At 42.4% G+C, this 144179-nt stretch overlaps 2 protein-coding genes and 1 pseudogene across 2 annotated transcripts; 1 reads left to right on the top strand and 2 right to left on the bottom strand.

The window, feature by feature from the left end:
• CSRP3 (cysteine and glycine rich protein 3) lies at window positions 22780-44106 on the top strand. The gene is given in 7 exon segments (NM_001172368.1): window positions 22780-22854; window positions 31327-31466; window positions 37827-37995; window positions 39701-39713; window positions 39716-39832; window positions 42170-42263; window positions 43792-44106. Coding segments are annotated over 6 exon segments (582 nt in total). The 5' UTR covers window positions 22780-22854; window positions 31327-31354; the 3' UTR covers window positions 43869-44106.
• On the bottom strand, window positions 55003-113947 carry ZDHHC13 (zinc finger DHHC-type containing 13). Its single transcript, XM_021083254.1, has 17 exons — window positions 113818-113947; window positions 99822-99964; window positions 95875-95997; window positions 93878-93955; window positions 92463-92607; window positions 89022-89086; window positions 86029-86191; window positions 85654-85779; window positions 80997-81130; window positions 77422-77522; window positions 70158-70282; window positions 69221-69283; window positions 68291-68384; window positions 66475-66558; window positions 60298-60455; window positions 57697-57794; window positions 55003-55362 (listed from the first exon to the last, which is right to left on the bottom strand). Exons 1-17 carry the CDS (start codon window positions 113842-113844, stop codon window positions 55224-55226), a joined length of 1866 nt encoding a protein of 621 aa, XP_020938913.1. The 5' UTR covers window positions 113845-113947; the 3' UTR covers window positions 55003-55223.
• Window positions 88104-88594, bottom strand: LOC100522598 (annotated as a pseudogene).

Raw genomic sequence — 144179 nt, forward strand, 5'->3', positions numbered from 1 at the left:
AAAACCCTCAGTCCACAAGGAACTGAACGTGCCAACAATCCGAGAGAGCTTACAAGCAGGTGCTTTCCCCAGAAAGCCATTTTCTTTCCTCACTTTTTTTTTTTTTTTTTTTGTATGTACATACTGTCTTCCCCAACAGTACTATAAGCACTCTAAAGGCGGGACCTCAGATGAGACCACAGCTCTAACTGACACTTTGATTGCAGCTTTATGAGATCTTACGCAGGGAACTCAATGAAGCCATTCTGAGACTCCTGTCCCACAGAAACTGTGATATAGAAATTAGCGTTGTTTGAAGATGCTAAGTTTGCAGTGACATCATCTTATAGCAGATAACTAATACAACTACATTTCCAACTAGCGTTCATAAATGTCTTCTTGCATTTGTTATTGTTCATTGGTTTTATAGGCACTCACAGAAATAAACATCACAGGGATATAGTAACTCCAAAGGCTTTCATGAGAGAATCATTGTCTATTTTTAAAGTTGAAAGCAACTTTAGAGATGCCAGTTCCGTCATGGCTCAAGGGAAATGAATCTGACTAGCATCCATGAGGATACAGGTTCAATCCCTGACCTCACTCAGTGGGTTAAGGATCCCACATTGTTGTGGCTATGGTGTAGGCCATTGGCTATAGCTCTGATTCAACCCCTAGCCTGGGAAGTTCCATATGCCACAGGTGCAGCCCTAAAAAGAAAAAAAAAAAAAAAAAAAAAAAAGGTTCCAGGTAGTAGCCCAGTAGTGAACAAAGTTACCTGCCTAGCATGAAATTTCTTCCCTCAAACTGCCTCCTGAATTTCTTCTTAAAGAACCAGGTGGAGCCCAATAGACTATAACTGGGGATCCCAACCCACATCTACCAAGAATAGGCTTGTCATCCTCAGACTTCCTGCGTGGCTCACAAGAACAGGCTTGTCATCCATCTAAGCCAACCTCCCTGGAATTTGATGTTCCATTTCGCCCTAACAGTGGCATTCTTACCATTCTATCTTGGCTGCAAGATTGTCGCTGGAGTTCCTGCTTAAGACCATGGCACCTGCCTGGGTTCAAGCCTGATTTTCAGTCATCCACTGATTCTGTGCATCTTTGTTATCCTTCCAAGAAGTTTCCTTTACATCAAGCTGCCAATCCTACCTGTGGCTGGTAACCAAAGGACTCTTAGCAAATCGCAGAGTGAAACCCAGAGCCAAAGCTTCCCACTTCTCAGACCAGTTAATTCTCTGGTCCCTGGGCCTGCCTGGTGAAATCTAGTCAAAGACTGGAAGTAGCCTTAAGAAATGCTTATCTCACCAGAAAATGCAAACAAGTCGTGCATATTCAAGTGAATGCACGTGCCATTTAAAATACCTAAAAAGGGAGTTCCCGTCGTGGCGCAGTGGTTAACGAATCCGACTAGGAACCATGAGGTTGCGGGTTCGGTCCTGCCCTTGCTCAGTGGGTTAACGATCCGGCGTTGCCGTGAGCTGTGGTGTAGGTTGCAGACGCGGCTCGGATCCCGCGTTGCTGTGGCTCTGGCGTAGGCCGGTGGCTACAGCTCCGATTAGACCCCTAGCCTGGGAACCTCCATATGCCGCAGAAGCGGCCCAAAGAAATAGCAAAAAGACCAAATAAATAAATAAATAAATAAATAAAATAAAATACCTAAAAAGGTAATAATTTGGAGAGCAAGTAACCCAGGGAGCTAGAGTAATAGAATTTGATGCAAAAAAAAGAGAGAAAGAAATGCCTAAACACAGCTTTAAAACAAGTTTGCCTCATCCTTGTCCTTTTCAAGCGATTGGTGTTTCTGCAGATAAAGGATAAAGAGATTTTCAGAATTTAAGCAGATAAGCTGTCTGAGCAATCCTATTAATTATATAGAAGAGTGTGGGTTGACTGCAGATTCTTTGCAGTATTTATCACCCACGGGTAGTTTTTAAATCATGAGAGCCTAAAATAACAGATAAGCTAGAAAGAAAAGTGTCATTGTTTTAGGTTGAAAAAAAAGAAGTATCAACATTTCAATCAACTTTTAAAGAAGTGATTTTATATTTCAATGTCCTATTGAGCACATTCAGGTCAATTACTTGTTCAGTTGGATCAGCAACTAAATTGGACTTGTCATGATTGTCAACAATTTGTAGAAAAATAGGTAGGGAATCTATTCTCAGTGTCCTTCAGCAGTCAAGAAATTAACTACATTTCTGAAAGTCTGCAAGAGAATGTTCCATATTCCAGGAGTTAGGCTCAGAGTCTGTCTTGCCCCATATATACTGAATTCTATTTTTAAAATATTTATTCTGGTTCAACCCCAGATTTTGTCACCAAAAAAATAAAAAGTATTACCACAGGCTCAATACTGTTATGCAAAACAATGTCAATTACACTAATTTTGACAGTAAAAGATCCTCTGTGTGTGAATCTTTCACAAGTTTATCCTGAATAAAATTATTTTGTTTTAGTTCCTACTAATTAAAACATTTCTAGGAGTTCCCGTTGTGGCTCAGCAGTGAGGAACCCGGCTAGTATCTATGAGGATGCAGGTTTGATCCCTGGCCTCACTCAGTGGCTTGAAGATCTAGTATTTCTGTGGCTGTGGTGTAGGCTAGCAGCTGCAGCTCTGATGTGACCCAGGGCTTGGGAGCTTCCATATGCCACAGGTGCAGCCCTAAACAGCATAAATAAATAGTTAAATAAATAAATAAATAAAATATATCTAAAATGATAATATAGTTTTCCAGTTTCCTAAACAGAGTACTTTGAATATAAGCTTTTCTTCATGTTTCAGAAACTTGTGAGCACATTTTCTTAAATTAAAATTCAATAAACAAACAATTTAGTCTATCTATGATACTAGAGGTCCTCAAGGGCTATTAAATATGTAGGTTTGTGATCTCCTCAGGCCTCCAAAACATGATGCTTTTCAAGTTCTTTTTTACAGTTCTCTGTCTCTAACTTTTTTGTTTTGTCTTTTTGTCTTTTTAGGGCTGCGCCCGCGGCATATGGATGTTCCCAGGCTAGGGGTCAAATCAGAGCTGTAGCTGCCGACCTACACCACAGCCACAGCAACAGCAGATCCTTAATGCACTGAGCGAGGCCAGGGATCAAACCCGTGTCCTCATGGATTTTAGTCAGGTTTGTTAACCACTGAGCCACGACAGGAACTCCTCTCTGTCTCTAACTTTGATATGAGCTCCAACTTGCCTCCTCCCTCTAACCCCACAATGAATCTCTTCTAACCCAGGAAAACCCAATGATTTCAGGGGAACTGACATCACCACACTCACTTTTATAAACCATTCCAAGTCAATGGATCGCTAACTACTTAAAGAGCGCTGTGTTTTTCTCAGCATGGGGGAAGAAAGGCCATGAGCTTCATCTCAGGTGTTTCCTGTGCCAAACAGTGGTCTCTCACTGTCCACACAAATCCAAATTTGTTGATACTGAGAATCTGGGACGTAACAGAGTCCCAGGAATGCTGAATGTAAATGATATATTCATGATCAAAACAATACTCAGGCATTTCTACACAGAGATATTCTGAGAAATAACACAACCCAGATATACTAGGGGGAAAGGGTGGGATTGGAGAAATCAAAAATAATCACTTTTTTTTTTAATCCTTTTTAGAGTTGTACCTGCAGCATACGGAAGTTCCCAGGCTTGGGGCTGAACTGGAGCGGCAGCTGGAGCCTATACCACAGCAACACCAGATCTGAGCCACAGCAATGACAGATCTGAGTCACATCTGTGACCTACACAGCATTCTGCAGCAATGCCAGATGCTTAATCCACTGAGCGAGGCCAGGGATAAACCCACATCCTCATGGATACTACGTCGAGTTCTTAACCCCCTGAGTCACAATGGGAGCTCCTCAAAGGAATCACTTTTATTGAACATCTACTACTACACTTACTCCAAAAGAATATTATGAGGTGGTTACTACCAGCCCCATTTTATAAATGAAGAAGCAAACATGTAGCTTCTCAGGAAGCATAAGGAGTGCGTCCCAAACACACAGTAAGTGAGAAAGGCAGCACGCATGTGCAAATCATCCTGGCAATAAAGCCGTTCTGATTCCAGGGCACCACGTCCCAGTGCTCCATCCCACTAAAGCTACCCCATGTTTTCAGACTGTGGTGAAACGGGCTGATTCAGATTGTTCATGACAAACGAGAACAGAGCTTCAGGACCATCACTCTCAAGGCATGACAGCGATTTCTATTTCAGGCTCTCTACCTATAGTGATGAACGCTGTATCAGGTTGCTTAAGCCAGAACACTGTCTCATAGAAGCCCCTTCGTGTTGAGCTTATGCTTCGGAGTTCACCAAGAGAGGATGGCCTCGCTCCTCAGATTGGTTGCTGCAAACTCATCCTTTCAAGCCTTCACTCTCCCAGCTCCCCCTGCAATGGTGCAAGGTCTAATTCCTGTAAAAAATCCCTTACGGCATAACTCATCCTGGAACGGCTTCCATGATTTAACCCTGACTATACAGTACCATGCAGCCATGCAGTACATTTGAAAGGATATGGGGTGGAGGGAGTTCCTGGGGTTGTCAGGGGCTGTCTAGTTCCCAATACACAGAGATTAGGATGTGCCAGTACGCTGGCACTTTATAAATTATGGGTCATTTTGGTTGCAAATATTTTCATAACCGAAAATGCAGGAGCTAAAGCATTTTTAGGTCAAAGTGCCCTGTACAAATGCACTGCATGGAACTCAGCCATTGCCCACTGCAGCTATCTGATCTGGTTCAATTACGATGCCAGCAGACTTCACATCCAAGATCTCACCTGCCTTAGCTCAGTCAGATAGATAGTGTGCGGCTTAGGAGCCAACTTCTGGCTTCTAATCCCAGCTACGACCCCCTAAATAAGGTACCTAACCTCTCAGGGCTAGTTTCCTTTTCTATCATCAGAGAAGTGAGCTCAAGGAAACGATTTCTGAGGTCCCTTCAAAATAAATTTTTTATGAGAAGCAAATTTAAAGTCATTAGCGAGTCCTAGCACAGAAGCAGAAACTGCACTCAACCAAAAGAAGTTTGTCAAATACATGGGAAAGGGATAATCTAGGGGGAAAAGGAGACACTTAATAAAACCACTAATTCTCAGACCTGAGGATGCATGGTCTTCCTTCTGGCTAACACCACATAAAGCAGATTTAGAATCATTGCTGCTGTGATTGCAAGAAGTTGTCATTTCTAGGAAACTAATCTTACATGTTGGGAGTCCATTCGTTCTCCTGTTGGTTTTAATATATTGACTTTGCCTTTCAGTTCTGTATGTTTTGGTCTGCTCTGTGGCATCATTTGAGATCACCTACGCGATCTGGAGCTTCGGTTAAAAAACTTGAGGAAAGCGGATGGATAGGCACCTCACTTAGCAGTTTTCTGAATGGAATATTCCAAAAAATAAAGAGCTTTAGGATCTCAGGGTTGGAAAGGACCTTGGAGAGCATCTCATCCAGGGGTTCCTACACTTCCAGTTGAACCTTAACTCCACAACCTTCCCAAACCAACACAACATTAGCTCTACCAGAAACTCAAAAACATCTTCTACAGATGCTTGGGTTCCCATCCTTAGAGATGAGTCTGGGGTAGGGCCCTGGAATTTATAAATATATATTTTTTAAGTTTCCCAGTTAATTCAAATGCGTTGCTTGGTTTGAGAATAATGATCTGGAAGAGTCATCATCCAGTATTTAAATTGTCAGTACAGAAAGTCTGGTACTAATTCAAGACAGAATAAATCCACTGTAGCCTGCCTCTCCCACTGATTATAGCTAAAACCTCTGGAGAGAATACCAAAGCAAACAGTTGAGCACTCTGAAAAGTAAATGGTAGCAAACAGATTGAGAAGTCAGAACTTGAAGAACTGATATGGTAGTGAGATGACTTGGTCTTTCTTTCCTTTATCTCCTGGCTTTGATCTGAGGATGGGCTGAGTCCTGGAACTGTGCTACAGGTATAGACAGCAAAAAATCTGAAAGAAATCCCTTATCTAGCTAGAAGCTCAGGAAAGGAGGCACCTAAATCTGAAGAGTATGAGGAGTATCCCTTTCATTTTCCTTTATTTTTTCCTCCCAGGCCTCAGTGCCAGCCCTCATTCACTGTCACATGGCAGCAACAGTGCTGCGGGTGCCTAAAACTCAAAACAACCATCTTTCATCTTTCAGTTTATAGGAACTGGGAAAGGTGTCCCAGTGGCCCAAAGAGTATGGGAGGGATTCCTATTGCTTTTCCTCTCTTCTTTTTCTTCATGTTGGTACTCTAGGTACTCAGAAAGGGCATGGGTGAAAATTCTGATAGAAACAATGGTTTTCTAGCCAGAAGACTGGAGAATAGGACTCCTGGGAGCCACGGAGTATCAGAAGAGTGCACGGATGAGAAAAAAGGAGAAAGAAACCTCTTAATTCTGAATATGAACTACCACCAGTCTCAGATTCACCCCTGGGTTATGAATGCACAACATAGACACAGAGAAGAATAGAAAAGATTTTGAGAACTAAACTATGATATGAATCATTGCCCAAGTAACAGATAAACACTTGAATGGTCTGTTTGTTGGCAGACATACAACACAGGACAGCAAAAGCTTTGCAAACTGAATTGACATTGGAACCACCACTCTTGGGGTATGAACCTAACCAGGTACATTGCCTGCTAAACAAATAAAATTTAGTGTTCTCTAGAGGATTTCAATAAGACCCAGAGTCTCACAACATAATTCAAAATTCCAGAATACAATAAAAAAATTACTTGACTTACAAAAAAGCAGAAACAAAGATAAAATCTGCCCAATTCTCAAAGGAAAAGAGCATCAAGAGATGCCAAACCCAAGATGGCCCAGGTGCTGGAATTATAAAGATTTTAAAGTGACTGTTATAACCATGATTCGTGAAATAAAAGTGGACACTCTTGAAATGAATGGAAATACAGATGTTCTCACCAGAAAAATAGAAACTATAAAGAAGAACAAAGTGGAATTTTTAGACCTTAAAAACACAATTCCTGAAATAAAGAAAATTCACTGGACAAGCTCAAGAGCACAAACAAAAATTTAATATCCTCCAGAGATTATAATAGTACTCAGAATCAACAGAGAGACCAAAAATAAACCTATGAAAATATGGTTGATTGATATGACAAAATTTTTTGACAAAAGTACAAAAGGACTTCAATGGAGAAAGAATAGTTATTTCAGCAAGTAGTGCTAGAACAGTTAGAGATCCATACACACAAAAGAGTGACCCTTAACATATACCTTATGCCTTATACAAAAAATAAACTCAATATAGATAATATGCCTAAATATAAAATGTAAACCTATCAAACATTTTAAAGAAACATAGGAGAAAAATCCTTGTTACTTTGAGTTAGGCAAAAAGTTCCTGGATACAGCCCCCAAAGTATGCTTAATCCATGGAAGACAAAATTATTAACCTGGACTTTATTAAAATGAAGAATGTGGGATCACAGAGTCTTTAAAAACATTTTGAAAATAAAAAGAACAATCACAGATTGGGCAAAAATATTTGAAAATCACATAACTGAGAAAGAACTTGTGTATAAACTATATAAAGAACTCTCAAAACTCAACAATAAGAAAACAATCCAGTTTTGGGGGGAGTGGGAAGAAGAAGGAGAGAGATAAGCTAGCAGTTTGAGATGAACAGGTCCATACTACTATATACAAAATAGATAAACAATAAGGATCTACTATGTACCACAAGGAATTACACTTAATATGTTATAACAACCTGTAATGGAAAAGAATCTAAAAAAGAATATATTACATATATACATATATATATACACAAATATAACTGAATCCCTTTGCTGTACACTTGAAACTAACACAACATCATAAATCAACTATGCTTCAACTTAAAAAATTAAATTAAAAAAATGCAACATTTTAAATGGGCAAAAGATTTGAATTGTCAGTTTACTAAAGAAGATATATGGATAGCAAAAGATACTCACCATCATTATTCATTGAGGAAATGCAAATTTAAACCACTTACTAGAATGACTAATTAAAATACCACTATTAGACTAAAATTTTCAAAACAAGAAACTGACCATACCAAGTGCTGGTGAGGAGGCAGAATCTGGAATTCTCATTCATTGCCAATGTCAATGAAAATGACACAGATACTTTGGAAGACAATTTGACAGCTTCTTATAAAATTATAAATATGGACCTACTTTATGGCCCAGAAATCCACTCTGATGTATTTATTTTTAAAAATGAAGGGTTATGTTCACACAAAAATCTGTATGTTATTAATGTTTGTTGGTATATTTATTCCTATTCACTCCAAACTAGAAACAACCCAAATATTCTTGGAATTTATCCTACATGGTGTTCTCTGAGACTCCTAATTCTGTGCATTGGGATTTGACATTAACTTTGGGAAATTCTCAGTCATAATTGCTTCAAATATTTTTTTTTTCTGTTCCTTTCCTCTGGTATGTTGCAGTTCTTGGGTATTCTGTTCCTTTTTTTTTTTTTTTTTTTTTTTTGGTCTTTTTGTCTTTTCTAGGGCTACACTCACGGCATATGGAGATTCCCAGGGTAGGGGTCTAATTGGAGCTGTAGCCACCAGCCTACACCACAGCCACAGAAACACTGCATCCATAAACCCACTGAGCAAGGCCAGTGATCAAACATGCAAGCTCATGGTTCCTAGTCAGATTCGTTAACCACCAAGCCACGATGGGAACTCCTGTTCCATTTTTAAAGTCTTTTTCTCTTTGCTTTAGTTTTAGAAATTTCTATTAACATGTCCTCACCCTCACTGATTCTTTCCTTGGTTGTGGCCAGTTTACTAATGAGCTCATTAAAGGCATTCTTCATTTGTATTTTGGTATCTTTGATTTATAGAATTTCTTCCTGAGTCTTCCTTGGGATTTCCATCTCTCTGCTTAATTATCTATTCTTCCATGGTATTACTTTTTCATTAAAACTTTTAGCATATTAACCATAGTTGTTTTAAATTCCTGGATTCTTATTTTAAATTCCAACATTCTTGCCATATCTAAGTCTGACTCCATCTCTTCTAACTCTATTTTTTTGCCTACTAGTGTGCCATGTAATTTTTTATTGAAAGCTGGACATGAGTACAGAGTAAAAGGAACCCTGTAATGATTCCCATGGAGGTCTCTACTTGTGGGTTTCTGTTCCAATAAATTGTGATTCTCTGTATCCACCCATCTGTCTCTACAGTCTTAGGGGCAGCAGATTTTCCTGTGACTACAATTCCTGATGGATGTAAGAAAAGTTGTTAATCCTCAGTTTGTTCAGCTTTCAACTTGTTAGAATGGAATAATGGCTTCCAAGCTCCTGATATGTCAGACTAAACCAGATCCATCTGGCCATGGTTAACGAATCCGATAGAACCATGAGGTTGCGTTGCCTGTTAACGATCCGTTGCGTAGCTGTGGTAGTTGCAGACGCGGATCCTGCGTTGCTTGGCGTGGCGTGGCTACAGCTCGATTAACCTATATGCCGGATGCCAAAAATAGCAAAAGACAAAAAAAAAAAAAAAAAGAAAAAACATTCTTCAGCTGGTGAATGGATGGGCACTGTGGTAGATATATACAATGGAATACTATTTAGCAATAAAAAGGAACACGTCTTGGATGAGTAAACAACATGGATGAATCTCAAATACACTATGCAAAGTGAAAGAAATATGATTTAAAAGGCTGAATATCGTGTGATTTCATTTATATAACATTTTGGAAAATGTAAAACTTTAGGAGTAGAGAACAGATTGGTGGTTACCAGTGGTTAGGGATGGTGGTAGATTTGACTACAAAGGGGAAGTAAAAATAATTTTGAAGGATGGTAATTATTCTGTATCTTTTTGTGTGTATGTCTTTTTATGGCCACACATGCAGCATATGGAAGTTCCCAGGATAGGGGTCATATCAGAGCTACAGCTGCTGGCCTACACCACAGCCACAGCAGCACTGGATCCTTAACCCACTGAATGAGGCCAGGGATCAAGCCCACATCCCCATAGATACTAGTAGGGTTCATTACCACTGAGCCATGATGGGAACTCCTATTCCATATCTTGATTGTTGTGGTGGTTATGTGAGTCTATGCATTTGTCAGAATTCAAAAAACTGTACAATAGGAGTTCCCTGGTGGCCTAGCAATTAAGAAGGATTCAGCATTGTCACTGCTGTGGCTTGTTGTTAATGCTGTGGCTTGGATTTAATCCCTGGCCTGAGAACTTTTGCATGCCATAGGTATAGATGAAACAAAAACAAAACCAAAAAACAAACAAAAAAACTAAAATAAAACCGGTACAATAAAAAGTACATTAATTTTAAAGTTTTTTTTGTTTTGTTTTTGCTTTTTTTAGGGTCACACCCAAGGCATATGGAAATTCCCAGGCTAGGGGTCAAATTGGAGCTACAGCTGCTAGCCTACACCACAGCCACAGCAACTGGGGATCCAAGCCTCACCTGTTCCCTACACCACAGCTCAGGGCAATGCCGGATCCTTGCAGTGCCAGGGATGGAACCCGCATCCTTATGGATCCTAGTTGGGTTCATTACCACTGAGCCATGACAGCAACTCCCTAAAGTACTTTTTTAAATTGCTATTACAGCACCCTATCTGGGTTGTTTCCAAACCTTGCTTGAAAGTTTCCTGTGATGGGGTAATTTACTCTTTTCAGAGACCACTGATCCTATTATTACAGAGCTTCCCTGGAACTGTGCTGTGATGGATTACAGGTTGCCAAGGTATTAAACATCTCAGCCCTCAGGCAGGCAGGCGTCATTGGAATACTCTTTTTCACAGTGGGCTGTAAAAAATTCTTTCATTTTCTATAATTTCCATAAAGTAAAAAATGATGCACTGTGTTATTAGCTAGATCAAAGTTTTGTACACATTGAAATAATATCAGCCTATCTATGTCTACTCTCATTGATCCTTGTTTTTTCCTGGAAAAAAAAATTTATTCCCTTCTTTATATATGACAGTTCATCACGTATTTGAAGGTTTGCTATAGGTTTTCCTATTCTCACCATCACCAATTCTTCTCTTAGTAAACTGTATCTGGTTCCTCAGGCTACTTCTCAGATGGCATGTTTTTAAGTTTCTTTGTCACTCCCTGGAACATGATCTTTATTTTTGATACTTCTTCCCAATCTCGAGAACACGATAGTCACTTTTCAGCTAGCATAGGATCTACAAGGAAAAATTTTTATTGAAGCTGGTCCCATGATATCTGTCTTCACATGTCCAGCAAAGAATGAAAAATACCATCTTTCTTTGCAGACTGAAAATATTACAGGGTTTCATGATCATCAGGTTTCATGGTCTAATTGTACTGGCTCAATAGCTTCTAAGAGTTCCTGGAGCACTTTCAAATTCTAGTATTTGGAGACAACTCACTAGAAGGAATTCACGGACTCCAGGCAAGTCAACAATAACTGCAACACAACCATATCTCAGCATCTATAAAAGGATCCACATCTATAAAAAGATCCACAGTTGTCGCACCGTATACTTGGCCCCCTTCCATCACTGTGTCATTCTGTGGCTACAGCTTTTTATGGCCCTGACCACTTTCTTTCATTTACTCATGAGGCAAAGTCTTCCCATCTTCCAAGAAACAAGAGACCTTTCTTAGGTTCCAACTAATCCTCTTAGGAAATTTTTCCTCACTCACAAAGCATCTCACCATTCACTTAGCCCACATTCCAGCTGAAAGACAGTGCCATAACTGTATGTATATGCAATGAGAAATAAATTTTATCTCCTATGGGCTTATGGAATCTTGTTTGAAATCCCTTGGTCTGTGACTTCATATACAGCAAAACTGGATTTAAGAATTTGGGTTGAAGTGTGCCGACCCCAAGATATCCCCTGAATGGATATTTGAAACACATGCTGCAAGTTATAATTCAAATTTGATGACAGATGATTTTTCTACCTTCTATTTCTAACTCCTAAGTCAAGGAAATACAAATAAAACAAAGCCTATTTCTGTAGCCTAGAAAGAAATTTCTGGATAAATGAGATTTCTAGCTAAACAATTTGAAAGTAGAATTTTGCTTGAATGGATCTATGCAAATGAGAACAGCTCTTCAGAAGACACTGAAAAGAGAATAAGGATACAATCCACAGACTGGGAAAAAATTTTCCAAAGATCTATTTGATAAAGGACTGTTATCCAAAATACATTTAAAAAACTCTTAAAACTCACCAATAAGAAAATAAACAATTTGATTTAAAATGAACCCAAGACCTTAACAGATACATCATCAAAGAAGATATACAGATGGCAAATAAACATATGAAAAGATGCTCAACATCATATGTCACTAGGGAACTGAAAATTAAAACATTAAGATACTACTATACACCTTTTACAATGGCCAAAATCTGGAACATTGACAACACCAAATGCTGACAAGGATGTGGAGCAACAAGAACACTCATTTATTGCTGGTGGGAATGCAAAATAATGTAGCCACTTTGGAAGGTAGTTTGGCAGTTTCTTACAAAACTAAACCTATTCTTACCATATGCTCCAGCAATTGCACTCCTTGGTATCTACCCAAGGAAATGGGAAACTTTTAAAACCTGCACATGGAGGTTTATAGCAGCTTTATTCATAATTGTCAAAATTTAGAAGCAACTGAGATGTCCTTCAGTAGGTAAATGGATAAAGAAACTGTGGTATGTCCAGACAATGGAATATTATTCAGCACTAAAAAATGAGCTATCTAGCCATGAAGAGATACAGAGGAAGCTTAAAGGCATATCACTAAGTGAAAGAAGCCAATCAGAAAAGGCTACACACTATATGATTCCAACTATATGACATTCCAGAAAAGGCAAAACTATGGAGACAATAAAAAACTCAGTGGTTTCCAGAGGTTAGAGGGGTAAGAGGTTGAATGGATATCACACAAGGCTTTATAGGACATTGAAACTAACTATACTGTATGATATTATGATGGTGGATACATGTCACTGTACATTTGTCAAAACTTGTAGAATGTAAAACTCATAGAGTGAACCCTAATGTAAACTATGGAATTTGAATGATAATGATGGTTCAGCATAGGTTTGTTGATTGCAACACATGTACCGCTCTGTGCATGATGCTGACATTGGAAGAGGCTGTGCATGTGGGGCCTGGAAGCATAAGGAAACTCTCTGTACCTCTTATTCAAACTTACTGTGAACCTAAAATTGCTCTGAAAAATAAAGCCTCATTCAAAAAATGGGTAGGAGAGCATTCCAGAATATTGGAGAGCTTTCAAGTTTCCTGTTACACAAAAGGAAGTTTTTAGGGCATCTAACTGGAGCCAGTGACAGAGCTATGCTCACCACCTTGAGTATTTCCAATTTTCTTTGTACCTGTGACATACTGTAGAATGCCTTCCCTTTAAAACTCAACCTCCAAGCATCTTTTCCCTCCTCTCCAAACTATCTTCACATATGAACTGACCACTTTATTCTCTCCTCCATCTTTATGAATGCATTAGATCAACTAATCTTTCTGAGGTCTTTTTCTTAGCTGTGTGTGTGGCCTTTCAACTTTAAAGGACCTGATATTTTGGCAGTAAGGAGCTTTTTGTTAGTTGGATTTTCTTAAATTTTCATTTTAATTTTTTATTGAAGCCTAGTTGATTCATAAAGTTGTATTAATTTCTGTTGTAAAGTGACTCAGTTATACCTACATATTCTTTTCCATTATGATTTACCACAGGATATTGAATATAGTTCCTGGTGCTATGCAGTAGGACCTTGTTGGTTGGGATGCTTTGCTTTTTTTTTAGGGCTCCACCCATGACATGTGGAGGTTCTCAGGCTAGGGGTCAAATTGGAGCTGCAGCTACTGGCCTGCACCACAGCCACAGCAACATGGAATCCAAGCTGCATCTGCAACCTACACCACAGCTCACAACAATGCTGAATCCTTAACCCTCTAAGCGAGGCCAGGGATTGAACCTGCATCCTCATGGATACTAGTCAGATTCATTTCCACTGAGCCATGATGGGAACTCCTGTTGGGATACTTTTAAATGACCAGAAAATGTTTTATTCACTGCAAGAGACTAATCTTTTTTTTTTTTTTTTCTTTTCTTTTTTTTTTTTTTTTTTTTTTTTTTTTTTTGTCTTTTTTAGGGCATACAGAGGCATACAGAGGTTCCCAGGCTAAAATCAGAGCTGTAGCTGCCAGCCTACACCACAGCTACAGCAATGTCAGAGCTGAGCCAAATCTGCGACCTACACCACAGCTCATGGCAAGGCTGGATTCTTAACCCCTTGATCGAGGCCAGGGATTCAACCTGCGTCCTCATGGATGCTAGTCAGATTCATTTCCGCTGAGCCACAACAGAAACTCCAAGAGTCTAAACTTTGTTACATGTTTTTTTAATTGCTCACCTTTTGCTTCAAACTTTGAAAGAATGTTTAAAATAAAATAATGATATATTACTCTATGTCCAAATTAATAAAAACAGATTCACAAAAGAAAACAATGTAGAAGATTGAAGGGGATACTTTTTTGGAAACTTGACTGAACAAAGCAGATTTCATTGTGCTACTGAAAGTTAAGATCATGCCTTTAGATGTTCAATTTTTGGATCTGCATATGTTCTTATACATTGCATCTGAAAATGTAATTATGAATCCATCAAGGTGTAATTTTAAATATACTTATTTTTGTAAGTTGTTTTTGACTTTTTGTTTTTCCCTGTTTCAGGAACTCTCACTTAGTAAAATATTTTGTACTCTTTTTAATACCTAAGTTTTACATAATTGGGCCAAGGTGGGAGAAAGTTGTTTTTATGACAATGTAGACTGTCTGCTCTTATTGCTAAGGAATCATCACACTCAAAAGGAAATAAAGACTTTAGTTTCCCTGATGAGAAAATAAGAAACTTCACATTTTAGAGTTAGAAGACACATTAAAAGTCATTTGGGGGAGCTCTGTTGTGGCTCGGTGGTGAGGGACCTGACTAGCATCCATGAGGATGTGGGTTCGATCCCTGGCTTCACTCGGGGGTTAAGGAGCCAACATTGCTATAAGCTGTGGTGTAGGTAGAAGACGAAGCTCAGATCTGGCATTGCTGCGGCTGTGGCGTAGGCTGGCAGCTGTAGCTCCAATTCGACCCCTGCACTGGGAACCTCCATATGCCTCAGATGCAGCCCTAACAAGACAAAAAATAAACAAGTCATTTTGTCCAGCATGAACAATTTGTAAATAAAGGAATCAGGAAGGCGGACTGACTCACCAAAAGGGCACACAGCTCAGTTAATGGTGGAGGTTAAGACTAGAAACCCAATCTGTCTGTTTCAACCTGGTGCTATTTCCCCTTTAGGCAAAGCATGAACTTTGTGGTAAAGCCAGTAGAAGGCCTCCAACTATTCTAAAAATGCACCCAATCTAAAATTTAACATTTTAGATGGAGTGGCTACCTGCTTAAATAAGTTAGTTCCTTCTTGCAAATTTTGTGCTTTGTCTTTTGTTGCTTATCTCATATCTCGTAGGAATTTAGCCCTTTCAATACCTCTCACAACCACTCAGCTGAATAAATACAACCAAAAATTTTCAAATGTCTACAGGTACCAAGACGGAGGACACGAAGATGAGTAAGATGCTCTCTGTTCCCCTAAGGAGTTCACCATCCAACGAGCCAAAATGATGAGTAAAAAACCAGCCGAAGCTCCTTAAAGTGAGGAGTGTGAAATGAGTGTTTGTGGGCTGGTGCAGAGAGCGGCAAGTCCCACCTGGAATGGGATGTGTGTGGAGGCCTGCACTGAAGAGGTGGCATTTGAGCTGCTCATGGAAGGACAAGGAAGATTCCACCAGAGGGGGTAGGTTAAGGAGGGGGAGGACATTCCAGGCAGAGGATGGAGCATGAGCAAAGCAGAGAGGCATGAGAGGGCTGGCTATTTTTGGAGAACAGCGATTAGACTGGAGAGGCTGGAAGATAGAATAAAGGAAAGTGAGGTGGTGGGAGAAAAAGTTGGGAAGTTAACTTGGGGCAGGATGAAGAAACTTGCACGCCGTGTCCAAAGTCTGTAATATGATCACATAGCAATGGGGCCCTAATGAGTGCCTTAAGCTGGAAGCCACCATAATCGGATCTGGATTTCAAAAGATGATTCTGGTAGCAGTGTGAGAGATGGAAGAGAGGAGGGGAAAAATGGAATGAGAAGCTTCTGAAAAAAATCTAGGCAAGACATGTGAACCAGGGCTAAAAGAGAAGTGGGGATAAAAAGAAGGGCTGGATTCAAAACCACTTCTTAAGTACCTGTTGTTGAGAGAGGTGAACAGTGATGGATGCTGCTCAACCCATGGAAAGATCTCCTAAGATGATCCCATTGATCCCCTTTTGAACCTCTGTGAGTTGATTTGCATTTGTCAATTTGGTGGCCCTGGAAGACCCACATAAGGATTTTGCACTGCTTCAGGCTCCTCCTAGAGGCTTTGTCCTGGCAGAATGGTGAACCCAAGGGTCTACTGATGTAAATAAAGCCCTGCTGACCTCTGAGGGCAAGAGGAAGTTGACTTGGTACTTGGGTTGTGGAGGCACTCTGACCTACAGTCATTCTCAGACCTGGAGAGTTTCTCTTCCAGCTACATAACGCTGACCAGATCAGTCAAAACCTCCCTCAGGGCATGGGCTCTGGAGTAGAGAACCTGGATCGAGTTCTGACTGTACCATTTACTAGTTGCGTGACCTCACCTCTTAAGTTAGGTTCTTCATCTGTAAAATGGGAATAATACTTATATCCTCCCACTCTAGGGAGGGAAGGAGGGAGAGAGGGGGGAAGGGAGGGAGGGGGAGGGAGGGAGAGAGTGAGAGAGGGAAGACTCCCGAGAGAGAAACACTAGGTAGTGCTCTTAAGTAGAAAAGTATTACACAGAGAACGCTATTACCACTATAATCAGCAAGTGATGAATGGCCATAAGAACAAGGAGGCCAATAAAGAAAATCTGAATGATGTGAGTACACCAATTATTTGTTTCACCAAGTCTCACTCCATTTCAGTGAGGATGACACTATTTGTCTTTTATCTCTTGGGGAAAAGGAACTTTCGTGGTGCACTTAAGTGTTGCTTTGCCCATTTCTCTGCCTTTCACAGATGGGACGCATAGCCAGGAGCAACATTTGAATGGGAGTTTTAAATTAATTTTCTCTTTGAAATAAGAGCCAATGACAAATGTCAGACTACTGGTGCACAGAAATAGTGAAAGCCCTAGTTATTCCAAGAATGTGGCTGACGTTGAATACATTATAGTCCAATTATGTTTCTTTTCAGAGTGGTTTGGATGAGCAGATGAAAGCTGAGATTCCCAGGCCAGTAAATTCTTCTACAGCACGTTTCCTTTTGTATGGCATGGTTTAGAGCAGTGGTTTCCAAAGCAGAAGGGGGGACCAGTCCCTAGGGGGCATGTGAAATTTTGTTAGAGCATGAGAATAGAGTTAGAGACTTTACTACATTTATTTTTATCTTTTTAATGTGTAGTATGGAGTTGTTTTATACATATTACAGTAGTAGGTTTATAATGTATACATGTACACACACATGTATGTGCATGTGTGCGTACTGATCAAAAATGTTTACTGAGGAGTTCCCATCGTGGCGCAGTGGTTAACGAATCCGACTAGGAACCATGAGGTTTCGGGTTTGATCCCTGGCCTTGCTCAGTGGGTTAAGGATCCAGCATTGCCGTGAGCTGTGGTGTAGGTCGCAGATGCGGCTTGGATCCCACGTTGCTCTGGCTCTGGTGTAGGCCGGTGGCTACAGCTCCAAGTAGACCCCTAGCCTGGGAACTCCATATGCCACGGGAACAGCCCTAGAAAAGGCAAAAAGACAAATAAATAAATAAATAAATAAAAATAAAAAAGTTTACTGAGAGGATCATGATCAAATGAACTTTGGAATCCATATTATAGAAGGGATCTGAAGTTTGATCTGGGTTTGAATTTCCCTGTCTCCTCTTGGGATCTGTATTTCCCAATGGTTTTTCCAGTTTTCAGTTATTCTAGGAGAAAGGAGGGGAAGAAGCAATGGATTCTATCCTGACATTGCCACTGACTCACTGTTAACTATCTGGCTTTGGGGGAGGTGCTTAGTTTTCACAAGCTGTATTTATTTCATTCCTCACTCGTACAATGAGTATAGTACTATCTTCTTGACAAAGTCATCGACAGAATTAAATAGAATAAAGCTTATTCTGATTTGGGGTCTGGGCCTAATACCACCACTCACTAGCTCTAATACCACCACTCACTGCTGGGTCAATGTTCACCTAGCATTGACTGAACACCTTGCCTGGTATTCAACACATACTTAGTATTACTTATTCCTCATAGAATCCAAAAAGGCATTTGCTTCATTTTTCAGATGAAGAAGCTCCAGAGTCATCCTATCCAACAGAACTTCTGCATTGATGCAAAACATGCTACATCTATGCTATTCAAGGTGCAGGCACGAGCCACATGTGGAAGTTAAGCACTTGGAATATGGCTACTGTGACTGAGGAACTGAATTTTTCATCTTATTTAATTTTAAATCATTTCAATTTAGCCACATGTGACTGCCGGCTACTGTATTGGACAGTACAACTCTGGAAATTGTCGAGCAAGCATTCAAGTTTAAGGCATAGCTGAGACCTTGATGGGCTAAATTCCATCTCCCCCAAATTCGTGTTGAAGTTCTAATGCCTAGTACCTCAGATTGAGACTATTTGAAGATACAGGGCCTTTAAAAAGTAAAATGAGGTCATATGAGTGGGCCCTAATCCAACATGACTGGTATCCTTATAAATATGAAGAGACTAGAATACACACACACACACACACACACACACACAGAGGAAGACCATCTGAAAACTCATAGAGAAGACGGCCATCTACAAGCCAAGGAGAGAGGCCTCGGAAGAAAACAACCCTGCTGACACCTTGATATTGGATTTCTAGCCACGAGAACTGTGAGAAAACAAATTTCTGTTATTTAAGCTACTCAGTGTATAGTATCTGTTACGGCAGTTCCAGCAAACTACTACAAAGCCTTTTCAATTATGTGAAACTTTAGTTCATTTATAATAGACTTTTTCATGGTTACCAAAGGGGATGGGGGGGGTGAGGGGAGGGATGGACTGGAGGTTTGAGATTGGCATATGCATACTGTGGTATATGAAATGACTGGCCTTCTGTTTAGTACAGGGAACTCTACCCAATATTCTGTGATAATCTATATGGGAAAAGAATCTGAAAAACAATGGATGTGTGTATATGTATTACTAAATCACTTTGCAGTACTGCAGAAGTCATCACAACATTATAAATCAACTATACTTTAATAAAGCTTTAAAAAAATGAAAAAAAAACCATGAAAAACAATAGACTTTCTCAAATTCATCAAGAATACATCCTATCAGGAGTTCTCATCGTGGCTCAGCAAAAACAAATCTGACTAGTATCCATGAGAATGCAGGTTCAATCCCTGGCCTCGCTCAGAGGGTTAAGGATCTGGCATTGCCGTGAGCGGTGGTGTAGGTCGCAGATGCAGCTCAGATCCTGAGTTGCTGTGCTGTGGTGTAGACCAGCAGCTGTAGCTCTGATTCAACCCCTAGCCTAGGAACTTCCATATGTCATAGGTGTAGCCCTAAAAACAAACAAAAAAAAAAAAAAAAACCCACAAAAACAACAACAACAACAACAAAAACATTCTATCAGTCACACACAAACAATATAGCACACACAGAGTTAAGAACATGAGATACATGGAGTTCCGTTGTGGCTCAGTGGTTGACGAATCCGACTAGGAAACATGGGGTTCTGGGTTTGATCCCTGGCCTTGCTCAGTGGGTTGGGGATCCGGCTTGCCATGAACTGTGGTGTAGGTTGCAGACGCGGCTCGGATCTGGCATTGCTGTGGCTCTGGCATAGGTCAGCAGCTACAGTGTCAATTGGACCCCTAGCCTGGGAACCTCCATGTGCCACAAGTGCGGCCCTATAAAGAAAAAAAAAAAAAAAAAAAGATACAAAAAAATACATAAGAAACATTGAATGAAGAAAACAGGGAACTTATAAATAGGTTTAAATAACTACTTATGCTAATGAAGAAAATTAATAGCCCAGATGATCTAAATGTGGGAGGCAAGGTTGGTGGAGCAGGAGGGGGAGGTGGTGATGGTGAAAGTGTGCTGAGGTTCTTGTAAGTTTCTCATCTCATAAAAGAGACCAAAAAAAAAAAAAAAAAAAAAAAGAAAAGAAAAGAAAATCATGGACATGGAGAACAGACTTGTGGTTGCCAAGAGGGAGAGAGTGGGATGGACTAGGAATCTGAGGTTAATAGATGCAAAGTTTTACCTTTGGAATGGATAAGCAATGAGATCCTGCTGTATAGCACTGGGAACTATATCTAGTCACTTGTGATGGAGCATGATAATGTGCGAAAAAGGAATGTGTACATGTATGTGTGACTGGGTCACCTTGCTGTACCGTAGAGAATTGACAGAACACTCTAAACCAGCTATAATGGAAAAAATAAAAATCATAAATAAAAATAATATTTCTTTTTTAGATAAAAAATAAGAAGAGACAAGACATGGCTACAGTTAAATCTCTATCTATCTATGCATTAGTTTTTAAATTAGAGGAAGAGATTCATTTTAAGTCATAAGAGAAAAACATGACAGAAAACTATTAAATCTAACAAAACACCAGAAAAGAAAAAAGAAACATTATTAAAAAAAAACAGAAAATAAGATGAAAGGAATAAGTCCATATATATTAAAAAGTCACAGTAAATGTGACTGGGCTAAAATATCCTTTTAAAAGATGACTCAAGTTAGGTAAAACCCAAAATATTGTCACATGTTAACTCTGGGAAGGAGAGTAGGTTTGTGGGGGGCACTTTTACAATTTACCCTAACTCCATCCTTATTATTTAGTCTTTCACAATAAAAATGCATTCCTGTGTTACTTGCATAATTAAAAAAAATCTTTTTTGGCTTTTTAGGTCTGCACCTGTGGCACAGCTACAGCTGCCTACCTACACCACAGCCACAGCAACAGGGGATCTGAGCTACATCTGAGACCTACATGGCAGCTCAGGGCAATGCCAGATCCTTAACCCACTGAGCAAGGCCAGGGATCGAACCTGTGTCCTCAGTTTTGTTAACAGCTGAGCCATGATGGGAACTCCTAAAACAAATTTTTAAGGGCCAGAAACATTAGAATCAAACTCAGATTTTCTGGCTCCAGCTAAAACTCTACTATACACATTGCATTTCCCCTTAAGCAACCTAAACCCCTTCTTTGGACCCTAATGTCTGTATTGATAAAATCAAAGTTGTGGGCCACATTTGTGATTTTTAAACTTAATCCCAAAGAAGTATTTTAGAAGGGGGGTTCAGAGAAAGGCTGTGTGAGTAGACCATCTGTTTGTTATCTTATACTACCTTTTTATTTTAAGCAGTGAAGTTAAAATATCTGCTTATTTAACTTATTTAATATCTGAATATTTTATACCCTTAACATATTGATGTTCCATTTAAGACAAAGTATAACATTCTTAAAAAACCCACACAAGTTTGAAAGCTGCTATCACAGAAGACTTCTAAAATTCCTTCTAACATTCCAGAGTACTCACCCCTTCCCCATTTCTACAACAAAGACACTTCTGCATGAAAGCATAGACCAGGGATATCTCATATGAAGTTTTGCTGGGTCCATATTTGTGAATTACCACAACAATGAACTATTCCATCATTCAATCAATTGCTTTGTGGGCATGTAACAAACAGGCTAATAGGGCTGATTTGAAGGGTCAGATTTCATACACCTCTCGGTTGGGTATTACCTACCTGTGACCTCAACATCCAGGCCAACACCAGTGGAAAGTGCCTTCATCTAAGAGACAGATCACCTGAATTTCGATCTGGGCCCTACCAGCAACTCATGGTCTGACCTTGAGCAAGTTAGGGGCCTCAATTTCCTCAACCATACCATGAAGAATTAGTCTATTAAATCTCTAAACTCCTTGTCAGCTATGAAGTTCTATAATTCAGATAAGTCCTTGATGCTTGATCAAAGCCAAAATATGTCAGACAGAGAGAAATTAGACCAACAAAGAAAACATGGGTTCACAGAGACTCATCAAGACTCGTCATAAATAGGATGCACTGCCATGTGAAAATCTTCAGTAGAAAAAGATAACACAGAAACCCAAAACTTTTGAGAGAAAACTTTTCTTCATAGATGGCAGGCCATGAAGTGACAGGACTTTGATGATGACCTGACTTTTTTCCCCCAAGCTTCTTTGAAGAGATTATCTAAGTATCATTTCAGACACCCATCACTCTTATTTTTAGCTCTGAGTTCTCTTCACAAGCATAGTGACCTGTGTCTCAGCGTTCCAGAGGACTCCCAGATACAGCTCATGATTCATTTGCAGGTACCTTGCATTGATTTCCAGGAAGGTCAGGGGTGTAGGAACCTGGAAAAATGATTTTAGATATAACAATTTTCTTTGCTCTCACTGGGATTCCAAACACCTGATCAGAAATACGCACGCCACACATCGATCCTGGTGCCATAGGCAATTGGAAGTCAAAACAGAACCTGAGCAATACTGTTCTCCAAGGGCCTCACAGCTGGTGTGGGGGGAACGACACTCAGGGCTTTGGTCACAGGCTATTTTCAGCCTCTGATAGCAGTTGTGTTACTCATGTCTCATTCACCCTCTCCCCTCGGCCTCCCTCCCCCTTCCCTCCACAGGCCAAGGCTGGTGACAGTCCCCATATATTTAAGGAGGACGTGAGCCCCCTGACTCAGCTGAGCCGACAAAGACTGCACAGGCAGGTGAGTGGAGCAAAGGGTGTCGGGGCTGGGGGTGGGCTGGCAAGGTGGCCTGTTGGGAACTCTCTAGTCGACAGAGCTCCATGGAGTAAGGGTGTGTATGTTTCACGTCCCAAGTACCAGCATCGCTCTGGTTCTGTATGAGGCGGCTCCAGTTATGCTCGATTGTAGTGTGGACCTCGTTGACTAGAACATTCCTAAGAGGAGGGTTGGCATTTGAGAGCACAAGGAAAATTCCCAGGTGGAGAATGAGTATGAGATTATTTTTTTGGTCTTCAACTCCTTTCACGGTAAAATGATATTCCTTGATATTTCTTATTGTCTCAGTCACAAGACTTGCATTCTAGGTCTAGAACCACGTAATGAAAGGATGTGTGACTTTGAGCAAGTTCCCGCCCTAGGGTCTTGGTCTCCTCTGCAAGGGTTGCTGTGGATGTGGTGACATTTTTCCAAACTGTAAAGTACTGCACAGTTTCAAAGTGGTTGCAACAGAGAGGACACAGCAGAAGCCAGCTTTCCAATGCTCAAAATATAAGGAATTGTGCTTTTCAAACAGTATGAGTGAATGGCTCAGATTTCTACAGTTCACCACACCCTGCCTCACACATAGAAATACTCAATGCAGTTACTGATTTAAAATGGATTTTATATCCCATGATGTTCAGCAACAGCCTTGCTTTTAATAATTTGAAACTAATCAAAACAAGACCCCCCCAAAGACAGCGCTGCATTGAAAACCTATTAAAAGCGTTGTTTCCTCAGAAAATAATTCCTAGCCAGGGCTGAAGGGGTGATTCCCAGTGTTTCCTCTAGGTATCAGTCAAGGACTTCTTTTTCTTTTTTTTTAACATCCCAGTGAATGACAGGCATGAGTGTGACTGAGAATGAGAAGTGGTTTGAAGCAATAGTTTGAGTGGAGATGCTGCCCAAAGATCAAAGCCACTGCCTCCAATTTCTGTTCCCTTTGCTGAGCTGGGGCGTGACTCCCCCAGGAGGAGGGGCTGGGTGACAGGTTTGAGGAACCTCCTCTCTCTGCCATACAATTCGATGCAATTCAATGAGCTTGTACCCACCAGCTCCTGTGTTGGACTGGGGGGCAGCCAAGAGGCACTAGCACAAGGAAAGATAGGCATCTACATGAAAAGGGTAGGGAAATAAGGTAAGCCCATGTCCTCAGTTTCCTCTGGGGACCGAATCTCAATGCTGGTTACATCCAATTCACCACAATGTATGTAAAACCATTTTAGGACCCAGAGCATGTCAGGGATTCTTCTGGCTTGGCTTTGGCTCCATCCTGAACAACTCAGTCAATTAAAATGAGCCCCGGCTGTTGGCAGAGAGTACAGCTGACCCCCAAGCCTGGCGCCCTCTCCACTAGGCAGACAGGTGCTCTGTAGCACCCCCCCCCTCCACTACACACACACACACACACACACACACACACACACACACACACACACACGCCGTTCATTGGAGATGGGGAAGGCAGGCCAGGGGTAACAGAGAGAGAGAGAAGGCAAGAGTGAGCAGGCTCAGCAACAGGCAAATAGCTAAGGTCCTCTTGGAAGAAGTGGAGACAGACTCTTGGTAGAATAGAAATTCAGAAATCCTGGGAGCTGGAAGAAGGAAAGAGAAGAAAATGAAGAGCATCAAGTCATAGAGGCAGGTCAAATTCTCGCTCTGAATATCACCTAACTTCTCTGATCTACTTCTGAACAGTAAAATTAAAGTAAGGCCACTCATCCCAAAGGGATCTGTTAGAATCAAGTGAGATAAAGGATAGGAAAGTATTTTGTAAGCTTAATAAAACTGTACAAATACTCGAGGCCTTGGAGAAAAGGCACAGAATCAAACCTGATGGGCTGCAGGAGGACTTCCTGCTAAGTACAAATATGATGATAAAAGTCTGGAGGTCTGAGTGAGCAACAAGCTGACTAGGAGTTAGAAGACGATTAATTTGTTTTACAAGAAGAAGGACGCGCACAAGGGATATAATACACAGGAAATACAACTCCTGAGGCAGGCAGTTGGCAGCATGCTGCTCAGACGTCTGGGAAGACTATACCCAGAGCTGGGATTCACGGCCACAGAGAAATGTGATGACTTCAGATGTGAAAACTGCAGTTATTCATGGCAATGAAGGAAAGAAGGAGGAGAGACAATCATTGTCTTATTACTGGGGCCAAGGAGGATGGAAGTCTTTTCTGAGCCTCATCGTGGATCTCACTCCTCATGCAAAAGGGCCCGTGGTGATTTGTTGGTTCTTTCCTGCCCTGTGCAGGCACGGAACAAGATTAGCCTATTTAATTGTCACCAAAATTCTGTGAGAAGTCATTCCTCAGAGGAAGAAACAAAAGTTCAAAGAAGCAAAGTAATTACTTAGGGTAATTACTAGAAGCGAGACAGTGACAGAGCCAGGATGCAACGTGGTCCTTAAACACAAATTATAAAGGTCAAGATAGAACAAAGTGAGCTTCTGAGAGTGAAAGTCAGCCACACCTTAAAGATAATTTCAGAAAAGACAGAATAAGACCTCTGCATTACAGTCTTAGTTTAAGGGGCAGACGTGTCTACTCTGTCTGAATTTTAAAGGGCTGAGGCTAGATTTTTATTTCTGTGCTGGGAATATGCGACCTATGCTTCCCAGGCTTCGTGAAAGGGCCTCTGGATGGGGGACTCCTCATGTTTGTTCAGAAGCTTAAGAAGAAGCCATTGACCTTGAATGCCCTACACCAGGGAGCTGAAGGCCATGGTCTCTCTGCTTCCCTTCAAAGTCCAGAGCACCAGTGAGGTCAGCTGTAGTTAGGCACTAGAGATGCCAAAATGAGGAAGCAGCTGCCATCCTGATGTGCTGTCCCTGGCCCCAGGCCCCTTGACCCCCTCCAAGGAGGCTGGCTCTCCTGCTGCAGGTACCTGGGTACAGCACACTCCGAAGGCTGAGAAACTGAGTTCTCAGTCTGCACAGCAGGGCCATGGAGAAGAAGTAGGAAACATCTACTTGTTTTAAGAAAATGGGTATTAAAAGGGGAGATAAAATAATAACCATAGTAATAATGAAAGCGACAAAATTATTAAACATGTGCTATGCAAAAAGCATTTATGCACAGCATCTTACCTATTGTTATTATCTTATTTAACCTGAAAACAACCTTCCAAGACAAGTCTTTTCATCCTCTCTTTACACATGCAACAACACTGGGCTCAGAGATTTAAGCAACCTGCTCAAGGTTGAACAGACAGTGTTTCTGAACCCTGGCTTGGTTCTTTCCAAAGCCTGTGTTTTGGACTATGCCACAGCATCTGTTTTACGGGGATTACGAGAATAGAGAAGAGGCGATGTTTGAGAGGAGACACCACAGGGCAGCTCTTCTGCAAGGTGAGGCTCCAGTCACCAATCAAATCCCCAAAGCTGTCTCAGGGCTTGAAGGACCCTTGAAGGGGCTTCACTACATTGCAGCCACTTGGACCTGCATCCTGCCAAGCTAAATCAATAGTGAGAAAGAACTCTCCAGTCCTAAAGGAGCCCTTTCCAAATGTGAATAGCACTGACTCTTAGAGAGCCCTTTATTTCACTGAGTTGAATTCTGTCTCCCTGTTACTCCCATGCATGAGGACTCTCTCTGTCCCATGGAGAGACAAGGGGTCAATCCAATCCCAATTCCCAACAACTAGGAAGTTTGGTTAATGGAGGCACTGACGCTTCTCCCATCTCCAGCGTGTTGTAAGCAGGGACTTGGGATATAGAACCAGCTTAACTCGGGTGTGAATTGCAGCTTTGCCACTTACTAGCGATGGCATCTCAGACAAGTCACTGAAGTCTCAGTTTTCTCATCTGCAAAATGGGGATGACAGAATTTGCTCTGCAGGGCTGTGGTATTAAAGGTAGTATATATAAAGCAACTGACGCATAGTAAACAATAAACAGTAGCCAAGGTTAACATAAGAACAGAGCTTTGGGGTCAGAGAGACCTAAGTTCCAACCTAGCCATGTGACACGTACTAGCCCTGTGACCTTGGGCAACGTAATTTCCCTAAGACTCCATGTCCCCAGCTCTAAAGTGCATGTGGTAACAGTACCTAGCTTGAAGGGTTGCTGTGAGGATTAAATGAGATTTGCCACAGGACCTGGCCGCGGGGCTAGACTCCAGTCACTTTGGCTTCAAGAAGAACTTTATTATACTAGCCATGATTATGATTATCATTTAGATTCCAGATATGTGTTTCTATGATCCCAAATCCTTGCTTTGGTCAGTGTAGATAATCTAACTCACTATGTGGAATCAGGCATCTAATAGGACAACCAAATGAGCTAACACTGAGACGAAAATGGCATTGCTGCTGGAGGTCTCTGCTCAAAGCCATGGCCCAAGTTTCCCTCCCTGGTTCTTTAACAAACCCCGAACAAGGAAGGGATGGAGTCACTGAACACCCATTTCATCCACCCCATCCGCTGTGGTTTTTGGGTTTTTGTTTGTTTGCTTTTCGGTTTTTTTTTTTTTTTTTTTTTTTTTTTTGTCCTAATGTATCACCTTTCAGCTCCACAGTTAGTAGTTTAAAAGAAAAAAAGAAAAAAGAAAAAAAGGATTGTTGGATTAGGAAGAACGTGCCCAAGATACACGGTACGGTTATTCTTAAAATCCCAATTGATGTGTGACAATTTATTGCAGAAACAAGTAGTTCTTGTTATGTTGCTCATTTTACAATATGCTGCAGGTTACAAAGCAGTTTGATACATTTGAACTAATACTCTCTCCCAGCAATAATGAAATAGATGGGACCAGTATGCCTGTTTTAGAGAGAGGATACAGAAGTTCAGAGAGCTTGTGTGGTTTTCCCAGATCACACAGCTTTGAAGAGGCAAGACAGAACTAGAACTCTGGCTTCCTGCATCTGATTTACCACCCTCTCCAGGCCCCACTAGAGCACATTCCCAGTATAAACTTTTCTACGGGATGATTCATCAACAAATCTGGCCAAGTGGCCCCTCACTGGGACCTGGGGATCCAAAAGTCTGGAGTGAACCCTCTCCCTAGCTGACATAGCAGGGTCCTGCCTTCTGTCTCATCCTCATAAATCCCAGACTGTCCCCCATTTCCATCCTGACCCACGGCTTCATCTGTGACAATACAGCCATCTCCAGGACTGGCCCAGGGAGTAGTGCCAGGTGATGTGATGGAGATTATGATCCAGGTGACAAATGGGGCTGAGTGACAGGCCTATATTTGGTGTTCTACCTTCAATGACCCTTGCCTGTGCCAGGCAACGTTGATAAACAAATGGCCATCCCTTGGTGTCTTGCCAGCATAAACTCGCATTCCAGGCCTGGCTAGGAGAGTGTTGAGACACAGGAATTCCAAAGCAATGTGGGAGGCTGAAAAGGTTATGTATGTAAGCCAAGACCTAAATGTGCTTTCAAATCATAGTGACTTAATTAGCAGGTTGGTACTGTTCAAATAACCTGAAATAAAGTGGGTAACAACAACTTGCCTTTGAAGAGCTTCTCAGTGCTGCTTTCAATTCCATCACCATTCCACAACCTTCACAATGGTCCTGCGAGGAAAGTGCAGGACATAATGTTATTGCCATTTTTCACCCAAGTTCAAGGCTGCAAGGTCAAGGTTACGATCTGTGCCTTCCAATTCAGGATTATTTTCAAACACTCTCTGCCTTTTGGCTTTGAGCATCCAAAGAAGAAATCAGAGACATCTTCTGTGTTAAGCCCCCATAGCAACATTTCCAGCTTTAGACATGGAACTGAGCACTTGCTTAACTGAATCCTTATGCATCTCTTTTGAGTTTCAAGTCCTAATATATGTATGTCAGATATTTAAGATCACTTAAAAACAACCTGTGCCAGGCTCCATCACCTTGTGAATAAGCTATTATCTATAATCTTATACTCGTTTTGAGAAGTACCATGTGTAGACAACTACTGAATAAACACACACACACACACCCCCTAAGAGACATGACTCTTTCCCATTAACTTGCAGGACATACCAATGAAATCACCATTGAGGATCTGAAATGAGAAATTTGACCTAGGGTTGTTTTCATTGAAAATTTTCACATCATTAATTTCACAAGTATCAGTGTCACATTCCTGGATATATATATATACATTTCTCCTCTATTTTATATTATGTTGAAAGTTGGGATCAAAATTAACATGAGCAAAATTATGTTTTCTACTCTCTTCCCCCCAAATTTATCATCTTTAATCAGAAAAGGATAGATCTCGGAAAAAGAAGTTGGCTTTAAAAATACCCCCAAATGTTTACTTTCATGCCTCGTCTTGTTTATAAATGAGGTGGCAATCTTGAAAATCTATTCTGCCCTTAAAAGTCCTAAAAATTTTTAATGAAGAGAAAAATAAACAATTTGGGCTCTTAAAGGGATTATTAAGGTCTCCATGCCTTTCTGTGTATTCTTTTCTCTGCCTGAAATATCCTCCTCCCTTTTCTCTATCTGGTGAACTCTTATTCACCCTTCAAAACCCCATTGAGATACATCATCTTCTGTGATTCTCCAACAACTCACTGCTTTCCTCCCCAATTAAACGTAGGTAGCCATTCCCTCCTTTGAGTTTGCACAGCACTTCTTATAAGATTCGTCTCTGACACAGAGTATTCTGCTTCCAGCTTAACTTCTTCACTAAAATGTAGGCTTCTCAAGGCTAGGGGACACAAATTACTCATTCTTATAAGCTTTCCTCTGCTTGCTCCCTTGCCATGTAATTAGTGCAGAGTCTGACACCTGATAGATAGGTAGTAAATACATGGTGATTAACCAAGTGAATGAAGACTTGATCTCAAGCCTTTCAATTCAAAATCCATTATTCTTCCCACTCTACTAAACAACCTACACTATAGAAATAGTAACACTGTTTCCTTTTTTAGAAACTTATTTTCTAAGATTTTACTGAACCAAAAGAAGAGCCTGCTTCTCTGAGAGGAAGGACAGGATGTCCCTGGCTAACCTCACACTGTTTTTGGAAGCAGGGAAAGCTCCTCGCAGGACCTTAAGATGGAGAGGTTCCCTTGAGTCCTAGTATTGAGTTCTGTGGTTTGCTATTTACCTTCTGTTTCTTAGCAAAACCCGTCTTTGTTGCGAGGCTAGGAGAGACAGTCCGGACCAGGTGACCCAAGGCTTAGTGTTAATCTCCAACTATTATAAGAAGGTGACTGGCTTCCCAGAAGGGAAAGAGAAGGTCAGAAGCAGCCACTTGGAATGGCCTGATAGCGCTTGGTGACAATGACAAGATGACATACCAGGCTTCTCAGAAACCAAAGGATCCCAGAGAAAATTCAGCCCCCCTGAGGCTGGCAGGATGTTAGAGATTTCACTGAGTATTGACGGCTTATTTTAGTTCTGCTCTGCATTCATACTTACATAGAGACACAGAAAGAGGAAAAAAAATTTTTGATGTCCCTCCTGGTCTAGAATCTCTAAACATAATTCTCTAGTGAGGAGACAAGGATGGCCTGGGACTGGCTATCAGCAGCACCTGGCAACAGAAGGTGCTTGAAGGGTTTGGAAGGCCTCGCAGCAGCATCACCTGGCTCCTGTGATCACACCTGTCCCTGTGAGCTCTGGACTCTTACCTTCCTGCACATCGTGCCATTTGGTCCTCTAAACAACACTGTGAAGCAGCAAGGGAAAGAATGATTCTCTTCATAGCACAGGTGGGAAAGCAGACAAAAAGAGACGCTCTGGAGGTCATCTCACTCGCACACTGCAAGTTGCCGGTAGCCCTGAAAGCAAGAGATAGGGTTCCAAACCACCGATCTAGTGCAGTGCCAATATAGTTCATTGGCTGGGCAACGATATTTCTTAAAGAGGAACTAATAGATCAAAGAAATAAATCTGAATAGGAGGTTTTATATATTTTTTTCTCAGTAAAATTAGCTAAGGCTTGGCTATTCAAAGAGTGTTGCACTCCCAGAAGCACCAGCCCTGCCTGAAGTCTGTTTGATGTGCAGAATTTCCGGCCTCTCCCCTGATCTACCAAACCAGAATCTGCATCTTAGTAAGATCCTGGGTCATTCAAGAAGCACTGAGCTAGATAAGAATACCATTTTCATAGGTTACTCCCACTTCTGATGGAATAATTTTTTAAAAACCTAGGTGGAAGAAAAACAACAATACTGAATATTTGCATAGAATTTCAGATACACAAAACTAGCTCATCCATTCCTTCTAAGAATCCTGTGAGGTACATAGGAGCAGGTGCCACTGAAATTTTACAAAAGAGGAAACTGAGTCTCAAAGTGGTAAAGTGACTGGCTCAGAGCTTGCTCTGAGTGTCTGAGCTCATGCATGACTTAAAAGCAGTTATTTGCTGAATGAATGAATGGAAGAACAAACTAGCAACAATCTGGGGCTGGATCCTGGTCTCCAGACCATAGGACTGCTAGGGATTGGTTCACTCTTGAGGCTGCCTAAATTTAGCGTACTTGCTTTATTTCCTGTTAGACTTGACCTTGATCAGAGAGTCTTCAAGATGCCAAACTGGGGCGGAGGAGCGAAATGCGGAGCCTGCGACAAGACCGTCTACCACGCAGAAGAAATCCAGTGCAATGGAAGGAGCTTCCACAAGACCTGTTTCCACTGCAGTGAGTTGGGTGAACACCCTGATGGCCCCTCTGCCTCTCAGGACACTTCAAGGTTCACATTTAGTCACAGATGCTGCTTATCAGTAGTCCTGAGTATGGTCCCAGGAGCGGCAGCAGCAGCATCCCCTGGGAACTTATTAGAAATACCACTTTGGGGCCCCACCTAAGAAGGGATGGTGCTTCCTGAGCAGCCCCACTCCAAGCACTTGGCCAGCTCAGAAGCCATTTCCCTGCAGCTCAAAGTCAGAACAAGCTCCCAGTGCTGAGACCCTTGACCCGGTGGCGACATTTACAAAGTGTGACTTGGCAGGGAAAGGAAGCCATCACTTATCTGTAGCCAGGATGCACTTGGCTCAATGTGTTGTTCCCACAGGCCAGCTGTCACTGAGGCCAGCTGCAACTGGTCTTTCCTAAGAAAGAACCTGTGTCAGGTGGGGAGCAGCACGTGCCAATTCTTCAAGGGTCAGAAAGGGAAGAGTCTGGGGACCTGGGCACTAGTAACTTCACAAAGGGAAACTTTACCGTCCCCTGCCAGACACAGATTCAGAAATGCCAAAACTGGGGGGACAAGGCGTTCCCTAGTGGATCAGCAGGTTAAGGATGTGGCACTGTCACTTCTACGGAATGGGTTCGATCCCTGGCCTGGATGTCACTTCTATGGATGGGTTTGATAGATCGAAGCAGTAAAACTGAATAGGAGGTTTTATACAGCATATATTTTTATCAGCAAGATTAGCTAAGGCTTGGCTACGAAAGAGCGCCACAATCCTAGACACATCAGCCCTGCTGGAGTCTGTTAGATGCAGGCTGCAGGTGCAGCCAAAAAAAAAAAAGGAAAAAGAAAAATTGGGGGAACATTTAAGATCTTGTGGTCCACCTGGGACTCTGGCTCTGCCTGATTCATGTGACTTTGGATGAGTCATTTCTCTCTAAGCCTGGGTCACAAGCACCTGCAGCAGAGCCAAGAGCAGAACCTGTACCTTCAAACTCCCAGTCCAGTCTTTTCAACACACCTGCTTTCTCGAGTTTCTTAGGAGCTTGACCCTGTTTTAGGGGAACACTTCCATTTTGGCCACCTACCTGCTTTGCTTCCCTCCAGTAAGTACAGCTTAAGGGTTAGCCTGACTGGACATCTGGCAGACCCCCCTCCACACACAGTGCCCCAGCCACCACCGTGCCTCAGCCCAGCAGCCACAAGGCATTGCCCTGACTCAAACTGTCTCACACAGAACTTCAAGGGTTGGGCTCCATCTGTCAGGGCATGGGGACACTTCATTCGCCAGAAATAGGAACGTCTCATCTGCTGCAGGAGTTTCCATGATCCCTTACCTCCCATAACAAACATAATCCTCATCAAGGAATGAGGGAAACACTGCTCTGAGTGATTGGGTTGACAGATTTACTAATGCTATGGGTTTTATTTTTTAATTTTTTTTAAGTTTATATGATTTTTTACTTTTTCCATTAGAGTGATTTACAGCATTCTGTCAATTTCTACTGTATAAGCAAAGTGACCCAGTCATATGTATATATGTTCTTTTTTTATCACATTATGCTCTATCTAATGCTATATAGGTTTTAATGATGGGTAATTTTTTTTTTTCTTTTCTGGGCCATACTCATGGCATATGGAGGCTCCCAGGCTAGGGGTTGATCGGAGGTATAGTTGCTGGCCTACACCACAGCCACAGCAACATGGGATCTGAGCCAACTCTGAGACCCACACCACAGCTCATGGCAACGCAGGATCTCCGACCCACTGAGCAAAGCCAGGGCTCGAACCCACAACCTCATGGTTACTAGTCAGATTCACTTCCGCTATACCACAGTGGGAACTCCAATGATGGGTAATTATTTTTAAGTCATCATACATATCCATCATATTCATCATTATCATCACAATTATCCAGAAGTCATTGCTCAAGAGAGTTCATTCCATAACCCTCTGGCTTTTGTCCAAATATAACTAGTATTCTTTGAAAAGAATAAGGGGCAAGGACTATGGAAAGAACTCTGGAACTGGAGTGAAAAAACGAAGGGTTTTTTTTCTCAGAGTAAAAATGACTAGGGTTTGAGTCTGGGCTCTGTTGTGTTCTGTAACTGGGTGACCACTGCAAGCCTCGATCTCCCCATTTATAAAATAGAGATGCTTATACCTGCTGCACTCGTTGTTAGAAAAAGGCTGGGGTTCTTCATCTGAAATCCAGTTTTCTAGGCCTTTATTCTTCTTTCATCAACTTTGATGTCTGAGTGGGAACAGGCCGTGGTGGGGACATCTCCATGGGGAGGGGTGTCTTATCCTCTCCAGGGAGCAGGAGGATGTCCGGTTTCATGGCGTCAGGTGGAAAGGAGTTGAGCATTTGCTGGGACATCTCTTTGAACCCCTGGAAACCTTCCTTAGACCTCGTGGGTGGGATGGAGGTCTGAGTAGTCCAGGTTTCTGCAGTGATGGACAGAAGGATCCTGGAGAGGAGTGTGCTCTTCTGTAGCATCATCGCAAGACTGGCCCGTCCATAGGTCACCCTAGAGTTGTTGCAAACAGAGTTCAGAGAGGCAGAGTTGACCTTAGCCTGTCACCTGGCCAGTGTTCTCCAAACTTCCAGACAAATCTTAATCCTCACTACCACTGCTGTCCAAAAGAAATGTAATGTAAGCCACATACAGAAATTTAAATGTTCTAGGAACCCTATTTTTTAACAAGGTAAAAAGGAACAGGTAAATTTAATTTTAAAACATTTAACCCAATATGTCAAAAAATTATAATTTCAGGAGTTCCCGTCACGGCTCAGCAGTTAACGAACCTAAATAGCATCCATGAGGACACAGGTTTGATCCCTGGACTTGCTCAGTGGGTTAAAGGATCCGGCGTTGCTATGAGCTATGGCGTAGCTCGCAGAGGCAGCTCAGATCCCACATTTCTGTGGCTGTGGCATAGGCCAGCAGCTGCAGCTCCAATTCAACCCCTAGTCTGGGAACCTCCATGTGCTGCGGGTGTGGCCCTAAAAGGACCAAAAAAATGTAAAAAAAAAAAATTTCGGGAGTTCCGTCGTGGCACAGTGGTTAACGAATCCGACTAGGAACCATGAGGTTGCAGGTTCGATCCCTGCCCTTGCTCAGTGGGTTAAGGATCTGGCGTTGCCAGTGAGCTGTGGTGTAGGTTGCAGATGGCTTGGATCCCGTGTTGCTGTGGCTTGGGTGTAGGTTGGTGGCTACGGCTCCAATTAGACCCCTAGCCTGGGAACCTCCATATGCCGCAGGAACAGCCCAAGAAATGGCAAAAAGACCAAAAAAAAAAAATTCAATGTGTAATCAATACAGACATTATTAATTGGCCATTCCACATTCTTTTGTTTGCACTAAGTGTCTGAAATCAGTGTACATATTACACTTACAGTGCATCATGTGGTGGGTGAATGGCTATACTAGACAGCACAGTTCTTCTGTGTCTGTGTATGAAAGCTGGTCAGAAGCCAGAGAGTGGCCGTAGAACTTCCAGGACAAGATAGGACATAGGTAGTCCCGGAGTGATGAAAATGAGCACTGGAGTAGAAGTCAAAGAACCTGAGGCTCTGCCACTGACTATTGTATAATCATGGACATGTCACTGATCTTCATTCATTGCATGCATATGCACATTCATTCATTCATTCACTCATTCATTCACTCAACAACAAATGTTTACAGAGGCCTAAATCCGGGCTAGGCTCTGTGCTTTGTTCTGGGGACATTAAGATAAAACAGTTTGGGGAGTTCCTGTTGTGGCTCAGCAGGTTATGAATCTGATCAGTATCCATGAGAATTCCAGTTCCATCCCCAGCCTCGCTCAGTGGGTTAAGGATCTGGCGTTGCCATGAGCTACAGTGTAGGTCACAGACGTATCTCAGATCCCAAGTTGCTGTGGCTGTGCTGCAGGCCGGCAGCTGCAGCTCTGATTCGACCCCTAGCCTGGGAACTTTCATATGCTGCAAGTGCGACCCTAAAAAAACAAAATATAACAAAATATAAATATAACAGTTTTGCCCTCAGGGAACTCAGAGTCTAAAACATCAGCAAATATTCGAGTTATTCTGGAGATTGGTAACTGACAGCAACAAGAATGGTAGCGCCAGGTATATACCTTACTTTCTCAAATATAATGCCTTCCCCACCTCTCCAACTTATTCCTCATAAAAAGGGTTTGCCTTGTGCTTAAAGCCGTATAAAGTCTTTCTTGCTATAGGACAGACTCTCAATTACTTTAAACTTTTCTTAACAGAAATTTTTAACACACACAGTATTGACATAATTATTTCATGAACTCCCACAGGACTGTCTCCCCAGCCACATAACCACCAACATCTGGCCAATCTACCTCATCTACAATCTTATCTTCTCTCACTCTTGTATTCAATTACCTAATTTTTAAAGTAATTTAAAATAAATTACCATTTGAGAAAGTCATATTAGTCTGAAATGTCCTCATTCAGAGATGGATTGCTTACGTAGGTCACTTGATGGAACTGTGTTTCTTTTTTTTTTTTTTTTAAGAGGTAAGTAAATTGAATCCACATGTATTACTATTATCATTATTATTATGTTAATTTTAGGGCTGCACCCATGGCATATGGAAGTTCCCAGGCTAGGGGTCAAATTAGAGCTGTAGCTCCTGGCCTACATCACAGCTCATGGCAACCCTGGATCCTTAACCCACTGAGTGAGGCCAGGGATCTAACCTGCACCCTCATGGGTCCTAGTCGGGTTCGTTTCTGCTGTGCCACGATGGGAACTCCTGAACGCACATGTATTATTATTATTTCTGGGGATATGATCTCGCTACTATAAAAACTCGGAATCCGAGCCATGTCTGTGACCTACACCACAGCTCACAGCAATGCCAGATCCTTAACCCACTGAAAAATCTTAACCATAAAACTTAACCATAAAAATCTTCAAGGATCATCATTACAAAGAAATACGGCAAGGTATTCAGCTGTGGAAATCCTACATACTTTTTAAAGCTGCCCTAATATTACTGCTAGTAGGTACTTCTTGTCGAGATAACAATTTCCAGGTGACAGCCTCCTACTCAGGTAAACAGAGCTGCCACTGAAAGACGCAGACAGAAGCAGAGATGTGATGCTCTGGAGAGATGGGTCACTGCCTCAGAAAGACACTGTTGAGAAGGGAGAAGCTGATGTGGAAGATGCAGAGAAATAATTTAGATACAATTGTTTCCTGAATTTGTGTTAGATTAGAAAGAAATAGGCGAGTTTCTGTCATGGCTCAGTGGTTAACGAACCTGACTAGCATCCATGAGGACTCAGATTTGATCCCTGGCCTCGCTCAGTGGGTTAAGGATCTGGCCTTGCTGTGAGCTGTGCTGTAGGTGACAGACATGGCTAGGATTCCGAGTTGCTGTGGCCGTGCTGCAGCCCAGCAGCTACAGCTCCAATTTGACCCCCAGCCTGGGAACCTCCATATGGCGCAGGTACAGCCCTAAAGACAAAAGACAAAAAAGGAAAAAAGAAATAGTATCTCCACATCAATGTATTATTGATTCATATTGTTAGGTATCAGAAGCAAGTATTTGACACTTTCGTTTATAGCCTTAAAAATTTATTTACTCAAGTTGGCAAAAAGTTTTTCTATTAAACAGAAAATTTTAATAGATTTTCTATTAATCTTCTCTTTGGAAAAATAGGGGATTGCCTTATATACTCTGTATAATGTGTGTGTACGCATATGTATAATAACTATACTAATGTCAAGTATGGAGGATACTTTACATGGATGATACACAGTAACCAAAGGGCTTGAGCCAGTATAAGCCTATGAGCAGATCCACCCCTCTGTTGTCTCCCCTGTTTTTTAGAACTGAATCAAAAGAAGTCTCACTGGTAATTATCTCCCTGAAGATCACAGTGCTCTTCAAAAGCTTTGATAAGCAGAGAAACAGAATCAATGCTGATTTGGATATGATTAGGAACAAAATAAGTTCCTCTCCTGCCTCCATCCCTCACCCCTAGTCAGCCCCACACATAGACACATTTCCCTGATGTCATGTGGGGTGAGATACTCAGGAATGCACGTTGTCCCCATGCAGGGACAATATTCTTAGCTAGTCTGAAACCAACACTGGTTTCCAGTCCTGGCCTCCACCTCTTTCTATCTGGGAACCACTGGAAACATTACTTCCTCATCTGTGAAAGAGGACTGCCTTGGGACCTATGACTCAGGACAGATGCTTTGGCTGGGAATCAATGTTGTCTTCTTGGCTAGAGGACCCCTCATGCTGGGCTCCTCGGCCCTGATCAGGGCACTGGCAGTGCAGGAAAGAGGGAGAATCTCAACTTCACGCCCTGACCCTCCTTTCTCCGGCAGTGGCCTGCAGGAAGGCTCTAGACAGCACCACGGTAGCAGCTCACGAGTCAGAGATCTACTGTAAGGTCTGCTATGGGCGCAGGTACGGCCCCAAGGGGATCGGCTATGGACAAGGTGCCGGCTGCCTCAGCACGGACACAGGCGAACACCTGGGCCTCCAGTTCCAACAGTGAGTTACTGCCCTGCTTCTCCCAGCTGGTAGAGCCCCAGCTATCAGGACAGTTCATTCTGTTCCCATGGCAACGTTTCCTGAAAGTAGGAGAATGGCCTCTATTGTTGACTTGCCAACAATAGGAATACTCAGTCTGCCCAAGTCATCTCTCTGAAGACTCTCTTTAAATTATCTGCCTTTCTAAAGGGCAATTACTTTAACACCATGGCTCTTGGTTTGCATGTCAAGAGAAAACCCAGAATGTACAGATGTTCTATTGTTTGACCTTTGCAAAACTGCATGGAGTCTCTCTTCTTCCCCTTTGAGCATTTCTGTGTAAGTCACATAAATACGGCAGGGACGCAATGGCCATTCTCTATGTGCATTTCCCTGAAATATTTCTTCCCTTGGGCTGGAAGATGACTAATGTTTGCATCAGAGGGGGAGTGGGTGGGGATGGGCTATACTTCAGAAGCAAACAGTCAATTATGACAGTTCTGGGAGTCTTCCTGGCCACCTGTTGCCAAATACAGTGTTGAGGTTTCCCCAACATTATCCTAGGAAAGTTGGGATATCACACTCTGCCACCTCTAGCTACCAGTCTGTTCTACTTGATGAGCATGTTGACCTCCAGCTCAAAACTGAGTACAGATGGACAGCCACTGGCCTGCAGCTGCTGTCTAGCCAGCTGGTACCCGGGCTCAGCTCTGCAGCAGGAATGCACAGAAAGGCCCAGCCCAACTGAGGCAGGGTCCCCCAGAGAACAGTCAGACCATCTGAAGAGTCATCTGGTCCCTTCCAAAGACAGCAGCCCACGGCAGAGCCTGGAAAAGTGTAAGGATGTGTGATTAGTCATTTGAATTTTTTTCCTTACTCAACCCCAACTGGACATGCTGTTTAAGGAAGGAAGATGATACCAGCTGCGTTCTCTGCCTGGCATTACCCAAAACTACTCTGCTATGTTAGGGCTTTAGGGCTTTCCTATGGTGCTGCACAGAGAGGAAAAGAGTCTGGAGACCTGGGTTTCAGCCCAGTTCCACCAATTATGAGCTGCTGACCTTGGGCAGTTAGCCCTCTGGCCTTCTCTCTCCTCCAGCTAGCCCTACCTACCTTAGAGGGCTCGGATGATAAATGTACAAGGAAACACCAAAAGATATGGAAACACAGGGTTATTATTGTGCCTCTATCTTAACATTGCTCTCAAGAGGACAGGTGACCTTTTGATGCAGGTTACAATTAGAATTGTGACACAGAATGCATCAGATCATTGGACTATGGCTTGTTTAATATCAATTGTCAAGATCCCATCTTGCCCTGTAATATTTTTACTCATTTTGGAAAGTAGACCTATGGTTTCAAGATGGTATCAAGAAACCTAAACAAACCATTACAGCAATAATAACAACACAACAATAATCATACAAGCTAACATACATAGAACATTGGCTAAGCGCTTTACAGCAGAAAGGAGAGATGTAAATAAACTCTGATTAACATTCATTAGCCCTTACAACACACCATGCAAAGCACTGTTCTAAGTGCTTGACTTGTGTGACCTCATGTAACCTTCTCAACAACACTGTGAGGAAGGTACCATGACTATCCCACTTCCCGATGAAGAGACTGAGGCACAAGAAGTTAAGTAACTTGCTCAAGGTCACACAGCTGGTACTGTTCGCCAAGGAGAGCCTAGAGGTTTCATGCATTTGTCTCTTTCCCCCAGGTCCCCAAAGCCGGCCGCTCAGCCACCACCAGCAACCCTTCCAAGTTCACTGCAAAGTTCGGAGAGTCAGAGAAGTGCCCTCGATGTGGAAAGTCAGTCTATGCTGCTGAGAAGGTGATGGGAGGTGGCAAGGTAAGGACTCCTTTATGAACCAGATGGGATGTACTCACCTCCACCAGGTCCCCTGGGAGGAATGAGAGAAGTCGGCTGCGGGTGCATGGGGGTCAAACCATCCTTAGTGCCCAGGAACCACTTAGGAGCCACCCATCTTCACCCACTTTCCTGGACAGTCATCTGACAGTCCTTGGGAAACTGGAACTGGAGGAATTCAATGCAATAAGCATTAACCCACTAGGTGGATGGCACCCACCTGGGCACTCTGGAGATACAAAGGTACACAGGCTCCCCTGTGCTCAGTGTCCACAATCCTTACAGAAAGGTGTCACCTGGGAGCTGTCACCACTGCATGACTCAGCCTGCTGGTGCATCGCAGAGCAAACACCTCACAGCCTCGAGAAGCATCCTTGCTCACAAATGTCCAGGCAATCAGGAGAGTCATCCAGTGCCTGAGACAGTAACGCACACTTGCCCTACAAATTCCAGTTTCAGTTCTCAAGCCAGGGTATTCACCAAAGGATGTGGGCCTGAAGAAAGACAAAAGTCCTGTTTATACTAAATGGGAGAAGAAAGGGCTTAGAGTGTCTGACTTCAAAAATAGGGGCCATCTTATCTCAGGACCGGCCATTTAAATACATATGAGAGGGAGTTCCCATCGTGGCTCAGCAGTAACGAAACTGACTAGTATCCATGAGGACGTTGGTTCGATCTTGGGCCTTAAGGATCCAGCATTGCCATGAACTGTGGTGTAGGTCACAGACATGGCTCAGATCCCATGTTGCTGTGGCTGTGTGTAGGCTGGCAGCTGCAGCTCTGATTATACCCCTAGCCTGGGAACCTCCATATGCCATGGGTGCAGCCCTAAAAAGCAAAAAAATTAAAAATACATACATACATACATACATATGAGGATGCTGGGCTGTGCCTGGGAGACATGCAGATATGCAGAAAGCAGGCAATCTTCTGAATGATCCAAGCCACAACTCTCTTCCATCAGAAATACAAGGAGAATATCAAAAGACTTTACTAGCCAAAGTCTGGAAGGGTGTGAAGAAATGGGAACCCTCTTACAGTGTTGGTGGGAATGTAAATTGATAAGGCCACTATGGAAAACAGTATGGAGGTTCCTTAAAAAACTAAACATAGAACTGCTATGTAATCCAGCCATCCCACTCTGGGCATATAACCAGAAAAGGTGAAAACTCTAATTTGTAAAGATACATGCACCCCAATGTTCACAGCATCACTATTTACAACAGTCAAGACATAGAAGCAACCTAAGTGTCCATCAGCAGAGGAACGGATAAAGATATGGTGTATATATATAATATAAAATGGAATACTGCAAGTTCCCATGGGGTGCAGCAGGTTAAGATCTGGTGTTGCCACAGCTGTGGTGCAGGTGACTGTGGCGAGGTTTCGATCCCTGGCCCAGGAATTTCTATATGCCACGAGTGTGGGGAAAAAATATTTTACTCAGCCATAAAAATGGATGAAATAATGCCATTTGTGGAAACCATGGATGGACCTAGAGATTATCATACTAAGTGAGGGAAAAAAGTCAGACAGAGAAAGACAAATATCCTATGGCATCACTTATAAGTGGAATCTAAAAAAAAAAAAAATGATACAAATGACCTTATTCACAAAACAGAAACAGACTCACAGATATAGAAACAAACTTATGGTTATCAAAGGGGAAAGGGAGGCTGGGATAAATTAGGAGTTGAGGTTAATGATACACAGTACTATATATAAAATAGATAACCAATAAGGACCTACTGCATAGCACAGGGAACTATAATTCAATATCTTATAATAACCTATAGTGGAAAAGAATTTGAAAAAGAATATACATGTAACTGAATCATTTTACTATACACCTAAAATTAACCCTTTAAATTAACTATACTTCAATTAAAAAAGAGAGAGCGAGAAATACACAAGACTTAAAATGAGATTGAAATCTCTGGATGATTGCCCATTTCTTCACCTTTTTTCTCATTTTATATTCAATATGTCACCCACTACATCAAGCCCCCCCTCCCCAGTGTGTTTTTTATCATCTAGAAAGGGGAAGCTTTTTTTTGGTATTTAGTCCCGTTCTGAAGGAATACATACGGAAATCACCTTGATAAATTCATTTTTAGGGTTTCTAAGAATCACTGGCCAAGTCATAGCAGCTCATTTTGTCCAAACCCCTGGAAAAATGTTCTGAGGGCCAATTAGGTGGGTGAATGGTTAGGACAGGGCCCTCCTTTATATGCTGCTGGTCAAGGGACTTAACACGGAAATAAATGTCCTGCCCGCCCTACTAAATACCCAATTTTCCTGCTCTCCTGTGCCCTGCAGCCTTGGCACAAGACCTGTTTTCGCTGTGCCATCTGTGGGAAGAGTCTAGAATCCACAAACGTCACTGACAAAGACGGAGAACTTTATTGCAAAGGTGAGTGGTCCCAGAGCCTCTCTTGAGATGTCTTCCCAGGGAGGGTTCTTGGGAGGGGAGGCTTGTGTCTGCCAGGAGGCACGGCTTCTCAGCCTAGGCTGGGTTTGGGCTCTTGGGATGGGGAGCAAAGCCACCTAAGGGAAAGGAACCTCCTGGCTGACCCAGCTCTACTCCTCTCCATTGGGGCATCTGGGAGGACTGGATGCTTGCGGATGCTCAGAGATCAGGGCAGCTGGGCACCCAGGGGAGAAAAGACAAGGACAAAGCAGTATCCTGACTGGCCTTGGAATAGGCCTTAGGTCTGGACAAAAAGCTCACATTCCTTTCCAAAAGCCGAACCCTCTGTCTACCTGACTGGCAGAGAGAGGTGACGGGGAGGGGATGGGGAGATGAACTCCATCTGGCCTCTCCTGAATTTATCAAGACACATCTACATCCTTCCTCCCCTGCATTCTCTCTTCTTTCCCACCTTCCTTCCCCTCTTGCTTTCTCCCTCCTTCCTTTTTGACATTCTGTTTCTGATGTTGCACTTCGCTTAGTGATCACAGGGAGAGAACTGACAAGCTGCAGGGCCTGGTGGTCCTTGCAGCTCTGCCTCCAACAACCTCCCTTCATCTTGCAGAGAGGCAACAGAGGCCTAGCTCCTGCCTGATGCCACCAGGAGGAAGGGATGCTTTAGTGTCAGGGCTATGTGTCCTCGCCCTCGGAGCCTCCTCCAGGCCTATTCTGTTTCTCAGCAGGGTCCTCCCACCCTTTCACGCAATGATGCTATCTCAAGATCTCCAAATGGGGGTTAGAGTTGGGGAGAGGGGAAAGGGAGGCCATTACTAATCAAGACTATAGGTGGCCATGCTTCAGCTAGGATGAAAGTACTGAAATTGATGAGCACTCGGACCAGGGTTGCCTTCTCCTGGAAGTAGAGGAAACAGAGGGTCCTCAGCATTCATAGGCCATAAAGCCCTCAAATGTTGCTGCAGCCAGCGAGAGCACCCTGTGGAGAATTGCATCCCCAAGTGCCTAAACCTCTGGTAGAAGATGGTCACAGTGCAGGGCCCACAAAGGGACAAGTAATCAGCTAGGGGTGTTCGAGAAAGCTTAGAAGAGAAGCTTCCGCTGGGCCTTGAAGGGTGAATGTGGGTTTGGGAGGGAACTTTCCAGGAGCAAGAAGCAGTGAGCTGTGAAGGCACCAAAGCTGGGGCATCACCGTGGCTCATTCCAGGAACTGCAAGTAGTTCCGTGTTCCTAGAGCGCAGGGAGGGAGGCGGAGGCAGGAGGTGGGAAGGGCACTGGCAGCCAGATTACATTGACTCAAAGAGAAAAGGTCTCTGAACACAGTGAAGTGCAAAGAAGTAGACACAGTTTTATCAGCAGATCTAGAATATGGTTCAATGTATTGAAAAGTTACCTTGTAAATACATGTATCAAAAGGATGCTTCTCCCAGGTAAAAGGACCATGTTCAAATGGAGGAAACTGAAATAATGGTGCTGATCAAGCCATTCACTTCTGGTCTTCTTCTCTCTCGTTCAGTTTGCTACGCCAAAAATTTTGGCCCTACAGGTATTGGGTTTGGGGGCCTTACACACCAGGTGGAAAAGAAAGAGTGAGAAGTGCACCCCTCTCAGATCTCTCATTGGCCTAAAGCATTAGCTGAGTAATCCTGCCTGAAGGAAACCCCTCCCCACACACCCTCTTGATGGAAGTATTTCGCTTCAGAAGTGATCCCAATCTTTACCTGAAGTTAGAAGAGATCTTTGGAAGAAAATTATTAAAAGTCAGTAACAAATGCTCTACTATTGATGATACCTGGGCTGGGAGAAGCCAAAAATAAAAGCTTTAGTGGTACCTTGTATGTCTCTGTATTTTTCTTTCAAATAGAGGGAAATTTTGAAAAACCAGAGATAAAGAAAAACTCGTGCAGGAGTTTCCGTTGTGGCTCAGTGGTTGGCGAACCCGATTAGCATCCATGAGGATGCCGGTTCGATCCCTGGCCTCGCTCAGTGGGTTAAGGATCCCGCGTTGCTGTGGCTGTGGTGTAGGTTGGTGGCTTCAGCTCTGATTGGACCCCCCTAGCCTGGGAACCTCCATGTGCTATGGGTTCGGCCCTAAAAAGACAAAAAAAAAAAAAAAAAAAGAAAGAAAAGAAAAGAAAAGAAAAACTGGTGCAAAGAATGTAATGAACATTAGGGTCAACAGAGGAAGGCGTGAGGAGGAGGAAGCCACGGGCAAAGGAAAGGAATCTTGTAGAATGTGTCGCCTAAGCCTTTTTCTAGATACCACTAGTGGAGAAGAAATCAGGGGGTCCTGGAGGAAACAGACAACATGGTAGCAAATCCTGAAGGAAAATCAAACTAATAAAACTGCTGAAGAGCCAACCCTTTTGTCCAATCGTGGGCTTTGCAATATTACACATTTTTTGAAAACTCAGAAATGGCAACAAAATGTGGAGTTTGCTTCCGCGTTATAAACAACATGAGGATGATTTTCTTTCATTCTGGGACAATTCCCTGAGGTTTAGCAATTTTCTTAAAACTTCTCCTCCATCAAATTGCCAGCCTCACAAATGAAATGCAGCCAATTAAAAATGTCTTCCTCTGCCTCCTCAGCAAGATCTCAACAGCTCAAGCCTGTGTATTTTCTCGCCTCCGCTTTTAACAACCGCAGCATTTCTCCCACCACCATGCAATTCTGAATTATTTGGAAAAAATGAAAGCAAATGAAAATCTATTGGCAAAAATTATGAGACACCAGACTAAACCATGAGTTTTTCTATGCTCCACTTCCGAAGAAGGCGTTCTTTAAAATGAGCATTTATTCAGGGTTGTTTACTTGCTGTCATGGATAAGGCCCTGCAATGACTTTATTATTTATCTCTCTATATATATATTATGCTCAAAATGCAACTATATATGATCATTTTTCTTTGACTGGCACTAACAGACTGGTTCAGAAAAAAAGTAGCTGGCAGAGGTTGTGTCCCATTCCACTTTAAAGAAATAATGTATAAGTACTTTACTCACGCAGAACTCGCTGGGGTAATTCAGCCACTATGTTGCACTCAAACAGTCTGAGGATGGAAATACTGTGCATTCCACATTCTCTGGAGATAAAAGCCTAGGACAATGTATTTTTCACTTGTAAATGTTTTAGGCCTATATAAGAGATCCCATCACTGCCAATCAAACAATAATACTGGCGATAAACAATTAACTAAATCAAGTCCCCTTTGACCTGTGATGACTTTTTTTTTTTTTTTTGCTTTTTAGGGCCACACCCACAGTACATGGAACTTCCCAGGTGGGGGGTTGAATGAGCTACAGCTGCTGGCCTTACACTACAGCCACAGCAATGCAGGATCCGAGCCGCATCTGCTACCTACCCAAGCCTCCCTGATTCTGACTCCAAAATATCCCCAGAATATATCCCTTCCATGTCCACTCCCTGGTATGTGTATCAGTCAGCTAGGGCTGCCATAACAAAGTACCATGAAAGAGGTGACTGAACAACAGAAATTATGTTTTCACACTTCCAGTACCTAGAAGCCTGAGATGAAGGTGTCAGCAGGGTTGCTGTCTTCTGAGATCTGCCACCTTGGCGTGTAGGCAGCTGCCTTCTCCCTGTATCTTCACATGGTTTTTCCTGCGTGACTGTGTCCTGATTACCTCTTCTTATAAGGACACAAGCCATCTTGGATTGGGGACTGCCTTAATGACCTCATTTTAACTTAATTATCTCTGTAAAGACCCTTTCTCCAAATACAGTCACACTCTGAGATCCTGGGAGTTAGACTTCAACATATGATTTGGGGGCATGGGATGGGGCCACAGGTCTGCCTTAACAGTATGTCCATAACGGCTTTCAATGAAGTGGCCACAGACCTAACCCATTTAAATTAGCTGTATGTATGTATGTATGTAGTATGTATGTATATATTGTCTTTTTGCCTTTTCTAGGGCTGTTTCCCCCGGCATGTGGAGGTTCCCAGGCTAGGGGTCTAATTGGAGCTGTAGCCACTGGCCTACACCACAGCCACAGCAACTCAGGATCTGAGCCACGTCTGTGACCTACACCACAGCTCACAGCAACGCTGGATCCTTAATCCACTGAGTGAGGCCAGGGATGGAACCCACAGCCTCATGGTTCCTAGTCGGATTCGTTAACCACTGTGCCACGATGGGAACTCCCTAACTTAGCTTTAGACAATCTCTTCTATACATGCCCCAGACCTGAAGCTTTCCAAACACACCACACCTTCAGCCTGTCACGCTATTGCGAATGCTATTCTTTTTGCCTGGAATGTCTAGACAATAGAACCCTCTCCATCTTCAACCTCTAATCCAACTTCTTAGCCTGGTGAACTCCTATTAATCAAGTTGCAGGTCAAATGCCTTCTCCTCTGCAAAATCTTTCCTGAAATACCTAAGCAGAATTAACCCACCTCTGTGTTCCCATGGCCAGTAAATAGTTAACATAGGAACTGTCTCATTGCATTGAATTTTTAAACTTCTATTTGCCTTCTTGTTAGAGTGGACACCCTTGTATTCACAGTGTTTGAAAACTAGGAGGCACTTAATAAACATTTGTGGAGTGAAGTGGAAGAAACTCTAGGCTAAAAGCAAATTCTGCTAGAGTTTAAAAAGAGATTATTGGAAATTACCCTGGGCATAGCAGGTTAAGGATCTGGGATTGCGCAAGTTTTTGCTGTGGCATAGGGGGTTGATGATCTGGCTTGTCTCTGTGGAGGTGCCAATTCGATCCTGGCCCAACACAATGGATTAAGGATCTGGATGGTGTTGCCACACACAGGTCACAACTGCAGCCTGGGAATGTCCACATGCTGTGGGCTGGCCAAAAAAAGGGGGGGGGGAGAGATTACTATATACTGGAGTAAAGGAATGAAAAAACAAAACAAAGACCCTTACCATGGTTTGCCAGTGTTTGCGTTTCTCCTGTTTCCGGGGCACACTTTCCACTGCATTTCCCAGGCTCCCTACCCGTAACTGGAATGCATGACGGAGTTGGCCAATGGAGGCCTGGCCCCCAAGACCCTCAGGAGATTCTCTGCTCTCTCTTTGCACATCTGTGGATACAGAAGGTCCAATGAACACTGAGGTCCTAGGAGAGGGTGGTGCTATTAGGTGGGAGGAGCTCGGGTCCCTACATGAAAGAATGCCTGCTAACATCTCAATGGACTGTGACAAGAGGGAGAAATAAGCCTGATGTTGTGCTAAGCAACTGAGACTTGGGGATGTTATCATGTTAACTTCCTTGACTCATATGCACCTGAAATACTGGATGTGCTGCATCCAGGATGTTCACTGTCGGTGTTCATCCAGTGCATTTAAGTCACAGGGAGCATCAGGATTTTGCCTAATATTTGTGAAAGTGATTCAAATGTGTTGTCTTTACACTTGTGATTTGGGGAAAGGAATGAAGTTATGAAAAGATAGAGTAAGAGTCTCATGACTGGGTTTACTTTGGCTTTAAAACAAACAAAACAAAACAAAACAAAATGGTGCTATTCACCCCCAAGCTCTTGCCTTCTCCTTTCAGAGCCAAACTCTAAGACTAGGGCCCATTTAGACCTCAGTGTCTCAGCATCTGGCTTCCAGCTCCCACCCCCACCCCTACCCTGCCCCTCCTCTAATCATAAACTCTCTGCTTTTTCCTCAGTTGTTCTTCTCAACCTCTCCTTAGCTCTTGACCACTGCTTTCTCTTTGCAATTAGTTCCTCTCTTTGAATTGTATGATTCTGTCTCCTGATTATCCTTCTACCCAACCTCCTCCCAGCCCCCTTCCCTTCCTCTCCAGCTCCCTAGACTCATGTTCCATAAGGTCATATTCCTGCCCTTCTCCTCTCCCACATGTTTTGTTTGTTTGTTTGTTTGCGTTGGCTGTCATTCTGGTCTCATTTCGACAGGGCAACTCTCTTTCTCATTTTCGTTTCATTTTTCTACCTCTCTCCTATGACAAGCTCCTCCATCTATGCAGGTAACTCCCATCCATGTCCTGGCCTCTTTCCAGCTGTCTTAACTTTGCCACTGGGAGCCTGCAAGCACTTCAAACAGGAGGTTCCAACTACCAAACTCGCACTCCGTCTCTCCACACTGTCTTCCTCACTTCTCAGTACAGCACCGGCACCTTCTCTTTCTCCGGGTTCAACACTGCAAAGCCATCTCTGACTCTTCCTCTTGTGCCCACGTTCCATCAGGAATAGGGCCTGCCAGATCTCACCTGTGCCTTCATTACATGTTACCCAGACCATTATTAAAAATTTATCTTGGAGTTCCCCAGTTGCCGACCAGGTTAAGGATCCAGCATTGTCGCTGCTGTGGCAGGGGGTTTCTGATTGCTGGCCCAGGGACTTCTGCATGCCATGGGCGCGTGGCCAAAAATAAATAAATAATAAATAAATAAATCCATAAAATTAAATTTGAAAAAAGTTTATCTCTAACATTCTTTGCCAGGGTCCAGTCAGAAAAATAGAAACCACACTAGTTTTCTTTTAAGAGAGAAAATAATAGAGGGAATAGGCTAAACGGGTTTTAAATTTTTTGAAAAAGTGACAAGGAACACATGGACTAAACAGAGTGATACAAACTGCAGGAAACAGCTACAGCACCCCCGGGGCTGGGGAAACAGAGGAGAGATGGGGGTCTCATGCGGATGCCTCAAGGAGAACTCTCCCAGGGGCCAGGAGGAGAGCACCTCACCTGCTAACTGCTGGTACTTCTAAGGGGCATCCCGGAGCTGCTGTGGGGAAAGCCAGTCATTGATTCCAACTGTCACTGTCAGGGGGGAAGGGCTATTGTCTAAACAACACTGAGGGGAACAGCTGGCAGGTAGGATGGAGTCAGGCCCTTCCCCCCTCCTCCTTTCAGTCTACTGGCAGAACGTGACAGAAAGTCAGCTGGCACGGAGATCCTAATTGTCAGCGTCCTAGCCCAGACACACAACCAGAGCAGAGGGGCGGATTTAGCACATTTCCCTACCACTAGCTTCTCTCTCTCCATAGTCAAATTTCTAAAGATTTCTTTTTTTAATAACGATTTTTATTTTTTCCATTACAACTGGTTTACAGTGTTCTGTCACTTTTCTACTGTACAGCAAGGTGAGCCAGTCACGTACACATGTACACATTTTTTCTCTCACATTATCATGCATCATAAGTGACTAGATATGGTTCCCAGTGCTATACAGCAGGATCTCATTGCTTATCCATTCCAAAGGCAATAGTTTGTATCCATTAACCCCAAATTCCTAGTCCATCCCACTCCCTCCCCCTTGGCAACCACAAGTCTGTTCTCCATGTCCATGATTTTCTTTTCTGTGGAAAGGTTCATTTGTGCCATGTATTAGATTCCAGATATAAGTGATATCCTATCGTATTTGTCTTTCTCTTTCTGACTTACTTCATTTAGTAAGAGAGCCTCTAGTGCCATCCATGTTGCTGCAAATGGCATTATTTTGTTCTTTTTATGGCTGAGTAGTATTCCATTGTGTATATATATCACATCTTCCTAATCCAATCATCTGTCGATGGACATTTAGGTTGTTTCCACGTCTTGGCTATTGTGAATAGTGCTGCAATGAACATGTGGGTGCATGCGTCTTTTCCAAGGAAAGTTTTGTCCGGATATATGCCCAAGGAGTTTCTAAAGATTTCTAAATCCCTTACTATGCGCTGATTACAATTCTAGGTATTTTACGTGTATTAGTTCACCTAATCCTCATAATGACACTTGGCGGTGTATACTATTATTATCCACATAATGCAAATAAGGAAACTGAGGTATCAGGAAGCTAACTCACTCACCCAAAGAGGTGAAAGTAGCTTATAATGGACATATCCAGGATTCAAACCCAGGGTACCTACCTATAAAACAGATTTCCAAACTTTAGTGTAACTTTTACATCTACATATACCTGAGGGAAAAGCTAAAATAGAATAATGGGGTAAGATTACTTGAGGAAATGATTCTCAAAATGTAGCATGTACATGTAAGAGTCATCTGGGGAATGTGATAAAAACTAAGGTTCCAGGACTCACTCCTTAGAGCACCACCCGCCACCCCCACCCCCAGCCCCTGATTCTTCTGGGAACAGTCTGTGGACCACCATTTGAGAACACTAACTGCAGGGGGTGGGGTGGGTGGGGGTTGGTGAATGAGGAAGAGAAGATGTAACTTGAAAAAATCCACCTGCCCCCAAATTGAGAATCAGTCCTCAATGCAACTCTGATCACTTTATGTCCTGCTTAAAAACCTTCAACTCCATCCACAGACTTATTCAGCAGATTCACTCAAGTATGTATTGAACACATACTATGTGCTAAGCAATATTCTGAGTGCTTGGGATGCATCAATGAACAGAACAAAGATCCTTCATGGGCCTTTAATGGGGTGGAAAGGGAGACAGTATGTGGTAGATACAGTAAATAAATCATACAGTGTGTCAGAGGTGGTTAAGTTCTATGGGGATGAATGCAACATAGGGTCAAGAGGAGGAAGAGGGCAAAAAAAGGATGTACAACTTTCAAAGTGTAGGCATCATCGAGAAGGAAAGTTGGGAGGAAAAGCACAATGGATTTCTGGGGCTAGAGCAGTCCAGGCAGAGAGAACAGGAAGGGAAAGGCCTGCAGCAGAAGCGTGCCTGGCAGGCATGTGGGATCAACAAGGGGGAAAGTAGAAGCAGTCAAATCCTACAGGGCCCTGCTGGCTCTTCCTCTGGTGAAATGAGACGTTGGAGGGTTCCTGAGGCCAGGAGTGCATGATTCAATCTGCCTTGTAACAGGATCACCCCCAGCTGCTCAGAGCGGGACAAGGGTGGAAGCAGGGAGACAATGAGAGGGCTGTACTAATCCAGGCCAGAGGTGATGGAAACTCGGGACTATAGCAGCAAGGGTGGCCAGAGGATTCACCTCTGGATATATTTTGATAAGAGAGCCAATAGGATTTAACAAAGAAATGAATCTGGGGTGTTACGAGAAAAAGTGAGTTATCAAGAAAAGATTCTTTTTTATGGCTGGGTAGTATTTCATTGTATCATGTACCACATCTCCCCCCCACCGCCCCATTTTTGGCCACCGGGAGGCATGTGGAGCTCCTAGGCCATGGATCAGATCTAAGCTGCAGTTTCAACCTAAGCCACAGCTATAGCAATGCTGGATCCTTAAACCATGGTGGTGGGCCAGGGACCGAACCCCCAGCCCAGCGATCCCAAGATGCACCGATTCCTTTGCAGCATAGCAGGAGCTCCTGTACCACATTTTCTTAATCCATTCGTCTGTCAATGCACATTTAGGTTGTTTCCATGTCTTGGCTATTGTGAATAGCACTGCAACCAACCCAGCAGTACATGTTATCTTTTTGAATTAGTTTTGTCTGGATATATGCCCAGGAGTGGGATTGCTAGATCACATGGTAGTTCTCTTTTTAGTTTTCTGAGGAGCTGCCATACTGTTTTCCATAGTGGTTGTACCAATTTACATTTCTACCAACAGTATAGCAGGGTTCCCTTTTCCCCATACCCTCTCCAGCATTTGTTATTTGTTGACTTATTAATGATGGCCATTCTGACCATCTACAGCAATATGGATGCACCTAGAGATTCTCATACTAAGTGAAGTAAATCAGAAAGAGAAAACAAATACCATATGATACCACTTATATGTGGAATCTGAAATACAGCACAAATGAACCTATCTACAAAACAGAAACAGATTCACAGACACAGAGAGCAGACTTGTGGTTGTCAAAGGGGAGAGGGGGCAGGGGAAGGATGGCCTGGGAGTTTGGGGTTAGTAAGTGTGGCCAATACCTTTAGAATGGATAAGCAATGAGGTCCTGCTGTATAGCACAGGGAACTATATCCAATGTCTTGGGACAGAATATGATGAAATGATATAACTGGGTCACTTTTCTGTACATCAGAAATGGGCATAACACTGTAAATCAACCATAATTTTAAAAAATACGAAAGAAAGAAAGAGAAAGGAAGGAAGGATTCTAAGGTTTCAGCCTGAGTAATGGCAAGGGTGGAGTTTCTGATCAATTGATATGGGAAGACTGAGGGTAGGAAACAGGGTTGCTTACTTTTTTTAGTTAAAAATTTCATGTATTTTAGGAGTTCCCATCATGGCGCAGTGGAAACGAATCCTACTAGAAACCATGAGGTTTCAGGTTGATCCCCCTTAACCAGTGGTTAAGGATCTGGCATTGCTGTGGCTGTGGCTCAGGCCAGCAGCTGTGGCTCCGACTGGACACCTAGCCTGGGAACCTCCACATGCCATGGGTATGGCCCTAAAAAGCAAAAAAAAAAAAAAAAAAAAAAAAATCATATATTTTAAATCTATGTTTTATTTGTACAGGTGGGGCTAGGGTAGAAATCGGAAGTTCAGTTTCAGTTTGGACAAGTTAGATTTGTCCATTAGTTGTTGAAGTTGGCATGTCAAGTACATAGTCCGGGGTCTGAGGAGGAGTCTCAATGGAGTTAACAACGTGGGGCGCTGGAGCACACAGATGGTGTATGTCACCAATGCAATCCGATGAGATTATCAAGGAGATGGAAATGCATCCGGATGAAAAGCAAGAAAATCAAGAACTGGCCTCTGGGATGTTGCAACGACAAATGGTAGGAGTGGAGAAACAGCAAAGGAGATGTTAGGCTCTCGAGAACAACTGGCAATGAGAAGGGAGCTGAGGAGAGCTCCCTCCTGGAGGCCGGGTGAGGAAAGTGAACCAAGGAAGTGGGAGCGATCAATTGTCAGATGCTGCCGGTGGGTTCTGTAAGATGAGAACTCAGAGCTGACACTGAGGCTGGCAACATAGAGGATACTGGTGTGCCTGACGAGCTGTTTCCATGGGGTGCTGGAGCTGAATCAACCCTGACGGCAGATGGGTCGGAAGGAGGATGGGCGGGAGGACTTGGAGATACTGACAAGGTTTTCAAGAACTTATGCTGACGAGCTCCTTATTGCTTACTTTAACCTTACAGCTCCTTAGCTTAACACTCAAGGCCCATGGTGACCTAGCCCCTGTCTACCTTTCCAATTTATTAACCTATATAGGCTGCCATTGTTCTCACTGTATTTTAGACTTTCCCGTTGTCTTTACTCAGAGTTGTCTCCATGACGATGCTTTTCACTTGCAACTCCCTATTTCCAAACTCAACATCACAGAAGACCCTTTCTAATGCCCCAACGTCCATGAACACTTCCTTAATCACACCCCTGAGGCTCTCCCCAGCCTCTAAATTCTAACAGTATTTTATTTGTACCCCTCTTACGGCTATTTAGTGCTTAGCATTTCCTACATTATAGTAGAGTTTCATTTATCTTAGTTTCCCCTCTAGACTGTAAATTCCATGGTTAGTATGCCCAATTAAATGTTTTACGGCCTGCAAGACTGGGCATGATGCTCCATAAATATTTGTGGAATAATTTAAAAATGAATAAAATGTGCTTTTCCATGTTACATATCAATCAGATATGCTGGAATATAGTGGCTCTGGGAATACAAATTTTAAACAAGTGAACCCCAGGCCCCTGCCCTGTCCCTGTGATTGTGATCTAAATGGTCTAGGGAATCACGATTTGAGAATATTTCCTTGGCCGCGGTTGGTGGGAAAAGAAGGGGGAGGAAAAAGCCTTTCTGTCCCTCAAATGAGAAATAGACTTCAAGCATAATTCTGATCACATTACATCCTGCTTTAAAATTCTTCATTCATTCAATGAACTCATTCAAATGTTTATTGAACACATACGTGTCAGGCGGCATTCAAGGAGGCTGGGACTCTAGAGTGGGTACCCCACTTAGTATCCATGTGACCTTGGAGAAGGTACAAACTTCTTTAGGCTTTAGTTTCCTTATCTGAAAGGCTCTGTAGAAAAAAGGAGAACAGATCTTTGAGGAAGTGAAAGGTCTCCGTGGTTAGAGTACAAAGTGTGGTCCAAAGTAAGATGGTAAACAAAATAAGGCTCTATCATTTGGGGCCTGCAGAACATGATGAGAATTTGTTTTTACTAAGCAGAGGGGACCTAGGAGGGGTTTTCAGCAGGAAGGTGCCATGTCCGTGTGTGTGTGTGTGTGTGTGTGTGTGTGTGTGTACACATACATCTATATACATACACACATACATAATACATATGTATATACACACATGTACATATACACACATACACACACACAATAGCAAGAGTTAAATGAGAATTTCCTTTAGAACAAGGGAAATTAACAGTTACAATCACACCAGTGTAATATTTTGAGGGTACTACGTAAAAATAGTGATTAATCTTTCTGACTTCCTATGCTCAAATTTTCTAAGCAAGACAGAAAACCAAATTAAATCTTGCTGTTGGTTTAAAAGTGATCTCAACTCACTCCTGGAATTGGGAATGTTTCTTTATGTCCTATGTATACCTTTTCTCAATTTAAGATCTGAGAGGTGTCAATTATCAGAAATGAAGTCTTGACTACAAAAAAAAAAAAAATTTTTATTAAGTGTGAAACCAAAACAGATACATCTATTTAAATATTTTTTACATATTTATAGGTAAAACAAAGACAAATAATTTATCCAAAATTACAAGGTTAGAGAATAGTACTATTTTGAAACAGCCAACAAAGTATTTGAAAATACATTTTCTCCATAATTGGTGAATATTCTCTCCAAAAAAAAAAAAAAAAAAAAAAAAGAGAGAGAGAGAGCGAGAAACTTGCATTTTCTTGTGAAAAATAGGTGTTTTTTTTAGATGTCTGCCAAGATTGTTCAGGAACAGTCCATCTTGCTAAACCTGAAAAAGCGTAATGCCTTTCTCAAGAACTTCTGTTTTTACCTAATGGCTTTAAAAACCACCTGTGTTTTCTTCTGGGCTTAGGTGAACTCTCAATCTTCACTTCCCTTGCAGACCACAGGGTACTGACATAAAAATGAACACATCAGAGAGTTTGGGTTGCTTTTCTTCATACTGAGCGAAGAACTTTCTCCTTAGCTGGGTGCGAGACCATGGTGTACTGGGATGTCCAGTCTACCGCACAGGGCTTGGCCAGGCCAAAGCAGCCACACTGAAAGAAATCTGCGAGGTTCTGTGTGAACCCGAGGCTGCCGAGAAAAGAGGAGAACATGAATTACTACACTTCCTGTGAGCACTTGACAGACTTCGTTCAAACCATAAACATTCACTGAGAATTTACATTATGCATCCTTCCAAGATCCTGCAGGAATCCAGAGGTGAACCAGCCAGTTCCTTGAATTTAGGTTCCTTAAAAGTGAAGCTGAGTTCCATTTCTGGACCCAAATCCCTATTGTGAGATTCCCCAGCTTCTGCCCAGTAACGTGAGTTCATTTGAGATCCCCAGTCCCTGAAATGGTCACTGCCATCAAGTTTCTTTCTTTCCATTCCCACTGCTCTAATTCAGACATGTACTATCTCAAAGGCCAGACCGGCCAGAAAAACAACAATCAACAAGATGGGGTTCTCCACCTTTTAAGAAACTCTCTAAATGATGTCTCTGTCTCGATTCCTTCTAATTTATCTTACATACCGAAGCCTGAGCCTCCAAAAACCTGATTTATTCATAGCCCCTTACCTTCCAAAGAAAACCCTTTAAAGACCTTCCTCTGCCCAGAGGCTCCAAGGCAAATTCATCATCTTTGCATTAAGGGCCCTATACAATAAAGCCCCAGGACTCCTCAGGTGTTGATGCTCAAAATTCATCTTTATAAACCTTTTGTTATAGCTACCCGGGCTTTATTTTTCCTATAATCACAACTGCGTGAGCCATTCTTGCACCCTGGAACTCACACTCCCCTACTCTCAGCTCAGGGAACACCCTCAGCCTTTAAGTTCCCACCAGTTCTCAAGGCCCAGGCCCAGGTCAAGGTCAAGGCCTCCAGTCCCGGTGGAATCTTTCTGACTGCATGTCTTCAGCATCATTTCTTTCTTCATTAAATTCCCAAATGCTACTATCTATTCCAGTTATATTTTACTTTTATGCAAATACCCCATCCTTCAAGTGCCTAACCCAACACCTTGAACACATGAGAACACACGTGTGTGAGGATGATTGGGCTGCTGCTGCTGGTAAGTGAGCGTGGACACAAAAGTTCCAAGGCTGCTGAGAAGGCAGCTTCCCAGGCAGAGGGCTGACTACACGGAACTGATGGATGGAAGTGGAGGGGACTCCTTGGGGACTGACAGAGCCCAGCTCAAGAGCTGGCTAGTGCATCAAAGTACCTTAGGGGAGGATGAGTAAGACAGGATTGAAAGCTAGATTCAAAGTGGCTCCAAGGCTTTACTTTCAGTTCCTCCAGTAACGCTGCCATTACTCAGCAATATCCCAACACGCTCCTGCTCTCTCACCATGGGCCCTTTATTCGGACTCTTCCCCAAGACTTGGGATGCACCCTTCCTTCCTTCTCCATCCTGTCCCACCCTACATCTTTCAAGGCCCAGCTTAAAATTCCACTTCTATCACAAAGAGGTCCATACTTGGGTGGAATAAATATTTATTCCTCTGGGTAGATCACTGAGAAAGGGGATCTTTTATCACTGCCAGTCTGAAACAATCATCACAAGCTTAACACTACTCTCTGCTCTCCATCACTGTGGTCGTCTCTTCCCAATTAAGTCAATTTCTCTCCTCTAAGCACACATCAGTGTCATAGCCTAGGCTCTGATTTCTTTGTCTAGCAGCCTAACAGTTTCATCTTGAACCACGAGTGTGCTTTAAAATAGACTGCTCATGAGATACACAGTGAGCGTTCAAATCCCTGGAGGGCCCTAGGTCACCTCTGCAGCACTCCCAGCCTGCAAGATCCCCATATATGTGACAGGGAGATAAGCTTCAAAGCCTGATCGTTCACATCCTAAGATGGTGGCCCTCCTACAAACACTCTCATTTTCAACTGAGGACAGGTCTTATACAACCAGTGCTTGGGGGGAAAACCTACCCCAAACCTGAAAAACTAGCTTTGCCCTAGTACAGGTGGGCACATTCAACATAGGGCTAAAAGAATTACTGGTGACAGAAAGCCTGGCAAAGCTCGCAATCAAACACTTTCTACAGCGAGCCTTGTGGCTGGCTTTCTCAGCCATGTACTTAGTTATCTCACACTGACTTCATGCCAGCAATATGCGACCTTGTGACCATGTGGCTTGACTGAAGAGATTCCCCACCTTGGCAAAACTTCAAAGTCACTTACTGTTTGTGCAGAGTCCAGGAGACTAAATCCCAAATTCTTACCACCCTGGGGCTCATGACCTTACCACTCATCTCCTGTCACTGAGGCTTCCAAGAAAAAAAGAGGTTCCACTCCTCCAGATAGCCCATTAGAGGATGGCAGCAGGGCTATCAGTGGTGATGCTAGGTCAGGAAACCAGTGGCTAGACCAGCACCTTCCAAAGGCTCAGCGGGCAGAATGGATATCCCTTACTTGTATGGGGTCCTTCTGAGAGACAACGTCTGCTTCATGTGCCTGCTCTGCTTCAGCAGGCTGGTTTTCTCATAGGAGGTCAGGCCCAGAAAAGCAATCTGAAAGAGAAGGTGGGAAGGTCTGTGAACACCACCACCACATCCAGGCTCCAGCACTCTCAGCAGGACATCACAGGATGCTGGCAAACATTCGGTTCTCCCCAAAGACACCACCACCTAGCTTTCTAACCAAGGATCATGGTGAAGGCAAGCACTCAGCAGCTTTGAACCATACTCTCTTATGTAGTAGCTGGGCACTTTTTTTTTTTTTTGCTTTTGTCTGAACTTTATTAATCTTCAAAAAAAGCATAGTGCATTGACTTAAGAGTCGTGAAATGACTGCTTCAGTAATTCAAGCCATGGCTCATGGCCATGTTTAGATTCTCAACACATTCAGCATTCAACTTTCAGATGAATAAAATCATACAAGGTCAGCATTCGTGCAATTATCTCAACCTCTTTATGCTTCTTACTATCTCTGTGAAAAGAGCCAAATAAAAAATTAATCTGAAGAAATTTAACGCCATAAATTTGGGGAAGAGAAAGAATTAAGGTAACTTTTAAAACTCCCAAATCATTAAAATCGATATTGTTCACTGAGATATTGCTTCTAATCCTTAAAACAACTCAAAGGTCAAGTTCCTTATCTGTAAAAAAGAGATTATCAGAGCATCCTCATCAGATTGTCTAAGGATTTGAGACGATATATTGATAATATCTAGTGCAGAGGCTAATGGACGTGAAGTAAACTGGTCTAAGGCCACACAGCTTAGAAGCTGGCAGAACTGGGAGGGACACCTCAGTCAGCTTGAGAATAAAGCTCACGGTCCCTGCCAGCAGTCTATATGCTAAGTCTGACTTGCTATAGTCAAAGCCAAGACTCACCAGAGAGCTCAGGAAATGAAAAGCTTCAAATAACTGGATTTTTTTGTTTATTAAGAAAACAACTTTACTCTGAATCCTTATATATTTGAAAACTATGCAAAATTTTGAGTTCACTTTCCTGCTGTAGAGTATAAACAAACATATTAAGCTTTCTATTAAAAAGTAAGAAAGGAGTTCCCATCGTGGCTCAGCAGTAATGAACTCATCTAGCATCCATGAGCATGCAGGTTCAATCCCTGGCCTTGCTCAGTGGGTTAAGGATCCGGCATTTCCATGAGCTATGGTGTAGGTCACAGATGCGGGGATCCCACGTTGCTGTGTCTGTGGTGCAGGCCGGCAGCTGCAGCTCCAATTGGACCCCTAGCCTGGGAACCTCCATGTGCTGTGGGCGCAGCCCTAAAAAGAAAAGAAAAAATAAAAGGATATTATAGCTTCAAATATTTGTAAATTGTTCTAAGAGTCCAGGAAAGAAGAAAGAACCAGAATTGCTGTCTCATGTCTTATGTTCTACCTTTAATTCCACCTCTTATTGAGCCCTATGGCCATAAACATAGCAGTAAACATCGGTTAGGCTTAGTTTTTCTCATCCATACAATGGAAGTACAACTTTGGCACAGTCTCCATCTCAAATGTTTGTCAGCCAAATAGATGGGAAAGTGCTTTGGAATATGTAAAGCATATATAAACATTAAGTGTTATAAATGATCATAACTAACATTAATAATCATTTATGCTAATATCCACTCCTATTGCTTTAGTCTGTAGATGTCGACTGGACATTAGGATGAATATTCAGAAACCTCAGTTCAGTCAGTATTTTTAGCGTTAATTCCTTTCCTTGGCATTTTTCCCTTTTTCTTACTTTTTTATTATTACTGTAGAATTGGTTACTTTCTCCAAAAAAAATGGAATACATTTTTGCTTTTGTTGAGTAATGCTCTAATCATCTGAGGTCTGGCAGTAATTGGCTCAGACTGATCATGGGTATCCATTCCATGAAGGCAGGCCATAGCAACAATGAGAATTAGGTTATGCTCATACAGGAAGGCAGGCTGCAGGGAAGGGACAGAAGCTTCAGAGAAAGCTGAAAGTGGCGGATACTGCCCTGGAGCATGAACTTACTAATGGTCATGACCTTCTCTGCAAGGGTAATTACCATGTCCATTGGTTAGTGATGCATTTTTCATTTCTTCCCCACTTCCATCCACTTAAGTATTACATAATAATGATAACAAACAGGGCCAGAGAAAAGTGAGGGAACACAATCATCTCACATTTGCACAATGCTTTGGTTTATACCATGCTTTCACACACCATATAATTTAACTGCATGAGGGAAAAAGCCCTTGAATGGGACTGTCTGAAGACCTAAGGGCTGAATTTTGCCACTCACTGGGTGAGCAATTCAATTCACCTCTCTGTACCTCTATGTGTATAAGAGGTAAGATTAGATAACTTCTAGAGCTACACTAACACCTTATTATTCTAACCTTTAAACCATCCTGTGAGAGAAGCAGGCATTATCATCCCCATTTGACAAAATAGGAAACTGAAATCCAGGAGTCAAATGACACGCCTAGACCCATAGAGTAAGTGACAAGAGGTAGAACTCAAATCTAAGTCTTACTGGTTACTGGAAAATTTTACTCAAAGGCATTATAAAAAGAGAAGTACATACCTGAAAGAGCTGATTTAATAATAAAAACATTGACCATGAGAAATGGAAACTTGCTAACACGAAGATATACAAGACCCAAGGGGAACAGGCCACAATCTGATTGAGGTAGGTCCATAGTCCATCTTCTTTGAATGTTGTGGCACAATGATTTGACCAATCTGTGAATTCACACACACAAAAAAGGAACTCATTACTTTATTGTTATTATTATTTATTTATTTATTTTTGGTTTTTTGCTGTTTTAGGGCCACACCTGTGGCATATGGAAGTTCCCAGGCTAGGGGTCAAAGCAGAGCTACAGCTGCCAGCCTACACTACAGCCACAGCAATGGCAGGATCCAAGCCACATCTGCCACCTATACCACAGCTCACAGCAATGCCAGATCTCTGACCCACTGAGCGAGGCCAGGGATCAAATCCACATCCTCATGGATTCTAGTCAGATTCGTTTCCGCTGCACCACGCGGGGAACTCCAGAACCCATTACTTTATTTATTTATTTATTTTTTGTCTTTTTGCCTTTTCTAGGGGCCGCTCCTGCCACACATGGAGGTTCCCAGGCTAGGGGTCCAATCAGAGCTACAGCCACCAGCCTATGCCAGAGCCACAGCAACACGGCATCCAAGCCACGTCTTCGACCTACACCACAGCTCACAGCAATGCCGGATTCCTTAACCCACTGAGAGAGGCCAGGGATCGAACTCGGGCAACCTCATGGTTCCTAGTCACATTCATTAACCACTGTGCCACGACGGGAACTCCCAGAACCCATTACTTTAAAAGGCAACAAACTAGTGAGTATTCCTCAAGAAGATAAAAATCACTGCAGTTCTGTTTAGGGAGAAGAGAAAGTAGGACAGGATGGCACAAATCAGAATTCAACTTCAAGATTTTATTTTCCAAAGGCCAGCTCAACAAAGATTTTTTTTAAAAAATGGTTACTTCACCATTACAACTCTGGTAAAACTGGATTGGTAGTCAGCAGCGAAAGAATAAAAGCAAAAAAGGTCCATAAAAGCATCACTAAAGTCAGCATGATCATAAAAGAGACTGGCCAGAAGTTACTTGTTCAACGACTTCATAACTGAGAGTGATTATGTATTTAATAAATATTCATCCTAGAAAATGCTCCATCTCATCCATGTTGCTATTAGAGAACTGAATATAAACTATTGCTAAGGGTTCAGGTCAAAAGGCCACTGCTGTGGGCACAAGAAATCTTAAAAGCACCGAGATGCCTTTGGAACGCAACCTAACAGCATACAGTTATTTGGTGTACTTCTGCACTGGACCAGTATTAATCCCACAGAGGGAGAAGAGCCAGGTCAAAGAATCCATGAGTCAGATGCCCCTGGGAAAAGAATAGTGAACAAGATTCATGTGGTCTCAGCTCAGCTTCTCCCCAGGACTATCTATTTATATGCCCATCAAGAGTAAGGCCTTCACAGTGCTGAGCCTGGAACCCACACAGCCAAAGGTAGCAGTAAGGAGAAAACAAGCAGAAAGTAGCAGAAATAAGGGAAAAGATCTTCAAGGTTAAGTAAAACCAATGACTTGAAATAGACATCACGACCATGCATAAAGAACAAATTATTTTTGAAATAAGAATTGGGTAGATTTGCTCCTTGGGGTTTCATAAATGCCTCTGATAGTTTGATAAAGAGTTTTAGCAGCACTTAAAAAGCTTCTGGGATAGGAAGAAAATGAGTCCATGACTTTATTCTCAACTGTCCATTTTCAAACTAAAAATCTTTTTTCCCCTCTTTTTGAGTCTCATTTGATTGCCAACTATCTCTTGTGAACATATGCCAGAAGCATTCTAAGAGCAATGATGACAAAGTAAAATCAAGGTTAAAAAAAAAAAAAGGTAAGGTAAACTACACTCTCTTTAGAGCTTCTCATTAGGATAGCAAAGAAAGATGCCTTGTATGTACCTGCCATGACAACAAGAGTATAATTTCCAACAGCAGGCAGAAGCTGTTTCTTAACAGCTGCTGAGTGGGAATGAGGATCTACTTTCTTTCAGCTTATGGATTTCTACCGCTCCCTTCTGGGAATTTTTTTGATAACACAGCATGGCTTCAAACTGAAATTTTCAGAAGGCAGATTTCAGCTTTATCAAAGATGAACATTATTTTATACCAATATAACTCTTTTTTTGGCTGCCCCAACAATCTGCAGAAGTTCCCAGACCAGGGATTGAATCCGCACCGCAGCTGTAACCAGAGCTACAGCAGCAACCAGAGCTACATCAGCGATACTGCTGGTTCCTTAACCCACTGCACCACCAAGGAATTCCAACACTTTAATATATACTAATAATACATTCTTATCAGGTGGTCACTGGCTAATGATAAGTCAATCATTTTCATCTTTAAATAGCTCTGACAGTTAACAACGTTCGTTCTAGCAATGATTTAAAATCTCTCTCCCTGTAACTTATAGGATGCTGATGCTTTCTGAGTGGCTTACTGTCCACCCTGAAAACAGACCTCACATGGAGTTCTCGTTGTGGCTCAGTGGTAATGAATCGACTAAAATCCATGAGGCCCAGCTCAGTGGGTTAAGGATCTGGCATTGCCATGAGCTGTAGTGTAGGTCACAGACATGGCTCGGATCTAGCATTGCTGTGGCTGTGGTATAGGCGGCGACTACAGCTCCAGTTCGACCCCTAGCCTGGGAATTCTCATATGCTGCAGGTGTGCCCCCCCGCCCCCAAAATTAAAATTAAATAAAAAACTCACAAAAGAGGAAATGGTTGGAGGCTGCACAGAGCCAGGGTAGCTGGAAGTGGATCACACAAGGAAGAAGACGAACAGCAATGCTCTAGCACCATGAGCATTAATGATAAACAAAGAAGGTGGGACAACAATGAGGCCTCATTAAAAAATGGAGCAAAAGTTCATTTCTGCTGTCTGTGAAATAATGATAAATGACATGATGTCCTCCTTTGGTGTAAAAAAATACTGTCAGAATATAGATGGGATAACAGTAACAAAAATATGTTCAGGCAATCTACACAGTAGTCAGTGAATGCAAGGTTCCTAAGAAACAAAAAAATACAAAAACTGGTTCAGAGCCAGAAAATAAAGACAGAAAGGAGGGAAGAACCAAACACAGCTTGAAAGGAATGAATAAGGAAGCAACACAGAAGGAATGAATGTGATGGAAAATTACTTCTGTCCTTATCAATACAGTCCTAAGCTGGACACAGACACCACACAAAGGTGACTATTTTTAGGGAAGAGAGAGAATGGGGAGAGACAAGAGTGGTGTAAAATCTGGCTCCTCTCCCCAAGGATCAAGTCCAAGGGACAAGTTAGTCTGTGAGCCAACTTAGAAAGGTTTTCCAGGAACATGCTCTATTGTCAGCCTTAAAAGGGCAGTTCTTTCAATAGAAAGAAGCATTGTCAAAAAATCTTTTATTTCTCACACCATAGGAAATAATCTAAGAGTTTTTGTTTGTTTGTTTTTGTTCTGTTTTTTTGCTTTTTAGGGCTGCACCCGGGGCATCTGGGGGTTCCCAAGCTAGGGGACTAATCAAAGCTGTAGCTGCTGGCCTACGCCAGAGCCTGATCTGGGGTAGGCCGGCAACGCCAGATCTGAGCCAAGTCTTCAACCCACACCACAGCTCATAGCAATACCAGATCCTTAACCCACTGAGCAAGGCCAGGGATCGAACCCCAAACCTCACAGCTCCTAGTCAGATTAGTTTCCGCTAAGCCACAATAGAAACTCCAGTCTAAGAGATTTTAAAATTTCAGTGCTCAGGTTTACCTGATGGCCTTGTCAAGAATTGAGATCAGGGATCACAAACTCTGACTCAGATTCATTTGAGATGGTGGCAGTTACACAGAGTTATGAAAGCATTCCCTAGTGACCGGAGACACCAAAGGTGTCTGGTGGGAAAGGGGGTGACAGGGTTAACTGAAGCCCTTTCCAAGCTTATGGCAGGGTGTAGATATTAATTAACGACCTCTAAAAAAGGGGAGTTCTCTGGTAGTCTAGTGGTTAGCATTCAACTGTTTTCACTGTTGTGGCTTGGGTTCAACCTCTGGTCTGGGAACTGAGATCCCACATCAAAAAAATAATGTAGAAATGCTGAACAAATCAAAACTTGTATACTAGATGTTTCTGGGGAGGGGAACTGGGAGGCTGGAGGACACTGCAGGAGGAATGATCTTTCAAAAACGAAACGAAATTTAAAATAGAGAAAGCTGGTTCCGTCGTGGCGTGGTAACGAATCGACTAGGAACATGAGGTGCGGGTCGGTCCGCCTGCTCAGTGGTAACGATCGGCGTGCGGAGCTGTGGTGTGGTTGCAGACGCGGCCGGATCCGCGTGCTGTGGCTCTGGGTAGGCGGTGGCTACAGCCATCGACCTAGCTGGAACTCATATGCGGGAGCGGCCAAAAAAAACAAACAACAAAAAAAAAAAAAAAAAAAAAAAAGACAAAAAAAAAAAAAAAAAAAAAAAAAAAAAAAAGAAAGCTGGTGGGTGGGTGAGTGGGGTTGGGGAGTGTAAGGAGCGGTGGGGCTGGAGATGCTAACAGGAAAAGAAAAAATGTAGGGGAAAAAAAACTTCCCATGTCTTCCTGAATCATTCCAGATCTTAGCTCAAGCAATAAATAGGTATTCTACTGGTAAAATCCAAGACTTGAGCATGAAAATAACAGGCGGGTGGATGGAAATAAATCAGTGGTGAAGCCTCTGCCTCTAGAAACAAAATTTTCTAAAACTTTCGAAATAAATAAATAATAAACAATTAAACAGTGTTAAAATGAACTAAAGCATTGTAAAGTTTTTTCTGGCTACGTAACTTATTCCAAGGTTTGAAAAGCACAGTCATGCAATTTTTAAGAGCTAATCAGGGAGTTTCCATTGTGGCTCAGTGGTAACGAACCTGACTAGTATGTATGAGGATGCGGGTTTGATCCCTGGCCTTGCTCAGTGGGTTAAGGATCTGGTATTGCTGAGAGCGGCAGTGTAAGTTGCAGACGTGGCTCCAATCTTGTGTTGCTGTGGCTGTGTCTATAGTGTATGTAGGCCAGCAGCTGCAGCTCCAATTTGACCCCAAGCCTGGGATCTTCCACATGCCATGGGTGTGTCCCTATAAAGACAGCAACGACAACCACAAGAGAGCTAACCAGACGTCCAGCCATAAGGTCTAGTCTGGGGACACCAAGAATGGCTTTTACATTTTTAGTGGTTGTTTTTTGGGTGATTATGTAAGTACATAATGTCCTCAGTTTTCTCTCTTGACCCAGAAATCCTAAAATATTTACTATCCTGTCCTTGAAGAAAAAGTCAGGGGGCCTGGTCTGGACCAGGGCTGTCTAGGGCCCGGGCAGCATGAGCTCTGTCGTCACTTTACACCTCCTCACAGCCACATTAAGAAAGTAAAAAGATTTGTGAAGTTTATGCTAATACTATTAACCCATCACATGCATAATGTTGTCATTTCAGCCTGAAAAATCACTGAGATCTTTAAAAAGGAAAAAAAAAATCTTTCTTGCTTCAATTTAAACCCTGTTCTTAGTCAATCACCTTGGAACAGCTCCATGTCACTCCCTACATAAAACCCCACAATACACTTCTACAGTGCTACTGAAAAGTTATTTCCCTTTCTCAGGGATGCAGAATAAGTGATCTAATGTTTTCTTCCAAGCTATTATTTCCAACCTTTCCATCACTGTGACAGTTTTCCCATCAGCTCTGAGTCGTGACTTGATATTTATCAATGTCAAATGGTGGGAGCCTTCAGAGTTTTGCTCTTTAATTTCTCTATCAGACACCTTTTTTCTATTTTATTTACTTATCACTTACCTTTTTTCTATTTTATTTACTTGAGCAACCGATTTTTACTCATTTCACCAGGGGATAAACATACACTTACTTATAAATGATTCTGTATTTTTGACCACATCTCAAATTTATCAAGGTCACTTTAGAGGACGATCTCTTCTAAAGTACTGAAAACTAACCTTTTCTAGCATTTCTTTCAGCTTCTCAATGCTGAAAGTCCTAGAGGTATCCATTTCATTTTTATTAGGGTATGGTTTATAGTCACCCAGCCAGAATGTGATATATAAGAGTATATAAGAAAACGTATATGTGAGTATATAAGAAAAAATACGTGAGTTTCTATTTTTCTTGCTATAAGAAAAATTTATACTTACAGATGAAAGATTCATACATAATCCACTCACAGACAATGGAAAGGAAAAATAAGAAGAATATATAATAGTGGTGGTTGCCGAAACCTACATCAAAAAGAAAAACAATATATTTAATACTTTCTAGCAATGGTTTTCCAGCTCAAGACCTTATTAACCACTTCCCTATCAAAAGCCTTCACCAAAGTGAAAAAGAAGAAAGCTGTTGTCTGGCTCTTAAATACCATTAAACCCGGACAAAACAGCTCTGATATATTCACTTGTCCACGGTAGATGAATTAATATTTACTCATGACTTACCTAAAAGAAGACACCCTTTTTTTTTTTTTTTTTTTAAATTGATAGAGCAAGGTTTACTGAGCATATACAGCTCTAGGATGACCTATACCGTGTTGGAGGGAGGGGAGGGGGCAGGATTTGGGGCAAATCATACCCTGTCCCTTCCTTCCCTTCCTGTAATAAGTAAGTACAGCTTCTGCACATCAAGGACTGACATGAGAGGGGAATAGAGGAAACGAATCTGAGGGGCAACACTAAATAGATACGTTGCAGGAGACTGGACAGAGCAAAAGAGGGGCCACCTGCACCCTGAGAAAGGCCAGTGGGAGAAACGAAGGGGTGAGGGTGCCAGGCAACCAAGTGCCACTGTTTATGTGCTGGCCTCTTGATGCTGGAGATGGGAGGAGCACTTTGATGCTAATGACACAAAAGTGCTCAGCCTCCATCCTGCTCCCACCTTCTCCTGAGGCAGCAAAGCCCGGCAGAAGGAGCAACACCCACTGCAACCAAGAGATCCAGATTTACAAATGGCATGTTGTGTGACTACAGGTGTGTCATTTAACCTCTCTGATTCAGTGTTCTGACTTGTAACATGGGGACGCTATCTCTTTTGTCTACTTGACAGGCCAGCAGCAGCCAAACAAGAGAATATATACGATGCATATGAAAACACTACATAAATGCAGTGTGATCAAACTTTGTGGGCCCATACTAGAGTTTTTCCACTGCCATTCAAAGCTGCCTGTTGTAATGCCAATCATCTCATCTTTATGGTGAGAGGGGGTCCACGAAGCCTGGAAGCCCAGGAATTATCTCTCCACTTGTTCTCTAGGAATAATAGAGAATGTCAAAACGCACCAAGGAAACCTGCCTGAGCGGAGACAGCCTTTTGTTCCTCAAGGTTATAAAAGCATATCCTCCCCCAAGACCCATGACTGTGGTTCCTCCAAGTTGCCTAATAATAAGGCCCTGGCTTTTACTGAGGAAACCCAGGGCTACAGATCAGGAGAGGAATATACCCTGGCTGGAAGGCAATCCCCAGACCTCTGCCATCTCTGGTTCTAGATCCTACCTGAGCCTTGGAGGCAAGTGGAGAAGGTGAATAAAAGGGACAAGCCACACGATATGGGAAGAACAGGACAGCTGGAGTGGGGAACTGGTACCCTGGGTTTTTTGATGTTAATAGAAATTGATGTCATTTGTATGGTATTTTAGCATTTATAAAGCACCTTCAGATATAGTATCCTATTTGATCATCAGAGGTTGGTTTTATTACCTCCATTTTAGGGTTGAAAAAATATAAAAGGCCAAACTCTTTATATTTTTTCAACCCTAAAATGGAGGTAATAAAACCAACCTCTATTTCTATTATCAACATCAATAATCAGCATTCCACAAGTGCTGGACCATAGACAGGACTCTCTGACAAGCAAGAGCTACAGAATGGGGCCCCTTGGATGCTTTCCACTTTTTCTGAGTCACACACATAATTAAAGAGAGTTGAACTTCAAAACGGCAAAGGGAAACTTGATTCTCTCACCTACGCACCGTCCAGTCCACAGGCAGTGTTGATCATACCGAGCCACACAGGAGTTGCATACGTGGCAATGGAGTGACCTTAATGGCTTCCTTATCTAAGGGGACAATTAAGAGAGATCCAAGCAAAAATCAGAGTCTCAACGTGGTAACAAATCAGAGGCAAAATCTTATTCCTAGGAGTTCCTGTCGTGGTTCAGCAGAAACAAATCTGACTAGCATCCATGAGGAGAGACATCCCTGGCCTCACTTAGTGGGTTAAGGAGCTGGCGTTGCTGTGAGCTGTGGTGTAGGTCTCAGACATGGCTTGGATCCTGCGTTGCTGTGCTGTGGCGTAGGCTGGCAGCTACAGTTCTGATTTGACCCCTAGCTTGGGACCCTCCATATGCCATGAGTGTGGCCCTAAAAAGACAAAAAAAAAAAAACAAAAAAAAACTTATTCCTAAAACATAAAGATGCTGGCATAAATAATCCAAAATCAATTTCAATTCACATAGGGGCTCTGGAATGCTTTATTATGATTTACTTCCACATGTCTATTTTAATTAGACCATCACTAAAGGGGATCAGAATTTCAGAGCCTCCTGACACTGTGTAAGGGGAAGCGAGGCAGCAACATACAGCAGAATGAGCAATGGACTAAGAAAAAGGGAACCCGAGCTATTTCTGGCTCTGCTAATAATCTGGGGAGAGATACTTCCTCACAAAGAGATTTAACCACAGGCAACTCCAAGAGATTATAAACATCATTCTCCCATACAGTCAAGGCAGAAAACTGTTCTGACAGTAATGCAAAATTAAAAAAACAAATTTTATATCTAGTAACAGGAAAGGTGTATAAATATGCCATGAAGATCTGACAAATGCTTACATGAGCAATGTAACCAAGAATTTGCTTTTACTCTGGGAGAAAAAATTATAAAGACGTACTCACAAGACATGATGTACAAAATGTTCTTAAGTCCAGAGAGCCGGTCTCTGCAAGGGTGATGATATTCTGAAAGACATCAAGTTTGACCTTACATTTGCGCTTTATTGAGGAACAGATGATGCATGGTTATATACCATTTTCACAGCTCTCTCCAAACTGAGGTAGCCAGAAAAGCAATTTGGAAGACTTGCCACCATATCATTCTGTGCTTGAAATATGTGATTTCTCAAGGCTGCATTTGCAACCATAGCCAATAAATTAGAATGCACAAAAATTACACTCCCCCTTCCCTCCATGAACGGCAATGATCTCTCACTTATAATCTGCTACAGAAAAATAAATATACTCTCATAAAAGGAAACAAAACCACCAGTATACATCAGAATTGATGGTTATAAGCACCAAAGGTAGAGTCTTTCAGAAAGACTGGCTTTAGGTAACAAAGACGACAACAGACTTCCCAACTACTAAACATTCACAAGCAATGGAAGACACACCATGTGATCTGATAACTCAACATCTGAGGAAGAAAAGGGGCATCTTCTGAGCCAGTAAAGAGAAGAGCTCCCCTTGGTCCCTCCTAAATACCCTCCATGTATTCAATGGGGGAATTTAAGCTATATGATCATTATCTAAGGGTTATTACAAAGAAGGAGGAGCTCATATCTACTGACAGAATGACAGAAATTATATTTGAACAAGTCTTGGTGGGATATTACTGTAACAGAAAAAAAAAACTTTTTTTCAACTTTAATATATATAAATAAATATGACAGTGGAGAAATTTCATTTTGCTAATTTAATCACCCCACATTTACACTGCATCTATGAGGCACCAGCCACCAGAGGTGCAGCCATGACAAAAACCAATGTCGCCAAAACCTTCTATAGTTTACCCTCCTACTTAAAATAAATCAGTAACATTACAGAGAAAGCTCACCATTTTCTTTTCTTCTTCAGAGGCCTTTGTGAAGCCTGGATCAGTTGCCCACGTCTTGTAGAAAAAGTAGAGGAAGGCTAGTATGCTGAGAATGAAAATGAAATAGAAAGGGGTGCCTGCTAGATGTTAAAGCCAAGTTAAGGAACATATCAGAATTCCAATAAGAATAGCCTAATTATGATGTAAGCAAATTTCATCACCAGTGCCTACAAATCTCTTTTCTCTGCATTCCAACCCTTCCCTTAATGTGCTTACCCTCAAATCTGGTCCTATCCAATGTTTTTTTGGGTTTTTTTTTCCTGGCCATGCCCAAGGCGTGCAGAAGATCCCAGGCCAGGGATCAAACCTGTGCCACTGCAGTGACAGTGCCAGATCCTTAGCTGCTAGGCCACCAGGAACTCCCTCCTATATTCTAATCCTATAGGAATTTGCTTACAGTTGGCTTCTCATTAGTTGAAATATATAAATGTTGATATGAAGAACCTTCTAAAAACTGAAAAACCTTCTAGATCCAAATAAATTAATCTCTAATAGTACAAATGTGGCTCTCCATGTGCATCTGAAACAATATTTTCTGACCATTTTTAACAAAATCATTCTGAGAAACAAACCACTTAATTCAGAGATTCCAACTTAAGGTATTTCTCTATATACTAAAAAATACTTGTAAAAATTTCCTACTGTAAAGTTTAGTAACTTAATCCTTGTAATTGTATTAAATCTGAGTAAACTCAGAAACAAGAGAAACTTCTCTCTTTGCAAAGTGATTACAAATCAAGTATCATTTGGAAAGGCAGATACGGATAAATTAAGATAAAGTGCTTCAGGAGTTTCCGTTGTGGCTCAATGGGTTAAGAATCTGACTAGTATTCATGAGGATGTGGCTTGAATCCCTGGCCTCGCTCAGTGGGTTAAGGTTCCAGCTTTGCCGAAAGCTTCGGCATAAGTGGAAGATGTGGCTTATATCCTGTGTTGCCGTAACTGTGGTGTAGGCCAGCAGCTGCAGCTCCAATTTGACCCCTAGCTGGGAGCATCCATATGCCACAGCTGAAGCCTTAAAAAGACAAAAAAAAAAAAAAAAAAAAAGAGAGAGAGAGAAAGTGTTTCAGTGTTTCAAGGATAAACATTACTTACTTCAAAGTGTTTTGGAAGTGGTACAAATTCTTTGTATAAAAAAGTAAAATTTTGCTCCAGGGAAAGAAAAACGAACATGCAATGAGAAACCAATACCCCAAAATAAAGCAGGTCTCCTTGCCCAGGTCAAATCATTACTGACACAGTAACTGCATCTGCCTTCCAAGGTGTTGCCAAAATGTCTTGTGCCAAATGTCAGAGTGGAAAAGATCATAAAATAAACTTTAAACCCTTGCTATTCAAAGTGTGGTCCATGGACCAAAAGCAGTGGCTTTACCTGGGAGCTTATTACAAAGGCAAAGCTCCGGACCTCACCCCAGAGCTGCAGAGCCAGATTCTGGATTTTAAAAAAATCTTAGGGGGATCTACCCATATATTACAGTTTGAAAAGCCCTGCTCTATTCCACAAAACCCAGCACAATCACATTTGGTTCAGGAAGGCAGGAACAAATCTTGTTGATTTAGTTTATCAGTTTATCTGCAGATGGGCCTGGCTTTAAGAGAGATAGGATCCAAAATATTTGTGTGAAATTGAAATTTAATTCCCATAAAATCCTGATCAGTATACAGTCTCAAAAACACACTCAGTTGCATCATATGATAATCTGGCATACTGAGCAGACCCAGTCTTGAGCTCCTGCTCTGAATAACCTTCAAAACAAATCCCAGGAGAATCAATGGAGTCTCTCCTTCCAAGAAAACTGAACTACAGTCCAGCCCCCCACATAAAAGCCAAACATTCCCTGCTTCCACATCCTTGCTTCACGTGGTTCATTGCCCTCAAAGGCTCCGCACTTCCCCATCTACTTCTAAAACCACACTTTTCCAATGTCCAAGTCCTAACTGCTTTCAAGACCTAACTTAATCTAATCCTCTCTCACACTTAGGTCTTTCCTGATTCTCCGTGGAAAAGGATTCTCTCCCTTCTCTGGACCTAAGAATGCTTATTCTATGGCACTTAGCCCTGGATTATAGTTATTTCTAGACATTCCATCTCCCCGATTAGCTTGCGACTCTTTTTTGCAATTAAAATGTTTCTCAACCGGGATCTAAAATCTGCCTTTCTATAACTTGCCCTAAATGGTTTTCATTCTTTAGCTCCTTTATCTCTACACTGTAGATCTACACTAAAGCTGTCCTCTAGAGAGACCCTACAGTAACCACTTCCTCATTTATTCAATAAATCTGTTTGAGTGTTCATTCTATACAATGGGCTTCCAAATGATAGAATTCCCAACATTTGAAACTGGAAGGCAGAACTCACACCTCCAGAATAAGCCATAACATTCTTCCTCGTACAACAGTCTCCTGGATATGTCTCTCTGTTCCTGCTCAGGTTTGCCATCGTGTCTTTTAAGAGAACAGAATTTGAAACAGAGCAAACACATCTCAGGTACCTCCTGACCAGCCCAGAAGACAGTGAGACTGCTGCTGTCTTCTGCTTGAACACCACACCCTCCTAGTACTACTGGAGGGAACAGTGGCTTCCTTGAAAGTTGCATCACTACCCACACCAGGCTTTTAGTCAAAGCTCCTCGTTCTTTTTCACTTGAACTGAAGCTATGAAATTCTTATGACAATGTGCACTTGTACATATTATTCTCTGAAACCCAGTAAAAAGGACTTCACATGTATTTAGCCCTCTTAAACTTAACTCACATACAGCCAAGATCACAAATCTAATGTTCAGTTGTTGATCATCTCTTTCCTGATCATCTTAATCTTACTTCCAAGCTCATCAGTAAGGTCCCCAAACCCACCTCATAAAAGCCAAACACATTACTTGTTCAACATATAAAAGGTATCAGAAAAAAACTATTCATCTGAGAAGCTAACTTAGTGCTGCTCTTAAAATTAATTCCAACAGGTAGCCTTCTAGACATATTTTATTCATAAGAGTAATTAATAATAATTATTATTCACAGAATGCCAATCATGCCATGGGGACTCACTTTACAGACATCATAGCATAGTAATCCTTGGGATCACCCTATGAACTTGGTACTATTATCCTCAATTTATGGAAAAACTCAGACTCAGTGAAATTATTTGCCCAGTGGTACATAACTAATAAAGAAGACAAAACTCCACTTCATTCTGATTCCAAAGATGCTACTCTTTCCACGGTGTCCCAGACCCTCGTCTTATGATGGGCAAAGCAGCTATGGGAGTGGAAGCCCCATACAATCCAGTCTCGGCAAGAAGAGACAAGACTATATCCTCAGGCTGGGTCTTTCCAGGCAGCACCTCCGTGCACACCCAAAGCAGTTCAAACAGCATTAAGATGCAGCTTGAAAAACACTGATCTGATGGTGCCACCTACTGACCAACATGTCCTCAACAGTAGCAGGCTCACTTGGGTGCTTGGATCAATGGCTTTATGCTGCATGTGTGAGTAAAATACCCTTTCCTGTCACTCCCAACATCTTAAGATTCTGTCTAGCTGTGGAAATCAAATCAGTTCTTCTGATGTAATGACATCTTCACAAATACTGAACAGCAGTAAACTCAACTGAATACCAGCTGAATACCTCTGTAACTGAGGTTTTCAAACTACAGTGGAGTTACATTTTTGTTGGTATTGATGCTGCAAATTTAAAATAATTCAATATAAAAAGTACCTTTTTTTTTTTTTTTTTTTTAAAGGGCCATACCTGCAGCACATGGAAGTTCCCAGGCTAGGGGTCAAATTGGAGCTGCAGCTTCTGTCCTGTACCACAGCCAGAGCAATGCCAAATCCAAGCCACATCTGTGACCTACATTGTAGCTCACAGCAATGTTGGATCCTTAACCCACTGAGTGAGGCCAGGGATCAAACCTGCATCCTCATAGATTCCAGTCGGGTTCTTACATGGCTATGCCACAATAGGAACTCCAAAAACTACACTTTTTGTGCAAAATTCAAAAATGTGAGTTGTTCACGTTTTAAAAATCCATCAAGAAACACAATTTTAAAACTGTGTTTATACCACTGTATGAGAGTTGGTAATATAAATATCAGCCTTGGGACTTCCACTTTTATATCACATAATGATATCACCCAAGCCTTTATTAAGTAGTGCTAATAAGGCCATTGCTTAAAAAACTTCCCTGGAATCAATAATTATGAGACAAAAGCCAGATGTAATAAAATCTTATGCAAAAAGTCAAATGACCTCCATGGTATATTGTGTCATTCGTTTATATTAAAGGAATTTGAAAAAATATTAGAGGTAATGCTCAGAATTAAAAAGCATCATTAGGAGTTTGCATCATGGCACAGCAGAAACAAGTCAGACTAGGAACCATGAGGGTGCAGGATCAATCCCTGGTCTTGCTCAGTGGGTTAAGCATCCGGTGTTGTTGTGAGCTGTAAGGTAGGTCGCAGATGCGGCTCAGATCTGGCGTTGCTGTGGCTGTGGCTGTGGCTGGCAGCTGTGGCTTCAATTAGACCCTAGCCTGGGGACCTCCACATGCTATGGGTGTGGTCCTAAAAAGCAAAAAAAAAAAAAAAAAAAAAAAAAGCATTATTAAAGTAAAACTACACTACAGTGAAAGTAGATGTACTCAGAACTCATATGCCTCTCTCATTTTACATTTATTCCTATGAAAAAAATATTCTTGAACTGACTACATGCATTTCTCTCATAAACAGTATTCTTTCTTTTCAAATGTGCCATTACAGAAGAGAAATAACACAGAATTTAAAGGAATATCCTCCAAGGTACATGTCAATACAGATGGCCAATAGGCACATGAAAAGATGCTCATCATTGCTAATTATCAGAGAAATGCAAATCAAAACTACAACGAGGTACCACCTCACATCAGTCAGCATGACCGTCATTAAAAGTCTAAAGATGGAGTTTCCATCGTGGCTCAGTGGTAACAAACCCAACTAGTATCCATGAGGATGAAGGTTTGATCCCTGGCCTCACTCAGTGGATTATGGTTAAGTGGGCATTGCCATGAGCTGTGGTGTAGGTCAAAGAATTGGCTTGGATCTGGCATTGCTGTAGCTGTGGTGCAGGCCAGTGGATACAGCTCTGGTTCTACCCTAGCCTGGGAACTACCATATGCCCTAAAAAATGAAATGAAATAAAAATAAAGTCTAGAAATAATAAATGTTGGAGAGGGTATGGAGAAAAGGGAACCCTCCTACACTGTTGGTGAGAATGTAAACTGGTGCAGCCACTATGGAAAACAGTTTGGAAATTCCACAAAAAACTAAAATTGGGAGTTGTCATATTATCCAGCAATCCCACTCCTGGATGTATATCCAGACAAAACTATAACTTAAAAAGATACATCCACCCCTATGTTCAGAGCGGCATTATTTACAATAACCAAATATGGAAACAACCAGAATGTCTATCAACAGGATCAATAAAGAAAATATGGTATATGTGCACGCGCACACACACAAATGGAACATTCAGCCATAAAAAAAAGATGAAATAATGCCACTTGCAGCAACATGGAAAGACACAAAGATTATCATACTAAACAAATTAAGTTAGAAAAATATCATATATTATCACTTATATGTAGAATCTAAAATATGACACAAATGAACCTATCTATGAAGCAGAAACAGACTCACAGATAGAGAACAGATTTGTGGTTGCCAAGGGGAGAGGCAGGAGAAGGACTGGGAGTTTGGGATGAGCACATGCAAACTGGTATACAGAGGATGCACCAACGACAAGGTCCTACTGCATAGCACAGGGAATGATAATGGAAAAGGATATGAAAAAGTGTGTGTGAAAAACACACACCATATTTTCTCTATCCATTGATCTGATATTTACGTGTGTGTGTATGTAACTGAGTTACTTTGCTGTACAGCAGAGGTTAACATGTCACAAATCAACTATACTTCAATAAAATTTTAAAAAGTACATGTCTATCTACCGTAACTCTTCTTCTCCTACCCTATAAGGAAAGCAAGGCTTTAATGGCTTCTCAGGGTCCTTTAAAGGGAAGAAAAGAGCCTGGAAAGACATGGGAAGATGGAAAATTAGAGAAAATACTTCCTTCCTAATGGATATAAATAGCTATAACCCAAGAAGTAACCCCCATCTCCACTTCTAGGTGACTGGACTTAGCTAACCCTAAAAGTACAACACACTTCTAGGTTGGATTTGGCCTGTGCCCTGCTTCTCAAGTGATAAATCTATTCCTTAGATGAGTTTTTTCTTAAACCATGGGCTGCCATCCATTAGTACGTCACGAAAAATTAAGTGAGCTATGATCAACATTTTTAAAAAAGGAAACAGAATAGGATAAAAACAAAATATCAGAGTAAAGCACATACTGGGATTATTGTTTTCCGAAACTTTTGTTTCATATATGTTTTGGGTGGCAATAATGAATTTAGTTTTACTGTGTCTTGAGAATCAGTGCCTTGGATACAACCTACACTGATCATTACAAAGGAGAACATATTTCCTCCAATATTTCTCCTACACAGATCATCTTAGTACCCAGAAGATTTATTAACCAACTCTAACTGCTGACCAAGTTAAAAGAACCATATGACCTTGAAGGGAATCTCAAGCCAATACAACAAATTTTTATGGATCTAAGTAAAACAATAATTCATTATATTGTTCCCTTCCTTTGAGTTATAACACTAGACACCTGCTGTTCCTATAGTGTGCTCTGAGATCGGTTCCAGACTGAGCACATTTCCACCACTAAACGTCTTCCTTCGGAACCATTAAATGAATATAAATTTGACTTACGTTCTCTGGGTCTCCTCTAACACTCTAATATCTAAATTTCTTTTCTTTCTTTCTTTTTTTTTTTTGTCTTTTTGCTTTTCTTTGTGTCATAGGGCCACATCCATGGCATATGGAGGTTCCCAGGCTAGGGGTCGAATCAAAGCTGTAGCTGTCGGCCTACGCCAGAGCCGCAGCAACGAGGGATCCGAGCTGCGTCTGCGACCTACGCCACAGCTCACGGTAACCTGGATCCTCAACCCACTGAGCGAGGCCAGGAATGGAACCCGCAACCTCATGGTTCCTAGTTGGATTCGTTAACCACTGAGCCACAACGGGAACTCCTAATATCTAAATTTCTAACAATGGCATTAGTAATGTTAAAAAGCAAAATGAGATATATATTTAAATATAAGCTTGAAGGATATCAGGAAAGAATAACATGAACCAAGTCATAAATATCCAAAAAATGGAACTTAGCAGAAAGACTGTTGGTAAGTATATAAGGCTCTTATATCCGACCAAGAACCTAAAAGAAAAAAGGGTAAACATGCTGTGTTAGTGAAATGAATCTTATTTAGTTCTAAATCCCCTCACCTCAAATAAAAATCACCTCAAATAATAATGACACCCTCACATAACAGCTTTCACTTAGTGCTATTTGCACATTCCACACAGAAACAGTTATGTACAGTCATTGCCACATTTTACATGTGAGAAAACTGAAGCATCAGGACTCTCAGAGAGTGAATATGTTGGTTCTTACAACTAGTTTTTATACATTATTTCATTTCTAATCACTTTATATTTTCAATGAATCTTTTTAATTCCTATTGAAACATATCATATTTATATTTCTTTATTTTCAAATACTCCAAAATGCAAAAATTTAAATATTTGGAGATTCACCTTCATAATTAACAAGCTTTCTTCTAGAGGCTGGTAGTGTGTTTTTGCAACATACAGATGCACACGACCTTGAGCCCTTTCATCCCACCATCAGCTTGAGAAGCAGACACTTGATGCTAAACGACACTTGATGCTAAAGGTGCCACTAGTCATCAGGCACCACCCATCTCACTTGGGTCACAAGAAACTTGGAAGTCCACATATACTTTACCCAAATGTTTAGTGACATAGTTGCAAAAGAAAAAAAAATCTCTCTTTCACATGACTCAACATAGTAAATCTATGCATGAATACAATTTACCTGGATCTATTTTAAAATTTATACCAGGTTGATGATGGACATGACAGAGTTTTAAAAAGCTATCGAGATCATCGGAGTTCCCGTCGTGGCTCAGTGGTTAACGAATCTGACTAGCATCCCTGAGAACACAGGTTCAACCCGTGGCCTCGCTCAGTGGGTTAAGGATCCATCATTGCTGTGAGCTATGGTGTAGGTCGCAGACACCACTCAGATTCCGAGCTGCTGTGGCTGTGGTGTAGGCCAGTGGCTACAGCTCCAATTCAACCCCCAGCCTGGGAACCTCCAAATGCCATGGTATGGCCCTAAAGAAGGAAAAAAAAAAAAAGATCATAAGCGCAACTGTGATAAAATACCTGACAAGAACTAAAGATCCCAAACCTCAGGTACCCAAAAGGCTGCAGAATCAGCCAAACGGAGTCCATGTAACCACAGCACGGCCTACCTGAGATTTTGCAGCCAAATGTGTTTGACCTCATTAAGTGGTGCAGTGAACTACTTAGTTTTGAAGAGCCTGCTACTATGATCTGTCTAGGTATGACAGAGCAGCCTGGATCAATAAGCAACCTCCTGTGGAGCCTAATAATAGTGGAAGTTTACAGCTGCTTACTGCCATGAAATTGGGATGCTAGAGTAGGAGAAATAAAACAGAATGGATCAAGTTGCCGTATGAATTTGTCTTCCATGCAAACTGTGTCCATATGCTAAGCCTAGCTTATGAAGCCCCCAACTCAGAAACAAAAGTTTCCATGTAAATTTTACATAATGTGGGTTTCTATTAAAACAACAGAATCTCAAATGCCCCCTATCCTAGGTGCATACATATTGCCACTCTTTGCTTTCTCCATGGAATGCAAGAAAAAAGTGATGACTACAACTTGGCCTAAAATTTAGCCGAAGACCAAGTCAATCCAATCAGTGAAAAATGAATGAATATCTCTAAGTTACAAGCTTTCTGAAGAGCAGACAATTTTAGGCATTTTTCTACTTTTCAGAAATTTGAGAACTATGTGTAGATACTTATATTGCAACACGACAATGGGAGGAAAAATTAGGTATACAGGTATGTGTAACTTGGTCCCTATGCTGTACTGTGGAAAAATAAATAAAATTTGAAATAAAATAAAATAAAATAAAAAATAAAAATTCTGCTCATGAAAAAAGAAAAAAGAAATTTGAGCTGTTATTTACATTTGAATTCTAATTCTTTTCCAGCCTACTGTCTTGCTCTTGAGGAACCAAAATGGGAAAATTCCTCAATGCTCTGTCTTCTGTTGTGACATAAGCAGCAGTTCAGGCTATTCCACAAAATGCTGGTAAGCAAAAGGAGGACACAGGAATGCTCTTCATCACCCCCTGAAGAGAGCAACACAGCATCTCCTTTCAGCTTTGCTTTTATGGATCTTCAGTTTTTTGTTCCTGAAAATGTTCCACAGGAGAGACAAGCGTGTTGCTTGTATGGGCCTGACAGTCCAGGAAACAGTGATCAAGTGCCATGAAGAAAAAACAGCCCGTGATGCCGCAGAGTTAGTGAGGCATGGCCTTGCTGTGGAGGTGATGTTGGAACTGAGGCCCGAGTGACGTCTCCCGCTATACCATTATCTGCTATCAGAACACTTCAGACAGAGCCAAGGCCCTGGGTGGGAACAAGCCTGATGTGTGCTGGAAACAGAAAGGGGGCTGGAGGGCAGTAGAGGGAGATGATGTCAGAGGGGAGGGAACGGATCACATAACACCTCACAGGCCAGGAGTCTGGATGTCATTCCCAGAGCAAGAAAAAGCCACTGGAGGGCTTTAGGCAGAGAGAAAAGACAGAAACTGGTTTGCCTTTTTAAAGGACCACCCTGATTGCTAAGTGAGGAGGAATCCATGGGGAGAAGAGCCAGAGTCAGGAGACCAATTAGGAGGCTTGGCCTGGGGTGCCAGCTGGGGAGACAGAGAGAAGAGACCAACAGGAGTGGAGCAGGAAGAACTTGGTACCTCGCTGGATGTAGGAGGTGAGGAGAAGGGAAGAATGGAGGACAGAAATCCAAGGAGAAGACCCATGTTTCACGTGAGGACCAGATGACATTCTAACAAGGAAAGGGAGGTGAGAAGGAGAGACTAGGATGTGACAGGACTATTGAATACTGTGTGTCCGCCATGGTTTGAACCACTGTATTTGTATTAATTATGACAGAGGGACTGTCACAATTATCACCCTTGTTTTATAGATGAAAAAAATATCAAGGCACAGAGAGGTAAACCAACTTGTTCAAGGTCAGACTGTTACGTGGTAAAGCCTGACTTGAACCCAGTCTGACTCTTAACCAGCAACTATATATAATCATATATGAATATTTTCCTAAAAATAAACCATACCATAATTACTATTTCATAACATCCCTGATTTAATTAGGTTGTTTCAACTAAAAAACCTTAGGAGCAAAAATATCTAGCTTGAAATGAATTTTGATTTAGAGCGAGAAAAAAAATTTCTGAAAAATAAGCAAAAATGATTTAAGATGCAAAATAGTTATAAAAATCTCCCCATTACTTACCAAAGTTAACAATGCAAAAAGAGAGCTAGGATACTTACTTCCTACCAATAGTAAATTCAATTAAATTATTGGATTGGCCGATTTGCTTTCAGTCAAATTACATGCCACCACAGGACTTCCCTCCTACCCTGAGGACGTTTCTATGCAATAATAGTCAAAGTTCAATAAAGATCTGTGATTCCAATTAATCAGCAATAGAAATAAGTACTCAAATTTGAAATGCAATAACCAACATTGTAAAAACCAATATACATACCTTGGAAACAAAGATGTCAGAAAAAATAATGTTATTAGAAGAGATCCTTTTAAAAGCCAAGAATCTGAATTGAAGTCCAATATGTATCCAACAGCCCACATGGTAATCACAGAAAGCATCAGCAGCAGGAAGAGCTATTAAGAGATTCAGAAATTTAGAACTTTATGGATTGTACCTTCTAAGTATCTAGGAATAATTAGTTCAATACAACTACTTTCTTTCTTTTTTTTCTTTTTTTTTTTTTTTAATTGTCTTTTTGTCTTTTTCTAGGGCCACACCCGCGGCATACGGAGGTTCTCAGGCCAGGGGTCTAATCGGAGCTGTAGCTGCCGGCCTATGCCAGAGCCACCGCAACCCGGGACCCGAGCCGCGTCTGCAACCTACACCAGAGCTCACGGCAACGCCAGATCCTTAACCCACTGAGCAAGGCCAGGGATCGAACCTACAACCTCATGGTTCCTAGTTGGATTCGTTTCCGCTGCACCACAAAAGGAACTCCCCAACATAACTACTTTCTAAATACATAATAACAATGAATGCAACAGCAGAACACAGAGTTTTTCTTCAGAATTGCTGATTGATAAACGTGAAGTTTGAGAAATTACAAATCTTGGAAACGATCTTTCAAAGGCCTTACATTTCATAAAATGTTTCTTAAACATGTTTTGTTCTGCTTTCCTTCACTCCAAGAAATGGTGGTCTTTTAGTGTAAATGAGAGCTGACATTTAAAAAAAAAATTATTTCAAACAGTATTACCTATCGAAAAGCATAAAGCAAGACAAAAAGATCACACAAAAATCAATACACCCAAGACTCAAAGAAGAGAGTCTAAGAGTTCCAACCTGGGCGGTGGATGGTACCATCCCCTAATAAAGAAGGTTAGAAGGAACAAGTTTGCAGAAACGATGAGTTTTGTTTAGGGCATGTGGAGTTTGTAGATGCATACGAACATCTAGGAGATGGCAAGGCGTCAGTCAGAAAAGCAGGGCAACCATATGGTTTTGAGAAAAATTAGTGCTCACCAGTATACAGGTGAGAAAGCCATGAATGAACAACATCCCAAGGACTGTGCACAGATAGAAAGGGGCAGAATCTTGGCTGATGGAAACACCCAAAGGGAAAGAGCAAAGCCACAAAAGATAAGTAAGAACGAGTAAGCAGCACAATCAGAAAGGCGGGATGAGAACCAAAAAAAAGGTTCCAGAAAAGCCAGAGAAGGGAGTTTCAAGAAGGGAATGGTTCTCATCATCAAATGTCACATGGAGGTCAAAGACAGAAACATATTCTCAGGGGCTAATAATTCTGGCAAAGTTAAAAGAATGAAGTGCCTATAACCAACAGTGTGGCTGTCTGCATTGAAACTAGGCACCACATCTGGGCAATGCAGTCCCTTAACTGCAATAAACTTGACCTTGGAAGCTAGCAGTGCTCTTGTACCAGCAAAGGGAGGAAATATATTCTGCCCTATCTTTTTCAATTTTTACTTCTCTAAGCTACATCCTGAGGATGGGTAATTTCAAATGATTTCAAATCTTCAATATGCTTCCCATTTTAATTTGAAAGATAACACAAAATGAGCCAGTTTGGATTTTTTTTTTCTTTTTTGGCCGCCCCACGGCACATGGAATTGATCCAAGCTGTAGTTGCGACCTAAGCCACAGGTGCAGCAACACAAGATCTATAACGCACTGTCCCAGTGGGGGTTGAACCTGCGTCCCAGCATTCCTGAGATGACGATGCTAATACTGCTGGGCCACAGCAGGAACTCCTAGTTTTTTTTTTTTTTTAAAGGTAAATTTTGTGGAATTTTTTTAAAAGGTAAATTTGTGGAATTTTGCTCAGGGGTCATAGTGTCTGTGAGGATGCAGGTTTGATCCCTGGCCTCACTCAGTGGGTTAAGGACCCAGCATTGCCACAAGCTGTGGTGCAGGTCACAGATGTGGCTCAAATTTGATGCTGCTGTGCCCGTGTTGTAGGCTGGCAGGTGCAGCTCTGATTTGACTCCAGCCTGGGAACTTTGGCATACCGCAGGTACAACCATAAAAAAGGGGGAAAATAAGGTAAATTTAAAACCTATAAGCAACATAATATCAGAATAAAATAAGAATTAAACACAGGTCCCAAAATTTTAATCCCAGATATAACTCCTACAGATGAACCTACACTATTTACTCATTCGACCCAGTGTGTACTGTATGCTAGGCACTGTTCTAGACACTTAGGACACATCGATGAATTTAAAGTTTTTCTTTTAAACTTTTTTTTTTTTTCTTTTTGTCTTTTGTTGTTGTTGTTGTTGTTGCTATTTCTTGGGCCGCTCCCGCGGCATATGGAGGTTCCCAGGCTAGGGGTTGAATCGGAGCTGTAGCCACCGGCCTATGCCAGAGCCATAGCAATGCGGGATCCGAGCCGCGTCTGCAACCTACACCACAGCTCACGGCAACGCCGGATCGTTAACCCACTCAGCAAGGGCAGGGACTGAACCCGCAACCTCATGGTTCCTAGTCGGATTCGTTAACCACTGCGCCACGACGGGAACTCCTCTTTTAAACTTTAAATTTAGTTTTTAGTAGCCTAAATACTAGTAGGGGAAGAGAGACAAATGTACTAAGAAAATTTTATCGTATATAAAAAGTTGGACCACACAAGGTGGTGGTCATTGTAAGGACTTTAGTTTTTATTCTGGGAGAAAGGGGGAGACATCAAAGGATTCTGAGCAGATGAATGACAGGATCTAACTTACATTTTGATTGTTTGTTTGGCCCTGCCCATGGCATGTGGAAGTTCCCAGGTCAGGGACTGAACCCTCACCACAGCAATAACCAGAGCCACAGCAGTGAGAACACTGGATCCTTAACCCACTGAGCCACCAAGGAACTTCCTCACTTACATTTTAAGATTCACCTGGCTGCTCTGGTGAGAAGAGACTAGAGGTGAGTGGAGCAGGGGGATGTCAGACAGCTGCAGAAATCCACACAAAAGACAATGGTGGCTAGACCAAAATGCCAGGGTGAAGTGACAAGAAGGGACAGATACTGGATATGTACCAAGGGCAGATCTAGCCAACATATTTTTCTGATGGTCCGGATATGTGGGATGACGGAGAAAATGCAAAGATGACCGGAGAGCAGGAGCTGTCACCTACTGAGATGGGGAAGGCTGTAGATGGAACAGTTAGGGACGGTGGAGAGGAGATTAAGTGCTCAGTTTTGGCATGTTAGGTTGATGATGCCTACTGCACCAAGAACTGGATAAATCAAGTACCTAACTGGATACACACACAGTTCTGGAAAGGTCTGAACTAGAGACAATGTTGGGAGCTGTTAATATATAAATGACATTTAACACCACGGAAGTGCATGAAATCACCAAGGGAATGACTAGATAGAAAAGGTTTGAGGACAAAACCCTGGGCATTCTACCAATAAAGGGCTGGAGGGTGGGGGGTGGGAAGTGGAGGAGTTGGCAAAGGAGACCGAGGAGTAACCATTGCTTCTTTCTTTCTCCCTCCACATACCTAATGCAAAACCAGTGTCGTATTTATGATGACCCTCTGCATAGAAATTTTATGCCAGTTAATTTAGCATCATTCTGAACACACAATTACTAATTATTATTAGATAAGATGATGCTGTCATACGCGAAAACGTTAATGAGTGGAGTCAATTCAGTATCCCATTTTAACAATTTTAATTACATTCTCTATTAGGACTTAGATTTTGCTGAACATCCTTTATCTATCACTTTGTTCAGCTCATGAGAGTAAGCTGAACATCCTTTATCTATCACTTTGTTCACGTTTAACTTTAGAAAAGCACCATTCAGAAGAACTGGAAAATTTTAAAAAAAGAATAAAATTTGGATCTCATCTCTTACAATTCTGAATTTTGGATCTTTTTTTTTAAATGAAGTGACTTGAAGTTTTTGACACTGTCATTTAACTCCTCGTGACTCTAACAAAGTGTTCTGAATGTTACTATCTTCCCTTTGAAAAAGGATTTTAACTGGAACACGTTCTTTAAGAAAAGCTCTTATAAAATTCCTTACAACAAGGTGCTTTTCCTTTTGCTTCTCTAAGAATCTGAACCATCTATGTTTTAATCCACTCATTAAATAAATGTAGAAGTAGGCCATGATACTCACAAGTAACATGTAGCTTTAGAGCCACCTAGCTAAAGGCCAACAATAAAGTGCCAAGAAAAGTGCCGAATTTCCAACTTGGGGTTAGGGGCTGTATGAGAAAGATATAATTGGCAAATATAATGCAGCACTATGCAACTTCCTGGTTTCCCTTGATGCCTTAAAAAACAAAAACAGGAGTTCCCGTCGTGGCGCAGTGGTTAACGAATCCAACTGGGAACCATGAGGTTGCGGGTTCGGTCCCTGCCCTTGCTCAGTGGGTTAAAGATCCGGCATTGCCGTGAGCTGTGGTGTAGGTCGCAGACGTGGCTCGGATCATGCGTTGCTGTGGCACTGGCTCAGGCTGGGGGCTACAGCTCCGATTCGACCCCCAGCCTGGAAACCTCCATATGCCGTGGGAGCGGCCCAAAGAAATAGCAAAAGACAAAAAAAACCCCAAAAAAACCAAAAAAAAAACAAAAACAAATGAACAAAACAGTTCTTATAGCCCACATAATAGGCTCTATATGAAAGTACCTCGCATTTCTGCAGCCACCTCCAAAGTCTGAAATTTTTATTGGCTCGCATCTTGGCCTCCGTTTTTAACATGTGAATAATGAGTCGATTTTTATTTTGCAGAGCCATGTCAAAAGGTGTTTCTCCCTAAAAAAAGAGAGAGAGAGAGAGAGAAAGAGAAAGTCCAGGTACATTTTTGATACAGCATAGGTGCTAAACATTTTATAAAAATTCACCAGAATCACAGATTCAATGTATTTATTCCAAAGGTACCTATTATTGTTTATACCTATCTTGTAGTATCTGAAAGTATCTATGTAACTTATCTTTATGTTAATTTATCAGTCTTCTAACTGAAGATATAATAAGCTAAGGGACATAAACACCTAGTCATACCTTAACATTTCGGATATCCAGGCTAGCACCAGCTTCCAAGAGTTTATCGACAGCACTAACATTTCCTGCAGCAACAGCCCAGTGAAGAGGAGTGTTTTGGTGTATTTTATCAACCACATTGAGAGAAGGATTAAACTTTAAAAGAAATCCAGTTGGTTCTGGCCTGTCTCAAAAATAAAATACCAAAGGGTATTAGTCAAATGATTTGAAGAGTAAATGCAAATAATGAACCTGTTAGTTAATGTACCGATGAACCAATCAGTAAGTGCTCTGAAAACTGAGGAATTTCTCTACAGAGTGTTCTATTCTAGGTGCCAATAGGAGAGGTGTAACCCATGCCACAAAAGATATCTATTTTTTTTTTTTTTGTCTTTCTGTCTTTTTAGGGCCCCACAGTGGCATATAGAGGTTCCCAGGCTAGGGGTCCAGTCGGAGCTGTAGCCACTGGCCTACACCCCAGCCACAGCAATGCAGGATCCGAGCCACGTCTGCGACCTACACCACAGCTCATGGCAACGCCAGATCCTTACCCCACTGAATGAGGCCAGGGATTGAACCCGAGTCCTCATGAATGCTAGTGGGATTTGTTAACTGCTCAGCCACAATGCGGTAACTCCCCAAAAGACATCTATTAGGTGACAGCCTTGCTATATAATGTAATTTTAACGTCAATACAGTGGAATAATTGCTTTTTTTTTTTTTTTTTTGCCTGCCTGTGGCAGGTGGAAGTTTCCACACCAGGGAATGAACCTGAGCCAGAGCAGCAATCCAAGCCACACTAATGACTTCACTGGATCCTTAACCCACTGTGCCACAAGAGAACTCCTGCTTTTGTTTTTCAAACTTTTCATGTGGTTGTTCTATTGGTTAACTTTATTTTTAAATTGTGAATTTAACTTCAGCCAACATTAAATGCTACGTTATTGTCCAATTAAAGAGCTAAATGTACAACATTATATTTGAGGAGATAAACCAAAAGCTAACTTCACATTCTCCCTCCAACCAATTACTATATAAATCCATGTAAATGTCCTAAAACACTTATTTATCATAGAAAGTTATGAACTTGAAAACAGAATTCAATAAAATATTTTCATTTCATCTTCATTACCTTCTCTTCTTCCAATGACTACTCAAGAGATTCCTTTAATAAAACAATATTCTACTTTACTTACCCTATCAAGATTTTTAAGGAGTTCCCATCGTGGCTCAGCAGAAATGAATCTGACTAGTTTCCACGAGGATGCAGGTTCAATCCCTGGCCTCACTCAGTGGTTAAGGATCTGGCATTGCCATGAGCTGTGATGTAGGTTACAGATGCGGCACGGATCTGGCATTGCCATGAGCTGTGATGTAGGTTACAGATGCGGCTCGGATCTGGCATTGCTATAGCTATGATATAGGCCAGCAGCTATAGATCCCATTCATTCCCTAGCCTGGGAACCTCCACATGCCACGGGAGCAGCCCTAAAAAGACAAAAGATTTTTAAACGTTATACCTGACTTCAGAGTTACCAGAAAAGATGATAAAATGCTTTGGGACAAAATTCTACCCCTACTCCCACTACTCCATGAACAAAAAGGAAATGGCATCAGAACTAACTCAGTTCCTAGGGAAGACAACCTAAGTAAAAGCAGAATCAGAAATTAAGTACAACACTGGAAACAAAACTGATAAAGGGCAAACTGTAGCATGTACTTGAATAGAAGAATATCAGAAGCTGAACAATATGGTGGTCAATAATCACGTGTTTATAAATTCACAAAAAAATTTAAAATATGTGAGGACCTGATAAGAATATATAAACAGACTACTTTCATAGATCAATTACAATTAATATTTTCAGCACCATCAATGATGTCAGAGAAGCTCAAAATTTATGGTTTTCTGGAAAGCACGTTTATCATTTGGGTTTCAAATGATGGGGGCATTTAAACTTGTAGCCACTCTGGAAAATATAAACTATGAAATGTAGGTCATGCTTCTAAGTCCTGTTTTGAAAGGAAATTTTTGTATTAGTAGCTTTCATAACTTTTCCCCAAAGCTATCAGAAAAGAGAAAATATATTTCTTTATTTTTTTTTCCACTGAGCCATTTTATTTGCACATATGTATTACATCCCTAGAAAAAGAATCCAAGGATTTTCCCTCCTGTGTGTTTTCATCTTGCTTCTTCATGGTCCATGATGCCAGCTGAGGTTGTAAGTACAATGAACCCAAACTGACGGGACGGGAGCAGGTTATTCTGCCATTTTTCTAGATCTTTGAGTTGCACATCAAACTTATTTAGCCTGCCTGTGAGGTTCACAACAATTTTCCCAGCTCTATGATCGTCGATGATTTCAAATTCGCTCTATGATCGTCGATGACTTCAAATTCGCCAATGTAACCATGCTTCATCATCACAGTTAGAAACCTGACGATGACTTTGGAGCACGGCCTAATAAGAACCTGGCGTTTGCCTCTCTTTTCGGCATTGTTGATGCTCCTGAAGGCATCAGCCAGGACGTTCATGCGCACCATTGTGGCGGCACGGAAAGATGGCGGAAGAGGAAAAAATATATTTCAATTGTGTTTTGCTAACTACATTAAAAGTCCTTATCATAGTCACGAGATGAAAATCTTGCCTTCTGGAGTTCCTGCTGTGGCTCAGAGGAAACAAATCTGACTAGGATCCATGAGGACGAAGGCTGGATCCCTGGCCTCACTCAGTGGGTTAAGGATCCGGCGTTGCCCGTGAGCTGTGGTGTAGGTCGCAGACTCGGCTCAGATCCAGGATTGCTGGGGCTCTGGTGTAGGATGGCAGCTGTGGCTCCGACTAGACTCTTAGCCTGGGAACCTCCATATGCTGTGGGTGTGGCTCTTAAAGACAAAAAAAAAAAAAAAAGAAAATCTTATCTTCTTCAGAATGTTGTATCATCTCACAGAGACTAAGATACTTAAATTGGTGGAATCAAGAGTCAGAATAAGGCAATTCAATTAAAGTCACTTACCCAAGTACTTTGTGAGCTGATAGCATAAGAGGTGTGTGCCCATCTACATCTGTCATATTCACACTCTGTTCAAAAAGAAGAGTCCATCAGCCTAACTACAAACGCAAATTTCCCTTTCCTCTCTTAGGACAATTAGCTCTTTAACACATTCAGTACCACCACTGAGTCTACAAGAAGGGTTCAAATATCACTTGAATAAAAGAATATTCTGCTTCATATGTTAGGGTAAACATTCCTATTCCCACAAAATATTTTTAAAGGGAAAAATCTCATATGTGATTTTAAATGTTGTTTGCTGTGAACTGGAAGAGAGCTCAGGTAAAGAGAAAAATGTTTATAATCACCATCAAATATAAGCGATAGTAGCAGAGACCTTTGAAGTCATCTAGTTTGGACTTTAACTGACACATTAATTCATACAATCCTCTCTTACACAAAGTCATCCAGTCCCTACTTAAACACTTCTAGTAATTAGCAAACTCTATCTTCAAAGGCAACTCATATTTTTGGACTTATTATACTATGTTTCAAAGAGTAAAATATGAAAAATCCTTTTCCATTTTTGATAATATAGGGAAAAAGGGAAATCATATCTCCATGAGGACATGCTCCTGTTAATAAAACGAGCCACTTAATAAAATGGGCCCAGACTTGAGATATACAATAATACCTAAACCAAGCTAAAAAAAAAAAAAAAAAAAAAAAAAAAGTCAATTACTAAATACTCGTATGGGCCTTGGAGGAAGGAACCCAAAAAGAAGCAGGAAGGATGACTCCTCATACATCTTTCAAAAATGAGACCCAGGAGGTTATAATTATTCTACTTCAATTGCTAAGTCTAAGAAAGTGCTTATTTAAAGAGAACACAATCATTCCAATAGCATTTGTGCAAACATGTTTCCACGCCTGTTACAGACGAGACTACTGATATATAAACTACTTGCTACCACAAAGCATATCCCAGGCAAGCAGATCTGACAGTGAAACTCCCACTGCCAGCAACCTATAATTTAACCTGTGCCATAAATGGATGCCTCTTAAGGAAAGTCATTTTTCATGAAATTACTTCAGAGAACAATAAGAAGCATACACTCAAATTGGTCTCCATTTGGACTCAAATAATGAGAGCAAATGATGGGTTAATTTAGTGATCTGACTTCCATTTCTACATTCAACCAGAAGAAAAATACAGGCTTTGAAGTCATGTTTTTTAAAAACTCTGCAAATTACTGGGATCATGAAGAAAACTATTACAGGCTTACAAGTTTCAGAAACATCTATTATATGTTACTGAGCTAAATGACCTGTCCTTTGTGCTCCAATGAACTGGAAAAGCAGTATTCAACAGATAGATTTACTGAAGCTAATATCTGAATATTTGGGTAACTATAACTTCTATTTTTAAAATGAGGACAGACTACTAGTAATCATCCTCTGAATGCCTTTAGATTTTTTTTTTTTTTCTTTTTAGGGCCACATGAGCGGTACATGGAGGTTCCCAGGCTAGGAGTCGAATCGGAACTACAGCAGCTGGCCTACGCCACAGCTACAGCAATGCTGGATCTGAGCCGCGTCTGCCACCTACACCACAGCTCACGGCAACACCAGATCCTTAACGCACTGAGCAAGGCCAGGGATCAATCCGCAACCTCGTGGTTCCTAGTTGGATTCGTTTCCCCTGTGCCACCGTGGGAACTCCAGAATCCCTTTAGATTTATAATAGCTGGAGTATAAGATAACATTTCAAAACATTCCTGTCCTTGGTAATGTAAATGGGTGCACTCACTACAGAAAACAGCATGGAGGTTCTGTAAAAAGCTAAAAATAAAGTTACCATATGACCCAGTTATCCCATTCCTGGGCATATATCCAGACATAACTATAATTCAAAAAGATACATGCACCCTATATTAACAGCAGTGCTATTTACAATAGCCAATCATGGAACAACCTAAATAGCCATCAACAGATGAGTGGAAAAAGAAAATATGGTACACACATACAATACTGTTCAGCCATAAGAAAGAATGAAATAATGCCATCTGCAGCAACGTGGATGGGCCTAGAGATTCTTTTTTTTTTTTGTCTTTTTGCCTTTTCTAGGGCCACTCCAGTGGCACATGGAGGTTCCCAGGCTAGGGGTCAAATCGGAGCTGTAGCCACCGGCCTACGCCAGAGCCACAGCAACGCAGGATCCAAGCCGCGTCTGCAACCTACACCACAGCTCACGGCAATGCTGGATCTTTAACCCACTGAGCAAGGCCAGGGACCAAACCCGCAACCTCATGGTTCCTAGTTGGATTCGTTAACCACTGCACCACGACAGGAACTCCCTAGAGATTATCTTATTAAGTGAAGTCAGTCAGAAAGAGAAAGACAAATACCATATGATATCATTTACATGTAGAATCTAAAATATGACACAAATGGACTAGGAGTGGGATGGATTGAGAGTCTGAGGTTAATAGATGCAAACTATTACATTTAGAATGGATACACAATAAGGTCCTACTGCATAGCATGAAAAACGATATCTCATTTCCTGGGATAGACCATGATAGAAAATTATATATAGAAAAAGAATATGGAGTTCCCACTGTGGCTCAGCGGTAATGAACCTGACTAGCATCCATGAGGCCACAGGTTCAATCCCTGGCCTTTCTCAGTGGGTTAAGGATCCAGCATTGCTGTGAGCTGTGGTGTAGGTCACAGATGCGGCTTGGATACTGCATTGCTGTGGCTGTGGCATAGGCTGGCAGCTGTAGCCTGGGAGCTTCCATATGCCATGGGTGCAGCTCAAAAAAAAAAAAAAAAAGGCAAAAAAAATACATAAACTATGACACAAATGAACATATCTTTAAAACAGAAACAGACTCACAGATACAGAGAACAGACTTGTGGTTGCCAAGGGGAAGAGGGTTGGGGAGGGATGGGCTGGGAGTTTGGGATTAGCAGAGGCAAACTATTATATACATAATGGGTAAACAACAAGGTCCTACTATATAGCAGAGGGAACTATATTCAATATCCTGTAATAAACCATAATGGAAAAGAATATGAAAAAGAATACATATATATACATGCACATAACTGAGTCACTTTGTTGTACAGAAGAAATTAAAACGACATTGTAAATCAATTGTACTTCAGTAATTGTTGTCTTTTTAGGACTTCACTGGTGGCATACGGAGTTCCGAGGCTTGAGTTCAAATTGGAGCTGTAGTTAAGCCACAGCCACAGCCACAGAAACACCAGATCTGAGCCACGTCTGCAACCTATATACCACAGTTCATGGCAATGCTGGATCCTTAACCCACCAAGCGAGGCCAGGGACCAAACCTGGAGTCCTCATGGACACTGGTCAGGTTCGTTAACCACTGAGCCACGACAAGAACTCTGATACTTTAATAAACTATTTAAAAAAAAAAAAAAAAAACATACCTGTCCTTTTGAGATGAGATATGCTATAATGGGCATATGTTGAAATAATACTGCCAGATGGATGCTGCTGAATCCCTCTCCATCAATAAGAGTGGGGTCTGCACCATACTGCAGTAATAATATGACCATAGGTAAATGCCCTTGTCTGTAAATAAAGGACAAAAATCATGTGATATTCTGTAGCACAAAAGATAGGAAAATTAGAAAGCAACTAATATTCCTAAAACATAAGGGATTTGGATTAGATATAAAGAGTACTTCCTAACAGTACACAGATTTTTAAAACACTGGAGATTTTCTAAATGTCTTATGTAGATGCTCCAAACTTGGAATTACCCTAACAGTCCTTCTTGAGTGCAGGTTATAAACTTAATAACCTCCCACTCTATCTTAAACCTCATGTTACTACCATGTGCAAATAATTGCACATCACCAAAATGGAAGTTAAAAACACCTCAGACTTCACCGTTGCTATTTTAAAAACAAACAAAAAAAAATGATCATGAAGCAGATATGCTGAAGGTATAAGTTCACAGACTGAAGGTATGCCATGATAATCCTAGTCTTAGGAACTACTTATTTTTATTGAATATGGTTCATTTCTATGTAAAGCACTGTACCTCAGTAACTTAACAGGGATGAGCTAACCCTAGATTCTTCAAAATTCTCGGCTATGGAGAAAAGATTCAACTTCTTTCTTAAGTGAACAAGTATTCACTTCAATTTTAGGTTCATATCAATCCCACCAACCACAGAAAATGAAGTAAAAATGAAAGATGAAGTTGTCAAATAGTCAGACAGGCACTTGTTAACTTTGGATAACACATGCCAGAGAAAAGGACTGCCTGAGTTTATACTCACTCGACTACCACTTTTATCCATGTGATCAAATATTTACAATATTTATTTTGATTATAAAATATAATACACATTTTGAGTTTTAGCATCATAGTGGGCCCTAAATTAAGCATGAAAACACCATCTCTGGGAACTCTTTAAGTTATATATATATAAACTCATATATACTTTTTTAAATGAATAGGCAAAAAGGAAAGAAAGCCTTTCAAATGGTTTATACCTGCAATTTCCAATATGGGCTACTAGCCATATATAGCTATTTATATTCAAGTTAGTTACAATTAAATAAAACTGAAAATTTGTAAATCAACTGCACTTTAACAAAAAAATTTTTTTAAAACTTTAGTTCTTAGCTGCATCAGCCACACTTCACATTTCATATGCAGCTAGTGGCTACCTTACTGGACAGTGCAGAATAGAACATTTCTGTCATCACAGAAAATTCTACTGAAAAAAGAAAATTCTATTGGAAAGTACTGGTCTGTAATGCTCAGAAAATGAGCTTAAGTCACTTCTGATTTTAAACAACAATTTCAGTATTTAAAGAAAACCTTTACCTGATGGCCCAGTGAAGAGGAGTTGAATTTAAATCTCCACCCAACTGATCTACCACAGCACCTTTTGAAATATAAAACCTGTTAAAAGCAGATATAGGTGGAAATAAGATTTAAAACTTAACATTCGTATGAGAAAGAAAAACATCAATCTTTCTTAGTAATAAATGCATTAGAAAACAGAAATTATACTAATAACCTCCCTAAAAACACTCAGATCAACAGAAGTCTGAAAGATTCACACAAGATCATCAAACAAACCCCTGGTGAAATATTCTCAGCATGTATGTAATTACTCCTGCTGTCATGAGCATTCCATTGCAACTACACAGCAAACACGTTAACAACTAAACTCTGCATATTCTAACCACCACAACACTCTTAAAATGGTTTGTATTCAAAAGATTTCTACTACGGTTATTCTACCTAACTTGCAAGAATAAAGTATGTCACTTTTAACAGTTTAGAAAATCTATGTGGGAATGAATTCAAAAAGTAAGCAGTAAAAAATTAATTCGAAATCCTTTCAGCAGAGTTCTGGCCGTGGAGCAGTGATTTAAGAATTCGACTGCAGTGGCTCAGGTCACTGCGGAGGCACAGGTTTGATCCCAGGCCCCGACACAGTGGATTAAAAGGATCCAACGCTGCCACAGCTGTGGCATAGGTTGCAGCTGTGGTTCAGATTCAATCTCTGGCCTGGGGAACTTCAATATGCTGTGGGTGCAGCCATAAAAGTAAAAAAAAAAAAAAAAAAAAAAAATCCTTCCAGAAATTTAGACATTTTGAGAGTTTTACTATTTGGGGGCACAGATGGGATACACTATATAAAGTGAACCTGTAAGTTAAAGAGACTTATTTTCTTCTGTAGTTTACAGGAATTAGTCTCATTATTTCAGTGTTGTGCTTCATATACCATATTATCTAAACAGTACACCAGTTTATTTCTACATAAAAGTTTGCATATAAGTATAATGTAACTTTAGTATATTTTTATTTTCTCAAATCTCAAGAATTTTAAATATGTATGATACAATATATACCCACATTCACATACCCGTAAATTCTACATGCTAAGGTATACAACACAATGGGCAGGCAGTAGTGCTCTGTGAAGAGGAAAGACTGTATACAATCCAATACATGCCTACTTAAAAATGTATTCCATATTCAATTTTTTTTAAAGTTAAATCAGTCCCCTACCCATTAACTCCTCTGGCATTGTTATAAAATAAGATGTTTTTTGGAGGGGGTGCAGGCAGGTGCACCCACAGCATTTCCCAGGCCAGGGACTGAACGTGCGCCACAGCAGCAACCCAAGCCGCTGCAGTGACAATGCCAGATCCTTAACCCACTGAGCCACAAGAGAACTGCATAACATAACAATTTTCAGCGCTTCTTCTAAACTAGCTGAAACTATCTGTTCTAGCCTAAGAAAATTTATGCTATGCTTTTCCTTTTCAAAAAATGTTCAATTTCATTGCCTGAACTTTATTTATCTTTTTAGGGCCGCACCCGCACATGGAGGTTCCCAGGCTAGGGGTCTAATCAGAGCTGTAGCCACTGGCCTACACCATAGCCACAGCAACCCCGGATATGAGCCATGTCTGTGACCTACACCACAGCTCATGGCAAAGCTGGATTCTTAACCCATTGAGCGAGGTCAGCGATCAAACCTACGTCCTCATGGATGCTAGCAGGATTTGTTTCCACTGAGCCACAATGGGAACTCTGATTGCCTGACCTTGATAATGATGGGCCCCTGTGGCTTTATTTTTAATATTCCTTTTTGGACCAATGAGGTCCTAGTCCAGATGACCTCTGCAGTCCCTTTCAACACTATGATAACTGATGTGTGGGGTACAAAGTTTCAAGTATTCGTTTAAAATAAAGATTAGGGATGATTCAACATTTATACTTGTACTTATAGAAAATAGACAAATGAAAGAGAGGTCCAGAATTATAAACATACACTTAATTAACACACATATATCCCATCTTACTTTACAAGATCCAATCTGTTGTTAATAGCAGCCCAGTGAAGAAGCGACACATTTTCTTTGTCTGGTTGCCTGACATCATATCCTGCTTCCACCAACTCTTTACATCGTTCAAAAATCCCATATCTCAAATAAGAGGGGGAAAAAAGACATAATTGGTACCATTAAAATAATTTTAAATATCAAAATTTCTTTCCTTTACCATCTCTTTATTCAATCGGTCTTTCAGACAACATAAAATCACAATAATTAACAAAAATATTCGCAAATAGGACATACTGTAAAACCAAACAACAAATGTAAACCTGGCTTCTAATTGATCAGATGACTCCATGTGGAGCTGGACTTGATTTACTTAAATAAACTTTTTCTTTTTTCTTCTTTTTTTTTTTTTTTTTGGCTTTTTAGGTCTGCACCTGTGGCATATGGAGATTCCAGGCTAGGGGTCAAATGAGAGCTACAGCTGCCAGCCACAACAATGCCAAGCTGCATCTGCACCTACACCAAAGCTCATGGCAATGCGGATCCTTAACCCACTGAGCAAGGCCAGGGATCGAACCTGAAAACTCATGGTTCCTAGTCGGATTTGTTTCTACTGAGCCACAACGGGAACTCCAGATTTACCTAAATAAACTTTAATAACATTCACATTTGCCCTCTTGCAATAAATTTTGTTTAATGTTCCACTACACACCAGGAATGCAAGGTGCTAATTCTCAGACAATCTTTTCCCTGAATTAAATAAAGCTCATGCAATGACCTTCTTTTTTCTCACAGAAGGGGAGAAAGACTAAAAGCAAACTTGAGATGGGATAAATTCAACAAAAATATGAACATGGAATAGGTAGAGAAAAGGAAGGAATGATTAGCCCTTCCTAAAGGAGATGAAACATAACATACAAGATATGTTGTCTTTTTCTCCTTTATTTAGCTGCCCCCATGGCATATGGAAGTTCCCAGGCCAGGGATGGAATCTGAGCTGGAACTGCGACCTACACCATAGCTGCAGCAACACTGGATCCTTAACCTACTGCACCGGGTTGGGGACTGAATCAGTACCTCCATAGAGACAAGCTGGATCATTAACACACTGTGCCACAGAGGGAACTCCTATACAAGCTATGTTTTATAGGTTGAAGGGAAAGCATTTAAGACAGAGGGAGGAGTTCCCGTCATGGCTCAGCGGAAATGAATCTGACTAGTGTCCACAAGGACACAGGTTCTATCCCCAGCCTCTCTCAGTGGATTAAGGATCTGGCGTTGCCATGAGCTGGAGTGTAGGTCACAGACCACGGCTCCGATCTGGCGTTGCTGTGGCTGTGGCATAGGCCAGCTACAGTTCCAATTCTACTCCTAGCCTGGGAACCTCCATGTGCTACAGGTGCAGCCCTAAAAAGTATAAGGGGAAAAAAAAAAAAAAAAAAAAAAGGCAAAGGGAATAGCAGGTATGAAAACCAGAGACGTGACATTCCATGAATGTTCAGAGAAATATAAGCAATTTGGCACTGCAGAAGCAAAAGCAGAAGAAAGGGAATGGCAAGAGATGAAGCTAGAAGAGGCAGGCAAAGACTGCACAGACCTCCTCTCCCATGCTTTGAAACTTAGACTTTATAGTTCAAGGAGAAGACACTGCAAGTTATAAAGAGGAAAGCACTCCAACTTGGGTTGTGAGAAAGATCACATTAGTAGTAGTATGGAAGCTAATTCTAGGCCAGCACTAGTTTAGTGGCTCTTGCCATAAATACAGGTGACTACCAACGGGAGCCTGAAGTAAGAGAGGCACAGGAATGGAAAAAGAGGAATAGACTTAAGGGATATTTACGAGAGTTTTTTACCTTTCAGAATGAAAACAGGAGTGAAATATCTTTTTTTTTGGCCATGCCTATGGCATGTGGAAGTTCCTGGGCCAGGACTGAACCCAAGCCAAGAGCAGTGGCCCCAGCCACAGCAGTGACAACACTGGATCCTTATCCCAGTACACCAACAGGGAACTCCACTATAATAATTTGTTAAATCATTCATTAGCACTATATCTTTTTAATAGAAACTATTAGTTCTGCCAGACAATTTCGCACTTTCTTTGAAACTTATTTCTATTTAGAGGGACCTGAAAATTTCAATACTCCCTAAGGGTCAAAACCAAACCAAAAGGCAGATTTGTCTGTTTCCCACAGTTAAATTAAGCAATTTCTTAATTACATAATTACAAAATGTATGTGTGCACCTATGGCATTTTTAAAAAGATAGATACCCATCTGACAATGCTAAGTGAAAATATGAATAAAAGAATGAACTGTTGATAATGATACAGATGTATATTTATATTCTCCATCTTTTAAATGTCAACTTTACCGGTGTACTGGAAAAGAAATCCTCCTTTCATGTGAGAAATATAAAGAATACACACTAGGACTTTGGTAATTTAGAAAATACACAAACACCTGTCCTAGCTAACTCTTTTTGGCCCTTCCTAAGTACTATCTACATACCTTCCCATAACCACTTAAGAAGGTCAAAGATCTGAAGAAAATTTTAGGAAAGATACATAATGTGAGTTTTTACTGAATTTCCTGTGAATGCAGCCTGATTTCTCACATTTATCCTAACAGTGGCAGAGAAACATTTCAATACTTCCATTCTAATTAAAGCAAAATCTATTTACCTTAAGAACACCCTCATCTTCATATAATAATACAAACAAGGTCAAATAATATTCACTCAAGTACTGATTCCTAGGGCCTCTAGAGTTCATATAAATTAGAAATTAGAATATTCAAATAATTGTCAATTTTTTTTTTTTTTGTCTTTTTGCCATTTCTTGGGCCACTCCCACGGCATATGGAGGTTCCCAGGCTAGGGGTCAATCAGAGCTGTAGCCACCAGCCTACACCACAGCCACAGCAATGCCAGATCCAAGCCACGTCTGCAACCTACACTACAGCTCACGGCAACGCCGGATCCCTAACACACTGAGCGAGGCCAGGGATTGAACCCGCAACCTCATGGTTCCTAGTCAGATTTGTTAACCACTGAGCCACGACGAGAACTCCAAATTGTCAATTATTTTTAAACAAACATAAGGACTACATTAGTCTACATTGAAGCCAAACAGGTTAAATAATCACCAAACACCTTTGCTTTTGACAGAAATTATATCATGTAAGTGCACTATTATTAGTTTCTTTCATGCAGATTAGAAGCTCTGATGGGCAGGTTTATTAATATTTGATCACTGAGAAAATAGATTACTAACTAACATAATCTAACAGATAAAATATTTCAAAATATGTCGAAGAGCAAGAGATGGGGTAGATGTTAATAATCAATGAAATCCAGGAGGGTGAAAATGTTGGAAATGATTAACACCCAAGTAGAGATCTTAAGGGAAAACTTTCAAAACATCGTTCATTTTCAGTGCAAGCAAAACCACCCACTTCAGTTGTGAGAAAGTGATCAGAAAACTTATTTATATTTGACTGACTTCCTTCTAATGCACCCAGCACAAGAGGTACATATAAAGTAATAAATATTTAAAATACCCATATATGTATGAGCTAATATTTTTCTATCCCAACTTAGGTTGCAGTACATTTTAAAAGACTCAGATTTGTGTTTCAAATTCAGGGTCTAGTTTTAGTGTCATTTAAAACCATTCATTCACTCAGCAAACATTTATTGGGCACCTAATACAAGACAGCAACTGTGCAAAAGCACTGGGGTTACAAATCAAAAAGACATGCTTTTGCTAAGAAGCTGCTCACAATCTAATGGTAAAGATGAATAATAAACAACTCAGGTGCACTGTATGAAGTGCTCTGATGCTGGTATGACAAACCACTATCAGTGGAGTATGAAACGAGGAAGCTTTGCACTGAAGTGACATGAACTACCCATGTCTTATTGTAATTCAAAAAAACTCAGGGTTAAAACAAAGCATCAGCAAGACTTACTGAGTGGCTTTTACAATGTCACAGTTACTAGAGTCCTCTATGAGAGGAAGACCTTCTCTCGCCTTGGCAAGTTGTTTTTCATGTGCGCAGACTCCATGTCGACCAAATCCTGGAGGGTAGGGGCCATGGCTGTGATTCCTGCACTGAAGAGTAAGAGTCATTTGACAAGGAACAGTAAGAAAATTAATGTCACATTCAATTACATCATGAAGCATTTGGTATTATCAACAACATCTGTATGAGTCAATGGCTTTTTGCCAGTCTTAGAGATATATCCTACAGAAATTTTTCATCTTAATTCTATTCACTAGATTAGATGTTTATTAATACCACAATATTCCAAATTACATATTTTTTCATAAAACAAAGGTCATCTGCAAAGGCACCAATGGATTTTGTTACTAGTGGTAGGTAGAAGGTCATAGCTACTGACAGTAGAAAGGTAGCCAGGCCACTGCTTCAGGGAGTTGTGGTGGACACACCCCAAGGACACCCCCCAATGAATCAAGTTCTTTAAAATGTATTACTGGAGTCCCAGAAGGGGAGGAGAATGTACTTTTATAAATATATGACTAAACAATAGCCGAAAATCTTCCAGATTTGATGAAAATTATAAACCCACAGCTGCTACAAGCTCAACAAACCTAAGCAGGATATACTTCATGATCTTACACCAAGGCAGAACATAATGAAATCACTAGAAATCAATAATAAGGAGAGAAGCCCAAGGAAAAAGACATATTATGTTCAAAAAACAAGGATAAAAATGAACTCAGACTTCTTAGCAGTAAATAGCAGCCAGAGGACAAAAACACAACAGTTTTAAAGAGCTGAAAGAAAAAAACTATAAACCTAGAAATACCAGCAAAAATATTCTTCAAAAATGACGGTAAAATATACTTTTTCAGATAAACAAAATCTGAGAAAATTACCAACAGATTTATTACTGTTTTTTTGCACTGTTGGTACAAAAAAAGATAAAGGAAGTTCTTTAGGCTAAAGGAAAATAATACCAGATGGAAATCTGAATCTGTACAAAGAAATAATGAATGCCAGAACTACATGGGTAAACATGTATAATTACATGGGTAAACATAACAAACTTTTGCTCATTTTTTAATTTCTTGATGATGGTAGAGGAACAAAAAGTATACTGTTGTAAGAGATGCTATAATAGTATTTGCAGGTAGTGATAAGTTCAAGTATATAGTGTTAACCTAAGAGCAACTTCTAAATAAATAAAACAAAATGGTATAAGTAATAGGCCAAGAAGAGATAAAATAAAATACTTAAAAGACAATTAATATTTTTTAAAAGACAGGAAAAGTAAACAAAGAACAGAGAAGAAAAAGAAAAACAAGATAATATATTTATATCTAACCATACTGATACTCATGTTAAATACAAATGGTCTGAAGAAAATCAAATAAAAGACAGAGATTGTTAGACTGGATTTAAAAAAAAACTAATGACAACAACAAAAAAACCACATGCCATTTATAAGAAACCCACTTTTAGTATAAAAACATACAAAGGTTAAAAGTAAAAGGACAGAAAAAGATATGCCATGGAAAAAACAAAAACCAAAAGAAATGTAACGGCTATATATTAATACAAGACAAAGCAGACATCAACACAAGAAATGTTACCAGAGTTGAGGAGGGACATTTCATAGTATTAAAGAAGCCAATTTATCAAGAAGACATAACAATTTTAAATGTATATGCACCCAAAAAGAACTTTAAAATTCATGAAGCAAAAACAAAAAGAATTGAAAAGAAAAATAGAAAGACTCACAATTATGGTTAGATATTTCAATATTTCTTTCAGTAACTGACAGAAAAAGTAAAGAGAAAACCATACTGCATAGAGAAAAGGAGAGGAATCAGAAAAGGATAGAAAAGACTTAACACTATCCACCAACTGGATCCAATCGACACTTTCAAAAAACTCCACCCAAATGTAAAACTTCCAGAGGAAAACATAGGCAGAACACTCTTTGACATAAGTCACAGCAACATCTTGTTTGATCCACCTCCTAGAATAATGACAATAAAAACACAAATAAACCAATGGGACCTAATCAAACTCAAAACCTTTTGCATAGCAAAGGAAAATATTAAAAAAATGAAAAGACAACCCACAGAATGGGAGAAAATCTTTGACAACAATGCAACAGACAAGGGCCTAATCTCCAAAACATACAAACGATTCATGCAACTCAACAACAAAAACAACCCAAATGAAAAATGGGCAGAAGACCTAAATAGACATTTCTACAAAGAAGGCATATGGACTGGCCAACAGACATATGAAAAAATGCTCAATATCACTAATTATTAGAGAAATGCAAATCAAAACTACAATGAGGTACCACCTCACACCAGTCAGAATGTCCATCATTAACAAGTCAACAAATAGCAAATGCTGGAGAGGATGCGGAAAAAAAAGATACCCTCTTCCACTGTTGGTGGGAAGGTAAATTGGTACAACTACTATGGCAAACAGTATGGAGGAACCCCAGGAAACTAAATATAGAACTACCATATGATCCAGCAATCCCACTGCTGGGCATATATCCGGACAAAACTTTCACTGAAAAAGATAATGCACTCCTATGTTCATAGCAGCACTATTTACAATAGCCAAGACATGGAAACAACCTAAACATTCATTGACAGATGAATGGATCAAGAAGATGTGGTATACACATACAATGAAATACTACTCAGGCATAAAAAGACAAACTAATGCCATCGCAGCAACATGGATGGATCTAGAGACTCTCATATTAAGTGAAGTAAGACAGAAAGAAAAAGGGAAATATGATATCACTTATTAGTGGAATCTAAAATATGGAACAGATGATCCTACCTAAAAATAACAAACAAAAAACAAAAACCAGAAACAGATCATGGCAAAGAAGAGCAGATTTGGGGTTCCTGAGGGGGAAAGGGGAGGAGTGGGATGAATGGGTATTTTGGGGGTTAGGGGGATGCCAACTGTTATATTTGGAATGGATGGGCAATGGGATCCTACTGTACAGCACAGGGAAATGTGTATGATTGGGTCACTTTGTTGTACAAGAGAACTTGATGAAACACTGTAAATACTTCAATAGTAATAAAATTAAAAAACAAAAAAATGAAAATAAATAAGAAGCAAGATAATCCTCAGAGAGAGAGAGAAAGTGTGTATATATGTGGCATGTTAGAGAAAGCAAAGCTATGAAAAAATTGCCTGAGAGAAGTTCATATATATTAAAGGTACACTGGGAAAAGTTGGAAAAGAAAACAAACACTCCACCCAACAACAGAATAGATATTTGTTTCAAGTGCACATGGAATAGTCACCAAGAGAGATAATATATTGTATCATAAAACAAGTCTCAACAAACTTATCTGGGTTGAATTCATACAAAGTATGTTCTCTGACTATAATGGAATTAAATTAAAAATAGGAAGTGATAAATTAGGAGGATTAGAATAACATACACATTACTGTCTATAAAATAGATAATTAACAAGGACCTACTGTATAGTACAGGGAAATCTACTCGATAGTCTGTAGTAACCTACATCAAAAAAAGAATGCATATATGTATAACTGACTCATTTTGCTGTACACTTGAAACTAATACAACATTGTAAGTAAACTATACTCCAATAAAATGTTTTTAAAAACAAAAATGAATAACAAAGGACATGTGGAAATTTTTCAAATATCTGTAAACAACACATTTCTAAATAACCTGTAGGTCACAGACGAAAACAAAGAAAAATCAGAAAACATTTTTAACTGAATGAAAATGAAAATATATCAAAAAGTGTAGGATGCAGTCTAAGCAGTGTTTAGAGTAAATTTTTAGCTTTAAAGGTTTATCATAGGAAAAAAGAATCTTAAAGAAATTATCTATGCTTTCACCTTAAGAATCTAGAGAACAAAACTAAATCCAAAGTAGACAGAATGAAGGAAACAATAAAGACAGGAGAAATCCATGAAATATTTTTAAAAATGCAGAAAATCACTGAAACTAAAATCTGATTCTCTAGAAAGAGTAAGTCAATAAAATTGATAAACCTATAGTCAGACTGATTAAGAAAAAAATGAGATGTTAACGAAAAATAGCAGGTTTTAAAACGGGACATCACTACAAGGATCTACAAACATTACAAGGGTAATAAGGACTTCTGTGAACATCATGACATCAATAAATTCAACAACTTAGGTGAAACGCATAAAATACCTCAAAAGACACAAGTTATGAAAATGGACTTTAAAAGAAATGAGTCATATTATATTAAGGAAATTGACTTCAAATTTTAAAATTTCCCACTAAACAAAACAACTCCAGACCCACATAACTTTCAACTGGCAAATTCCATCAAAAAAGGAAGAAATGATACCAACTCCTTCAGAATACAGAACAACTGCTTCCCACCTCATTTGGGAGGCAGCATTATCCTGATGTTAAAACCAACATACACTACCAGTCAAGAAAACTGTAGATTCAACAGCCCTCATGAACACAGAAGCAAAGATCCTAAATAAAATATTAGCTAAACTGTATCCAGTAATATATAAGGATAATATATATTACCACCAAGCTTAAACATTTCAAAACAAGTCAATGAATTCCCATATTGACAAAATAAAGGATATACATACATCTTTATACACATACACAGACACACACAAACACACACACACACACTCACTCATTTCAGTAGAATAAAGTACTTGACAAAAGCAAACACTCAAACAGGATTAAAAACTCCTGGCACACTAGGGAAAGAAGGGAACTTCCCCAGCTTGATAAAGAGCATTTATAAGATATCTACATGGAGTTCCCATCGTGGCGCAGTGGTTAGTGAATCGACTAGGAACCGTGAGGCTGAAGGTTTGATCCCTGGCTTGCTTGGTGGATTAAGGATCCAGCGTTGCCGTGAGCTGTGGTGTAGGTTGCAGACATGGCTCAGATCCCACGCTGCTGGGCTGTGGCATAGGCTGGCGACTACAGCTCCGATTAGACCCCTAGCCTGGGAACCTCCACATGCTGTGGGAGCAGCCCTAGAAAAGGCAAAAAAAAAAAAAAAAAAAAGACATCTACAGCTTACAGTAAAAGAATGTTTTAAATCTAAAGGCTGAAACAAAGCAAGGATGCCCACTTTCACCACTTGTAATCAACACCGTACTGAAGTCTGAGAGAAGAACAGCATAAAGGAAAATAAAAATGCATATATATTAGAAAAGTAAATCCAATTTTACTTGCAAACATGATCATATATGCACAAAATCCCAAGGAATCTCTTTAAAAATTTACAAGAGTATCAAAAATATGAAATGATTTCATACTGTATCCAGCACTTTTAGTTGCATTCAAGGGGGAAGTTTACCTCGAATATCTAGCAATCATTTCCAGAGCTCAAAACTGGCTTATTATTTTATAATCCCATCTTGTTCTTACTTAAAGTTGTTACCCAGCTTTCATCCACCATATTGACCAGACCCATCTCTCTCAACAGCTTCTCACTGTTTGGGAAAATAAATTCTCAAAGGATGAATACATATTAAGAACAGAAATTTGAAGCAAAATAATGTACCTACATCAATTCTCTGGGAGTTCTAAAAAAGGTTTAGAAATGGGGAGTTCCCTTCATGACTCAGTGGTTAACGATCCCAACTAGCATCCAAGAGGATGCAGGTTCCATCCCTGGCCTCGATCAGTGGGTTGGGGATCTGGCATTGCCATGAGCTGTGGTGTAGGTCACAGACGTAGCTTGGATCCCATGTTGCTATGGATGTGGTGTAGGCCAGCAGCTGTAGCTCTGATTTGACCCCTAGCCTAGGAACCTCCATATGCAGCAGGTGTGGTCTAAAAAAAAAAGGATTTAAGAAAACAAAGTTTTACTGAAATAAGTCCATAACCCTGAACAGGCTACTTTGAAGGGGCAAATGCTTCTGCTGCTTCTTTTTTGTTTGTTTGTTTTGGTTACCTTACAGTTAAACTGACGTTTGGCATATAGTTCTGTTAATTTTAACACATGTAGAGAGTCATATAACCACTACCACAATCAGGATCCAGAAATGTTCCAACAACTCAAAAAAACTCCCTCAGGATATTCCTCTTTAGTGACACCCTCTCCCTACCTCAACTCCTGGCAACTACAGATATATTCTTCATCATGTTTTATTTTCCCCAGAATGTCAAAAAATGGAATTAAACAGAATATAATCTTCCAAGACTGGCTTCTTTCACTCAGCATAATGCTGAAACTCATCCAAGTTGCCGCATGCTATTAATAGCTCTTTCCTTGCTATATAGTATTCCATTACATGACCATATCATAGTTCATCCATTCAAACAACCTACATGGGCTGTTTCCAGCTTTTGGCAATTATAAATGGAGCTGCTATAAACATTCATTTTGTGTGAACATATGTTTTTGCTTCTCTAAGAGTGAGACTGCGTGGCCATCTGCTAAGTAGATGTAAAATTTATAAGACACTGCCAAACCCACTTTCCAGAGTGGCTGTGTGACTTTGCATTGCCACGGGCAACATGAGAGTTCCAACTGCTCTGCATGCTCTCTGGCACTGGATATGGTCAGTATATCCTTGAACCCACTGCGCCAGGCTGGGGTCAAACCCATGCCTTCAGAACAATCTGAACTGTTGAAATCAGATTCTTAACCCACTGTACCACAGTGGGAACTACTCAGTCTGCCTTTTATATAAAAAATTTGTTTTAATTATAAAATGATTCCCATTCAGCTCAAAGCTCCAGCAATACAGAAGTGAATAAATTATGGTGTTGATAATCTGAGCTCTGTCCCTGACAATCTCGTACCAACAGAGATACTAGTATCAACAGTTTGATGTAGCCTTCCTTTTTATGTGTATACACTTTAACACCTATAACATTATACAGTATACATAGGTTTTCTATCATTTCCTTCTTATATTTAACAAAACTTATCACCATACATAGGATCCAATTATATAATTCTTCATCAACTCATCTGTCTTACCTAGCAATATATCATGCACAGCCCTACAGGTTAGTAACAAGCAAAAGTTGAATACAATTCCATTGTATACAGATCTAGCGTAATTTATCCAACCCATTTCCCTATCGTTAGACATGCAGGCTGATTTCAGCATTCACTTCTATAAACAACCCCATAAATAATATCCTGTACATTTTATAGGAGTGATTCCTCAATGTGAGACTGATGGGTCAAAAAAATATATGTATTTTAAACAGAAACAGATACTGACCAATTACCTTTCCTAATGTACGTTTTCCACAGCAAATATGCAAGTTTTCCTTTTCCCCATAGCTGAATATTATCAGCCTTCCTACAATCTTGCCAATCTGATGGCTAAAAAATGACATCTAGTTTTTCATTTGCATGCCCCTAGTTGCTAATGAATCCCCCATTTGTTTGTTGTTTATTGGCTTTTATAGTTTCTCTTTTGGGGACTGCCTTTTCAGTCTACTGTTTTTCTAGTGGATTTTGTATCTTTCTCCTTTTATATGTTAGGAAGATTAAGCCTTTGTTTATGTGCAGATTTTTCATCAAAAAAAGTGACATATTACATAGATACAAATGTAATGCTTCATTAAGGCACTAAGACATCAGCTTTATTTTTCGTGCAGGAAGCGAAGGAGGATTACACATTTCAATGTGAGGAATATCCACAATTAAGAGCATATATTTACTCGGCAATGAATTACTGTGTATTTACGATGTACTAAGCATTTTGCTGGCGACACAGAAGACATGAATGCTTATCCTCCAGGAGTTTAAGTCTCATGGGACAGCTAAGTCGGAGACAAAGAGAGTAAAGTTATAATGGAAACAAAATGCAACTAAGTGGGAAAAGCGGGTGGCAGAGACTAGAGAACAGTAAGTACTTTCTACTCATGTCATCTTTTTTCGCCTAAATCCAGACCTGAGTAAAACCTAAAAGTGATTAATTATATAAACCCTAAGCCTGTTTTCAAAGTCAATGCTCTCCAAAGTGAGGCAAGAGTACTCAAGGCCAAGTACTCAGTGACCCATTAGGTAAAGCTGCTATTATAGTGACTTTTATCTTTAAAAAGAGGAAACCACAAAATGTTATAATTTTGGCTTCTTTAACCTTTATGAATTTTTAGCACTGGTAACCTCATTTGATCTGTACATCAAGCAGGTCACTCCTTCTGGTCTGTTTACAAAGTAACTTGGGAGACAGAGGAAAAGTCCACATCAAAGGGGTTAGAGTGGGACCTTGGGCACACTGCAATATACATCAAGCTAACTAATTTTCAAGGTCTATTATCTAATTTATAACTAATAGCTAATTTTAAAGTTACCCCTCCCCAAATGAGCAAGTGGCTTAAATGATTACTACAAAAAGGCCATGAATTGAAATAATAACAATAGTATAAGTACAAGCAAACAAGAAAATGGCAGGGCTGACACTTCTCATAGCAGGTGCTCATCATGCACCACAAGAAATGAGAGTAAAGACAATCTAATCTGATCTAACAAAAAGCCAGCCTCCCTCCAAAAAAAAATTCCAAATTATCAAAAAGTATGATCTGTAGCAAACTTCTATTTGCCATCTTTGATTCAAAACCTTGAAAAAAAAAGACGTTCCCATAGTGGCATAGTGGAAACGAATCCAACTGGGAATCATGAGGTTGTGTGTTCAATCCCTGGCCTCACTCAGTGGGTTGGGGATCCAGCATTGCCATGAGCAGTGGTGTAGATTGCACATGCAGCTCAGATCTGGCACTGCTGTGGCTGTGGCATAGGCCAGTGGCTGTAGCTCCAATTGGACCCTTAGCCTTGGAACCTCCATATGTCATGAGTGTGACCCTAAAAAGACAAAAGACCAAAAAAAAACAAAAACAAAAACAAAAAAAACCTTGCCATGAGTACATATTGAATGAATACAATTTAGAAACACATTGCCAAATTGTTTTTTTTTTAAGGGCCACACCTTCGGCATATGGAAATTGCCAGGCTAGGGGTTGAATCAGAGCTGCAGCTGCCAGCCTACACCACAGCCACAGCAATGCCAGATCCAAGCCACATCTGCAACCTATACCGTAGCTTGCAGCAACACCAGATCCTTAACCTACTGAGCAACGCCAGGGATGGAATTCGAATCTTCATGGGTATTAGTCGGGTTCTTAACCTGCTGAGCCACAGCGGCAACTCTGCCAAATCTTAATAACAAAATCTTAATAACACCAGGACAGTATGAATTTGGAGACTGGCTTCTTTCCCCAGCCCCGAGGGAGAGGGGAGCTGAACTTTTTGAGTATGAATTTGGAGACTGGCTTCTTTCCCCAGCCCCCAGGGAGAGGGGAGCTGAACTTTTTGAGTATGAATTTGGAGACTGGCTTCTTTCCCCAGCCCCACATCAGGCAGAGGGGAGCTGAACTTTTTAAGTCCCAGTCAACCACATGCCACAAGATCATCCTCATCAACCCATTAGAGTCATCAACAGCCAACAAGGGATGACAAACTGTAGTCAGGACCTGCATGATATGGACCACATAGGTGGAGGGAGACCTGACCTCCCAGCCAGCTTGCAGTGCAGGTACCACTCACCATTCCCTTAATCTCACAATACAGGATGTTTTATAAAAATGAACATTTTAAATCCTGCTTTTCACCATGCAGTGGGGTTTTACTCTAGGGGTGCAAACTCAAAACTGCTTTACTGATAGGAGTGCATGATCAAAAAAGCTTAGGGGCCACAGCTCTAAGCTATGTGTTTTGCCTGGGATAGCACTTCTTCCCCAAATCCTGCCATGAGAGCTACCGAAAGGATGACCTGCTTTGGGGGAGGTTAACCACAGGGACAGTCATATAAAGATGCTGAAGGAAAACAACCATACATTCCCATCACAAAGATTAAAGCAACGTTTGTCATGATACTACATCCTTCTTGGAAACTACTCTCTGGATATCAAAGAAAAAAAAAAAAACCAATTTTCTAAGTATTTTCTAGTTGTTTCATTTCTACTGTGTTGAAAGATAAAGTCCTTGAGAACAAGGCCCCAAGTCTCAGATTTCAGGTGGGCTGTGTGATGGTGGCTAATCATCTACCCTATTTTTGGTTTCAGTTTCCACATTTGTGAATTGAAAGGAGCAGGTCAATATAGCGATAAAGGTCTTTGCAACTCCTTGTTGTACGGTTCTAAAAAGAGCCATTACAACAGTCATCACTGACATGTGTACTGCTGAAGATGTCACTGCATCAGCAACCACCATTTGTGGCAGTGGAAGGGTAACTGCTACACGGCTGCCTACAGTATTAAAGCAACAAGAAACCAAGCAAATTCTCCTGACACAAGAAAACTCATACAAGAGTTTTCTTTAATCATTCCTTCAGAGAAATATAAAGAATACTTACTACGTACCAATCAGGGTACTGGGTAATTAGGGATAAAAGCTGAATAAAATTCCTGCTTACAATCCATTCATTCATCAGATATTTACTGAATTCCTGCCATGTGTCAGGCACTCTTCCGGACACCTTGATGTGGCAATGAACATGACAGACATAATCCAAAAAACAGGAAGGGAAAAAAAGGATACCAACAAAGATTTGTTAACTAGCTGAATACTCTTCTCCAAGGGGGGCGGTTGGGAATAGAACAAGATATTATAAAAATTATATAAGAGAACTACAGATACATCTATGGTGATTTTTTTAAATTTTTTTATTTTTTGGCTGCCCTGTGGCATATGGAGTTCCCCAGCCAGGGATTGGATCCAAGCTGCAGTGGTGACCTAAGCCATAGCTGCAACAACACTGGATCCTTAACCCGCTGCGCCAGGCCCGGAGATCAAACCTGCATCCCAGGGCTCCCAAAACGCCACTGATTCCCTTGCGCCACAGCGGGAACTCCTCTATGGTGAGTTTTATAACAAAGCCTTCAAGTTCTTTGCTATGTCTCCATCAAGAGAACAGTCTATGTCACTTCCTCTCAAATTTCAGCTCTGTGACTGCTTCATTAATACTGCAGAAGTGATGCTCTGCCAGTTTGCAGGCTCAGGGCCTAGAAATTCACAGCCTCCTCTTGCTGTCTCTTGAAAAGCTCACTCTTGGAATCCAGCCACCATGCTGTCCAGAGGCCCAGGCCACATGTAGGTGTCCCTGCTGAAAGTCAGCACCAACTATTGGACATGAAAGTGAGGACAGCACCTGGTGAGTCATCCCAGGTGATGAGTCTTTCTAGCAGGGGCTCCAAACATGGTGCAGCAGCAACAAACCATCCCTGCTTTGCCCTGTCCAAAATCCTGATGCCCAGTCATGAGCCTGACAATGGCTGGTTTACACCGCTATGATTTGGGATGGCTTGTCACATAGCAATGGATGACTGGTGTTAAGATATGAGAGATTTCTCACATGAAGATATCTTCAATCAAATTATTTTTCTAAATAGTAAATAAGTACTGTTAAAGTTACAGTAGGCATCAATTTAAGAGAAAACCAAGATCTAGAAAACCATATTTAAACTCTGGTGAAATTTAAACTCCCATTGTGGCTCAGTGGTTAATGAACCTGACTAGTATCCATGAGGATGCAGGTTTGATCCCTGGCCTCTTCACTCAGTGGGTTAAGGATCCAGCGTTGCCAGGAGCTGTGGTGTAGGTCACAGATGTGGCTCAGATCTGGTGTTGCTGTGGTGTAGACTGGCAGCTGCAGCTCCAATTCAACCCCTAGCCCACGGAACCTCCACACGCCCCTGGTGTGGCCCTAAAAAGACAAAAAAAAAAAAAAAAAAAAGCCAAAATCCTGACAGATTATCAAATAAAACAAAGAGAGAAACAGAGAGATCTGACAGACAGCCATGAAAATTTCTAATGGTATTAACAGAAGTACTAGAGTTAAGTATCCATGTTCATTCATTGGCCAATTATTTACAGAGTATGTTAAAGGTATTAAATGCTGAGAAGAAATATAAAAGGAAGGAGGTTAGGGGATGCTGACAGTGATGATGGGGAGTGCTTGACACACTGAGGTGATTTTGTGTCAAGACCTTACAAAGGTGGGGGAAGTAAGGCATATGGCTATATGAGGAGAGTATTCCAGACAGAGTAAACAGTAAGTATGAAGGCCTTGGAGCCAGTGTGGCTGAGCAAGGAAGAGAGTGGTAAAAAATGAGGTGGGGAGGGGGGGACTAGAGTTCAGAAGGTACAGGGAAACGCCAGCAAAAACCCATCAGCACGAAAGCTGGAATCAAGGGAACCAGATTCAACCTAAACAGGAACATTTTTGACTGTTTTGTTCACTGATTTATCTCCAGCACCTGTACAAGTGCTTAACACCTGGCAGAAGGAACGAAGTCTCGGCTCTGCCACTTAGCAGCTATTTAACTTTTAACAAATGACTCCAAGTTTTCATGCCTCAATTTTAATCTCTAAAACTGGAATGATAATCCCTCCCCACCTCGCAGGGTCACAGTGAGGATCAAGAACAGGGAAGGGTTTGGCAAACTGTAGCTCACCATATACAGGTAAGACCTCCGTGTTACTACTGAAAAAGTTAATATCAACTATTCTTAACAACAACGATGATCTCTCTACCTTACCCCATTAATTTCAACCTCTGAATCATTCTCTCCCTCCACCTGGCATGGAATGTGGGCAGGGCAACCTTCCTCGTAGCATGAGGGAGGGAACTTTAAGCCCTTGAAGGCTTTTGTAAATGAGTGGCAGTAATTAAGCTATAATTACTCCTACCAGCTTTTCCTTGAAACTCTGAGGAAAACAAAAAAGAAAACGAGACAGAGTTGCCATGTGAAGATTGTACACCCTTTCACAATATCCAAATCTGCCTGCAACTTTGTTTATTCTATCAAAATGCAAGAACACCTGACAACTTCCTCACCTGTACTGTTCCTCCCTTAACTCTACATCAGGCTGTTGCAAGAAGAACGGAAAGGGAAAGCGTGAGACACTCTTGAGGTTGGGAAGATGTTTTTTAGAGGTCAATTAATCCAATCCTCTCAAACTGCCTGAATCCCACTAGGGTCAGAAAATCTACTACCTAATTTACTCCAACTGAAGGCAGCTTCAGTTTTCTCATCTGTAAATGGGGAGTAACATCACTTTCTTAAAGATGCTTCAATCCTGGAATAAAATAATGCCTATAAAAGCATCTGGGCTATGCTACAGGCCCACTAAACATTGGCTGAATCCAAACATTGTTCACGTATTCAACAAAAATTATGTGACTATAATATTAAGCTATAATATTATAATACTATAATATTAGTACCACAAGCAAAAAGGACAAAAATCTAGTTCTGGAGCTAATGTTTCTTCTGTAACTTTCCCCACTGGCCCCTTCTGTTTTCTGGAGCTACATCTGGCTTCTAGTAAGACCTCTACAGAACAGAGACCTTTGGGATTTTGCAGACAGCGATCATGTACCTCCCTTTCCACGCCTCCTTCTCCAGCCTAAATAAACAGCCTCAAATCTGTCATGGAGTAAGCAAGGATGTGGGAACAGTAGCTACAACAGGGCTGGGTGGGGCAAAGGCGGGTTCCCAGGCACCTCAGCAGAAAAAAGAAATCAGCAGAAGCTCCCAGACTCCAGGCCAAGGTCAAGACCCGCAGGTCCAACTCAGGTGTGTCACTTGACACCTCTCCCAGGAACAGCCATCCGCCCCTCCCAGGCCCCACAGCGGTCCCTGCCGGGCACTGGGGGTACCGGCCCCCAGGGCCGCCCGGGCCGTCCGTGGGTGGACGCTGGAGGGCTGGTATGGCACTCAGCCCTGTGTCCTCGCCTTTTCTTCCCCGTCGCCTCTGAGAGAATTCCCTGCATCATTCTCGGTGTTTTCAGGCTTTCCCCTTCCCGGACCCTGCCCCTCTGCCCCTGAATCCCTCCTGGGAGATACCTCACACCCACGCCCTCCCTCTCTCCACAGTCCCCGCTACGCTCTGGCTCCTTGAGACAGCCTGCGCCCGACTACACTCACCTGCGAGCCTAGCCCCGGCCCCTCCATGTCCCCGGTGGCGTCGGCGGCGACTCAACGAAGTGCGGCCGCAACCCGCTGGCCAGCCCGCCTAGAGCCTTCTCTACTCCCACTTCCTGCTCGTGGCCCCGCCTCTGCCACAGCTCCCTCCCCCACCGCTCGAGCCCTGCGCCGTCAATCGGTCTCGGAAGAGCCAATCCCTGCCCTCCTCTAGGCTGGAGGCGGGACTTTAGCGCCGCCAGGAAGGCTAGTGGGCAACCGCGAGCCAGAGGCCCCGCCCCCTCCCCGCCCTGCAAGCAAGAACCAGCTGGCGGAGACTAAGCACTACTCACCCAGGTAGGTATCCACCTGTCCTGCATGCTTCATCCTGCATATCGTACAGGTCCAGGATCAGGCTGTTATTCTGAAGTCAGCCACCATCTACCGAGTGCAAATCTGGACATCGCTGCTTCAAAGCTGGATGACCTTGTAAAAGTCTCACTTTACCTCAATTTCCTCATCTGTGAAACGGGGAAAATAAGAATTGTCAGAAGGATTTACATGAGAAAAAAGATGTAAATCCCATTGGTCAATGTTTGACATAAGCAGAAATCAATTTTTAAAATGTTAACTATTAAGGAGTTCCCGTCGTGGCGCAGTAGTTAACGAATCCGACTAGGACCCATGAGGTTGCGGGTTCGATCCCTGGCCTTGCTCAGTGGGTCAAGATTCCGGCGTTGCCGTGAGCTGTGGTGTAGGTCGCAGACGCGGCTCGGATCCTGCATTGCTGTGGCTCTGGCGTAGGCTGGCAGCTACAGCTCCGATTCGACCCCTAGCCCGGGAACCTCCATATGCCGCAGGAGCGGCCCAAGAAATGGCAAAAAGACCAAAAAATAAAATAAAATAAAAAATAAAATAAAATAAAATGTTAACTATTAAAACGTTTGACACTTTCCGCTCCTGTGATCTTGGGTAAGTCTCTTTCACCATCTGGGGCTCTGTTTCCTCACACAAAACAGAAAATACTTGAGTTCTACCACTCAGACTAGAGGAGGATTGGGCAAGAGTTCCCCCCAACCCCCACCCCGCCCGCATTCCCCTCGCCCTTTTGTGGACTGCACTGAAGGAGCCGGCATCCAAACTCAGCTTCAAGGACAGCTATGAAGCTAGGAGAAGGCTTGGTTCCACCCCTTAGGGAGCTCCAGTGGGGCAATGGGGCTCTTCTACTTCAGCCTCCCGGAAAACACTGGAGCCCAGCCCTTAATACAGTCTTTGCAATTATTCCTTAATGTATATGTTGCCAGACCAAACCTTTAGAAGTTAAACTGGAAAAGAATTAAAAAGTTTTGACTCCAGTACTCATTAAGACAGTTCTAGGAGTTCCCGTTGCAGCTCAGCGGAAACAAATCTGACTAGTATCCATGAGGACGCAGATTCGATTCCTGGCCTCGTTCAGGGGGCTAAGGATCCAGGTGTTGCGGTGAGCTGAGGTACAGATTGCAGATGTGGCTCGGATCTGGCATTGCTGTGGCTGTGGAGAAGGCCAGCATCTACAGCTTCAGTTCGACCCTGAGCCTGGGAACCTCCACATGCCGCAGGTGTGGCCCTAAAAAGACAAAAAAAAAAAAAAAAAAAAAAAAAAAAAGACAGTTATAAATCATAAGTGTCTAGAAGTTGAACCAAGAGCTGGGTTTTCCTATGATAAATATTGTAATACAATATAATTGTAAATTTGTACTGTTATGATCATCATTATAGTGTTCCTGCCTATTGGGCACACTCAGTCCTGAGTTGCCGCAAAAGCCCAACGATAAGGTCCCTTCAAGGGTGGGACCTTATTATATCAATCTGTGACCTCCCAGTGCCTGGCCACAGCACTGGGACATAAAAAAGGCTTGGTACAAGTTTACTAAGTGGATGGGCGGATGGAGAGGTGTGTCATCAGATTCTATAATATGAGGAAGGACAAATTGAGTGACAAATAGAAGTGCAAGCAACTTCCCTTGAGAGTCAGAGGAGCGAGCACTTAATTTGGACCGGCTAGGATGAGACATTGGGCAAGGCTTCACAGAGGAGAGAGCCTTTGGGTATAGTCATTTTGCTTAGCGAGCAAGAACTCTGTTTGTTGATCATTTACTATGTATCAGCCCTGGTGACAGTGTTTTTGCTTATAGTGTGTCTAATCCATGAGATGGGTGTTATTTTCTCCAACTTCCAGAAGGAAAATCTGTGGTTCAGACTGATTTCATAAACCCTAAGTCACTAGTGATGGAGAGAGGATTCAAACCCAGGTTTCTTACTGCCAACTGCTTTGGCTAAAGCAGTTTCTTGTTTCACTTTCAAAGACTAAATTAGAAGATGTTTTTGAAATTGAGGGGAGCTTGAAATCTGCTATTTCAATGCTTCCTCATTGATATCCAAAATATAAGGAGATTCTGGAACAAATAAATCCTCATTCTCTACTCTTTAGCAAGGCTCCGCTTCCCTCTGCTCATTTGTTTTATGCTTCCGCTGAGCTACTTCAGAATGGGATAAGTACATCAATAACTAGTTGCTATATGAAAGCAAACCCACTGAGGCTTTCAAGTGCCATCATCACCTCTCATCTTTGAAAATGTCTTTGGCTTGGCTTGTAGCCATGCCCCTGAGAATAGCATGGTGGGTAGGGCCATGTTCCTGGAGCTGACTGCCTGGCCCTGAATCCCCAGTGCCAGCACCGAGATGCCCGATGCTTTGGGGCAAGTTGCTCAATCTCGTTGTGTTTCAGTTTCCTCATCTGTACAAATGGGACGATACGAGTACTTCCATCACAGAGCTGAAGAGAGAATTCAATGAGCTATTGCACGTAACATACTTAGAAGAGTGTCTGATACATGATAGGCACCACATGTGTGTTAGCTGATATCACTGTGCTGGTCATCCATCCAAATGGACCAGCTGGATGGTGTCATGTAAAGCGTTGTAGGATAGAGATTCAGCAGACCTTGCTTCTAGTTCAAACCTTGCCCTTATTTACTGCATGTATTGGCTGGCTTAGAGCTACCATTACAAAGAATCACAAGCTGGCTAGCTTAAATAGCAGAAATTATTTTCTCACAATTCTAGGGGCCAGAGTCTAAGATCACAGTGTCAGCAGGGTTGTTTCTTCTGCAGCCTCTCTCCTTAGCTTGCAGATGGCTGTCTTCTCCCTGTGTTTTCACATCCTCTTTCCTCTGGGCGTATTATCTGTGCCCTAATCGCCTCTTCATGGAATCGCTAGTCATAATGGATTAAAACCCTAAAGCGACCTCATTTTAACTTACCTCTTTAAAGACGCCACTTCCAAATTAAGTCACATTCTGAGGTAGTAGGTGTTAAGACTTCAACATATTTTTGTGTGCGTGCATGTTTTTGTTTGTTTGTGGTTTTTTTAGGGCAACACCCATGGCATATGGAGATTCCCAGGCTAGGGGTTGCATCAGAGCTGTAGCTGCTAGCCTATGCCACAGCCATAGCAACCAGATCCGAGCCACATCTGTGACCCAAACCATATCTCACAGCAACACCAGATCCTTAACCCACTGAGCGAGGCCAGGGAGCACATCTGCATCCTCATGGATACTAGTCAGATTCATTTCTGCTGAGCCATGAAAGGAACTCCAAGACTTCAATACATGAATTTGGTGGGGGGAGATGAAATTCAGCTCATAACACTGTGTGACCCTGGGCAAATCCCCTTCTCTCTCTGATAGTTTCTTCAATTGTAAAATGGGCCTGAGAGCAGCAGCAGAAACACTAACCCTAACATTGATGGTGCCTCTCAGTTGTGATCATGCAATGTCCCCAGCTGAGACTCAGCTCTACCTCTCCTATTCCTATCACACATTTAAAAAATCTATTTTATTTTTGGAGTTCCCATCGTGGCTCAGTGGCTAACGAATCCGGCTAGGAACCATGAGGTTCCGGGTTTGATCCCTAGCCTTGCTCAATGGGTTAAGGATCCGGCATTGCCGTGAGCTGTGGTGTAGTTTGCAGACGCAGCTCGGATCCTGTGCTCCTGTGGCTGTGGTGTAGGCCGGCAGCTACAGCTCCGATTCGATCCATAGCCTGGGAACCTCCATATGCTCCGGGAGTGGCCCAAGAAATGGCAAAAAGACAAACAAACAAACAAAAAAACTATTTTATTTTTATTTATTTATTTATTATTTTGTCTTTTTAGGGCCTCACCCGTGGCAGCCTATGCCACAGCCACAGCAACACAGAATCTGAGCCACATCTGCGACCTGCACCACAGCTCACAACAACGCTGGATCCTTAACCCACTGAGCCGGGCCAGGGGTCAAACCCTCATCTTCATGGATATTAGTTGGTTTCACTACCACTGAGCCATAACGGGAACTCCTAAATCTATTTTAGATGACACTGTTTCCCTCATTCTGCAAATATGTATTGCATTCCTATTATGGACCGAGCACCAACCAGCACTAGGGATTCAATGGGAAACAAGACAAAAACCCCATCCCCTGCCTTCCTGAGGTTTACTGTCTAGCAGCAAGAGACAGACTTTAATCAAACAGGCTCACAAATACTGACCTCTCAGCATCAGCCTTGCTGTTCTTGGGTAGATTTTCCTTCCCCTCCTCAGCCATGGGCCCCTGGTGCACATTCATCTTTATGTCCTCACCATGCTTTGCGCAAACGCTGGCACGTGGTAAAGCCTAAAAAGAAGTGTTGTCCAAACAAATGAACCAGTGAATGAACACAGCTCAAGTGACAGTTTACAAAAGGCAATCAAAGGCGGTTCAGCTCCATAAATCACTCTAAGAAATGCTGACTGCACAATGTTTAATGAGTCTTGGCTTTGAAAAAAATTTCCACATTAAGGTTTGCTAATCCCCACCATCACGCGAAGGCAGCAACTGACTTCGTTCTGATTGAACTTTTGATTCTGGCCTTGTTTCTTCCATGGCCCTAGAAAAGACAGGGGCAATTTTCTGGCAACAGGAGCTCATTGTAGTTATTCCAATGTTGGCACCAAAGGGACCCTTTGAGATGTCAAAAACAAAATAAAACAAAACCAAACCACATATATGTTAGCATAGAGACTCTCATGGACACCAGTTGGGAAACCCCAGTGCACCCTGGGACCAAGCCAGCAGGAATGGGGTGAGAATGAGGGCTTGCTGGGAACATTTCAGGCAACAAATGTTTATCGAGCTCTTAATATGTGCCAGACATAGGCTAAAACACATGGGTACAGTGGTGAGCAGTACGCTCTCTGCTCGTCTGGAGTTCAGGTGTTTGGGAAAAGGCAAATACTGATAGAGACAAATAAATAGATTTTAAAAGAAGAAGAAGAAATAATGATAAGTGCTAACAAGGAAAAGTGCCAAGAATATAACCCAGGGACCAGCTTTAGCCCAGGTGGTGAGATGGGTAGGGTAGAGAGTTCCATATCTCATAAAACTAGCTCAAAAGGATTTTTCCAACTTCCCTCCCGTTGCTCAGGGAGGGAAGTGACTTGTCCAAGATCACCCTGCAAGTTGGTGATGAAGAAAGGATTAGGGCAACCCTCCTGAGCCGATTATGGCTATCTCACCCACCCTCAAGCAGCCTCAGCTTCCTAACAATAACCAGCCTCACAGAGTTTCAGGGCTGGAGGTTGAGGGGCAAGGAAGAGATTGCTTATAAGTCTTTCTCGATGCCTTGTCTTCTACCTATGAAAAGGCTTCACAGTTAAAAAGTGAAAGTGACTTTTCCCCTTCATTTTATATGTGAATCACCAAGATCTGCTAATGAACTATGCTAAGAATCTCAGTCAATACGGTCTGGCTTAGGAGAATATGGTGTGCATCTTATAGTTTATTTTCCAAATTAACCAGGTTCGTGTGTGTGTGATCGAGAGAGAGAGTGAGAGTGAGAGCAAGAAAGAAAGAGAGAGAGAGAAAGGGGAAGAGAGAGAGGAAGTGAAAGAAGGTACAGCACGGAGTATTTTTTGCAGGTTGCTATTTTGAGTCTTAGTCCCTGATAACAGTCAACCTTTACATACCTACTCGTATAGAAAATTTTCTGAATGTGTCCAAATGGTGACAGCAATCCTCAGGATTGGGTAATACATCTCCTTTGACTCTATTATAATGTGGCAAGACCCCCTCTCTGCCTTCTCTATCCATCTATCATAGTGCTGCATTTATCACTTGACAGAGTCATCTCCCCTAGTCTCTGTGCTCCTACAAGACTCTTAAACATCAATTCCTTGGGACGGCCTTCCTGAACTTCTAGACCAGGTTAGGATCTCTGGTAAGTGCCCCCTCCCCACCCCAGCACTTGTAATTCGTCTAACAGTACCCATGAAACATTATTGAATTCATGTTTGGAACAACTGCCTTCCCTGAGTACTGTGAGTAGCTCTGTGAGAATAGAACCTGGCCCTCTCTCAGCCATAGATGCATTTGCAGCACATAGCACATCACCTGGCCCTGGGGGCCACTCACGATCCAGTGGATGAATGAACAAACACCCCTACATCATTCATTTCTCTTTACATCCCTGGCACCTAGCACATTTCCCAAACCAGGCTAAGTGTTCAAAATACACTACTAACTTGAGTTCCAGAATCCTATCTATGGCTCTCTTTGCGAAACGCCCTGGCTTCTTTTCAGTTGAGATTCATAACATGACTGTGAAGAAAGCAGAGCAGCCATTCGCATCCCACTTGTGGCTCGGGGACCTTTAGCAATTGTCCCCAGGCATCAGGCTACAGCCTGTGGAAGAGACCTTACCACGCTGAGCCTCCATGCTCTCGTCTGTAAAAATGAGACTAGGAATAGGAATAGAACCTACCCCACAGAGTAGTGGTAGGGATTAAATGAATGAATGTATGTGATGTGCATACAATAATTGCTGTATAAATGTTGGATGGGGAGTTCCTGCTGCAGTGCAACAGGCTTGGCAGTGTCTATACAGCACCAGGAGGCAGGTTTGATCCCTGGCCCAGCACAGAGGGTTAAAGGCTGCATCACTGCCGCAGCTGCGGTACAGGCGGCACCTATGGTTCAGATTTGATCCCTGGCCCAGGAACCCCATATGCCACAGGGCAGCCAAAAGTTGGGGAGGGAGGGAAATGTTGGCTAGTACTAGGTAAACCTGAAAACCTGAGATCCTAGGGAAAACAGCTTAAACAATGATTATAACTTTACAGGAAATATGGTCCAGTTTCCACTGGCCAGTAAGTACTCCTTGTTTCAACAAGGACATTGGGTTGTTACCTTTAATAGAAGTAACTGTCCTCTTTCTCCTCCACCCTGTGCCACGCACTCAACTATTCAAGTTAGTGAGAAAAGCCATGCTTTCCTCAGCTCTGCCTTCACTAGAGGACAGGACACTGGTTAAATCCGCTGTCAGCTGCTGCCTGTCAGGCTCTGATTATAGCAACAGAGTGGTGTCCATGGTAACTAGCCAAGCTGGCTTGCTGTGGTGCAAGTTGTTCAAGAATATAGCAGAAGGGACCATCGGAGATGGAATCGGTTGACTGTCATCTCAGTTTCTAAATGAAAGAATTCCACACAGTGCTTTGGATAGTTGGTGAATCCAAGTAAAACCTGGGTTTCCTAAGCAGAAGGCAGTAAGTTCATTCCGAAGACCGCTGAGTCCTTGATGAGACTAACCAGTAGAGGTATGGATTGCTGGCAAGAGCAGTCGTAGGTGAGATGGCAGGAGGGGCAGAACGCCAATTAAAATGATAGCGTGAAATCCTGCCACTCCCTTGAATCTTCCGTGGCTCCCTATTGCCTCCTGCCAAGTCATTTGTGGGATGGAGTTAAGCACTGAGATGCTCTCAAGAATCAAAGTAGTAAACCAAGGTCACTCTTTTCCCTCTCTTGTCCCTGTGCCCCTGGACATCGGTCCTGTTTTTTCTGGACGGGAAGGCGGGGGCCGGGGCGGGGGGTGCTCTGCTTTCTCATGGTTCCTGCTTCCCCACACACCTGCTTGCATGTGACTTTTTGACTCCAGCCCTGACTCTAAGATTTTATAAGCCCAGCCCCCACTACCTGCTTGTCACTGTCCCTGTGCCTCTTCATTTAGAATTTTATAAAAGAGAATCCATTTGCTTGTTATTATTCAATGACCTTGATGGCCCTCAGTCACTTATCTACACCCTGGCCAGTCTGCTGTGATGGAGGAGCTTGTTTTTGCCTTGATCACCAAGGGACTGCGCAAGGACTATAGGTGGGGACAATTCACAAAGAAGGGGACATATATACCACCCGAAATGCCATGAATTAGAGACTCCTTTGTCCTTCTAAGTACATACATTCAGCAGAATGTATTAGTCTCCTCGGGCTGCCATAGCAAACACCAAACCAGGTGACTTCAAAGAACAGAAATGTATTCTCCCACAGTTATAAAGGCTGGAAGCCCTAAATCAAGGAGCAGGCAGGACTGTACTTGCTCTGGAGGCTCTGGGGGAGGATCTTCCTTGCATCTTCCCAGCATCTGCTGGTGGCTGGCAATTCTTGTTCCTTGGTTTGTGGGCACAGCACTCCCATCTCTGTCTCCTTTGTGGTATTCTCCCCGTGTCCAATCAGCCCTCTTCTTATAAAGATGGTCATTGGATGAGGGACCACCCTGATCCTGTACGAGCTTGTCTTGACTGGATCTGCACAGACCCCAATTTCAAATAAGGTCACGTTCACCGGGGCCAGGATTTAGGATTTCCACATATCTGTTGGGAGGGACACAATCCAACCCACAACAGAGAGTGAGAAGAATCAAGAGAGTTAGTCGAATCCCGGGGCATCTGTCGGCGAGGTCCTGAGAAAAGCAGTTTTGATTTGGATGTAGGCAGACCTGAGCTGAAGTGATCCTGAGGCCGGGGCACTTCCTGGAGGGAGAGGCCAGGATAGGGTGGGATAATGAGGGACTTGGGACAACTTGGAGGCACTGAAGGGAACTAGGTTCCTGGGTGGTTGGGAAACAAAAGCATTGGGAAATGGGAGAAGCATACTTATTTCAAAGCATGGTCCACGACCCATGGGAGGGGTCACAGAAATCCAGAACCAACTCCCCACAAACCCAGGATGGTAACTCTTAAACAGGTGCTCAGGGGATTTTAGTGAGAGAGTAAGAAAGAGGAAAGAGGAGGAGCTGTGGGGGATGGAGGAGGAGGTGGGGGAGAAAGATCAGATGCCTTGTGCAAAGTCTCCCACGACCCCCGGGTGGGCGGGACTGCCATTGGCCGCATCCCAATTAGCTGCTGCTTCGATTACTGTATTGTAACCACCTGCTGACTTGCCCGCCTCTGCCTCCTTGACTCTGTGAGCAAAGAGGCTGTGTCCTTTCCGTTCACCACCACATCCCTGGAGCTAACACAGAGCCTGCCCACAGTAGGTGTGCAATTACGCTTGACGATTACATGCAGGTGAAGGAATAAAAACTGTCAGGAGCCGGGACCAAAGGCCTGGGCTGACAAGGTTGGGGAAGAACAGAGGAGAAAGGGCTGTAAATTGGAGGTTAACTCAGGGCATCATGGTTCCTAATGACAGTCAGTCCCATGACTCACTTTCACATTCCACACTTTGCGTGCCTCCCTCAGGACTGGTTTAGGAGCAGAGCAGGGGGGGTCGCCTTTGCTGGCGGCAGCCGTGGTGAAGCCCACGGCACAGGTTGGAGGCTGCACCGTCAACCAACCAGAAAGAGCTATTGGGGCTGAGACGGCCCCAGGGTGGGACAGATCAGAAAGGAGAATCAAGACCCATGACCTCAATCCAGGGCACCAGAGGCCAGACCTCCAGCTGTGAGCAGAGCTGGGTCACAGATCCAGGACAGGCCTAAGGCGGGAGCCCCATCTCTTGCTGGCCTGGCTTCCTCCTCCACCAGCGCTGACACTGGGCAGCCTGAAGGCATGTGTGGGGCAGTGTGAGGAGCTGGGCGAAGAGGCAGGAGGTCCAGCCTTCAAGTCTTCACACGCCAGTTATGAGCTGAATTGCCCTTAGTGAGACCTCAAAGCTCTGTAGGTCTTAGTTTTCTCAGCTGCAAGTGGAACTCTGGCCACAGCACACTTCAGTAGCACTTAGGAATCCGTGCTGTAGACATGGCATCCATGTGGTTCCTCATGTGCCACAGACGAGAAAGTAGGGAGTCCTGAGTTCCAAGGCCAGGTTAGTTCAACCTCAGCCCCAAACATTTATGAACTCTTACAGGTGATTCTCCTGATGGTGGAGGACAAACTAGATTCCTGTCTCAAGAAGAGCCACATCATAATCTTAGGACAGAGCCTGGGGTAATGGAGCCACAGGCAGGCAGAGGGAGACAGAAGGACATGCCAAGATGCCTCCTAGATGAGACACAGACCAGACACCCCCGGCTCTGCTATCCTGTTAACCCTTCAGCTCAGGCCCCATCCAGGTCCTTTTCCTCGGGCAATTCACTTAGAGTCTGAGACAGAACATTAAAATCAGTCAAAACCCTTTCAAGCAAGCATCATCTTAACTGAATAAATGTGGAGAACTTTTTCAAGGATAAACATGAAACTAAAAACTCTGGAAAAGTCCAAGGCAGATTAAAGTCTAAGCATATTAAAATGCTTAAGGATGCATTAAAGTTTGCAAAACAGCCCTATGGTGTATCCATTTTGCCTTTAAAAAAAAAAAATCAGTTTACCATCTGGAGTTGACCTGGATCTTGGGTCCCTCTGCGGAAGAAGGGGTGGGCAGAAAGCAAGGAGAAATTTCATACTCACAGGATCTGTAAAAACCGTCTACCCACTCTGCTCCCCCAGCCAGGATTCTCTTACTTTCCCACTACCTCTTAAAAGCTGTTTTCACCGTCTCCATAAACACCCAAATTACCTTCCATCATTGTGGTCATACTGAGCAGACCCCACTATAAATTGAACAGTTGGCCCTGTTTCTGGCTCATGGAGCCACAACAATTCCAATGAATTCTCTCTTCTGCTTCATAGCCCATTGGATATTTGAATGAATAATGACACCCCAAAGTGAAACATCTCCAGTTCTTTCAACCATTCCTCCATTAGCAAGAAGACAATGTGGGGAAAATGCTGCTGTTAGGAGAGCCAGGCTGTATAATTTGTTTCTTATGTCAGCAGCTGTGAACAGGCATTTTTACCTTCATTTTACAGAATTTTCTTTGGCCTCTTGTAACTACTCTTTTCTCTCCTCCCACCCTTTGTTTTGGTTATTGCTTTAGGGCCACACCCATGGCACATGGAGGTTCCCAGGCTAGGGGTCAAATCGGAACTGTAGCCGCTGGCTCATGCCACAGCCACAGCAACATCAGATCTGAGCCCGAGTCTGCCATCTACACCATGGCTCATAGCAACACTGATCCTTAATCCACTGAGCAGGGCAGGGATAGAACCTGCATTCTCATGGATGCTAGTCAGATTCATTTCTGCTGGGCCACTATGGGAACTCTTCCTCTTCCCTTTTTGATTCAGAGCTCCTCTCTGCCCAGCCCTCTTAGCCAGGCCATACCAGCCCTGGTTTTCTTTTCACTTCTACATTTCTCAACCCCCTTCCTTTTTTATGTAGAATTCTCCTGAAGAAGGAATGACTGGCAACAACTTCTCCCTGGTCCCATGTCAACTGTGACCCCACCATCCTACAAAGCACCCACAAGATGTCTCACATTCTCTCATCAAGTCTTCTTTACAACCTCATGAAAGAGTAGAGTCTCAGAAAAATTGTGTGATTGGGCCACAGACACACAATTACTTGGCAAGAGTCAAGTATAAAGCTACCTCTGTCTGTCAATTTCAGTGTCCTATGAACCATAGGGCTGAGTCCCCAAGTCAGGCTTGACCAATCAATGTGCTCCCAGCTCCTTGTCCAAAGGGACCGGTCCAAGGTGTGTGTGTGTATGTGTCAGGGGGTGGCATGTGACCCAACCAAGGCCAACCAGAATCCTGCCATGTAACTGGACTCAGAGATGCTGGAAAAGACAGGTTCTTTCTTTTGAATTATGAGCTCTAAGACTATTAACTTGGCATTGCAATTTACCCATTCAACAAGTATTTCTCTAGGGCCTAAATATCAATCAGGCTTGGAAGGGTCCAGTCATGAGGACTTATAACTCTCTAGATTTCTTAAACAGAAATAACTGAATATAGGGAAGTGACTATACAGTGTTAGAAGGGCTGAGAGAAGGGGAAAAAAGAGGTCTGGGTTAACCTAAAGCTTAGTAATTGCTGGAAGAACCTGCCATCCCTAAAGCTGGATGAACAGGGCAGAAGTGATGTTACCAGCGTCCAGACCTGAGAGAAACAGAGCTTGGTCTGATGTTTTGAGCCACAGAGGTTTCCAAAGGTGGCAAGTGTTAAGACTACAAAGAAGGCACTGCATGCTGATACCAGCAGCATATTGGAGATCTAGGCTCTGGGGACGAAGCCCCACCTGCAGGTGCTAGACGTACCAAAAGCATCTGTTGCTCTCCACACCTGCAGGAGGGATGCTAGTAGAAGTCCAAAGCAGGAAAAGAGCTTTTTCTCTCCTCCTGTCTTATTGATGATCTCCCACCAGTGCCTAATTGACAGTGTCTATCTGAAAGCCTGATGGCAAGAGAGTCTGGGAATGCAGATGCAGGATACGAGCTTCTCTAAAATACACAACAGAATAAAGCAGAGTAGAAATGGGGCTGAGAGAAATCAGACAAAAGTCAGCCAATGTGCTATGTGTGAAGTCTTCTTCCAGGAGCTGGGGTTATAGCAGTAAGCAAGATGGAAAAAGCCCTGCTCTCTAGGAACTTCCTTCTGGAGAGGAAGGGTAGACAATACAAAAGCAAACCTAAAACAGACAAGGTGATACAATAGGACACAAAGCACCACTCGATCTTAGGGCATGTCCCCTAGAAGCTAAGTATAAGATGAGGGTTCATATGTACGTGATTTATTAAGGGCGTGCCCTCAGGAACACCTGTTAGAGAGTGAGAGGATGGTCTGGTCAGTTTTATGTGTCACCTTGACTAGATTATGGTGGTCAATTGTTTGGACAGATACTAGTCTAGATGTTTCTGTAGAGGTGTTTTTTTTTTTTTTTTTTTTTTTTTTTTAGCTGTGATGAACATTTACAATCAGTTGACTTTAAGCAGATTGGTCTACATAGTGTGGGTGGGCCTCATCCAATCAGTTGAAGGCCTTAGGAGCAAAGCTTGAGGTTTCCTAAAGAAAAAGGAAATCTGTCTTGAGACTGCCACACAGAAATCCCAACCTTCACACCCAATTCTTACCTGATATTCCCCACTGCCAATTTGCCCTATGGATTTCAGACTTGCCGGATCCACAGTCACATCAACCAATTCCTTAAAATAAATCAATCTTCCACTCACTCACTTGCTCTCGCTCTCTCCATCTATTTATACATATCCCATTGCTTTTGGTTTTTGGCAAAACAAGAGAGAACCCTGACTAATATAAAGAGGGGAAAAAAGCAGAGCCAGGATATGACTTCAGCAAGTTTGGCTTCAGCCCAATGCCATGACAGCCTCTGGAGTGTAACCTGCACAAAGTTAGCCTTGCCTCAAGGCAAAGGACTTGGGTTTTGTACATCCACATCCATCCCTGGTCAGTCCTCCAGAGAAGGTTGTGGGTACCAGTTACACACATACTTCAGCTACTGAGAATGTCTGTTTTCTGTCTATTTGTTAAGGTCATAGCATTTAAATTCCAGAGGGTAACAGAGACTTCTAGGATGAATAATGTATAATTTCTGCATCATCCAATGACAAACTAGAAGGGATTTCTTTCATTATAAAACTACCTGGGAGGCCGGGGTGATTCCTGTTGTGGCTCAGCGGGTTAAGGACCTGACGTTGTCTCAGTGAGGACGCAGGTTCAATCCCTGGCCTTTGTGAGTTAAGAAGCCAGCGTTGCCTTAAGCTAGTACATAGGTTGCAAATGTGCCTCTCAGAGCCACTGTGGCTGTGGCTGTGGCTATGGCTGTGGTGTAGGCCCCAGCTGCAGCTCCAGTTCAACTCCTGGCCTGGGAGCTTCCATATGCTGCAGATGTGGACAGAAAAGAATGGAAGGAAGGAAGGAAGAAAGAGAGGAAGGGAGGAAGGAAAATACCTGGAGGTCTTTTTTTTTTTTCTTGTCTTTTTGCCTTTTCTAGGGCCGCTCCCGCAGCACATGGAGGTTCCCAGGCTAGGGGTCCAATCAGAGCTGTAGCCGCCAGCCTACACCAGAGCCACAGCAACACGGGATCCAAGCCGCATCTGCAACCTACACCACAGCTCGCGGCAATGCCGGATCCTTAACCCACTGAGCAAGGCCAGAGATCAAACCCGCAACCTCATGGTTCCTAGTCAGATTCGTTAACTACTGAGCCACCACAGGAACTCCTACCTGGAGGTCTTGAGGGATACAAGGCTTGCCTTAAGGGTTTAGGAGGTCTGGTGTCAGGTTCCAGCTTGGCTATCTCACTGTGTGGTCTTAAAAAAAAAAAAAAAAAAAAAGTGCTTGCCTTCTTTGAATTTTAATCCCCAGGTATACCAGAGAGCTAGTGAGCACAGTAGGGAGTTCTACTCAACCGGGTTCCCCACTTACACCCCCACCCCTCTGCCCTTTGCCACTACCAGGTAAATGGCATTTCTGGAGGCTTCCCCGATCTCTGCAGGAAGCTATGCACTTCCTTCTCTGTTCTCTCTGTGGGTCTTGCATGCTCCTTTGTTACTACACAATTACATTATCCCATAATGAACTCTTCACTTCATAGCTGACCAACCATCCTTGTCTTCCTAGATTGAGAGAGTTCCTGGGACACAGGACTTTCAGTGCTGAAACTGAGGCTAGTTGTCACCCTACTTTTCTTTGTCTCCCACTGAGTGAGTGGCGTGAGATATGTGAGCCCATTCTGCTCAACCTGGTTGCTCCCACACAGTTCTTACCCAAATCAGAACTGCTTCATTGTTTGGAGCGTGGTGCTGTCAAGAAATACTGCCCTTTTTTTTTTTTTTTTTTTTTTTTTTTTTTTTTTTTTTTTTCAGGGCTGCATGCATGGCATATGGAAGTACCCAGGCTAGGGGTCAAATCGGAGCTACAGCTACTGGCCTACGCCACAGCAATGCCAGACCCAAGCCACATCTGTGGCCTATACCGCAGCTGGCGGCAATGCTGGATCCTTTAACCCACTGAGTGAGGCCAGGGATCGAACTCACATCCTCATATATACTAGTCGGATTCTTAACCCACTAAGCCATAGCAGGAGCTCCAATAATGCCTTTTAAAACCCCACCCACGTTCAGAACCATTAAGAGAGACACACAAAAGTCAGACACAGAGAGATAAAATGCCTGCTTTATCAGTGATGAAAACTGAAGTAAGAGAACAGGGTTTAGGTCTGCTAGCCAGCAGGCCTCTAATACTTCACCTCCTTCATCAGAAACTTACCCAGTCACAATTCCTGGTGCTCCTGGACCACTGCAAGCATCTGAGGGTCTGAATGTATGGAATGGAGCAGAAGGGCTGCTCCCTGCAGGCAGGCAGATCCCAAAGAGAAGAAAAGGCGCTGAGCTGTGACTGCAAACCTTGGCTCCCAAACTCTCCTCCTCCATTCAGGATATGGGAGGGAAATGGACAGGGAGGGTAGAGAAAAACCCAAAGTGTTATTCCAACCTCCCTCCACCACGTGCAAGCACAAGGCCAGGGGAAAGGAGAGTTTCCAAATGGAATGACTGAATGACTGAATCAACAAGGAATCAGGAGTTGCCCTAGTGGCTCAGCAGAAACGAATCTGACCAGTATCCATGAGGATGCAGGTTTGATCTCTGGCCTTACTCAGTGCATTAAGGATCCAGCATTCCCGTGAACTGTGGTGTAGGTCACAGATGCAGCTTGGATCCAGTGTTGCTGTGGCTGTGGTGTAGGCCAGAGACTACAGCTCCGATTCGACCTCTAGCCTGGGAACTTCCATATGCTGTGGGTGTGGCCCTAAAAAGCAAAAAAAAAAGGGGGGGGGGAATCAACAAGTTGCTAATGCTGCTCATTCTTCACCTTGATCATGTGTTGGGGAGTCTGGAGTTGTTGCAGGGTAGAGACTGTCCCCTGTAAATAACTACCATCACCAGACCTGCCACCGAGGCCCAAAGAGCAGAGAGGACAATGGACAAGGACTTGTAGATCATGTGCTAAGATACCCCTCAACTGCTGATCTGACTGCACGAGAACCCTCCTAAGCAGTTCCTCGGTGCCGGCTGGCATGGATTTCACCACCGATACCTCCCCAAGGGTGTCAGAGCCATACTGAGAAAGTAATCATCCTTTTTCAGAGCTTTGCAATTCCTAAAATAAATTACCCAGGCTCAAAAATAGGATACCCACCCACTTACTGGCTAAAATACTGCACTTGCTTAGGATGGAGGAGTTGGGTGGTGTTGGGTGGCAATGAAAGTGTGTGATGTGATGCATCAGCTCATGTGGGGTTCCTTTAGGGTTTCCATACATGAAGACAGCAGTGACTTGAGGTTACGTTAGGCCAGAGAAGATTTGGCTTAACTGAAGAGCTGCTGAAAACCTGTTCATCCCTGGCTATTCTTGTCCCAAGGCAATTTGAACCTTGTTTCCCTAGGGCAACAAGGGTAAGGCCTAATGAACCAAACACTCTAAATGGAATTTCTTCTTACCCAGCCAAGGGTAAAGCAGCCAGTTTCCTTATCCCAACCAATAAAAACCTGTTACAGATTAACTTGATTCAGCACGTGCCTGAGGGAGGCTGGCGATGAGGCCCATGCTGGCTTTGACAAGGCGAGCAGTGTGTGTCCTGGGAAGAAGCAGTGCGGTCACCAGGAGGGGACAGAAGCCAAGGAGTTTCTATGGCATGTTAAGTCACTACAGACCACTGAACTCTAAGCCTCAGGCTCACCTGTAATGGGGGTGAGAGAGGCATTGGATTAAATACCTTTAGCCCAAGCAAAGCACCCAGAACTACCAGCCAGCCCCCAGGGATGTCCTGCCTGGTGCAAATCTTCACTGAGGCTCTTTGGCAGTGATTTTTCTGATGGCTCCATGTCTTCTGCATCTTCTTGTAGCAGGTGTTTTCTCCTGAGTGTGTAGATTTTTTTTTTTTTTTTTTTTTTTGGCTGCCCCTTGGCCTATGGAGTTCCAGGCTAGGGATCAGATTAAGCCACAGTTGCAATTTAAGCTGAAGCAACACCAGATCCCTAACTCACTGTACCAGGCCAGGAATTGAGCCTGCGTCCCAGTGCTCCCAAAATGCTGCCGATCCCGTTGCACCACAGCAGGAGCTCTGATTCTTTTTGTTTGTTTGTTTAAAGTAACACAGTGACTCACAGTTTAATATTTGCATTGTGATTATCTATGACAGTCATCTTCCAAATCCTCCAATATTAACATTCCAAACCTCTCCCAAGTCACATTTCATAACCTCCACGATACACATCCTTCCATGAATAAGATTTCATTATAAAGAATTTCATTTCTCATAATGGATTCTTTTTTTAAAAATTAGGCTCCATGGGCCATGTGCTGAGATGACATGATTTATTGCTTCCGGTTTGCTGGTCTTGGCAACTCATTCTGCCTGTGTACTAATTTTACGGCAGGCTGAACCTCTGCTTCTTTACCAGCTTCTTCCCCAAGGAGGAAACACTGCAGCCCCGACCGCTTCAAAACGAACACCCTCAGGAGGTAGAGACAAACCTTCCCCTTAGAGTGAAGGCTCACCTTTGTTCAAAATGTTATTATTCCATCCATGGGTTATTGAAGATGGACTGAAGAATATGTCAGACAAATGACTTCTGGTACGAAATGGAGCAGACTGATTAATTCTTAACTAGTGACCATTAGGATGGAGGGTAAACATCCTTGGATAGTGAACAGCTAAGCATGGTCTTAAGAGACATTAGATTCTGCTTTAAACATATCCACCCATAATGGAGGGCTCTCCTATTGACAATGAAATTTATACAGAAATACATATTATGAGTTACATAATACACATACATGTGTATTTTCCAGAGCTCAGAAAGACTGTAAAGACAGGAAAATCTAATATTATTGAGAAATACAATGTTTACAGCAGCATTATTTAGAATAGCCAAGATATGGAAGCAACCTAAGTGTCTATCATCAGATAAATGGATAAAGATATACATATACAAAATGAAATGTCACTGTTATTAAAAAAAATGAAATCTTGCCATTTGCAATATCGTGAATGGACTTGAGGGTATTTCACTTAGTGATATAAGCCAGACAAAGACAAATATTGTATGATATAACATATGTGGAATCTAAAAATAAAACAAACTAGTGAGTATAACAAATAAGAAATAGGAGTTCCCATTGTAGCTCAGTGGTTAAGGAACCTGACTAGTATCCATGAGGACACAGGTTCAATCCCTGGCCTCACTCAGTGGGTTAAAGATCCATCATTGCCGTGAGCTCTGGTGTAGGTCGCAGACACAGTTGGATCCCACGTTGCTGTGGCTCTGGCGTAGGCCAGTGGCTACAGCTCCAATTTGACCCCTAGCCTGGGAACCTCTATGTGCTGCAGATGCAGCCCTAAAAAGACAAAAAGATGAAAAAAGAAAAAGAAAAAAGTAGCAGACTCACAGATAGTGGTTACCAGTTGGGGGTGAGGGAAGGGGAAGGGGCAAGATAGGGGTAAAGGATTAAAAGTTACAAATTACTCTGCGTAAAATAAATAAGCTACAAGGATATACTGTACAACACAGGGGACATAGCCAATATTTTATAACAAGTGTAAATAGAGTATAACCTTTAAAAATTGTGAATCATCAGAGTTCCCATTGTGGTTCAACAGGTTAAGAACCTGACTAGTATCCATGAGGATGCAGGTTCCATCCCTGGCCTTGCTCAGTGGGTTAAGGATCCGGCATTGCTGCGAGCTGCAGTGTGGGTTGCAGGCGCAGCTCAGATCACCCATTGCTGTGATTGTGGTGTAGATCTGCAGCTGCAGCTCTGAGTAGACACCTAGCCTGGGAACTTCCATATGCCACAGGTGTAGCCCTAAAAAAAAAAGAGAAAAAAAATTGTGAATCTGAAACTTCTATAATGCTCAAACTTACAAACTATACCTCAATTTAAAACAATACTTACTGAGTGTATTTGTTTCCTGTGGCTGATATAGTAATTTACTACAAACTTGGGGGCTTGAAACAACAGAAATGTATTATCTCACAGGTATGGAGGCTAGAAGTCTGAAATAAGTATTACTGGGTGGAAATCAAGGTGCTGGCAGAGCTGCATAACCTCTAAAGCCCAAGCGAAGAATCTGTTCCTTGATGCTTCCAACTTCTTGTCGGTATTCCTTGGCTTGTGGGCACATCTCTAAATCTGGGGCCTTTTTTTTTTTTTGTAGGGCCATACCCATGGCATATGGATGTTCCCAGGCTAGGGGTTGAATTGAGCTGTAGATGCCAGCTTACACCACAGCCACGGCAACACCAATCCTTAACCCAATGAGGGAGGCCAGGGATCTAACCCACATCCTGATGTATACTACTCAGGTTCGTTGCAGCTGAGCCATGATGGGAACCCCTCCCACATCTCTAAATTTCTCTTTGCTTAATCTTCACCTTCTCCTCTGTGTGTGAAATCTCTCTCTGCACCTCCCCCCCAGGAGTATACACATGATTGTATTTAGGACCCACTTGGATTGTTTAGAATAATCTCCCCACCTCAAGATCCTTAATTTAATCACAACCACAAAGACACACACACACACACACGCAAGCTTTTTTTTTTTTTTTTTTTTTGGTCATACAAGGTAGCATTCATAGATTTCAGAGATCAGGACATGACTATTTTGGAGGGCCATTTTCAGCCTATCACACTGAACGTTCACTCTGTGCCATTTCTTACCTGTATCTGGGTACCTGCACCTCCTCCCACAAGCCCTCAATGAGGAGCACAGTGGGAGAAAAACTTGGCTGGAAATTTAAAAACCTAAGCCCTCTAACCCACTAGCACTGGCACCTCCATATCTGTGTCCAGGGCAGGCATTGCCAATCGATCATAGCATTAGTTTTGGCTGAACCCCTAGACCTCACCTCAGAACCCTCAATACAGTGGCCCAGGAAGTCGATGTGAATTAAAACCTACTTATCGCCCTGACGTTGAACCCTCAATTTCCTCTTGGGCAAAGCAGACACTTCAGGGACATCTTCCTCCTAAGGAGAGTGTAAGGAGCAAATGGTGTAATGAATGGGGAAGCACTTTCTGAACACTTAAAGCAGGTGACTGAAGAAGATATGCCCTCGACAGGAGCTCAGGGGAAGATGGTCTAGGAGACCCCTGCCAAAAAAGGCGGAGGGCTCTCAGTGCAAGGAGATTGTGAAGGTCAGGTTCAGGGCAGTGAGGGTGGGTGTAAAACATAGATCACTCTTCTCTTTATTTCATCCAATAACATAACAAGCAAACACAGCCTACACATTCAGTAAGGAGAGCTTAAACATAACATCTCCAAGCATGTAAATCTTGTTCTAGTCTTTGCTCGGCTCACCATAGCCCTCCAGCACGGGTCAGCCTGAAGTCAGGACGACACACTGATCAGGTGTGCAGGCACCACAGCTCTCTCTGTTCAAATTATAACTCTTCAAGGACTATCAGAAATGTTTCCTTCTAGGAAGTCTTTCCTGATTTAACAGGAAGTATTCTTGCCCAACTCCATATGCATCTTTGTCACTTTGCATATACATTTTAAGGTTCCCATAGATGGGAACAAGGGCATATCATCCCTGCCTCCACAGATGTTCCAAGGACTCTTGCCAAAAAGACTTTAAGGGAATCTGTTGGCTCCCTCTTCAAGGATGCAAAGTGTCTCTTCTTTTCCTTCCCACTTTAGGAGTCAGAATCCTATCCCTCGGTATTTCAGTGACCCCTCTGGATGACAGTGAGGGTGCTTCTACTGGGACCTGGTTCTAGGCTTGGTTCTGCTACAGACCAGCTGTGTGATTTTGACGGGCTCTGAGACTCAGCTGGCTCTTCCTCAAAATAAGAAGAGGGAAGAACATGTGTCCTCCCACCTCTCCAGGGTGTTGACAGTGACTAACAGCACAGGCTTGGTTGCCTACAGACTGGTTCAAATCCCAGCTCATTCACATTCTAGCTGTGTGACCTTAGGAAAGATGCTAACCTTTCTGTCACCTGTACAACAGGAACGCCTGCCTTGTAGTACTGCTAATAGGAATAATACATGTACAGGGCTTAGCATAATACCTGATGTCTAATAGATGCTCAATACCTGTGAGCCAGAGTTGTTCAAGGAATTGCTTGAGTTGCAAGAAATAGTATTACTGCAGGACATTACCACCAGGTCACAGGAGCTAGGGGTATAGAGATAAAGTATTTTATTTCAAAAGAGTTTATTTGTTATAATTGATATGATGGAAAATTATTTTGTTTAACATACTCCATGACTTATTAAAACCTCATGTTTATTAATCATAAAAAAAGAGGTGTCTGGGACCAGACAGGGATCCCAGGAGCAGGCAGGTTCAGGAAACTGTGTAGAAATAAACCTAACGTTAGTAACTGACATACATGATGGAATCATCTTAGGCATTTGAAACCCTTTTCCTGTTCCTCTCAACCTCCGTTCTGGTCTTCAGCTGTCTCTGGACCCAGCTGGATAGGAATTGAGAATACGGGCAATGCGATTTTCAAGTTCAAGGCAAAGACCCTCCGTGTAGTGGCAAGCAAGGACTTATTCTTAGAGCCTAGGGATAAGCAGGGAAGACCAAGGTCAGCACCTTCACTGCACTAAAGCAGCAATTCCCTGATAAAAAATCAGGCTGTGACGGGCCCAGCTATACATAAGGCAAGCCAGACTGAGATAAACACTCTAACAGAGGATAGGGCTATTTTATAGATGAAGAAACGGAGGCTCGGAGAGGTTAAATGACTTGCCTAAAGGTCACACCACTTGTAAGTGACGGAGCTATACCTCAGAGCCAGATCTTTTGTGGTCTCGTCCTTACTGCTCTCTGCTATACGATGCTGTCCTGAGATTCCATGAAAGGAAGAGGTGGTCCCACTCCACTTCCTCCCCTCCCGGAGCATCTCCCTGTCTCTTGTTGGATTCGACCTTGGTACCACTGTTCAGCCCATTTGGCATCTCGATGGGGGAGCCTCACCTCCCATCCTTCCAGCTTTTCCCTCCTGAGAGTCCTTATTGCTCCCCAGGAGGCTGGGTGAGGAGGGGCGCAGCTATGGGGCCAAGAGGAAAATCTAAGGGTTACATTACTGAAAGAATATACGTTGGTACCCATTTTCTCGAAAGTTGGTAGCACTGTGTCTCAAAACCTCTAATGATATGCTTTGATGTGGCAATGTCACTAGTAGAAATGTACCCTGAGGAAATAATCAAACAAGTATATAAAGATACAAACCAGTGCAAAAAAGAAAACAAAGTCTAAAAGGTTGCAGTAAGGGATACATCCAGACAATGGAATACTATGCAGTCATTCAAAGAGATCATGTCAGACTGTATTTGCTGTTAGGCAAATACAAAACATAGTAAACCAAAAAACAGCATGATTTCATCTTTTGTAAACAGGTTGTATCAGTGTGGTGTGTGTGTGTGTGTGCGCGCGCGCGCGCGCGCGCGCTCACAGTGTCAACACTCCTGCCTGACATCTAACCACTCAGAGCTGACTCATCTGTTGAGTCAACCCACCCCTTCCACCTGGAAAACCTCCAGGGCTGATGCTCAGACCCACTGAAGGTTCTGGATGGAGGGCTGTGTGCCTTTGCGGCCACCCACTTGTGCTCCCACCAGACAGCTCATGTGTTTGGCAGGAGTCAGTTTTATAGTTCTCCAGCCTCCTTATTCGAATTTACTTGTTATTCTATTTATAGTTAAATATTATATAAACCAAACAAAATGAGTGAAACAGAAAAACTTAACTTTTAAATATAAGTTGAACGCTTTGAAAAATTCAACAGCTATTATGGTGAGATAGCTGTAATGGATTGGAGGGGGCAGAGAATTGTAAAGATTCAAGATTCCAGGAGTTCCCGTCGTGGCTCAGTGGTTAACGAATCTGACTAGGAACCATTAGGTTTCGGGTTCAATCCCTAGCCTTGCTCACTGGGTTAGGGATCCGGCATTGCCATGAGCTGTGTTGTAGTGTCGCAGATGCGGCTCAGGTCCTGCGTTGCTGTGGCTGTGGCAGAGGCCGGCAGCTACAGCTCCAATTCAACCCCTAGTCTGAAAACCTCCATATGCCAAGGGAGCGGCCCAAGAAATGGCAAAAAAAAAAAAAAAAAAAAACAAACCAAGATTCCGCTCTCAGAATATTTCACAAATGTTTTTTAAGTTTTCTTCTTCAAAGAAGCCACAATAAGAATTTGGAGACAAAATATGATGATGTCTATATAAGAAAGACAAAGGTGAACTCCCTTCACTAGAGTGACAGTGACGTAAAAGACTATATTAAAACGCTGAGGGAGTTCCCTGGTGGCTCAGAGGGTTAAGGGCCTGGCACTGGCACTGCTGTGGCTCTGTTCGATACTGTGGTATGGGTTTGATCCCTGGCCTAGGAACTTCTGGGACTTCTACATGCCATGGGCATGGCCAAAAAATTGATACATTTTAAGTTAAAACAGAAGATTTAAAGTATGTATATGTTTTGTTATTACTATCATTTCTTTCTGAGTTTTTGGTTTTGTTTTTGTTTTTTTGGCTGTGCCTAGGACATACAGAAGTTCGTGGGCTAGGGATCAGCAAAGCCATAGCAGTGACAATGCCACATCCTTAACTGCTAGGTCATCAGGGAACTCCCTATTATCATTTCTTATTTCAACTAACTTTTTGTCCTTAACCCACTAAGCACAGTCCCAGTAATACCAGATACAAAAACCTTCTGATACATAGGTCTAGAAAATGAAGGGTGTAGTGATAAATCTGGAGGGAATATACTGAGATGATGGTTGATTTTTACCTCTTCTCTGTACCCTTCTACACATTCTTTTTTCTTTTTAGGATCGTACCAATGGCATAAGAAAGTTCCCAGGCTGGGGGTCGAACAGGAGCTGCAGCCACCAGCCTATGCCCCAGCCACAGCAACAGCAGATCCAAGCCACATCTGTGACCTTGCAGCAACGCCAGATCCTAAACCGACTGAGCGAAGCTGGGGACTGAACCCACACCCTCATAGATACTAGTCAGGTTTTTAACCCGCTGAGCCACAACAGGAATGCCTACCATTATACATTTTAAAAACTAAGAATGTCTATTACTTTTATAATAAAAATAAAAAAATACCACAAAGCCATCACCTGTTGGTAAAGGAAAATGGAAAGAGAGACTTCAAGAAGAAGGGAACAACATACTGATGTTTGTGGATGCCCAGGGGAGACCCTATCTCCCCAGTGACTGAACTGTTTGGACTGTTTTGTTATAAATCCTAATGGTGATAATGAGTTTGACTCCCTGGCTCTGCCCCATCCTGAGGGTCAGGCTGACGTCAGCACTCAGACATCTCAACACGCCTAATTACCATGGGATGGGTACACAAGACTCAGGCAGGCAGGCAGGCAGGTCTCTTCCAGGGTGACACAAGCCCAGGGGCCCCATGGGTAAATCCTGATCAGAATGAGACGCAAAAGGACGAGGAGCAGTTCGGAGCACCTCAGTTTATTTTCATGTAGAGGTTACAGTGAGTTGCTAACGGTTACACACCAGCAGATGCAACCTTGCAGGAAGATGGGCTCAACTTCCTTGCATAAATAAAACCACAATCTTTATTTTTTAAACAAAAATATTTTTCCAGAGAACTTTAAAATATTCATTACTTTTTTTTTTTTTTATCTTTTTGTCTTTTCTGGAGCCGCTCCCACGGCATATGAGGTTCCCAGGCTAAGGGTCTAATCAGAGCTGTAGCTGCCAGACTATGCCAGAGCCACAGCAATGTGGGATCTGAGCCGCATCTGCGACCTACACCACAGCTTACGGCAACGCCGGATGGTTAACCCACTGCGCAAGGGCAGGGACCGAACCCGCAACCTCATGGTTCCTAGTCAGATTCATTAACCACTGAGCCACAACAGGAACTCCTATTCATTCTTGACATATAGAAACATTTGTTGGAAACCAACTTGTAGCTATAATAACTAATTCTAAAATTAATAAAGTTGTTCAAAGTCTTATATTTTTAAAAAAAAAATGGAGGTGTTCCTGTAGTGGCTCAGCAGAAATAAATCTGGCTAGTATCCATGAGGACACAGGTTTGATCCCTGGCCTCGCTCAGTGGGTTAAGGATCTGGTGTTGCTGTGAGCTATGGTGCAGGTCTCAGATACGGCTTAGATCCTGCATTGCTGTGGCTGTGGTGTAGGCTGGCGGCTACAGCTCTGATTGGACCCCTAGCCTAGGAACTTTCATATGCTGCAGGCACAGCCAGCCCTAAAAAGACTAAATAAATAAATAAATAAGTAAAAAATGGAAAAAAATATCTGTTTCTATCCCAATGCCTTCCCACAATACACTCTGTTTCAGGGCTAGAAAGGCTGAGACCATTGGTCAGAAAGCAAGCCTGACAGCATTGAAGTCCTGCCCTTAGCCATAGGATTATTAATTGTGCAAAGACATTCTGGGGTGATGGAGATTAGCAGCAGCTCAAAGAGAAAAGATGTCGACTCTTCTTGAATGATAGTCAAGGCAGAGGGTCGTGTAGGAGCAAATAGGAGTCACTGCACACAGTCTAGCTGCGACTGGCAGGAAGAGTCGGGCTGGAGCAGAGATGAAGAGTCCACCTTCCTTCCAGTCTGCTGTCAGGAGCAGTGGTAGGCACCTCTCCGTTTGGGTTAGAGCCCCATCTGCAATCCCATCCCAGGCACTCTTTGGTGAATTAACTTCCTTCTAATGCAGACTGATAGGCTTTGGGATCAGCCAGCCCTGGAGGCACAAGCTGGCTCTACCACATCTGAGTTCTTAAACATAGTTTTGTTTTTTGTTTGTTTTTTTTTTTTAACTAATTCAAAATAGAGGACATGTTGGAAGGCACTTGTGCAAATGATTCAATCAATATTTCTCTCATTTTACATAATTGATTTGTCCCAGCAAGGTGACATGCAAAGTAAGTACTGGGTTAAATGCATGAGGGGCACATTTCTCTCTCTCCCTCCCTCCCTTCCTCTCTCCCCCTATCTCTCATATTCACCCACACAAAGTCACTGTAACCTGCAGTCCCCACTGTGGCTCAGCAGGACATAGTCTCTGTAAAGATGCAGGTTCGATTTCTGGCCGCACTCAGTAGGTTAAGGATCCAGCATTCCCATGGCTGTGGTGTAGGTGGCAGACCGGCTCAGATCTGCCATTGCTGTGGCTGTGGCATAGGCCAGCAGCTGCAGCTCCGAATGGACCCCTAGCCTGGGAACCTCCATGTGCCACAGGTGCAGCTGTTAAAAAAAAAAAAAAATCATTGCAACCGAAAAGACTCAAATGGAAGAAGCCTCACTTTCAAACTTTTTCTCAATCCGTGCAAATTCCGCTTGGCCTCCACCTGCCTAGTTGGCAGAGCCAGGATCTTGGTCATTTTGAGGGTTGCTCCCTGTCACTTGTGACTGTTGATGAATTTGGACTTTGCACAATCTAGGAACTCGAGGAGATGTAGATCCTTAGACATCCTGATGCTGTGGCCAAGCCATGTCAGCCTATGCACATGTTGGGCCTTCAGGTGACTTCAAGGGCACGGTGCTTTGTGCATGGTCCCCAAGCAGTGGACAGAGATGGGTACAGGGGCTTTGCAATCCCACCCCAGAGCTGAACCAGAGAGGCTGTCACCTCCCAAGGCCATCCAGGTCAGGGGAGCCCAGGTAATAACTGGATGCCCAAACAAACTCCCTGGGAAGAGAAAGGGAAATTTTACCTTCCTTTCGTTTTTTTCACTTCCTTTCTTCTCTCTGTTTGTTATTGAGTCCGTAACAACAAAAGGATGACATACTGATTAATTTCTCAATAACTCAATGTCTTTTAAATAAAGAAATCCTTTAGCAAATCCTCTAACAGAGTAAAAACACCCTCTGGAGAGCTGATGAATAATCACCTCTCAATATAATTACTTTGCAGATAGTTTTGTTTTCAAGCAACAAAACCAATAGCGTAAACATATTATGGCCACGTACTTAAAAAATTCTAGAGGCAGCCTTGGCTTTGTGATCAGGGGCCATGGTTTTGAATCCAATTCCATCACTTATCAGTGTGTGATCTTGGGAGAGTTACTAAACCTTTCTGATCTAGATTGTAAATATCCAAAAAGGCAGCAGCCATTTGTTTAGTTTTAATTTTCAGACACAGTGTTTGGTACACAGAAGGCATCCAACCAATGAATTAAATGAATGAACAAATTAAAGTCACCTAGAACAAGCTAGATGTTTAATAGGTATGAGGTTCCACAGGATGCTGAGAGAATATATACCCAGACTTGGGAAGCCTGTCAATGCTCCTGGAAGTGACATTGAACTTGAGACCTAATAGATGAATTGCAGTAAGCCAGATGGAGTGGGGTGGAAATGGTGATAAGAAAGAAGATGCTTCCAGGTGAGAGGGAACAGCATGTACAAAGGCCCAGAGGTGTGGTGGGGCAGGGATCTAAGCATCCAGTGTTGCTGGTGGGTAAGGTTCAAGGGGAAGGAACAAGGCGGCCCAGGTCAGAGGGTGAAGGGCCTTGAAAGTCACGGCAAAGAGTAGAGGCATCTTGGAGTTCCCTTCATGGCTCAGTGGTTAAGGAACCTGACTAGGATCCATGAGGATGCAGGTTTGATCCCTGGCCTCGCTCAGTGGGTTACAGATCTAGTGTTGCCGGGAGCTGTGGTGTAGGTCGCAGACGAGGCTCAGATCCTGCATTGCTGTGGCCGTGGTGTAGGCCAGCAGCTGTAGCTCTGATTCAACCCCTAGCTTAGGAACTTCCAGATGCCATGGGTGCAGCCCTGAAAACAAACAAACAAACAAAAACAACAACAACAAAAAAAAGAGTTGATGGAGTTCCCGTCGTGGCGCAGTGGTTAACAAATCCGACTAGGAACCATGAGGTTGCGGGTTCGGTCCCTGCCCTTGCTCAGTGGGTTAACGATCCGGCGTTGCCGTGAGCTGTGGTGTAGGTTGCAGACGCGGCTCGGATCCCGCGTTGCTGTGGCTCTGGCGTAGGCCGGTGGCTACAGCTCCGATTCGACCCCTAGCCTGGGAACCTCCATATGCCGCGGGAGCGGCCCAAGAAATAGCAACAACAACAACAACAAAAGACAAAAAGACAAAAAAAAAAAAAAAAAAAAAAAAAAAGAGTTGAGGCACCTCACAAGGACACCAGGAATCCACTGCCAGGCCCTGGGCAGGAGCAGAACAGATCCACATTTGCATTTTAGAAACCTCATTTTGACAACCCTGGAGGCAGCCTGCTGGGAATCTAGGTGGCTGGGGCATGGGTTAGGAGATTCTTGCAAGAGCTGATGGAACCAGGATGGGGGCAGTGGAGAAGGACTGATCCAGTCCCACCAGAGAAGCAGCTGAGGCTTCAAGGGAGAAGATGAGGCTTTAACAATCACTTTGAGAAATGCTCTGACCCAGACAGCCTCGTCCCTGGTTCCTTCCCATTGAACCTTACCCAGCAGCAATACTGGAAGCTTAGATCTCTGCCCCCAACACCTGTGGGCCTTTGTACATGCTGTTCCCCCTCCCCGGGAAGCATCGTCTTCCTTATTATCATTTCTACCCCACCCACTCGACTCCACTGTGCAGAGAAACAGAAGTGAGCTGAGGGACCAGTTGGGGTTGGAGCCTTTGCTGGGACATGCCTGCCGAGGAAGAGCAGCTTATTCCTTCCCTGCTGTGATCCTTCTGTGTCTGCCAGTCTTGCCTATAACTTCCCTGCCTGGGGCCAGCCCGTGGCCCCGAAGGATAAGAGTGAACGAGTCCACCTCTGCCGGTCCTGGTGCCCCTTTGGCTGCTTCAAAGACATGGGTCACATTCTCTCAAGCATTCTTTTCTCCAATGTGTTCATCCCTGGTGCCTACAGCCCTTTCCCATCTGGCATGGGTTCCTGAACCCTCCTCTTCCACCTTTCCTTTTCTTTATCTTTTTTGGCCACACCCATGTCAGGAAGAAGTTTCCACACCAGGCATTGAACATGCGCCACAGCAGTGGCCTGAGCTGCTGCAGTGACCATGCCGGATCCTTAATCCACTGAGCCACGAGAAAACACCCACCTCTACTTTAATCATATGATGCCTGAACCCTGGAGAGAGTCTGATTAGTCAGAAAACCGCAAACATCGGGAGCTTGACATTCTACTCCGAGCATCCCTGAACATCCGAGGCAACGTGGCCCCTGAGAGCTCTGGTCCCCTGGGCTCCAGGGACAAGTCTGGGCCAGGAGCCTCCATTGGGAAAACAGGTTTGACGAGGCGTGTGCTGACTCACCTCCAATAGCAGGCAAGCCTAGCAGGCAAGCCGTGTCTGGAAGCACATGACCCAGTCTTACCAGCAAATGGATTTCCTGCCTTTCCTCTGGTGAGAAATCGAGGCACCAGCCACTGTTCACTCACTGCTGCTTCGCATGAGGCTTGGCGAGGAAAACAGAGGTGGGATACTGGCTCTGCCTCCAGGAACCATGCAGCCTTGCTGAGAGAGAGGATATAGGATGGGTGGTCGGAGGCGGCCCTTCACAGAGGAGATGGGGCCATGGCCAGACCTCAAAAGATGGGGGAGTGTCAGCTGGTGAGAATGAGGTGGTGCCCTAGGAGGGCAAGGAAAGCTGCAGAGTCGTGAAGGAAGAGAAGCCCTTATGGTCAGAGCAGAGGTTCTCTATATATGACTAGTGAGAGAATATGCTGCAGAGGTAGGTTGGACCCACGGCGGGCTCGAATCTCCTCCAGGTAGGGAGCTGCCAAGGGCTCTTGAACCAAAGAAGGAGATGAGTATAGTGGCAAGTCGTTTGGGGTCTGGGTCTGGCGAAGCTAGATGACAAATCCTACACTCCGTGGTGGCTCAGGAGAACAGAGTTCCACAATGCCCAGGGAAGCTAAAACCCTTCTTCTGGAAGTCATCCAGGGAACCTGGAGAAGCACCTGGCTGGCCTGGTTTTAGCTTCCCTTCATGTCATCTTCCCCAAAGTCCTCCTAGGGGGACAAGGACAGGGAGAATGGTGAGCTATTCAAATGAGTGGCCCAGGAAGTGCTGTGAGTGGCAAACAGTGAAACTGGAAGCAGAACTGGCCGCATCATTTGTGGGCCACTTGATTACCAACTAATTCAGAATTTCAAGATGGCCACATTAAACTAAGCCTGTGCAACCTCAGAGGTTGTGTGCCCGTGACACCAGCTCTGTCTGGGGATAAAGACAAGGGCATGTTCTTATCTAAATGCACGCAGTGGCTTTGCAGGGGGCTCTCAGTCAGTCAAATCCTTCTCTGTC

Source organism: Sus scrofa, chromosome 2 (assembly GCF_000003025.6).
Source record: "Sus scrofa isolate TJ Tabasco breed Duroc chromosome 2, Sscrofa11.1, whole genome shotgun sequence".
In the NCBI taxonomy this organism is placed as follows: Eukaryota; Metazoa; Chordata; class Mammalia; order Artiodactyla; family Suidae; genus Sus; species Sus scrofa.

What these genes read in the sequence shown, in the direction of transcription:
- ZDHHC13 (XM_021083254.1), bottom strand. Translation starts at nt 113,844, where the DNA reads ATGGAGGGGCCGGGGCTAGGCTCGCAG. An exon ending in GTTCATGTTATTCTTTCCTG is followed by an intron (nt 70,283 to 77,421) that starts ATATCCTTCAAG and finishes CTTGGCTTTAAC; the next exon opens with ATCTAGCAGGCACCCCTTTC. An exon ending in GTGGACTGGACGGTGCGTAG is followed by an intron (nt 66,559 to 68,290) that starts GTGAGAGAATCA and finishes TTTTTGATGTAG; the next exon opens with GTTTCGGCAACCACCACTAT.